Raw genomic sequence first — 144,179 nt, 5'->3', positions numbered from 1 at the left:
GTGTTGCTTAATACTCCATTGTGTGTACGTACCACAGTTTGTTTACCCATTCATCTGTTGATGGGCATCTAGGTTGTTTCCACCTTTTTGCTATTGTGAACAATGCTGCAGTGAACATGGTCGTACATGTATCTATTCGTGTGACGACTCTTATTTCTCTAGGATATATTCCTAGGAGTGGGATTGCTGTATCATACGGTATTTCTATTTCTAGCTTACTAAGGAAGCACCATATCATTTTCTAAAATGGTTTTATCATTTTGCATTCCCACCAGCAGTGCATAAGAGTTCTGATCTCTCCGCAGCCTCTCCAACATTTGTTATTTTCTGTTTTATTGATTCATGCTAGTAATGCTGGGGTGAGACAGCATTTTCTCATGTGTCTGTTGCCTCTTGAATGTCTTCTTTGGTGAAGCGTCTGTTCATATCCTTTGCCCATTTTTTAATTGGATTATTTGTCTTTTTGTTGGAGAGGTGTTCGATTTTCTTGTAGATTTCAGACTTTAGATCTTTGTCTAATTTAGAATAGCCAGATTTTTTTTTCCCAGTCTGTAGGTTCTCTTTTTACAGTTTTGGTGAAGTATTTTGATGACCATAAGGGTTTAATTTTTTAGAAGATCCCAGTTATCTAGCTTATCCTCTGGAGCTTGTATGTTGTTGGTTGTGATTTGTATCCTGTTAATGCCGTGTATTAGGGTCTCTAGCATTGGCCCTATTTTTTCTTCTATGAACTTCATAGTTTTTGGCTTTATATTTAGGTCTTTGATCCATTTTGAGTTAGTTTTTGTATAGGGTGTGAGGTATGGGTCCTGTTTCATTTTTTTGCAGGTGGACATCCAGTTTTGTCAGCACTATTTGTTAAAAAGACTGTCTTTTCCCCAGTTGATGGACTTTGGGCCCTTGTCTGGACAACGGGTTGGAGAGGGATGCTGGTGAGGAGTGAGCTTCTTGAATCAGGTGGACACTTGAGACTATGCTGGCATCTCCTGCCTGGAGGGGAGATGAGAGTGTAGAGGGGGTTAGAAGCTGATGAAATGGACATGAAAAGAGGGAGTGGAGGGAGAGAGCAAGCTGTCTCATTAGGGGGAGAGTAATTGGGAGTATGTAGTAAGGTGTATATAATGTTTTTATGTGTGAGACTGTCTTGATTTGTAAAGTTTCAGTTAAAGCACAATAAAAATTATTTAAAAAAGAAAAAAAGAGGATGGAAGGAATACACAAAGTCAGTATACCAAAAATAATTGGTCGATGTTCAACCATTTCAGGAGGTAGCATGTGATCAAGAATCAATGGTCCTGAAGGAAGAAGTCGAAGCTTCACTGAAGGCATTGGCAAAAAACCAGGCTCTAGGAATTGACCGAATACAGTTGAGATGTTTTGACAAATGGATGTAGCATAGGAAGAGGTAACTCATCTATGCCAAGAAATTCAGAAGATGGGTACCTGGCTAACCAACTGGAAGAGATCCATATTTATGCCTATTCCCAAGAAAGGTGATCCAATAGAATGTGGAAACTATAGAACAATATCATTAATATCACACACAAGTAAAATTTTACTGAAGATCATTCAAAAGCAACTGCAGCAGTATATTGATAGGGAACTGTTAGAAATTCAAGCCAAATTCAGAAGGGGACATGAAATCAAGGATATCATTGCTGATGTCAGATGGATCCTGGCTGAACTCAGAGGATACCAGAAAGATGTTTACCTGTGTTTTATTGACTATGCAAAGGCATTTGACTATGTGGAATATAACAAATTATGAATAACATTGCAAAGAATGGGAATTCCAGAACACTTAATTGTGCTCATGAGGAACTGTACATAGATCAAGAGGCAGTTGTTTGGACACAACAAGGGGACACTGAGTGGTTTAAAGTCAGGAAAGGTGTGCATTAGAGTTGTATCCTTTCATCATACCTCTTCAATCTGTATGCTGAGCAAATAATTCGAGAAGTTAGACTATATGAAGAAGAATGGGGCATCAGGATTGGAGGGAGACTCATTAACAACCTGCGTTATACAGATGACACGACCTTGCTTCCTGAAAGTGAAGAGGACTTGAAGCACTTACTGATGAAGATCAAGGACCATAGCCTTCAGTATGGAGTGCACCTCAACATAAAGAAAACAAAAATCCTCACAATTGGACCAATAAGCCACATCATGATAAATGGAGAAAAGACTGAAGTTGTCAAGGATTTCATTTTACTTGGATCCACAATCAATACTCATGGAAGCGACAGCCAAGAAATCAAAAGATATGTAGGTAGGGCCAAGATGGTGGGGTAGTCAGACACTTCCTGTTGTCCCTCTTACAATAAAGACCTAAAAAAACAAGTGAATCAATTATATATGACAATCAGTTATATATATGAAGAGCTCTGAACATCAAAGTCAAAGTTGAGGAATCGGACTGAGTGGCAGGGGTAGGGAGAGACTGTTAAGAAGCAGCCAGGAGTTGTCAGGCATGACCTGGCTGGAACCAGCACAATGCAGGCTGGACTGGCTATCATGCAAGGTGAGGCAAGCAGTGGTGCACTGGACCAGTTTTCCACACTGGCAGAGGCCAAAAGTCTGCTCAGATCTCTAGAACCAGTGAGAAGCAGAGCTCAATCAGCAAAAGATAAGTACGTGCTATTAACCTACCATGTGGACCAAAAAACACCCATTTTGGGAAAAACCTCTGTCCCATTTACCTGCCCCCTCTAACCAGGTCTGGGCTGGCTTTAATATTTGTGTGTCCCCTGGGCCAGAAGTAGGACCTGTCGCATCGCTGAGCCATTCTCCCATCTTTGGAGACAGAACAAATTAACAAACAGCAAAAAGATAATCTGCCAACTCCTGTAAGCTGGGAACTCAGGGCAGGCACAGCTCCATTGCCTAGGCACAGGCATAAGGGATCCACAGACTTTGAATAACTTTCACCCCTGCATAGACATGTGTGGACCCATTTCAACAGTGTAGGCCCTCATTAGCGCAGTACAACAGGGTATATACGTGAAGCCTAATTTCAACTGTATCAGCTATAACGTGGAGAGGAGGGTTCGTGACATTTGACACCTCTCTGCCCATTAAGTAGTGCCCTCACCAGTCCTAAGGACTGGTGGCTCCACCCATGCCACAGAGCCACTCTACACAGGGATCCAAGAATAAGTGGTGTCTCCCAGTCCTTACAGCCAACAGCATTAGGTATCCATAGTCCAGCTGCAAAAACCACCCACCTATGTGCTCTAGAGAGCAGGGACATGCTTTAGTCCCAGACACTGGGGCAGCCGTCAGCCCCCTGCCTTGCTCAGCACATGACCCCTACTGCAGCCAGGTACTAGTGCCTAAACCAATCACCCCTGCCTGCCTGAGACTGTGGGTGAAAGTCTACACTACATACTTGCTGACCAACTACCAGGACACCTGAGCTGAATCCATACAAGAAAAGTAAATGGACTCCTAGGCTCACATAGCTAGTAACAGCTCTAATCACCATGTGACAGGACGTGAGTGCTTCAAAGATGACAATAATCAAACCAGCTCACAAAAGCAGCCTATTTGGGCATATCAAAACAAAACAAAACAAGAAGCTAGGACACAAAAAGCAAACATAAAATAAATAAATATAATAACTTATTGACGGCTCAGAGAAAGCAGTCAATACCAAATCACATAAAGAGGCAGACCATGATGGCTTCACCAAGCAACCAAAACAAAAAACCAGGAAACCTCCCAGAGGAAGAGAAAGTCTTGGAATTACCAGAGGTAGAATTCAAAAGATTAATATGCAGAGCTTTTCAAGGGATCAGGAAGAAGATCAGGCAAAATGCAGAACAAGCCAAGGAACACACAGACAAAGCAACAGAGGAACCTAAGAAGGTTATACAAGAGCATAATGACAAATTTAACAGGCTGCAAGAATCCACAGACAGCAAACAGAAATCCAAAAAATTAGCAATAAAATTTCAGAATTAGACAACTCAACAGAAAGTCATAGGAGCAGATTGAGGCAATGGAAGTCAGAAATACCGAGACTGAAGATACAGCACTTGACACCAAATTATTTGAAGGAAAATTCAGATAAAAGAATTTTAAAAAATGAAGAAACCCTAAGAATTATGTGGGACTCTATCAAGAGGAATAACCTACGAGTGATTGGAGTACCAGAAGAGGGAGGAATAACAGACAGAATTGTTGAAGATTTGTTGACAGAAAACTTCCCTAATACTGGGAAAGATGAGAAGATATCTATCCAAGAAGCTCATCTAACCCCACTCAGGGTAGATCACAAAAGAAAGTCACCAAGACATGTTATAATAAAACTTGCCAAAACCAAAAGATAGAGAATTTTAAGGGCAGCTAGGGATAAACAAAAAGTCATCTGCAAAGGTGAGCCAATAAGACTAATCTCTGACTACTCAGCAGAAACCTTGCAGGCAAGAAAGCCATAGGAGACATATAAAGGCTTGCAGGAAAAAAAAAAAAAAAACTGCCAGCCAAGAATTTTATATTCAACAAAACAGCCTATCAAATATGGTGGCCAAATTAGGGCATTTCCACATAAACAGAAGTTTAGAGAATTTGTAAAAACCAAAGCCAATTACAAGAAATACTAAAGGAAGCCCTCCAGTTAGAAAATAAATAGCATCAGATAACAACCCAAGACTAGAACACAGGACACAACAACCAGATATTAACCCAGACAGGGAAGTCACAAATAAATCAAATTTTAAAACACTGAAAATAGGGAAACAGACATCAATAAGTAAAAGATGACAATATTAAAACAAAAAAAGAGGGACTAAATAATGTACTCATAGATCTTTCATATGGAGAAGAAGTCAAGGATATATATATATATATAAAAGACTGGTTTAAACCTAGAAAAATAGAGGTAAATATCAAGGTAACCACAAAGGAAACTAACAATCCTAAACATCAAAGTAAAAAAACAAGAAAAACATAAAGACTCAGCAAACACAAAATCAACAACAATGAAAAGGACAAAAATACATAAAGAAAAATGACTCACTACAGAAAATTAAGTGGAATAAAGAAACTGTCAACAACTCACACACACACACACAAAAACATCAAAATGACATCACTAAACTCATACCTGTCAATAATTACTCTGAACATAAATGGACTAAATACACCAATAAAGAGATAGAGAGCAGTGGAATGGATTAAAAAAAAAAAGATCCATCTACATGCTGCCTACAAGAGACACACCTAAGACTTACAGACACAAAAAAAAACTAAAACTCAAAGGATGGAAAAAAATTTATCAAGCAAACAACAATCAAAAAAGAGCAAGAGTGGCAGTATTAATCTCTGACAAAATAGACTTTAAAGTAAAATCCACCACAAAGGATAAGGAAGGACACTATATAACAATTAAAGGGTCAGTACCCCAGGGGGACATAACCATTACAAATATTTACAAGTCCAATGAAAGGGCTGCAAAACACATAAAATAAACTCCAATAGCATTGAAAAGAGAAACAAGTCACTCCACAATAATAGTACCCAGACCCAACCCAGTGCCTTCAGTAGCAGACTTCAAAACACCACTTTTGGTGAAGGACAGAGCAACCAGAAAGAAGTTCAATAAAGAAACAGAAGATCTAAATGCCACAACCAACCAACTTGATCTCATAGACATATACAGTATGCTCCACCCAACAGCAGCCAAGTATACTTTCTTTTCCAAGGCACATGGAACATTCTCCATAATACACCAAATATTAGGCCACAAAGCAAGCCTTAACAGAATTGAAACCATCAAAATATTACAAAGTATCTTTTCTGACCATAAAGCCATGAAAGTAGAAATCAATAACAGAAAAAGCAAGAAAAAAAATCAAACATATGTAAACTGAACAACACCTTGCTCAAAAACTACTGGGTTATAGAATAAACTAAGGATGGAATAAAGAAATTAACAGAATCAAATGAGAATGAAAACATATCCTACCAGAACATCTGGGACACAGCAAAAGTGGTACTCAGAGGACAATTTATAGCAATAAATGCACACAACATAAAAGAAGGGAGAACCAAAATCAAAACATTAACCCTACAACTCAAACAAAGAGAAAAGCAAAAGAAGCCCTCAGGCACCAGGAGACAGGAAATAATAAAAAGTAGAGCAGAATTAAATGTAATAGAGGACAGAAAAACAATTGGAAGTGTTACCAAGAACAAAAGCTGGTTCTTTGAAAAGATCAACGAAATCGATAAAACATTGGCCAAACTGACGGAAGAAAAACAGGAGAGGGTCGAATAACACAAATAAAAAATGAGATGGGTAATATCACAGCAGACCCAACTGAAATTAAAACAATCACAGCAGAATTCTATGAAAAACTGTACTCTAACATATTTGAAAACCTAGAGGAAGTGGAAAATTTCTAGAAACACACTACCTACCTAAACTAACACAGAGGTAGAACAACTAAATAAACCTACAACAAAAGAAGAGATTGAAAAGGTAATTAAAAACTCCCAACAACAACAACAAAAACCCTGGCCCTATAGGTTTCACTGGAGAATTCTACCAAAGTTTCAGAGAATTAACACCACTACTGCTAAAGGTATTTCAGAGCATAGAAAAGGAAGAAATACTCCCAAACTCATTCTATGAAGCCACAAAAAAAGAAAATTATGGACCAATATCCCTCATGAATTTAAGACTCAAAAATCCGCAGCAAAAGACTAGCCAATGAATTCACCAACATATCAAAAAAAAAAAAAATTCACCATGACCAAGTGAGATTCATACCAGGTATGCAGGGATGGTTCAACATTAGAAAAACAATCAATGTAATCCATCACATAAATAAAACAAAAGACAAGAACCGCATGATCTTATCAATTGATTCAGAAAAGGCATTTGACAAAGTCCAACACCCATTCATGAAAAACACCCTCAGCAAAATAGGAATATAAGGAAAATTCCTCAGCATAATAAAGGGCATTTATACAAAGCCAACAGTCAACACCATCCTAAATGGACAGAGTCTGAAAGCATTCCCTTTGAGAACGGGAACCAGATAAGGATGCCCTTTATCACTACTATTATTGAACACTGTGCTAGAGGACCTAGCCAGAGCAATGAGGCTAGAAAAAGAAATAAAGGGCACCCAAACTGATACTGAAGAAGTAAAAGTATCTCTATTTGCAGATGATATGATCTTATACACAGAAAGCCCCAAGGAATCCACAAGAAAACTACTGGAAGTAATAGAAGAGTTCAGCAGAGTATCAAGATATAAGATAAACATACAAAAATCAGTTGGATTCCTCTACACAACAAAAAGAACTTCGAAGAGGAAATCATCAAATCAATACCATTCATAATAGCCCTCAAGAAGATAAAATATTTAGAAATAAATCTAATCAAAGTTGTAAAATACCTATACAAAGAAAACTACAAGACAGTACTGCAAGAACTCAAAAGAGACCTATATAAGTGGAAAAACATACCTTGCTCGTGGTTAGGAAGACTCAACATTGTGAAAATATCAATTCTACCCAAAGCAATCTACAGATACAATGCAATCCAGATCCAAATTCTGACTGCATTATTTCATGAGGTGGAGAAACAAATTATCAACTTCATATGGAAAGAGAAGAGACCTCAGATAAAGTATTACTGAAGAAGGGCAAAGTGGGAGGACTCACATTACCTCATTTTCGAACCTATTGTACCACCACGGTAGTCAAAACAGCCTGGTACTTGTACTAGTATAGACCAACGGAACAGAACTGAGAATCCAGACATAAATGCATCCACCTATGAGCAGCTAGTATTTGACAAAGGCCCAAAGTCGTTAAATGGGGAATAGACAGTCTGTTTAACAAATGTTGCTGGCATAACTGGATATCCATCTGCAAAAAAAATGAAACAAGACCCATACCTCACACTATGTACAAAAACTAACTCAAAATGGATCAGAGTCCTAAATATAAAATCTAAAACGATAAAGTACATGGAAGAAAAAATAGGGACAATGCTAGAAGCCCTAATAAACAGAATACAATACATTACTAACAATGCACAAACACCAGAAGAGAAACTAGATAACTTGGATCTCCTAAAAATCCAATACTTATGCTCATCCAAAGACTTCACCAAAAGAGTAAAAAGATAACCTATAGACTGGGAAAAAATATTGGCTATGACATATATGATCAGGTTCTAAAAATAAGATACTGCAAATCCTCAACAACAAAAAGACAAATAACCCAATTAAAAAATGGGTAAAGGATATGAACAGGCACTTCACCAAAGAAGACATTTAGGCAGCTGACACGTACATGAGGGAATGCTCACCATCATTAGCCAATAGAGAAATACAAATCAAAACTACAATGAGATACCATCTCGCCCCAACAAGGCTAGCATGAATCAAAAAAACACAAAAGAATAAATGTTGGAGAGGTTGTGGAGAGACTGGAACACTTATACACTGCTGGTGGGAATGTAAAATGGTACAACCACTTTGGAAATTGATTTGGCGCTTCTTAAAAAGCTAGAAATAGAATTACCATACAATCTAGTAATCCCACTCCTTGGAATATATCCTAGAGAAATAAGAGCCTTCACACGAATACATATATGCACACCTATGTTCATTGCAGCACTCTCCACAATAGCAAAAAGATGGAAATAACCTAGGTGCCTATCAACAGAAGAATGGATAAACAAATTACGGTATATTCACACAATGGAATACTCTGCAATGATAAAGAACAATGATGAATCCTTGAAACATCTCATAACATGGATGAATCTGGAAGGCATTATGCTGAGTGAAACTTGTCAGTCACGAAAGGATAAATATCATATGAGACCACTATTATAAGAACTCAAGAAGAGATTGAAACACAGAAGAAACCATTCTTTGATGGTTACGAGGGTGGGGAGGGAGGAAGAGGGGTATTCACTAACTAGATAATAGACAAGAATTATCTTAGGTGAAGGGAAGGACAACACACAATACAAGGGAATTCAGCACAACTGGACTAATCAAAAAAGCTAAGAAGTTTCCTAAATACAACCAAACACGTTGAGGGACAGAGTAGCAGGGGCAGGGGTCTCAGGACTATGGTTTCAGGGGACATCTAGGTCAATTGGCATAACAAAGTTTAAAGAAAATATTCTGCAACCAACTTTGGTGAGCCGAGTCTGGGGTCTTAGAAGCCAGTGAGCAGCCATCTAAGATGTATCAATTTGTCCCAACCCATCTGGAGCAAAGAGAATGAAGAACACCAGAGACACTACTAGCCCAAGAGACAGAAAGAGCCACATAAACCAGAGACTCCATCAGCCTGAGATCAGAAGTACTAGATGGTGCCTGGATACCAACAATGACCCCCCTGACAGGGAACACAACAGAGAGTCCCTGACAGAGTAGGAGAAAAGAGGGGTGCAGAGCTCAAATTCTAGTAAAAAGACCAGACTTAATGGTCTGACGGAGACTGGACGGACCCCAGAAGATATGGCCCCTGGATTCTCTGTTAACCCAGAACTAAAGCCATTCCTGAAGCCAACTCTTCAGACAAAGATTAAACTGGACTATATGACATTATATGACATAAGATGATACTAGTGAAGAGTGTGCTTGAAAAAAAAAATTTTTTTTTTGTACATGAGACTAAATGGGCAGCTCCTGCCTGGAGAGGAGATGAGATGGCAGAAAGGGACAGGAGCTTGTTGAATGGACACAGGAAATCTGGAGTGGAAAGGAGGTTGTGCTGTCACATAAAAAAAAAGCAACTAGGGTGTATAAATTTTTGTATGAGGAACTAACTTGAGCTGTAAACTTTCACTTAAAGCATAATAGAAAAAGAAATCAAAAGATACATTGCGTTGGGCAAATCTGCTGCAAAAGGCCTCTTTAAAGTGTTGAAAAGCAAAGATATCACCTTGAATTCTAAGGTGTGCCTGACCCAAGCCGTGGCATTTTCAATCTCATATGCATGGAAGCTGCACAATGAATAAAGAAGACAGAAGAACTGATGTCTTTGAATTATGCTGTTGGCAAAGAATATTGAGTATACCATGTACTGCCAAAAGAATGAACAAATCTCTCTTGGAAGAAGTATAACCAGAACACTCCTTAAAAGCAAGGATGGCCAGACTACGTCTCACATACTTTCGACATGTTATCAGCAGGGACCAGTCCCTGGAGAAGGACATCATGCCTGGTAAAGTAGAGGGTCAGTGAAAAAGAGGAAGACCCTCAACAAGATGAATTGACACAGTGGCTGTAACAATGGGCTCAAGCATAATAATAATTGTGAGGATGGCGCAGGACCAGGCAGTGTTTCCTTCTGTTGTACAGAGGGCTGCTACGAGTGAGAATCTACTCAACGGCACCTAACAACAACATAGGGTCACTATGGGTTGGAATCAACTCAACAGTAGTGGGTTTGGTTTTTGGTTTTGATCAAAACAGCTTGGAGCACTGTTATGTCAATTTAAAAAGAGATCATATATCCCCCAACATATCTGCATCTGTTTCTCTATCTAACACACACACACACACACACAGTCCGTTCTCATTATTCACAGTCGTTGTCCACTGTAAAATTACAGTGAACACTGAATTAGCAAGTACCCATCCAACTTTGATCTGACCTGGGAACATGTGCATCAGGTGATTCAAGTGTTTCACTGCCCTGAGCATCTGCATTTCTGTCAAAGACTGAAAAGTTTTTTAAAGTTGGTTTTGGGGTTACAACTAAATTATAGTGAGAAAATGAATTTACAAGTACGGAATTCACAAATAGTGAGAGTAAACTGTGTGTGTGTGTTGTTGTTATTATTATGTTAGTTGTTAACAAGTTGGCTCCATCTCATGGCAAACTCATGTACAGATGAAAAACGTTGCCCCATTCTGTGCCATCTTCACAAGCGTTGTTATGTTTTAATCCATTGTTGTGGCCACTGTGTATTTTGAGTGTCTTACAACTTAAAAAATTCCATTGTCGTCGAGTCAATTCTCATTCATAGCGACCCTATAGGTCAGAGTAGAACTGCCCCATAGAGTTTCCAAGGCTGTAATCTTTACAGAAGCAGACCACCATATCTTTCTCCCACAGAGTGGCTGGTGGGTTCGAACCATCAACCTTTCAGTTAGCAGTCAAGCACTTTAACCATTGTGCCATAAAAAAATGGCGTGGCAGGGACATCTGACCTCTACTAACTTCACAAGGGGGAAGGAGAATTAAGATCAATAGCCCATGGCTGATTCCTATGAGGCAGAGGTGAGGCATACCTCCTCTGGCCAGCCCTTTTTACCTATTCCAATACCATTTGCCCCTCCCATAGCCTACTCTACTTTTCTACTGAGTTAGATAATTCATTGCACTGGCCATACAGAACTCATAGACAATACTCACTATTATGGGTTATTAAGGAAGTAACAGGTTACAGTTCAGGCTTAGGAATGTTTAGGATACAGTTCTTTCCATCAGGACAGCCTCTTAGCTGTGGTATCTCACTGGCCTTTGGCCCCTCAGCTTCTCAGCCTGGCCTCTGCCCTGCTCAGGCAAGTGTTACAAAGTTCTTTTGGCCATCAATAAGTGCCCAGGGGCACCCCACTCCACCAGTAATTCTCCTGCCAAAAGGCACCCAGTTTTCTTCCTCCATGGGATGGAAAGCCCATCTCACTGTCTCCTGCCCATTTCCTGCTGGTCTCCTGCTAGTCTCCTGACAGTCCCCTGGTTCTGCTGCCACAGTTTCTCTGCTGCTGCTTTTTGCCATCTCAGTGTTACGGCTTTCCCTCTCTCTCTTCTGTGTTAAAGCTCCTGGCATGATATTGTGGGTTCAGTTCCAGACCATCACAATGAAGTGGATATCTCAATAAAGCAAACCACACGTATTTTTTTGGTTTCCCAGTGCATATAAATGTTATGTTTACACTATAGTATATCAAGTGTGCAATAGCATTATCTCTAAAAAAATGTACATACCTTAATTAAAAAACACTTTATTGCTAAACAATGCTAACCACCATCTGAGCCTTCAGCAAGTGGTAATATTTTTGCTGGTGGAGGGTCTTGCCTCAATGTTGATGGCTGCTGACTGATCAGGGTGGTGGTTGGGGTGGCTATTGCAATTTCTTAAAATAAGACAACAATAAAGCTTGCGGCATGGATTGGCCCTTTCTTTCAAGAAAGATTCCTCTGTAGCATGAGATGATGTCTGATAGTATTTTACTCACAGAAGAATTTCTTTCAAAACTGGAATCAATTCTCTCAAATCCTGCTGCTGCCTTATGAACTAAGTTTATGTAATATTCTAAATCATTTGTTGTCATTTCAACAATGTTCACAGCATCTTCATCAGGAGTAGATTCCATCTCGAGAAATCACTTTCTTTGCTCATCATCCTCATCTGTTAAAACTTTATCATGAGACTGCACCAATTCAGTCACATCTTCAGACTCCACTTCTAGTTCTAATTCACTTGCTATTTACACCACATCTGCAGTTATTTCCTCCACTGAAGTCTTGAACCCCTCAAAGTCATCTATTAGGGTTGGAATCAACTCCTTCCAAACTCTTGTTAATGTTGATATTTTGACCTCCTCCCATGAATCATCCATGTTCTTAATGGCATCTAGAATAGTGAATCCTTTCCGGAGGATTTCAAATTTACTTTGCCCAGATCCATCAGACGAATCACTATCTATGGCAGCTATAGCCTTATGAAATGTATTTCTTAAATAAAGACTTGAAAGTCAAAATTACTCCTTGATCCATGGGCTACAGAATGCATGTTGTGTTAACAGGCATGAAAACAACATTTATCTCCTTGTACATCTTCATCAGAGCTCTTGATGACCAGGTGCGTTGTTAATGAGCAGTAACATTTTTAAAGGAATCTTTTTCTGAGCAGTAGGTCTGAATAGCGGGTTTCAAATATTCACTAAACCATGTTGTAAACAGATGTGCTGTCATCCAGGCTTTATTGTTACATTTGTAGAGCACAGGCAGAGTAGATTTAGCATAATCCTTAAGGGCCCTGAGATTTTTGGAATGGTAAATGAGTGTTGACTTCAACTTTAAGTCACCAGTTGCATTAGCCACTGACAAGAGTGTCAGCCTGTCCTTTGAAGCTTTGAAGCCAGGCATTGACTTCTCCCCTCTAGCTATGAAAGTTCTAGAAGGCATCTTCTTCCAATAGAAGGCAGTTTCATCTACACTGAAAATCTGTTGTTTAGTGTAGCCACCTTCATCAATTATCTTAGCTAGATTTTCTGGATAACATGCTGCAGATGCTACATCAGCATTTGCTGCTTCACCTTGCACTTCTTGTGCTTCTTTCCTTAAACCTCATGAACCAAGCTCTGCTACCCTAGCTTCAGACTTTTCTTCTGCAGCTTCCTCACCTCTCTCAGCATTCATAGAATTTAAGAGAGTTAGGGCCTTGCTCTGAATTAGGGTTTGGCTTAAGGGAATGTTGGGTCTGGTTTCATTTTCTACCCAGACCACTAAAACTTTCTCCGTATCAGCAATAAGGCTGTTTTGCTTTCTTATGTGTTCACTGGAGTAGCACTTTTAATTTCCTTCAAGAACTTTTCCTTTGCTTTCACATATTGGATAACTGTTTGATGCAAGAGGCCTAACTTTCAGCTTATCTTGACTTTCGACATTGCCTTCCTCACTAAACTTAATCATTTCTATCTTTTGGTTTAAGTGAGAGATGTGGGACTCTTCCTTTCCCTTGAACACTTAGAAACCATTGTAGGGTTATTAACTGGCCTATTTTCAATATTGTCATGTCTCAGGGAATAGGGAGGCCCAGGGAGAGGGAGAGAGAGGGTGGAGTGGCTGGTTGGTGGAGCAGTCAGAACAGACACAACATTTATCCATTCAGTTCACTGTCTTACATGGGCTCAGTTCATGGCACCCCAAAACAATTGCAATAGCAACATCAAAGACCACTGATCACAGACCACCATAACAGATATAATAATAATGAAAAAGTTTGAAATATTGTGAGAATTAACAAAATGTGACACAGAGACATGAAGTGGGCACATGCTGTTGGAAGTATGGCACTGATAGACTTGCTCAATGTAGGGTTGCCACAAACCTTCAATTTGTAAAAAAAAAACGCAATATCTGCAAAGTGCATTAGTGAAGCACAATAAAACTAGGTATGCCTCTGTGTGTGTGTGCATGTGTAGGAGCCCTGGTGGCACAATGGTTAAGCACTCAGCTGCTAACTGAAAGGTTGTTGGTTTGAACCACTGGAAGCCACTCCATGGAGGAAAGACCTAGTGATCTGCTCCTGTAAAGATTGCTGTCTAGAAAAGCCTGTGGGGCAGTTCTACTCTCTCTCTCTCTCTCTCTATGTATATATGCATATATATATATATATATACCAAAAACCAAACCTGTTGCCATTGAATATATATATATATATATATATATATATATATATATATATATATAGCTGTTTCAATGTTCTGTCGACAAAGTAGACAAAGTAGAACTGTCCTATAGCATTTCCAAGGAGCAGCTAGTGGATTTAAATTGCCGAACTTTTGGTCAGCAGCTGAGCTCTTAACCACTGTGCCACCAGGGTTCCATATATACGTCTCTTAGGTGAGGTGAACCACTACTTACAATTTTAGGCATAAATCCATGTTTCAAATAGTCTCTTTTATAATTTTGAACATTTTGGGCCAACTTTTTATCAGATCTATGAGACTCTCGGTATTTTTATACCTGCAGTACAGCTGAGGAAGAGCAGAAAGCAGAAACCAAGAGAGTATCAAAGGCCAAGAACAGTTGGACAATCCAACTGTTTGCAAGACGCTCTGGCAATCATGCCACTCCCCATGCAGGGGACACCACCGATGCTGGACACTCTTGCTGACATTGCATCAGGGACTGAGAAGTTCCCCTTATTTTCCCTTTGCCTCTGAGTTATTTTCTACAGTCTCAAACTTCTGAAGATGAGTGCACACCCCCATGATGGAGTCTGGGTCAGTGGTCTATGCCTGGCTGCTATAAGGCAATAAATTGAAAATAATAGATTTTAATACTCCTTGTTGAAATAAGGGAAGAGCCTCCCTTCTTCCCCTATCTTTCAGAATATACTTTGGATAACTTGTAAGTTCTTTATATCTTTAAAAAGAATGTGAATCAAAGATGTTTACTCAAGGACCTGGGAGTCATCTCTTTTCAAATGTAATCATCGGGAAGATCACATCCCTACCTCCTAGTTTCCTGGAAAGGAGATTAGCATAACTTCTGCCATAATGACACTAGAAAATTAGCAATTTTATCTTAAACATGAATGTAATGAGTTGTATCTACTCACCTATGCGAAGGGTCAGATTCTTTTCTGTCTTTGCAATCTCTTTAGCAGGTTGCTTGGGATAACGCATCACATTCTGGTTTAATGCTTATCCAGTAATAAACTTTTCTTTCTCTTCTATTATTGTGGAGAGGTTTTCTGGGTTGAGAGTAGACATTGTTTACAGTAACTTTTCCCCAACTGCCCTGGGGCAGAGAGAGAAGGAGAAAAATTTCAACTTCCCTGATGTGAGGCAGGGCTCTGCGTGAAGTGTGAGTTTCCCCATGATAGGAAAGGGGTTGGATGTTGGACAACTGGAACAATGAAAACTGCCTGCTGCGTTAGAGTCAACAGACTAAGATTAAAAATTGGATGCAGCACTTACCAGCTATATGACCTGATCATTCTTCTCAACGGGAGTTCCACCAAAGAATTAAGCCCTAATTAAAAAAAAAAAATTTTAACCCAAAGCAACCACCATATTTAATGTATTAATTTCTCTCAGATGTACCTAAAATGGTGCTAGCTATGCACCCTCCTTGGAATAACTGAGATAAAAAAGTCCCTCAAATCTTTTTCTATGAGGCATAATTCTCTCACAGAACCCCTTAGGAGAGAAGTTGCAGGTTTAAATAAATCATTTACTTTTTAAAGTGTGTTTAATAATTGTACCTTCTTCATAATTTTTAAAGAGAATGCACTGAGCCGTCGAATAAATTTAAAATAGACATCTTACTTTGATTTCAAGGGGTTTCTCTTACTCATGAGCCCCAAAAAACCTCACCCAAAACTGCTGATATATTGTTGGCTTGGTTTTTTTTTTTTCTGGTTAAAACAATGTGGTCATGACTTAATTAAAAAAAAAAAAACTGAACTGTGTTCCCTTAAACTTAACTTCAAGAAGTCTCCTGGTTACAAATATGTAAATACCAGACTTTCCAGAGTACTTTTTTAAATGCTAAATCAATAACTGTTAATCAATTTGTCATCATGGAAACATTCATTAAGGAAAAAAACAAACAAAAAACTACACCTAAAGATTTGTACAAATAAATGGGAGACCCCTACCAAGCCAGGGACCACCTAGAAACCTGAAGCCAGCTGATCTCAGTAAGAAAGGGGTGGGGGAATGTTCAATTAATCACATTAAGATTAGCCAATGGTTGATTTTCTATCCTACTCCCTCCTCTTCTCTTTAAAAGCTTTGTTATAATTAGCCTACATTGCACCATTTTGTTTTTGTTTGTTTCTTTGTTTTTTAGAAACAGAATGGTTTCCTTATATGCATACAGAATAACTGCTTGAATAAACCCTACATTTTTATTTCTTTGCTTTTTGATTATTTTTAACAGAGCTAATACATGTAAATCACTCATAAGAGTGCTTAGCAAAATAATAAATATTGTTGTTAATGTCACATTCATATTTGTATTCTTTGCTTCTACCAGTAGCATTGTTGCTCAGTAAATGGTTGAGGAAGTAATGGGTATATGAATGTATGAAGATGAACAGCAGTGGTGTGCAGAATAAATTAAGAGAGTTAAGAGGCAGAAAGACTGTCCAGAACCTGCTGATACAATAACAGAAAGAGGTAAATAAGTTTTGAAATGGGGACGGTAATAGAAATGGAGAAGACACAGGTTTCAAAGATGTTGCAGAAAAACTTTCATAGGACTTAGAATCTGATAGGGTTTGAAGAGTAAACTGTAAGTTATAAGCCTGGGTGACTGAGTGAATGAATGGTGGTGCCATTCATAGAAAGCACCAAACATTCCAAGGTGAGATGATGAGCTTAGTGTTGGGACATTTCGGTAATTAATGTTATACAGAGCCTGAAAGAGTGGATATTTATTCAAAAAGATCTCTTGTTAATCTAAAGCCTCCTCTAACCAGGACTGCATCCAAACCATTCCATGAAGAGTATCAGGCTTGGTTGCATGGTTGCAAGTCATAGGAACAATTGTAACTAACTTAGAAAGAAAAAGCGGGAGGGTTCAGGAATATATTGTAAGAACATAGGAGAATACTCTGGAATTAATTGGAAAGAATGCAGCAGAGCCTCAGAAAGAGACCACAGTTGGCAAAGGAAAGTCAACAGAGTACTCAGGAAGAACTCTGCCTCAGGGTCTTCTGTCTTTAGTTGGCTTCCTTATTCTCCCTCGGCAAACCAGTCTTCTGCTACTTGGTTCACATGCTGGGAGGTGGTCCTGCCACCCATAGAAGATGTCAATGTTCTATCCAGATCCACTTCAATCCCTTTTTTTTTTTTTTTGCCATTTTTGTGGATCCCTCAGCTTTGGTAAACTTTCTCTTCTACTTCCAACAACTAGTAACCGTGACTATGTTTAGAGGAATGCCAAAGAGGTGCTGAAGCCCTGTTTGCTTAGGTGTAGCAATGCTAGTAGTGACTGGGAATTTACATCCCACCAGCTCTAGGGCAGCCATTAGCCAATGATAATGGCTGAGGAGATACAAATGCTCTGGCTTCCTTGCTGCCAATCAACAAAACTCTAAGGCACAATTTACACTCCAAAGTTTCCCTGTGGAATAAGATTGAGTCCTCCTACCCTCTTGGCCATTCAGTGACAGAATTTTCACCTTCCATGGGGGAGACCTAGGTCTGATTCCTGGCCAATGCACTTCAAATGCAGGCACCATCCATTTGTCAGTGGAACATAACGTGCTGCTATGATGCTGAACAGGTTTCAGTGGAGCTCCCAGATTAGCACAGTTTGGGAAGAAAGGCCTAATGATCTACTTCTAAAAAGCAGCCAAAGAAAATGTTATAGATCGCAATGATCTAACCTGCAACTGATCATGGTGATGGCGCAGGACCTGGAAGCGTTTTGTTCTGTTGTGCATGGGGTCCCCATGAGTTGGTGGCTGTCTTAGGCTGTGTTCTCTAGAGAAGCAAAACCAGCAAAGCGTGTATATACGTATATATATATATATAGAGAGAGAGAGAGAGATTTATGTCAAGAAAATGGCTCATGTGGTTGTAGAAGCTGGATAGTCCATGGTTCAGGCATCAGGATGGAGGCTTCTCACTCATGTAGCTGCAAGCACTGACAAATTTAAGATTGGTAGGTCAGATGGCAGGCTGCTGGCTCAAGGGGTACAGAGGCTGACAAATCCAAGATCAGCAGGTAAGATGACAGGGTGCTGGCTCAAGTCCCACGAACCAGAGGTCAGATGATGCAGAGCTGAATATAGGATCCAGAGCAGAGCAAAAGCCAGGGAGCTTTGCCAAAAAGCCCATATATATTGAATGCAGGCCACTCCTCCCTCCCCCCTCCCCCCGCCACAAGAAAACTCCCTTTCAATTGATTGGCTGCTCACAGCAGATCTCATCATGGAAGTGATTACATTATTATATAACTGACAAACTACGTCATAACTGCCAAATCACTGGGAATCCTGGCCCAGCCAAGTTGACACACAACCTTAAACATCACAGGGGCCAACTCAACAGCAGCTAGCAACATCAAGGGAAACCCTGTGAGACTTTTCCTTCCTCCCTTTTCCTATCCTGTTTCTACCAGTCCCTTCCTGATTTTTCCTGTGAGCACTTAGTTAATGAATCATTCGCAGGAGTATCTTCATCTCAGGGTTTGCATTAGGGAACCCAACTAATGACAACCCTGCTCCCAATTTTTTAAATCTCCTCTCTTTAAGACAGTACAAACTGAGACTAGCTTCTCTAAGCTTCTATTCCAAGTTCTAAGGGTATAGATTTTGATTGACTTACCCAGTCCTTCAACTACATCTAGTGCATGGAGTAACATTGTACAAATATTCTTGTTGATTTTCCCATAGGAAAAATAGGCAATGTTTGTCCCATTGGCTGGATAGACATCTCCAAAGTGGCCACTACAAAAAGATCTCTAAGAACGGAATTTTCCAGTGCCTTGTAGAGTCCTAATGACAAACTGACACATATACAACAAGATCTGATGAAATAGTTTGGTTACTTTTTCAAATTCAGAAGATGTTCTAAGTTACAGCGTTTCCAAAACATGAGATTTGAAAGAGCCTCAAAATTGGTTAGTGTTGCTATTTCGATTTCCTGATTTGGCTTCTCAATGGCAACAATGCATGGTACGAAGTAATAATTCAGAATGAACAACAAATCCTGCTGTGCACTGAAATATGAAGTCAATTTATGTGGAATGTTGTTACACAGAGTTTGAAACATAACAAACAGAAATCTTACAAATATGTTTATGAATTTACTTAGCAGAATAGTATTTTAAGTCAACTCTAAAAGGGAGAAGAAAAAAATGTAGTTAGGGGAAGTTTTCATTTTCTTCTCCTTATGACTCAAACTGAAAGCAGGATATTTTGCACACTAGCTCAGAGGGTGAATTTCATTTCCACCATCTCAGCAGCACACAATTTGAATGTGATTCAAAGTTGATTGTTTTCAAGCAGTTACTAGTATACTTGTATTTATTAATGGACAGGCTCTGAGTCTCATTTTTCTTCCACTTCCTCTACTAATATAGTTATAAAATGTAATTTTCATCAACTGTGAACATATGTGCAATGAAATGAAATGTAATTTGCTTGTTTCAATATTAATCCAACTTTTCTTTTTGAATAACACTTATTTTCTATTTTAGGGCAGATAAATTTCAAAGAAGGGAACCTGGCTTCTTGTTTCTTGTTGAGTAGAGGTGGTGGCTTTCTAATATTTTGGTTAAACTCATGAGGAACCCAGAAGGAGACCCTGAGATGAGGATTCAGGTTTAAATGATTTATTTAGGAAGTGATCCCAGGAGAACCTGGTAAAAGCGTGGGAGAAACAGGGCAGGAGAGGGGAAGAAGCCAAGTAAGAATGTGATTTTTAGCCAAGTCCTGACCTCAATCTGATCCTACATAAATTACACCTCAGAGTTTGTGCTGATTCAAGGCAAGTAGCTGGGCTGACTTACTCCTGCACCAGTCAGTCATGGGCTAAGACTCACCCTGGCGGGCATGTGAACTCTCAGGCACTTCAGCTTCCCTTTGAAATTGTTCACTGTAGATTAATAAGTAAGCACAAGTAAACCAGTGCTTACCTTGCTTACTGGGTTATCTGCACCTGTCAGGGATTGTAAGTTTGAATTCTGTAGGAAGGTGCTATGGGGTTGGGAGAGAGACAGATGCCAGCCCTACCTAGAAGCAGAATTTTTAATGTGGTAGAAAAAAGGTGAAACTGCTCATTACAGATGACCTGGTAAACAAGGTAATCCACCCCTGTCAGTAGCCTAAGGGCAGGACTACAAAGAGAGGCATAGGGATGTGCAAACTAAAACCAGTTGCCTTCGAGTTGATTCCAACTCATTTTGACACCATGTGTGTCACAGTAGAACTGTGTTCGATAGGGTGATTTTCAGAAGTAAATCACCAGGATTTTCTTCTGAAGCACCTCTGGGCGGACTCAAACTTCCCACCTTTTGGTTAGCAGAGGAGTGCATTAACCCTTTGCACCAACCACAACTCTGTTAGAAGCAAAGACACACAGAAACTGAGGAAACAGTGATGAGAAATGCAAAAGGGACCCAACAGTGTACTTGAAGATCTCTTTATGCAAGGTATCTTCTAACTGATTTCATTAGGGTAGAAAACATAACTATTTCGTTCAGACTCTCTCCAAATTTAGATGATTCACTTTAGCCTTCTGCACTGTAGTCCCCATGCCTAACCCAGACTCTCAAGACACCACATCTCAGCCTGGACTTTAGATCCCCACTAATCTGGCAGGGTGGGTCCAACATAGATTCATTCTTTTTCCTTTTTTAATTACAGGGTTAATTGGAGGCAAAAATAGATCTTTTTTTAAAAAAATAATTTTTATTGTGCTTTAAGTGAAAGTTTACAAATCAAGTCAGTCTCTCACACAAAAACCCATATACACCTTGCTACACACTCCCAATTACTCTCCCCCTAATGAGACAGCCTGCCCTCTCCCTCCACTCTCTCTTTTCCTGTCCATTTCACCAGCTTCTAACCCCCTCCACCCTCTCATCTCCCCTTCAGGCAGGAGATGCCAATATAGTCTCAAGTGTCCACCTGATCCAAGAAGCTCACTCCTCACCAGCATCCTTCTCCAACCCATTGTCCAGTCCAATCCATGTTTGAAGAGTTGGCTTTGGGAATGGTCCCTGTCCTGGGCCAACAGAAGGTCTGGGGGCTGTGACCACTGGGATCCTTCTAGTCTCAGTCAGACCATTAAGTCTGGTCTTATGAGAATTTGGGGTCTGCATTCCACTGCTCTCCTGCTCCCTCAGGGATTCTCTGTTGCATTCCCTGTCAGGGCAGTCATTGGTTGTAGCCAGGCACCATCGAGTTCTTCTGGTCTCAGGACGATGTGGTCTCTGGTTCATGTGGCCCTTTCTGTCTCTTGGGCTTATAATTGCCTTGTGTCCTTGGTGTTCTTCATTCTCCTTTGATCCAGGTGGATTGAGACCAATTGATGCATCTTAGATGGCTGCTTGCTAGCGTTTAAGACCCCAGATGCCACTCTTCAAACTAGGATGCAGAGTGTTTTCTTAATAGATTATATTATGCCAATTGACTTAGATGTCCCCTGAAGCCATGGTCCCCAGACCCCTGTCCTTGCTATGCCGGCCTTCGAAGCATTCAGTTTATTCAGGAAACTTCTTTGCTTTTGCTTTAGTCCAATTGTGCTGACCTCCCCTGTATTGTATGCTGTCTTTCCCTTCACCTAAAGTGATTATTATCTACTATCTAATTAGTTGCCCCTCTCCCACCCTCCCTCCCTCCCTCCACTCGTGACCACAAAAGAACGTTTTCTTCTCTGTTTAAACTATTTTTCAAGTTCTTATAATAGTGGTCTTATACAATATTTGTCCTTTTGCAACTGACTAATTTCACTCAGCATAATGCCTTCCAGGTTCCTCCATGTTTTGAAATGTTTCACAGGTTCCTCACTGTTCTTTATCGATGAGTAGTATTCCATATGGTATAAATAAATATACCATAATTTATTTATCCATTCATCCGTTGATGGGCACCTTGGTTGCTTCCATCTTTTTGCTATTGTAAACAGTGCTGCAATAAACATGGGTGTGCATATATCTGTTGGTGTAAAGGCTCTTATTTCTCTAGGATATATTCCAAGGAGTGGGATTGCTGGATCCTATGGTACTTCTATTTCTAGCTTTTTAAAGAAGCACCGAATCGATTTCCAAAGTGGTTGTACCATTTGACATTCCCACCAGCAGTGCAGAAGTGTTCCAATCTCTCTACAGCCTCTCCAACATTTACTATTTTGTGTTTTTTGGATTAATGCCAGCCTTGTTGGAGTGAGATGAAATCTCATTGTAGTTTTGATCTGCATTTCTCTAATGGCTAATGATCGTGAACATTTCCTCATGTATCTGTTAGCTACCTGAATGCCTTCTTCAGTGAAGTGTCTACTCATATCTTTTGCCCATTTTTTAATTGGGTTATTTGTGTTTTTGCAGAATCATGTAGATTTTAGAGATCAGACGTTGATCAGAAATGTCATAGCTAAAAACTTTCTCCCAGTCTGAAGGTAGTCTTTTTACTCTTTTGGTGAAATCTTTGGATGAGCATAGGTGTTTGATTTTTAGGAGCTCCCAGTTATCTAGTTTTTCTTCTGTATTCTTTATAATGTTTTGTATACTGTTTATGCCATGTATTAAAAAAAAAAGGGCTCCTAAATTTGTCCCTATTTTTTCTTCTATGATCTATATCATTTCAGATTTTATATTTCGGTCTTTGATCCATTTTGACTTAGTTTTTGTGCATGGAGTGAAGTATGGGTCTTGTTTCTTTTTTTTTTGCAGATGGATATCCAGTTATGCCAGCACCATTTGTTAAAAAGACTGTCTTTTCCCCATTTAACTGTTTTGGGGCCTTTGTCAAATATCAACTGCTCATATGTGGATGGCTATGTCTGGATTCTCAATTCTGTTCCATTGGTCCATGTATCTGTTGTAGTACCAGTGCCAGGCTGTTTTGACTACTGTGGAGGTATAATAGGTTCTAAAATCAGGTAAAGTAAGGCCTCCCACTTTGTTCTTCTTTTTCAGTAATGCCTTATTTATCCAGGGCCTGTTTCCCTTCCATATGAAATTGGTGATTTGTTTCTCCATCCCATTAAAGAATGCCCTTGGGATTTGGATTGGAATTGCATTAAATGTGTAGATCACTTTTGGTAGAATAGACACTTTTATAATGTTAAGTCTTCCTATCCACTAGCAAGGTATGTTCTTCCACTTACATAAGTCTCTTTTGGTTTATTGCAGAAGTGTGCTGCAGTTTTCTTTGTATAAGTCTTTTACATCTCTGGTAAGATTTATTCCTAAGTATTTTATCTTCTTGGGGGCTACTGTAAATGGCATTGATTTGGTGATTTCCTCTTCGACGTTCTTTTTGTTGGTGTAGAGGAATCCAAGTGATTTTTGTATGTTTACTTGTATCCTGATACTCTGCTGAACTCTTCTATTAGTTTCAGTAGTTTTCTGGAGGATTCCTTAGGGTTTTCTGTGTATCAGATCATGTCATCTGCAAATAGAGATACTTTGACTTCTTCCTTGCCAGTCTAAGTCTGGATGCCCTTTATTTCGTATCTAGCCCAATTGCTCTGGCTAGGGCTTCCAGCACAATGTTGAATAAGAGTGGTGATAAAGGGCAACCTTGTCTGGTTCCCAATCTCAATGGGAATGTTTTCAGGCTCTCTCCATTTAGGGCGATGTTGGCTGTTGTTTTTGTATAAATGCCCTTTATTATGTTGAGGAATTTTCCTTCTATTCCTAATTGGCTGAGAGTTTTTATCATGAATGAGTGTTGAACTTTGTCAAATAAATGCCTTTTCTGCATCAATTGATAAAATCATGTCATTCTTGTCTTTTGTTTTATTCATGTGGTGGATTGCATTAATTGTTTTTCTAATGTTGAACCATCCCTGCATACCTGCTATGAATCCCACTTGGTCTTGGTGAATTATTTTTTTGATATATAGTTGAATTCTATTGGCTAGAATTTTGTTGAGGATTTTTGCATCTACGTTCATGAGGTATATTGGTCAACAATTTTCTTTTCTGTGGTGTCTTTACCTGGTTTTGGTATCAGGGATATGGTGGCTTCATAGAATGAGTTTGGTCATTATCTGCCCTTTTCTATGCTCTGAAATACTTTTAGTAGTAGTGGTGTTAACTCTTCTCAGAAGGTTTGGTAGAACTCTGCGGTGAAGCCGTCCAGACCAGGGTTTTTTGTTGTTGTTGTTGTTGGGAGTTTTTGGATTACCTTTTCAATCTCTTCTTTTGTTATGGGTCTATTTAGTTGTTCTACCTCTGTTTGTGTTAGTTTAGGTAGTGTGTTCCTAGGAATTCATCTATTTCTTCTAGGTTTTCGAATTTGTTTGAGTATAGTTTTTCATGCTAATCTGATATGATTCTTTTAATTTCAGTTGGATCTGTTGTAATATCGCCCATCTCATTACTTATTCAAGTTATTTGGTTCCTCTCCTGTTTTTCTTTTGTCAGTTTGGCCAGTGGTTTATCAATTTTGTTGATTTTTTCAAAAAAAAAAAAGCTTTTAGTCTTGTTAATTCTTTCAATTGTTTTTCTGTTTTCTATTTCATTTAGTTCAGCTCTAATTTTTATTATTGGTTTTCTTCTGGTGACTGTGGCTTCCTTTTGTTGCTCTCTTTCTATTTGTTCAAGTTGTAGGGATAATTCTTTGATTTGGACCCTTTCTTCTTTTTGGATGTGTGCATTTATTGATATAAATTGGCCTCTGAGCACTGGTTTGCTGTGTCCCAAAGGTTCTGATAGGAAGTGTTTTCATTCTCATTGGATTCTATGAATTTCTTTATTCCATCCTTGATGTCTTCTATAACCCAGTCTTTTTTGAGCAAGGTATTGATCAGTTTCCAAGTGTTGGATTTCTTTCCCCTGCTTTTCCTGTTATTGATTTCCACTTTTATGGCCTTATAGTCAGAGAAGATGCTTTGTAATATTTCAATGTTTTGGATTCTGCGAAGGCTTGCTTTAGGACCTAATATGTGGTCTATTCTAGGGAATGTTCCATGTGCACTAGAAAAGAAAGTATACTTGGTTGCTGTTGGGTGGAGAGTTCTGTATATGTCTACGAGGTCAAGTTGGTTGATTGTGGCATTTAGATCTCCCATGTCTTTATTGAGCTTCTTTCTGGATGTCCTGTCTGTCCTTCACCGAAAGTGGTGTGTTGAAGTCTCCTGCTATTATTGTGGAGCTGTCTATCTCACTTTTAAATGCCAATAGAGTTTGTTTTATGTATCTTGCAGCCCTGTCGTTGGGTGCATAAATATTTAATATGCTTATACCTTCTTGGTGTATTGTCTCTTTAATCATTATATAGTGCCCTTCCTTATCCTTTCTGATGGATTTAACTTTAAAATCTATTTTGTCAGAAATTAATATTGCCACTCCCGCTCTTTTTTGGTTGTTGTTTGCTTGATGTATTTTTTTTCCATCCTTTGAGTTTTTGTTTGTGTCTCTACATCTATGGTGTGTCTCTTGTAGGCTGCATATAGATGGATCTTGTTTTTTAACCCATTCTGCCACTCTCTGTCTCTTTATTGGTGCATTTAGTCCATTTATACTCAGGGTAATTATGGATAGGTATGAATTTAGTGCTATCATTTTGATGTCTTTTTTTGTGTGTTGACAGTTTCTTTTTCCCACTTAATTTTATGTGCTGAGTAGATTTTCTTTATATATTGTCCTTTCCTCATATTTTTTGTTGATTTTGTTTCTGCTGAGCCTGTATTTTTCCCTTGCATTTTATTTTGATGAGTAGGATCGTTTGTCTCCTTTGTGGTTACCTTATTATTTACCCCTATTTTTCAAAATTTAAAATTATCTTTTATTTCTTTGTATCACTGTATTTTCTTCTCCTTATGGAAGGTGTACAATTTTTTTCTTTATTATTTTAATGTTGTCTTCTTTTATATAATAATATCGTCATTACCCTGTGTTGGGCTTTTTTTTTTTTTCTTAATCTTGCTTGAGTTTCTTGGATTTCCCTGTCTGGGTTGACTTCTGGTTTCTCTGCCCAGTGTTCTAGTCTTGGGTCGATACCTGAGATTATTGATTTTCTAACCAAAGAACTCCCTTTAGTATTTCTTGTAGTTTTCCTTTGATTTTTATGAGTTTCCTCAACTTGTGTTTATCTGGAAACGTCTTAGTTTCACCTTCATATTTAAGAGATAGTTTTGATGGATATATGATTCTTGGTAGGCAATTTTTTTCCTTCAATTTTTAAATATGTCATCCCATTGCCTTCTTGCCTGCATGGTTTCTGCCGAGTAGTCCGAGCTTATTCTTATTGGCTCTCCTTTGTAGGTGGCTTTTCATTTATCCCTCGCTGCTCTTTAATTCTCTCTTTATCTTTGGTTTTGGCAAGCTTGATTATAATATGTCTTGGTGACTTTCTTTTAAGATCTACCCTATGTGGAGTTCGATGAGCATCTTGGATAGATACCTTCTCATCTTTCACAATACCAGGTAAGTTTTCTGCCAACAAATCTCCAACAATTTTCTCTGTATTTTCTGTTATCCCTCCCTGTTCTGGTACTCCAATTACTTGTAGATTATTTCTCTTGATACGGTCCCACAAGATTCTTAACATTTGTTCATTTTTTAAATTCTTTTATCTGATTAAAATTGATTTTTTTGATACTGTAAAATTAGTTACTGAAATCATTAGTTTAGACAACATATTTTTAATATCAAGAAAAATTTTGAAGCCTGTTAAATATTTCACTAGATATTCAGAAATTATAATTAATAATACCATGTTTATGCATGTCTCCCTGCCATAACCCTCATATTACTCATTTCTGACAAATCTGAAAAAGAAATATGGGCCTTTTTTTCTCCCATGTGCTGCTACAATCAGAAAGAACAATTGATATGGGCTGCAAATAATGTAACTAATCATTGCAGAGTCCAGATAGAATTGCTGTAACTTTGCAAGATAAGTCCAAGCTTTTTCCTCAGTTTCTCCCTTCTTTGTAGGATTTCAACATGTTTGGGCCTGTCTGGAATACTGAGGAGATAGAGAAATCTACTTATGTGAGAGGTTGATTTGCCTCCTGAGAAAGATTCTCCTTGAGGAAGACAGAGACTGATGGGCAGAGTTTGGTCAAGCACCAAAAACGCCAAAAAACCAAACCCATTGCCATTGAGTTGATTCCAACTCATAGCGATCCTGCAGGACAGAGTAGAACTGCCCCATAGGGTTTCCAAGGAGTGGCTGGTGGATTTGAGTCACCAACCTTTGGGTTAGCAGCCATATCTCTTAATAACTGTGCAATAACTGAGGGTGAAAGGTAATGCTGAAAAATTATGAGTCAGTTACTCAGAGAGAGTCCTCCAGTTCAGCTCCAAGGAGCTCATGCCCAAGACCTAGTATTGGGAGGCTATAAGAAGAGAATAAATGAAAAATAACAGTATAAGGGCACTGGTGTAATAAGACACCAGCTATGTTAATTTCAGTACCTTCATTGGTGATGGCAAACCACGTGGCATTGCTGGCCCACTCCTTCCATGCATCCTAGGTTCTCTATCTCTCTGTCTCAATTTATAATCTGACTGCCTAAGGCCATCACTTCAACTGAAGACATAAATATGTTGTGTTCAGAAAATACCATCCAAATTACAATCCAACATCTAGGGGCCTACAATGGCAGTGGGATCCCGTAAGGCCACTAGTTATACTTACCATAAGAGCAAGACCTCAGTGGCATTGGAAGTAAGAACAGGGCCGGGCCACCTGTGCACACTTTGTAGGCATGTCAGCAGCAGCAGTAGCAGCAAGTCCATTGGTGGGAATGCACTACTAGTTGTCACCTTGGGAATATGCAGTAAAGACAGAAATCATTGGCCTCGTTGTAACTATTTGAAAGAAAAATGAAGGTAACTAAAGCGTATATTAAAAAAATAGAGTTCAACGAATACATTAGACACTTGTGAAAGCACCACCTAAGTTAAAAATAATAGAACAATGCCTGTCCCACTGTAGCCCCTCTCTGCATCACCTTCATCCTTCATCCCTATCACACTTCTCGCTTCCCCCTAACTGCCCTGACATTTGTGATAATGATTTCCTTAATCTTCTTTATAGTTTTCCAGTTTAAGTATGGCTCATTACCTAATATTATTTGTTTGAACATTTATACAAATAAAGTCATATTGTTCATATGTTTTGTGACTCTCTTCTTTAGTTCTTTTTTTTTTAATTTTATTGTACTTTAGGTGAAAGTTTACAGATCAAGCTAGTTTCTAATTCCAAAAGTTATACACATGTAGTTTTGCAACATTGATTGCAATCCACACTATGTGACAGCACTTTCCCATTTTCCACTCCAGGTTTCCTGTGTCCATTCAACCAGTTCCGGTCTCTTCCTGCCTTCTTGTCTTGCTTTCATGCAGGAGTTGTTCATTTGATTGATCTAAGAAGCATGTTACTCACATGTGTTGTTTGTTTTATAGGCCTATCTAATGTTTGTCTGTAGAGTGGGCTTTAGGGATGGTTTCAGTTCTGAGTTAGCAGTGTGTCCAGGAGCCATAGTCTCAGGGGTTCCTCCAGTCTCTGTCAGACCAGTAAGTCTGTTTCTTTTTCATCAATTTAAATTTTATTCTGCATTTTTCTCCCACTCTGCCCAGAAACCTCTATTTTGATCCCTGTCATAATGGTTGGTGATGGTAGCTGGGCACCATCTAGTTTTTCTGGGCTCAGGCTACTGCAAGGTGTAGTTCATGTGGTCCACTAGTCCTTTGGACTGGTATTTTCCTCGTGTCTTTGGTTCTCTTCATTCTCCTTTGCTTGGATGAGATGGGACCAATAGGTGTATCTTAGATGGCTGCTCACAAGCTTTTAGGACCGCAGACTCTACTCACCAACAGTACCAAAAAAAAAAAAAAAACCAAACAAACCCAGTGCCGTCGAGTCAATTCCGCCTCATAGCGACCCTATAGGACAGAGTAGAACTGCCGCATAGAGTTTCCAAGGAGAGCCTGGCAGATTTGAACTGCTGACCCTTTGGTTAGCAGCGTAGCACTTAACCACTACGCCACCAAGGTTTCCTCACCAACAGTAGGATGTAGAATATTTTCTTTGTGAACTATGTTACGACAATTGACCTAGATGTACCCAAAGACTATAGTCCCTAGCCTTCAGCCCCAGCAACTCGGTCAGTCAAGGTGTTTGGATGTGTCTAGGAATCGTCTGTGAATTTTCCTTGGTCAAGTTATGCTGACTTCCCCTATATTGTGTGCTGTCTTTCTCTTCACCAGAGTTAACAGTTGTCTACTATTTAGTTAGTGATTTCCCCTCTCCATAGTTCCCCACCCTCATAACCATTAAAGAATTTTTTTGCTGTGTGTAAACCTTTTCTTGAGTTCTTATAACAGTGATCTCATGCAGTATTTGTCCTTTTGCGATTGACTTATTTCACTCAGCATAATGCCTTCCAGGTTCATTCATGTTGCAAGATGTTTCTCACATTCATCATTGTTCTTTATTGTAATGTAGTATTCCATTGTGTGTTTGTAGCAAAATTTGTTTACCCATTCATCTGTTGATGGGCACATAGGTTGTTTCCATCTTTTTTCTTTTGTGAATAGTGCTGCAATGAACATGGGTGTGCATATGTCTATTCATGTGATGACTCATTTCTCTAGGATATATTCCTAGGAGTTGAATTGCTGGACCCTATGGTATTTCTATTTCCAGCTTTTAAGGAGGTGCCATATTGTTTTCGATAGTGCTTGTACCATTTTACATTCCCACCAGCAGTGCATAAGAGTTCCAATCTCCCTGCAACCTCTCCAAAATTTGTTATTTTCTGCTTTTTTGATTACTGCCAGTATTGTCAGCGTGAGATGATATCTCATTGCAGTTTTGATTTGCATTTCTTTGATGGCTAATGATGGTGTGCATTTTCTCCTGTGTCTGTTAGCCACCTGAATGTCTTCTTTGGTGACTGTTCATATGCTTTCCCCATTTTTTAATTGGATTGTCTTTTTGTTGTTGAGGTGTTGAAATACCCTATGGATTTTAGAGTTTAGATGCTTGTGAGATATGCCCTAGCCAAAATTTTTTTTGCCCAGTCTGTAGTTCTCTTTTTACTCTTTTGGTGAAGTCTTTTGATGAGCATTAAGTGTTTAATTTTTAGGATCCCCCAGTTATCTAGTTTATCTTCTGGTGTTTGTGCATTGTTAGTTATGGTGTGTATCCTATTCATGCCATGTGTTAGGGCCCCTAATGATGTACCTTCTTTTTTTCTTCCATGATTTTTATCTTTTTAGGTTTGATATTTAGGTCTTTTTTTCCATTTTGAGTTAGTTTTTGTGTATGGTGTAAAGTAGGGATCATGTTTTGTTTTTTACAGATGGACATCCAATTTTGCCAGCACCATTTGTTGAAGAGACTTTCTTTTCCCCATTTAACAGACTTTAGCCCTTTGTCAAATATCAGCTGCTAATAGATGGATGGATTTATGCCTGGGCTGTCAACTCTGTTCTATTGGTCTATGTTGTTGTACCAGTACCGGCTGTTTTGACTACCATGGCTGTATAGTAGCTTTTAAGGTCAGGTAATGGGGGGCTTGCCACTTTGCTCTTCTTCTTCAATAATGCTTTACTTATCCAGGGCTTCTTCCTTTTCCATATAAAGCTAGCGATTTGTTTCTCTATCTCTTTAATGTTGTTGGAACTTGGATCATGATTGCACTGTATCTATAGATCTCTTTGGATAGTATTGATATTTTCACAATGCTGAGTCTTCGTATCCAGGAGTATGGTATGTTTTTCTACTTATGTATGTATCTTTTGGTTTCTTGCAGTAGTCTTTTGTAGTTTTTTTTATACAGATCATTTATATCCTTGGTTAGATTTATTCCTAAGCATTTTATTTCCTGGGGCCTATTGTGAGTGGTATTGATTCACTGATTTCCTTTTCTAAGTTCTTTTTGTTGGTGTAGAGGAATCCAACTGATTTTTGATGCTCATCTTGTATCCTGCTACTTTGTTGGAATCTTCTATTAGTTCCAGTAGCTTTCTTGTGGATTTTCTTTGATGTTTTCTGTGCATAAGATCATATCATCTGTGAATGGGGATAGTTTTGCCAATTTGGATGCCCTTTATTTCTTTTTCTTGCCTTATTGCTCTAGCTAGGACTTCCAGCATGATGATGAACAGGAGTGGTGGTAAAGGGCATCCTTGTCTGAGTTATATTTTCAAGGGGAATGCTTTTAGTCTCTCTCCATTGAGAATGATGTTGGCTGTTGGTTTTGTATAAATACCCTTTATTATGTCAAGGAATTTCCCTTCTATCCCTATTTTGCCAGGAGTTTTTATCAGGAATGGATGCTGGACTTTGTCAAATGCCTTTTCTGCATCAATGGATAAGATCATATGGTTCTTTTCTTTTGGTTTATTTCTATGGTGGATTATATTGATTGATTTTCTAATGTCAAACCATCCTTGCATACCTGGTATGTATCTCACATAGTCATGATGTATTATATATTTGATATGCTATTAAAATCTATTTCCTAGAATTTTGTGGAGGATTTTTGCGTCTATATTCATGAGGGATATTGGTCTGTAGTTTTCTTTACAGTATCTTTGCTCGACTTTGGTATGAGGGTTATGCTGGTGTCATAGAATGAATTCTTCATTTTCTATGCTCTGAAATAGTTTGAGTAGTACTGGTTTGAGTTCTTCTCTAAAAATTTGGTAGAATTATCCAACTAAGCCATCCGAGTCCAGAGGTTTTTTTTTTTTTTTTTTTTGGTTGGGAGTTTTTTTTTATAATCTCTTCTTTTGTTACGTGGTAGTTGTTGTTAGGTGCTGTTGAGTTGGTTCCCCCTTGTAGCTACCCTATGTACAACAGAATGAAACACTGGTCCTGTGCCATCCTCGGAGTCATCGTTATGCTTGAGCTTATTGTTGCAGCCACTGTGTCAATCCATCTCATTTAGGGTCTTTCTTTTTTTCAATGATGTTCTACTTTACCAAGCATGAGGTTAAGGGTCTTTTGTTATGGATCTGTTTAATTTTTCTATCTCAATTTGTGTTATTTAGGTAGGTAGTCTGTATCTAGAAATTTGTGCATTTCCTCTAGGTATTCAAATTTGTTAAAGTACAATTTTTAATAGTATTCTGTTATGATCCTTTTTATTGCAATTGGGTCTGTTGTGATATCATCAATTTCATTTCTTATTCAGATTATTATTCTTATTGCCAGTTTGGCCAGGTAAATGGTTTGTCAATTTTGTATGTCTTGTCAAAGAACCAAGTTTTAGACCTGTTGATTCTTTCTATTGTTTTTCTGTTCTGTATTTCATTTATTTGTGCTCTAATTTTTATTGTTTCCTTCCTTCTGTTGTCTGTGGGTTTCTTTTGCTGCTCTCTTTCTATTTGTTGTAGTTGTAGGGTTAAAGTTTTGATTTGGGCCCAGAACAGAGTATTTCAAAGGGCAGCTTGAGAAGTCAAAGTAAAGTATTATAATGATGATGCGCAAAGATCTGGAATTAGAAAACCAAAAGGGAAGAACACACTCGGCATTTCTCAAGTGAAAGAAATGAAGAAAAAAATTCAAGCCTTGAGTTGCAATATTGAAGGATTCTACAGAGAAAATATTAAACAACCCAGGAAACATCAAAAGAAGATGGAAAGAATACACAAATACACTATACCAAAAAGAATCGGTCAGTGTTCTACCATTTCACAAGGTAGCATATGATCAGGAACTGATGGTACTGAAGGAAGAGGTCCAAGCTGCACCAAAGGCATTGGCAAAAAACAAGGCTCCAGGAATTGACAGAATACCAATTGAGATGTTTCAACAAATGGATGCAGTGCTAGAATTGCTCACTCATCTATGCCGAGAAATTATGAAGGCAACTACCTGGCCAACCACCTGGAAAAGATCCATGTTTACACGTATTCCAAAGTAAGGTTATCCAACAGAATGTGGAGATTATTGAACAATACTGCTAATATCACACACAAGTAAAATTTTGCTGAAGTTCATTCAAAAGCGGCTGCAGCAGTACATCAACAGCAAACTGCCAGAAATTCAAGCCAAATTCAGAAGAGGACGTGGAACCAAGGATATCACTGCTGATGTCAGATGAATCCTGGCTGAAAGCAGAGGATAACAGAAAGATGTTTGCCTGTGTTTTATTGACTACGCAAAGGTATTCGACTATGTGGGTCATAACAAATTATGGATAACATTGCAAAGAATGGGAATTCCAGAACACTTAACTGTGCTCATGAGGAACCTGTACATAGATCAAGAGGCGGTTGTTCAAACAGAATAAGGGGATACTACATGATTTAAAGTCAGGAAAGGTGTGCGTCAAGGTTGTATCCTTTCACCATACTTACTCAATCTGTATGTTGAGCAAATAATATGAGAAACTGGACTATATGAAGAAGAATGGGGCATCAGGGTTGGAGGAAGACTCATTAACAACCTGTGTTATGTAAATGACACAGCCTTGCTTGCTGAAAGTGAAAAGGACTTGAAGCTCTTACTGATGAAGATCAAAGACCACTGCCTTCAGTATGGATTCCACCTCGACATAAAGAAAACAAAAATCCTCACAACTGGACCAATAAACAACATCATAATAAATGAGGAAAAGATTAAAATTGTCAAGGATTTCATTTTACTTGGATCAACAATCAACAGCCATGGACGCAGCAGTCAAGAAATCAAAAGACATTGCATTGGGCAAATCTGCTGCAGAAGACCTCTTTAAAGCGTTAAAAAGCAAAGATGTCACCTTGAAGACTAAGGTGCACCCGACTCAAGCCATAGTGTTTTCAGTTGTCTCATATTCATATGAAAGCTGCACAATGAATAAGGAAAACCTAAGAAGAGTTGACACCATTGAATTATGTTGTTGACGAAGAATGTTGAGTATAACATGGGCTGCCAAAAGCACAAACAAATCTGTCTCGGAAGAAATACAGCCAGAATGCTCCTTAGAAGCAAGAATGGTGATAATTTTTCTCCCATATTTTAGACATGTTATAATAAAAAAAAATTTTTTTTTTTTTTTTTTATCAGGAGGGATCAGTCCCTGGAGAAGGGCATCATGCTCGGTAGAGGGTCAGCAAAAAAGAGGAAGACCCTCAATGAGATGGACTGACACAGTGGCTGCAACAATGGGCTCAAACATAATAAAGATTGTGAGGGTGGTGCGGGACTGGGCAGTATTTCATTCTGTTGTACACAGGATTGCTATGAGTTGAAATCAGCTCAATGAGACCTAGCAACAACAACATTCTGGAGATTGTTCCGTGTGGGTTGGAAAAGAATGTATATTTGAATGCTGTTGGGTGGAGTGTTCTAGGAGGTCGAGTTGGTTGATTGTAGCATTTAGATTTTCTGTATCTTTATTGATTTTCTTTCTAGATGTTCTATCCTTCACTGACAGTGGTGTGTTGAAGTCTCCTACTGTTATTGTGGAACTGTCTATCTTTTCAATGCTGTTAGAGTTTGTTTTATGTATTTTGGGTGCATATATATTTATTATGTTATGTCCTCCTGGTGTATTGACCCATTAATCATTGTGTTGTGTCCTTCCTTATCCTTTATGGTGTATTTTGCTTTAAAGTCTATTTTATAGGAGATTAACATTGCCACTCTTGCTCTTTTTTAGTTATTGTATGCTTGAGATATATATTTTTCCCATCTTTTGAATTTTAGTTTGTCTTTTTGTCTAAGGTGTGTCTCTTGTATACAACATATAGACGGATTGTGTTTCTTTTTTAAATCCTGTCTGCTACTCTCTGTCTTTTTACTGGTGCATTTAAGTCATTTGCATTCATTGTAATTATTTTTTTTTTATGAATTTACTACTGTCATTTTTTTTGTGTGTGGTACTGAAGGTTTCTTTGTTCAGTTTATTTTTCTGTGCTGAGTTCTTTTTTATGGATTTTCAATTCTTTCATTATTGTTGATTTTGTGTTTACTAAGATTTTCAATTCTTTCATTATTGTTGATTTTGTGTTTACTAAGTCTTTATATTTTTCTTCTTTTTTATTTTGATGGATGGGTTTGGTAGCTTTGTTTCTGGTTACCTTGAATTTTTCTGATTTTTCTAAGTTTATTTCTTGATATCACCTTGACTTCTTCATCATATGGAAGTTCTGTGACTGTTTATTCCCTCTTTATTTTTGTTTTAACGCTGTTGTCACTTACATATTGACATCTCTGGCTTCCTATTTTCAGTCTTTAGCTTTGTTTCGTTTTTGAGAATTCCCTATCTGGTTTGATATCTGGTTGATCTGTCCTGTGTCCTAGTTCTGGATTCTTGTATGATGTTGTTGGTTCTCTAACCAGAGGAGTCCCTTTAATATTTCTTGTAGTTATGATCTAGTTTTTAAATATTCCCTTAATTTCTGTTTATCTGGCAATGTCCTAATTTTGCCATACTAATTGACAGATAATTTTGCTGGATATATAATTCTTGGATGGCAAGTTTTTTTTTTTTCTTCAAGGCTTTATATGTATCATCCTATTGCCTTCTTGCATGTATGGTTTCTGCTGAGTAATCAGAGCTTACTCTTATTGGTTCTCCTTTGTAGGTGACTTTTCATTTTTCACTAGCTGCTCTCAGGATTCTTTCCTTGTCTTTTGTTTTTGCAAGTTTGATTATGATATGTCTTGGTGACTTTTTTGGTGGGTATATCCTACACAGATATCTTGGATGGATATCTTCTCATCTTTCATGGTGTTAAGGAATTTTTCTGCAAGCAAATCTTCAACAAATCTCTCTGTGTTTTCCATTATCCTGCCCTGTTCTGGAACTGGTATCACACATAAGCTTTTCTTGTTCATAGTGCCCCACATAATTCTTAGGCTTTCTTCATTTTCTTAATTCTTTTTTCTGATTTTTCCTCAAACTAATTGGTGTCAAGGAATTTGTCTTCAGTGTTACCAATTCTGTCTTTCATTGTCTCAATTCTGCTCCTATATCCCTCTATCGAGTGGTCTAATTCTGAAATTTCATTGTTAATCTTTTGGATTTCTAGTTGCTGTTTTTGTACGGTTTCTAGTAGCCTATTTATTCTGTTGTTTTGTTTTCCCTGATCTCTTTCTTAATCTCTTTGGAGATTTCTGTATATTAGACTTTTGAATTCTTTATCAGGTAATTCCATTGCCTTATCTTTCTCTGGAAGGTTTTCTGGTTCTTTAGCTTGGTCGCTTGCTGTAGCCGTCTTGTCTTGTTTCTATGTGATTTGATATTGACTTCTCTCTGAGACATCGAGAAGTCACTGTATTTATTTATTGTATGTTTGTTTACTGCATCCTGAATTTTTGTTTGTTTTGATATATCTGAGTAGGCTAGGCATGTGTGTTATTCTGGTTGTTAATATGGCCACACTGAAGCTCTCACCTCTTGTCTCTAGGCGGATCGAGCTGCTACTGGGTGTGTGAGCCTGGTTCCCTGTTCATTGTTCTTGTGGGGCTGCTGAGGATGTAGATGGCATTTTTCGTGAGGCAATGTATCTCTCCTGCTGGTCACTCAGCCATAGGTGCAGGGGATGTTCTCCCTGGTCATTGCATTGAGTGTTGTGTGTCACTTGCCGGATGATTGAGGCAAAGGTGCCCAGGTCATTAGTGACCAAATGTGTGGTGCAGAGACTCACCTACATTCCTGGGTGGGCAGGACTCCATGAGTGTGTTTGGAGCAGGCACAAGCCTCTGGTTGCAGTGGGTGATGGTGCAGGGGAAAGCAGGGGGCTGTCGACTGCCCACAGGTGCTTGGCTGGGGGGTCTGCTCCTATTTGCTAGAGCACATTGTGGGGTGGGGGTAGTGCTGCTGGTTGTCGGGCACCCAGAGCCTTTGGCTGGAGGGATTAGAGGTTGCCACTGGTCCTCTTGCCCCTGGTGTGGGTGGTTGAGCTCCCTTCTTAGGGGGTGGGGCAGTGGTGAATGTCACATGTTTGCAGCTCCCGCTTGGCTGCTGCAGGTGATGTGAGCTTCAGCTGGTAACCCTGCCTACCTCATTCTAATGAGGATGTGTTGTGCTGGCTTGGCCAGCAAGATGCTGGTGCAGGTGATCAGAGAGGGTGAAGGGCACTGCAAGTCCATGGATCCCCTACTCCAGTGGCTAGACAAAGGGGCAGGCACCTCAGTCCAGACCAAGAACTACTGGCTTAGGGGGCAGGCCATTGTTGAATGTCATAGGTCTGCAGCACCCACTTGGGTGTTGCAGGTGAATTGGGCTTCAACTGCATACGCTGCCAATCTTGCCCCAACGTGGACTTGCTGTGCCAGCTTGGCCAGTAAGGTGCTGATGCATCTGATTGCAGGGGGTGGAGGGCACTGCAACTCCATGGTCCCTCTGCACCAGTGGCTGGGTGAAGAGGCGGGTGCCTCAAACTGGGCAGAGAGCTACCAGCTTTATGTGGTGGAGCAGTGTTGAATGCCACAAGTCTGCAGCTCCCTGCTTGGTTGCTTCAAGTAGGCTTCAGCTGGAAACCCTGCTCACCTTGTCCTAATGAGTACATGCTGTGCTGACTCAGCCAGCAAGGCACTGGTGTGCGTAATCAGAGGGGGTGGCACACCATCACCCACTGCCATCGGAGGGGGTGGAGGGTGCTGCAAATCTGTGGAACCCCTGTGCCAGTGGCTGGGTGAAGGGGCAGGTGCCTCAGACCATGATGAGAGCTACCGGCTTAGGAGGTGGGGCAGCGTTGAATGCCACTGATTTGCAGCTCTCAAGCTTGGCTACTGCAGGTGAAAATGGGCTTCAGCTGGAAACCCTGCCCACCTTATGCCAATGTGGATGTGCTGTGCCAGCTCGGCCAGCAAGGCATCGGTATGGGCATCAAAGGGGGTAGGCTATGCTGCAAGCCCATGGATGCCCTGTGCCAGTGGCTGAGCAAATTGGTGGGTACCTCCAGACGGGGCCACAAGTTCCCTGTTTAGGGGGCATGGCAGCGTTGAATGCCACGGGACTGGTGTCAGAGTGGGGAGGGGCATGGAGTGCTCCTCAGCCCGTGGAGCTCTGGTAGGAGGTGTGTGTGGTAAGCTGGGTGAGTGCATTTAACTTTCATAGGTCTGGTATCACTTCTGTTTGACTCTGGAGGTGCAGTGCAGAGTTGCTCTGCTTAGATGCAGCAGGTAGGGTGAGTTTCGGCTTGGGATGCTGCTTCTTGTCTCAATATGTCCACACTGTGCAGATTTAGCTAGCAGGATGCTAGTGATCCGTATCCTCCATTTCTGCTGTTTTTGAATTGTCTCTCCTTCCATCTGTTGCTCAGTTTGATTCTTCAGCTTTGTCTTTGATGCTTAGGATTCTTAGATTGTCATATATATCTGATTCACTTGTTTTTTCAGGACTTTGTTGTAAAAGGGATGACACGAAGCATCTGACTAATCTGCCATGTTGGGCCAACTCTTTTAGTTCTATATTATGTTTGTGATACTTGGATATAGCTGTTTTTCCCTCATTTTCATTTCTGAAAAGTATTCCATTTTATGGATAATTTGCGTACCTGTTCAACTGTTGAGGTATATGTATATCGTTTCCAGGTTTTGGCTTTGTGACTAATATAGGTACTCCCTGACTTACAACATATTCAAGTTGCAACAAACCAGACTCATGATCATCCTTTTTTTTAATACATCTTATCATTAGTAATATGTACTACATACAATGTTGCAGTGTGTAATTTGTTGATGTTATTATTCTCAGATATTCACTCACAGTTGTTCAATTTTATTATTTACTATTCAAAACACTGTCATATAGATTTAGTTCTCTAAACTAAATCAGGGGCTTCAGTTGCTTGAAAACATGGACCCAAATGCTAATCACTTTGCTAAAGTCTACAGGCAGATCTGGGAAACAGTGAGAAGTTACTGTGAAATATATGAAGAAAAAAAAGAAAAGGGCCATACAGACATCTCTCACTAATTTTCTGACTGGAAACACCATCCCCATTCCCAAGGATAGTCCCGATGATCCAGGACCTTCAATAAGAGGAGTTATTACTGCAACTGACAAAATGCCAGTGTCATCCAACTCTTCTTCATGATCAGAGTAAATTTTTATGATCTGTGTATTTTTTATGTATGTATTATTAAAACATATCTATAAGTTTATGTGTAATGTTTCCAACCCCCAAAGATGAATAAAGATCAGATTTATAAAGATACTGATAATAAAAGGCAATAATAAAGCTAAAAAAAAATGAGGTATTCAACTTAAGTCAGAACTGACTTACGATGGAGATGTTGGAAAGTAACCCCATCATAAGTTGGGTACTACCTGTACTACCTGTGCTGCTTAAAGAGTCTTGTTCTCAGGTACATACATGAAATAATTTCTCCAAGATCAAACCCACCACACATCTGTCAGTTTGTCAGACTGTGGTGTTTTCCATGTTGCTATGATGCTGAAAGCTATGCCACTGGTATTTCAAATACCAGCAGGGTCACCCATGGTGAACAGATTTCAGCCAAGAATCCAGACTAAGACAGACTAGAAAGAAAGGCCTGGTGATCTACTTCAAAAAATTAACCAGTGAAAACCTTATGGATCACAGCAGAGTATTGTCTGACTTGTTTGCTTTGGACATGTCATGAGGAGGGACCGATTGCTTATTGGCCATTTGTATATCTTCTCTGGAGAAATGTTTGAGGTTTTTTTGACCACCTAGATGATTTAGGTTATAAATCATGAAAGGTCTGAATTGTGATTACAACTTCTCAGGGTCCTTTTCACACTGATTTATTTAGTGCCAGTTTGCTTATTGGCCATTTGTATATCTTCTCTGGAGAAATGTTTGAGGTTTTTTTGACCACCTAGATGATTTAGGTTATAAATCATGAAAGGTCTGAATTGTGATTACAACTTCTCAGGGTCCTTTTCACACTGATTTATTTAGTGCCAGTTCTCTGGGGGCAAGAGACTGGGATAAATTTAGTTCTGGTTCAGCCTTTACTGATGGTGTAATAATATAGCTTTTTGAGTCCACAATCTATGGGCTTATCAGACTTTTACACTTGGGAAGATCCTGGAATTTACTTCCTCCCTCTAACCCTACCAGGATGTAGTTTTACGAGATTAAGCTAATGCCTAATTTTTTTTTTTTCCAGAGCAATGGCAACTTCAGTGCCCTCCTTCCTTTCTGGTTTCCCCTTTCACTTAGATTTTGGCTTAACAATTTCTTACTTTTCAGTCCTTTAATATTTTTACAGTTTGTAAATTTTATTCAGACTTCTTGGTTGTTTTTAGTAGGAGGATGAGTCTGAATTCCTGACCTACTATATTACCATTACCTTTTTACCTTGGCTCCCCGTTTATACCAGTACCAGGATGGTTTTGCCTGGGCATCCTGATTTCATTATGATGATTACTTCTGACAATATTTCTAGGTAAATATAGTTTTGGAGCTTCTTTTCCTCTTCCTACAATTTGGGAGTGGTAGTGGTTAGGTATTTAGCTAATGATCTGCTTGTTAACGATAGTGATGTATTTGTACAATAGTTGGTACCAAGAAATATGATTCTGTTGGCTATTTCCATGCTGATAAAATGTATAGAAACAGAATATTTCACATTATGATTTTATGTGGTTTTCAACTTAAGATTGTAGAAATGGGTTGCAAGTATTTTAAGGGGAGAAACCATGTCTATTTTTTTGTTTGTTTACTTGATTCCCCATAGTAGCTACCACAGAGTAGTGCTCAACAGATATTTATTGAATGAGCAAATTAATAAAATTGGTGAAGTACTCCATTATGCATTTTCTGCTACCTCTGCCTGCCACCATTAAGGTTTTTCTTTCTTTCTTTCTTTTTTTACTCTTCTATGGAGATGAAATTTAAAAAGAAAATAAAATTTTAAGTATCTTAAAAAAATCAACTGTCTTCTTCTACTATAATCTAAGAGTTATTTGGAAGGTAGAGGATGAAGCTAACCAAAAGCCAAACCCATTGCCATCTAGTCAATTCTGACTCATAGTGACCCTATAGGACAGAGCAGAACTGCTCCACAAGGTTTCCAAGGCTGTAAATCTTTATCAAAGCAGACTGCCACATCTTTCTCCTACAGAGCAAACAGTGGGTTCAAATCACCAACCTTTTGGTTAACAGCCAAGTGCTTTAACCACTGTGCCATCAGGGCTCCTGAGGATGAGGGTAAGCAGTTACAACACCTCAGGAAAGCAGACTAAACAGTAAAGGCACAGACTAAACAGTAAATGTTCCTTGGAACCCCGGTAGCATAGTGGTTAAGTGCTACAGCTGCTAACCAAAGGGTCAGCAGTTCGAATCTGCCAGGCACTCCCTGGAATCTCTATGGGGCAGTTCTACTCTGTCCTATAGGGTCGCTATGAGTCAGAATCGACTCAACGGCACTGGGTCTGGTTTTTTTTTTTTTTTTTTTTTTGTAAATGTTCTTTGGAATTCTGATTAGCCAAGGAAATTCTGCAAGGAGATTTGACTGCTGAAAACAGTCAGAGTTCCCTGTATTTACCTTCCTTTGAATAGGAAAATATAAGTGAAAAGCATGATGAAGAAGGTGAAGCATAATCTCAATAATGTGATATTCCCATTTTCCTTCTATGATGAGCCACATGGACATATATCTTTACCGTCCACACCATTTGTACAAAATACACTCATTCAGCAAATGAACAGCAGGCATTTTAGCTTCTCTGGAGATACGCACATGAATTAATCTGCTTTCCACAGGGGCCACATAGTCAGAAGAGAAATGACCTATGAATGTGAAAGAAAAAATCGAAGTAAAAAGGATGAAGAAGATTTTTTTTTTCTGTTTGTGGGTAAGAGCATGCAGGCAGTGGGTAGGTGGCAGATATACTGACATATTAATATATTAGGTTTTGTATTCTTTTGTATGTATTCTCTCTGCCTTGAGTGTCCCTTTCACGTATTTTCATTGTTTAAAAATTTCAGAAAAAGCATTAGCTTTATTAGCATTTGTAAAAGTTCTAAATCAAGCTTACTGCAAGATATTAAGCAAACCAGTCAAAAGATTTTTCTCCCCTTAAAAATATTTATAGAAGAAAAACAAAGGGGGGGTAAGATAATTGCTGTTCAATAGGAAATAACAAGCAAACAAACAATAAAGAACCTCTGATTAAAGATCTCTGCCCTCCTGACTGATGGACTGATGTGGAAAGGTAAGGTAAAGAAGTTTCCAGCAGGTATGAATCTCATTTAGGCCTATCGAAAAATTGGTCAAGCATTTTATTAGAGATGCTAATTATTTTCCAGAAGATTTTGAAATACATTGTGTAAAAATATTCTTTCCTGGACTGAATTTGGTTCCATTTTTCATTCTCAGATATTCCTTTTGACCCAAACAAAAATGACTGATTGTATTTTTGTGCAAAGTTCGTCAACTGAATTCTTGCTTAGTCAATTTGGATTTAAATCAGACAACAGGAATGGGAGATAGACTGAATTAATACAATATAGCCCTCACAGTGGACAGAGCTTTCACAGTGGACAGAGCTTAGGAAATATATGTACATATGCTAACCCATGTATGCATACACATTTACCTTTCTGTATCTATAGATACACATATTAAAGTAAAATATGAGTTTGTAAAGATATCTCTGACTGTAATCCTACACCACAGATTTCATTCTAGTGTTTTCCCTTTGCTTATTTATAACTTCTTTCTCCAACAGTGAGAAACCTGGGTCTCATCATCTGCTACATGGGTCAGCAAACTTCTTCTGTAAAGGACTTGATAGTAAATATTTTAGGCTTTCTGGGCCATAGAGTCTCTGTCACAACTCTTCAGTTTTGAATTTCATACAATTTTCATGAGCCATGAAGTATTACTTTGTTCTTTTGATACTTTTTTCAGCCATTTAAAAAATGTTCTTTATTCATGGACTGTACGAAATGAGATAGATTTAGCCTGCAGGCCCTAATATACCAACCTCTGTTCTATAGTATATATATTTTTTGTTCAACCCTAGTATTCACATAAGGAGCCCTGGTGGCACAACAGTTAAGCACCTGGCTGCTAACTGAAAGATTGGCGGTTCAAACTCACCCAGTGGCTGTGCAGGAGAAAGCCCTGACCATTTGCTCCATAAAGACTACAACTTAGAAAACCCTGTGGGGCAGTTATACTATGTCACAAGGGTCACTATAAGTCAAAAAATTGGCCCAATGGCACCTAAGAACAAGCATTCATGTAAAGTTGTTTCAATCCATATCCCTGGGATAAACCAATTTACCAATTACAGTACAAAGTTTGTGTACAGTACTTTTTGTTTTTTCCTTACCGTATCCAGTCAAAACACAATTTTCTAAAGTTAGTAAGTCAGTTTCTTTCTTCTCCATTCCCATTAGTGTGATAATGTCATTCTTGAAATACAATTAGGTTTATTTGTCACAGTAGGTATTCCAACCTGGGAGTCCTTGCCATCCTGGTTGGTTTTCTTAAAATTTTTTTACAGTAATATTTACTCTTTATGGTGTATAATTCTATGCATTTTGACAAATGCATAGAGTCATGTATTCATCAGCATGGTACCACACAGAACAGTACCATTATCCCCAAATTTCTCTCTTATTGACTGTTTGTAGCCAACCCTTTTCTCACCCCTTAATCTCTGGAAACCACTGATCAGTAACTTTATAGTCAACCTCACCCCAAAATCTCCAGACTCTGGTAACTACTGATTTAATTCTCTGTAGTTTTGCCTTTTTGAGAGTATAATAGATACAATCATATTATATGTAGTCTTTTTTGATCACTTAGCATACCCGTTTAGGATAGTTAATGTCCTCAGGAAGATATGATCTCATTATCATCATGAAATTATGTTCTTTATTTCTATTAATATGCTTTGCTCTGAAATCTACTTTATCTGATGTTAATAAAGACCCTCCAGCTTTCTTCTGACTTGTGTGAGCATAGTATTTTTTTGTATCCTTTTACTTTTAACTTATTTATATTTTCATATTTGATGTGCATTTCTTGTAGACAGCATATACTTGGGTCTTAAAATTTTATCAAATCTGACAATTTCTGCCTTTGAATTAGGGTATTTAGACCATTTATATTAAATGTGACTAGTAATTTGATTAGATATTACTAACCATAGCTATCATACCAATAGCTATCATCTTGCTATTTGATGTTTTTTGGTCCCATTTTGTATCTTTCCTCCCTTCCCCCTTTGTCAATCTTCCTTTTGATTAATTGAATTTGGTGTGTGTCAGGAGTTAATTTACTCTGACAATCTCTGTCTTTTAATTGGTATATTTAGATTTTTAGCATTTAAAGTAATTGTTGATTTATTAAGGATTAAGTCTGTCATTTTGTTTCTTGTTTGTTCTCCCTCTCTCTCTCTCTGTTTTCTTTTACCTACCTTCCTGTGGGTTGCTTGAAAAAGTTTTTGATTTCCGTTTTGATTTATCTATGGTGTTCTTGAGTGTATCTCTGAACAATTTTTTAGTCATTGCTCTAGGTATTATATTATATACATATAACTTATCACCAATATGAGTGAAGTATACAAACCTTACTCCCTTTTATGTTCCTTTACCCTTCCCTGTTTATAATATGATGATATGTGCAAAGACCTGACTCCAAAAAGCTGGAGTTAGAAAACCAAAAGAGGAGAACGTGCATGACATTTCTCAAGTTGAAAGAACTGAAGAAAAAATTCAATCCTCGAGTTGCGATTTTGAAGAATTCTATGGGGAAAATATTAAACAACACAGGAAACATCAAAAGAAGATGGAAGGAATACAGAGAGTCACTATACCAAAAAGAATTGGTCGATGTACAACCATTTCAGGAGGTAGCATATGATCAGGAACTGATGGTACTGAAGGAAGAGGTCCAAGCTGCACTGAAGGCACGGATGAAAAACAAGGCCCCAGGAATTGAGGAAATACCAGTTGAGATGTTTCAACAAATAGATGTAGCACTGCACTGGAGGTGCTCACTTGTCTATATCAAGAAATTTGGAAGATAGCTACCTGGCCAACCTATTAGAACAGATCCATATTTATGCCTATTCCAAAGAAAGGCAATACAACAAAATGAGGAAATTATTGAACAATATCGTTAATATCACACACAAGCAAAATTTTGCTGAAGATCATTCAAAAGCAGCTGCAGCAGTACATTGGCAGGGAATTGCCAGAAATTCAAGCCAGATTCAGGAGAGGATGTGGAACCAGGGATATCATTGCTGATGTCAGATGGATACTGGCTGAAGCAGAAAATACCAGAAAGATGTTTACCTGCGTTTTCTGACTATGCAAAGGCATTCAACTGTGTGGATGGATCATTACAAATTATGGATAACATTGCGAAGAATGGAAATTCCAGGACACTTAATTGTGCTCATAAAGAAACTGTACATCAATCAAGAGGCAGTCATTCGAACATACTGTGTGGTTTAAAGTCATGAAAGGTGTGCGTCAGGGTTGCATCCTTTCACCATAGTTATTCAGCCTGTGCGCTAAGCAAATAATCTGAGAAGCTGGACTATGTGAAGAAGAATGGGGCATCAGGATTGGAGGAAAGCTCATTAACAACCTGCATTATGCAGATGACACAACCTTTCTTGTTGAAAGTGAAGAGGACTTGAAGCACTTACTGATGAAGATCAAAGACTACAGCCTTCACTATGGATTACACATCAACGTAAAGAATACAAAGATTCTCACAACTGGACCAATAAGCAACATCAGGATAAGTGGAGATAAAATTGAAGTTGTCAAAGATTTCATTTTACTTGGATCCACAATCAACACCCATGGAAGCGCAGTCAAGAAATCAAATGATGCACTGCATTGGACAAGTCTGCTACAAAAAAAAAAAAAAGCTACAAAAGACCTCTTTAAAGTGTTAAAAAGCAAGCAAGGTTGTGTCATCTGCATAACACAGGTTGTTATTGAGTCTTCCTCCAATCCTGAAGACTAAGGTGCACCTGACCCAAGCCACGGTGTTTTCAATCACCTCATATGCATTCAACTAAGGAATGAATAAGGAAGACCGAAGAAGAATTGATGCCTTTGAATTCTGGTGTTGGGAAAAAATATTGAATATACCATGGACTGCCAAGAGAATGAACAAATCTGTCTTGAGAGAAGTAGAGCCAGAATGCTCCTTAGAAGAAAGGATGGCGAGAGTACGTCTCCCATACTTTGGATGTGTTATCAGAAGGGATCAGTCCCTAGAGAGGGACATCATGCTAGGTGAAGTAGAGAGTCAGTGAAAAAGAGGCAGACTAAATGAGATAGTTTAACACAGTGGCTGCAACAATGGGCTCAAGCATAATAATGATTGTGAGGATGGTGCAGGACTGGGCAGTGTTTCATTCTGTTGTACCTAGGGTCGTTATGAGTGAGAACGTCAAGAACAACAAATTTATAATTGTCTTAAATATTTCTTCTACATACATTGGGGACTACATTAGACATTATTATAATTTAACCATCAAACATAATTTAGAGAACTCAACAGAGAAGGAAAGTCTATTTTATTCACCCTTTTTTTTTTATCTTTCTGAGTTTTTCTTTCCTGGTATTACAAGATTTCTTCTTTTATCATTTCCAATCTGTTCAGAAAACTTGCTTTTAGGGTAAGTCTGATGGTGATAAGTTTTGTTAGTTTTCTTGTATCTGAAAATGTTGATCTTCCTTCCATTCTTCAATGACGTGTTTGTTGGGTATATGATTCCGGTTTGACGATTCTTTTCTTTCAGCAATGGAAAAATGTTGTGCAATTTCCTTCTGGCTCCCATGGTCTCTGATGAAAAATCTGCTGTCATTTGAATTGTTTTTCATCTATAGGGAAAGTGTCATTTCTCTTTCATTGATTAAAATATTTTTAATATTTAATTTGTATTTAGTTTTCAGAAATTTTATTATACTACATGTTTATGTGCTTTTCTTTAAGGTTATCCTGTTTGGTATTCACTCAGCTTATTGAATCTGTAGGCTTATGTCTTTTTCCAAGTTAGAAAATCATTAGCCGTAATTTCTATGAATACTTTTTTAAACTTGTTGTTGTTTTGTGCCATTGAGTTGATTTTGACTCATAGTGACCCTATAGGGCAGAGTAGAACTGCCTCATAGGGTTTCCTAGGCTGAAATCTTTATGGGAGCAGATCGCCAAGACTTTTCTCCCACAGAGCGACTGGTGGGTTCAAACCACCAACATTTCAATTTAGAAGTCAAAGGCTTTAGCCATTGTGCAACCAGGGCTCCTTTTTTTTTAGGCTTACCTCCCTTTATGTCTCTTTACTGTCCCACATTTATAATTGTCTTAAATATTTCTTCTTGTACTTTCTCTTCTCCCTATAGGACTCTGATGAAATGAATATTAGATCATTCCTTGTAGTCCCACCTGTCCATTAGACTTCCTTTTTTTATGTTCCTATCTATTTTTCTCTGTTATTCAGATTGTTCTATCTTCAAGTTCACTGACACATTCCTCTTTGCTTTCTATTCCCAAGCCATGATATTTTTAATTGCTTCGTATGCACATAAAAGTGTGACAATGAATAAAGAAGACTGAAGAAGAGTTGATGCATTTGAATTATGGTTTTGGCGAAGAATACTGAATATACCGTGGACTGCCAGAAGAATGAACAAATCTGTCCTGAGGATGGCGAGACTTTGGACATGTTATCAGGAGGGACTGGTCCCTTGGGAAGGACATCATGATTGGTAAGGTAGAGGATCAGTGAAAAAGAGGAAGACTCTTGATGAGATGGATTGATACAGTGGTTGCAACAATTGGTGCAAACATTGCAATAATTCTGAGGATGGTACAGGACTGGGCAGTGTTTCATTTTGTTGTACATAGGGCTGCTGTGCGTCAGAATGGCACCTAACAACAACAATTGTATATTTTAGCTCTAAAATTTCCAATTCATTCTTCCTTATACCTTTTATTTCTTTGCTAAGATTTTCTATTTCTTTGATGAGGCTTTCTAATTTTTCTTTTTTTTCAAATGTGTTCTTAATTCCTTGTAGATATGTTCTTATTATGGTTGCTTTAAAATCCTTTTCAGATCATTCTGACATTTGTGTCGTCTTAGTGCTGGCATCTGTTGATGATCTTTTCTCATTCAGTTTGATATCTTGGTACTTAGTATAAATGATTTTCAACTTAAATATGGATATTTTGAGTATATATTGTAAGAATGTGATCTTATTTAAATATTGTGTTTCAGTAGATTCTCAGATCCCTCTCATTAACTGAGGAAGTCTGATGACCTCTGCCTGGGTTCTCCCTCTCTGTGTTATGGCTTGAAAATTCTCTCAAGGCACCAAACTTGGGAAATCATAGTGCTCACTTGATTTGTTTCCCTTCTCTTAGAGATTACTGGCCTTCATTGTCTTATGTACAGTGTTTAGTTCTAAACTATTGTTTCATTTATTTGCCCCATTTTTTGGTGGGAGGGTGAATCAACCCCTGTTACTCCATCTTGGGTAGAAGCAGAAGTTCCTTAAAATTTTTTTATGCCGCTTTAAACAATGTGCCAATCATTGTAAGATTGAAAATATCATCAGGCAGGTCTAGTTTAGAAGACATTTGTGACGGTTAAGGTTTTTGTCAACTTGGCTGGGCCATGATTCTCAGTGGTTTGAGAGTTATGTAATGATGCAGTTTGGCAGTCATGTAATGATGTAGTGTGGCAGTTATATAATGATGTAGTTGTCCTCCATTTTGTGACATAATGCAATCACTTCCACGATGTGATCAACCAATCATTTGTAAAGGGAGTTTCCTTGGGGGTGTGGCCTGAATCTAATATACACGAAAATTCTAGCAAAGCTCACTGACTTTGCTTGTTTTGGATCCTACATCTGGCTCGTTATCATCTGACCTCTTTTTCTTGGAACTTGAGACAGTGGCCTGCCATATTCCCTGCCATATTGCCTGCTGATCTTGGATTTATCAGCCTCCACAGCCCATGAGCCAGTAGCCTGCTCTCTGATCTGCTGATCTTGGATTTATCAGCCCCAGCAGCTACAAGAGTGAAGAGAAGCCTCTAGCCTTACATCTGACCCACAGACTTGGGGTTTTCCTGCCTCTATAATCCATAAAGCCCATTGCCATTGAGTCGATTCTGACTCATAGTGACCCTAAAGGACAGAGTAGAACTGCCCCCGAGGGTTTCCAAGCAGCACCTGGTGGATTCGACCTACTGACTTTTTGGTTAGTAGCAGTAGCTCTTAACCACTACACCACCAGGGTTTCCACTTCTACAACAGTATGAGCCATTTCCTTGAGACAAATTTCTCTCTCTCTATATATGCATGTACACCTCACTGGTTTTGCTTTTTTTTTTTTTAGAGAACCCAGCCTAAGATATTTGGTACTGAGAGTGGTTCTAGAGAAACAAAATTGTAAGGATGAGTTTTCTAAATTGTTTCTTAAGTCTGGTTACTCTGAAAGATGTTGATGACTCTACCTCCAAAAGTAAAGAGGACACCACTATTCCATGCTGTGAGGTGGCAATAGAGATAAAATATCACCACCAATAGATCAAGTATTGGTGAGAGGCAAGGAAGGGTCTGGGTGATCATATGTTGGACACTTTCTGCAATTTTGTGTGAAGGAGGAGTATAAGGAAGCTGGTTGGTTAGTCCTACTTTTGCTAGACAAAGTGGTGAAAGAAAGAGGTGAGCTCAGGGCTTCAGAGTCACAGCTGAATCAATGCATAAATGACCTCAAAGTTTCCACTTGTGCCCTAAAAAAGCCAGTTTTTTTTGTAGTAACAGCTGAAATTGCTGAAAATTGAACCCAGAGTCTTATCAAAACAGTGGATGAATTTCAATGCCAATTGAATTTGTAACCTTGAATGGTGTCTGAAGTTAAAGTAAGGACATTTATTGGGAAGAAATTGGATCCTAAAACTTGGGATGGGGACATATAGACAGATAATCAGGAAGCTGGGTACACTGAGCCTCTAAGTGCCATTGAATCATTCTGGCCAACAGAACCAGGCTTCTTCCTCCCATCCGAAGAGGTTACTTCATCTCTGTCTGGTAAGCCACCCTCCCCGGCAAAACCATTAGCCCCTCCACCCCAATCTGATTAGATTAACCCAACTATGTTGAAGAGCCTTTGTCTTAGATATCCCCTGGGGCAGTGACTGAGTCATCACCTGGGGAGGCATTACTACCTGGGGCATTGCCAGAGGCAAATGTCTTACAAGACAATGCTGAATGCTCTCAGAACACATCCCTACCACCCATTTTGGCTTCTAAACCAATAACTAGACTTAAGTTCAGTGAGCCCCAAAAGGTGAAGAATGAAATGTGACCCAGGAGGAGGTATGCTACACTACAAAAGAACTACTTGACTTTTCTCATATGTACAAACAGAAGCTTTGTGAATATGTGTGGGAATGACTATTAAGGGTGTGGGATAATGGTACAAGAAACATAAAGTTGAATCAGTCTGAGTTTATCGATATGGGCCCATTAAGCACAAATTCTTCATTCAGTGATTCAGTTCAAGAGGCTAGGAAAGGATCTAATAGTTTATTTGGCTGGGTCACTGAAGCATGGATTACATGGGGGCCTACACTAAATCAAGTTGAAGTACCAGACCTGCATTGGTATACTGTAGAAGAAGGTATCCAAAGGCTTAGTGAAATTGGCATGTTAAGCAAGGATTTATCAGCTTAGACCAACAGACTCACACTTAGAGTGCTCAGAGGACACACATTTTGCCACAACAGTTTGGAACAAATTTGTAAAGGGAACCCCAGCATCCTTGAAGACTGCTGTGATTACTATTTCATGTAAGTCAGATTTGACAGTGGTGATGCTCTAACTGAATTAAGATACCTGACTACAATGGGACTTATTGGACCCTGTGGTGGCAGGGGCCAAGTGGCAGCACTCAATCAGCAAAGACAAGGATACTGGCAATGAACTGACATTAATTCCAGGGGAATCAAATCATAACTGTGGCCCACCAGTCAGAGTGGCTGTGTATGGAGGTCAGGTTATTAACTGAGTCTCAGTTCAGGTTCAGAATGCATAATTGAACAGATATATGCAGCAACTGGCAAAACCATCCCTGAAAAGTGTAGTAAGGGCTATTATGGTAAGAAGAGCCATTAGAATTGCCCTTACCTAGGTGTCTTAGTTATCTAGTGCTGCTATAATGGAAACACCACAAGTGAATGGCTTTATCAAACAGAAATTTATTCTCTTGCAGTCTAGGAGGCTAAAAGTCCAAATTCAGGGTGTCAGCTCCAGGTGAAGGCTTCCTTTCTCTGTTGGCTCTGGGGGAAGGTCCTTGACAGTCTTTCCCTGCTCCAGGAGATTCTCTACACAGGAACCCCAGGCCCAAAAGACACACTCTGCTCCCAGCGGTACTTTCTTGGTGGTATGAGGTCCCCCCGTCTCTCTTCTTGCTTCTTTCTTTTATATCTCAAAAGAGATTGACTCAAAATATAGCCTAATCTTGTAGATTGAGTCTTGCCTCGTTAACATAACTGCCTCTAATATGGCCTTTTTAACATCATAGAGGTAGGATTTACACACACAGGAAAGTCACATCAGATTACAAAATGGTGGACAATCACACAATAGTGGGAACTGCGGCCTAGCCAAGTTGACACATATTTTGGGCACAGAATTCAATCCATAACATTCCACCCTTTGGCACCCCAAAATTCATATTCTTGACACATGTAAAACATATTCACCCCATCATATCATAATAAAAGTCTTAAATTAACTCCAAGTCCAAAATTAAAAAATTCCTCTTCATCTGTGAAATCTAGACACAAGATTTCTGTTCCCAAAGTACAAGGGTGGAACAGATATAAACTAGACATTTGCATTACATATGGGAGAAATTGGAGGGAAAGAAGGGATAACAAACACCAAGCAAGTCATCAGAATACATTACATTAGCTCTCAAGATGTGAAAATAATCCTCTGTCCTGAGACCATTTAAGGAACGTCCTTTCCCTCCAGACTTTGGGTGTTGGCCACATTCTCCAAACTCCGAGTGGAAATTACCTGGCCCTGGGCTTCAGCTCCACCTTCCAGGCTCACTGGAACAGCAACTCTACTCCCTCAGCCCCATTCTCCTAGTCCATCTGAGTGGTGACTCTGCTTTCTGAGACCTCAGAAGTCATGGCCCTACCTTTGAGACTGAGGCAGCTCTGCTTCTGGTGTTTCTTCTCTCTTCAGCTTCTGCTTCCTGGTTCCTTGGCCTCTTGGTCACTCAGCCTCACTGCCTGTGTCTCCTCCTGGGGTAAATGTTCCAAAGCTCTTTTGTTCCATCAATAAGTGCCTGGAGTATCCCACTTTGCCAGTAAACTTTGGCCAGAAGGCACTCAGCTCTCTTGCTCTGTGAGTCGGCAAGCCTTCCTCCACCAATAAGTGCTCAGAGGCACCTTATTCTGCCAGGAAGTCTCCTGCCAATGGTACTCAGCTCTCTTGCTCTGTGGGTTGGCTCCAGCAGCATCTCATGCTGGTCTCCTGGTTCTGCTTGCTGCTGTTTCTCTGATGCTTCTTGCTGTCTGTGCCATCCCCAGTGTAACAGCTATTTTCACTTCCTTCTGAGTCCTCACTGGAATTGTCTTTGATGTCCATAATTCCACAATAGTCTCTTGAAGGCAATCTAGGCTTTTACTATTAGGCGCTTTAAAAAACTCTTCCAACCTTTATCCATTCACTGTTTCAAAACTGCTTACACATTCTAGTTTTCTGTTAGAGCAGCACCTTACTCCTGGTGCCAAATTCTGTCTCCATTATCTAGTGCTGTTATAAAAGAAATACCACAAGTGGATGGCTGTAACAAACAAAAAATTTATTCTCTCAAAGTCTAGGAGGCTAGAAGTCCAAATTCAGGGGACAAGCTCCAGGGGAAGGCTTTCTCTCTCTGTTGGTTCTGGGGAAAGTCCTTGTCATCAATTTTCCCCTGGTCTAGGAGCTTCTTTACCCAGGAACCCCAGATCCAAAGGACATGTTCTGCTACCAGAGCTGTTTTCTTGGTGATATAAAGTACAGTGCCTCTCTGCTCACTTCTCTCTTTTATATCTCAAATGTGATTGACTCAAGATACAACCTAATCTCGTAGATTGAGTTATGCCTTATTAACATAACTGCCTCTGATCCTGCCTCATTAGTATCATCAAACCAAAACCCACCCATTGCCATTGAGTCAATTCCAACTCATAGCATCATAGAGGTAGGATTTACAACACACAGGAAGATCACACCAGATAACAAAGTGGTGGACAGTCACACAATACTGGAAATCGTGGTCTAGCCAAGTTGACACATTTTGGGGGGACACAATTCAATCCATAACACTAGAAAAATAGTAAACAAAAACAATATTGCATTCCAGGAGGGAATGCAGAGATTGCTGCCACTGTCAAGGACTTGAAGGATGCAGGGATGGTGATTTCCACCGCATCTCCGTTCAGCTAGCCTATTTGACCTGAGCAAAAAGCAGATAGATATTAGAAAATGACAGAGGATTATTGTAAACTTAAACAGGTGGTGACTCCAATTGCAGTTTCTGTTGCAGATGTGGTTTCATTGCTTGAGCAAATTAATACATCTCCTGGCACTTGGCATGCAGCTATTGACCTGGCCAATGCCTTTTCTCAATTCCAGTATCGAAGGAACAACAGAAGTAGTTTGCCTTCAGCTTGCAAGACCAGCAATATACCTTCTCCTTCTTACCTTAGGGGTATATCAATTCTCCAGCCCTGTGTCATAATTTAGTCCATAGAGGCCTCGGTCTCATTTAACTTCCATAGGACATCACATAAGTCCATTACATTGATGATATTTTGCTGATTGAAACTAGTAAGGAAGAAGTGTCGATGACTCTGTACTTACTAGTAAAACATTTGGATGTTAGAGGGTGGGAAATTAACCTGACAAAAATTCAGGTGCCTTCCACTACAGTGAAATTTCTAGGGGTCCAGTGGTGTGGAACATGTCAAGATATTCTTTCTAAAGTGAAAGATAAGTTATGGCATCTGGCCCATCCCACAACTAAGAAGGAGTCACAGCTCCCAGTAGGCCTTTTTGTGTTTTGAAGGCAACATATCCGTCATTTGCATGAGCCATTCCAGCCTATTTTTAAGTGACTCAAAAAGGCACTAGTTTTGAGTGGGGCCCAGAACAAAAGAAGACTCTGCAACAAGTTCAGGCTGCTGTGAGAGCTGCTCTCCTACTTGGGCAATATGATCCAGCTGATCCAATGGTGCTTGGTGTCAGTGGCAGATAGAGGTGCTGTTTGGAGTCTTCGGCAGGCCTTTATCGGTGAATCACAGCACAGACCCTCAGGATTTCAGAGCAAAGCCCTGAGATCCTCTGCAGATAATTACTTTCCCTTTGAGAAACAGCTTTTGGCTCCTTACTAGGCCTTAGTGGAGACTGAGCACTTAACCATGGGCCTCCAAGTCACCATGCAACATGAGCTTCCCATCATGAACTGAGTGTTGTCGGACCAACAAACCCACAAAGTTGGACGTGCACAGCAGCACTTATTAAATGGAAGTGTTATATGCAAGACCGCGCCTGTTCAGGAATTGGAGACACAAGTAAGTTACATGAGGATGTAACCCAAATGCCCATAGTCTCCCCTCCTTTCACATTATCTGCCCTCTCCCAGTCTGTGCCTATGGCCTCATGAGAAGTTCCTTATGATCCATTGACCGAGGAAGAGAAAATTCATGCTTGTTTTTCAGATGGTTCTGTGCGATATGCAGGCATCACTCGAAAGTGGGCAGAGGCAGCACTACAGCCCCTTTCTGGGACCTCTTCAAAGAACAGTGGAGAAGGGAAATCCTCCCAATGGACAGAACTTTGAGAAATGTACCTTGTTATTCACTTTGCTTGGAAGGAGAGATGGCCAGATGTGCAATTGTATGCTGATTCATAGCTCTGGCCTATGGTTTGGCTAGATGGCTAGGGACTTGGAAAAAGCATGACTGGAAAATTGGAGACAAGGAAGTATGGAGGAGAGGTAAGTGGATAGACCTCTATGAATGGACAAAAAAGTGAATATATTTGTGTCTCATGTGAATGTTCACCAAAGTGTGACTGACCTCAGCAGAGGAAAATTTTAACAATCAAGTGGAGAGGATAACATGTTCCATGGAAACCAGTCATCCTCTTTCCCAGCCACGCCCATGATTGCCCAATAGGCTCAAAAACAAAGTGGGCATTGTGGCAGGGAGGAGGTTAGGCATGGGCTCAGCAACATGGACTTCCACTCACCAAGGCTGACTTTATTGCAGCCACTGCTGACTGACCAACCTGCCAGCAGCAGAGACCAACACTTAGTCCCCAATATGGCACCATTCTTCAAGGTCATCAGCCAGCAACCTAGTGGCAGGATGATTATACTGGACCACTTCCATCATGAAAAGGGCAAATTTGTTCTTATTGGAATGGACACTTACTACGGATACAGATTTGCCTTCCCTGCATGCATGCAATACTGCTGCCAAAAATACCATCTGTGGACTTACAGAATACCTTATCCACCATCCTGATATCCCACACAGCATTGTCTCAGATCGAGGGACTCAATTCACAGCAAATAAAGTAGGCAACGGGCCCATGCTCATGGAATTCACTGTTCTTACCATGTCCTCCATCATCCTGAAGCAGCTGGCTTGACAGAAAGATGGAATGGCCTTCTAAAGATGCAATTACAGAGCCAGTTAGGTGGCAAGACCTTGTAGGGTTGGGGCAACGTACCCCAGGAAGTTGTATATGCTCTAAACCAGGGTCCAATATATGGTGCAGTTTCTCTCATAGCCAAGATTCATGGGTCCAGGAATCAAAGAGTGGAAATGGCAGTGACACCACTCACTATTACCCCTAATGGACTGGTTGCAAAATTTTTGCTTCCTGTCCCCACAACCCTATGCTCTGCAGGTCTAGAGGTCTTAGTTCCAAAGGGAGGAACGCACCCACCACACAACACTGATTCCATTGAAGTAGAAGTTAAGACTTCCACTTGGCTGTTTTGGGCTCCTCATGTCTCTGGATCAACAGGCAAAGGTGAGGATTACTCTACTGGGTGGTGTTTTTGATTGTGATTACCAAGGGAGAATCAGATTGATATTACATAATGGACGTAAAGAATAGTATGTCTAGAATACAGAAGATCCCTTAGGGTGTCTCTTAGTACTACCATGCCCTGTGATTAAAATCAATGGAAAACTACAGCAACTCAATTCCGACGTGACTACTAATGGCCCAGACCCTTCAAGAAGGAAGGTTTGAGTCACCCAGCAATCAAAGAACCATGACCACCTAAGGTGCTTGCTGAGAGCAAAGGAAATACGGAATTGGTAGTGGAAAACAGTAGTTCTAAATACCAATTATGACCATGTGACCAGGTACAGAAATGAAGACTAATTTTTATGAGTATTCCTTCCTTGTATGTGTGCATAAAATATTTTTGTTTTCTTCATTTATAAAATATAAGATATAAACAGAGCTAGGGCATTTTTGGCTGTATGCATGTTAGTTGTATCATGTTAGGCACAAGTATGATTTGTAATTGTCTTTATTTAGAGATTGTTTATGGTTTAAGCAGATGTGTACAGGTGTCAAGTGGACAAGGGTTAGACTGTAATGGTTAAGGTTGTGTGTCAACTTGGGTGGGCCATGATTCTCGGTGGTTTGGCAGTGATGTAATGATATAGTTTGGCAGTTATGTAACAACATGCTTATCCTCCATTTTGGGATATATAGTAATTGCTTTCATGATATGATCTCATGTATTCAACCAGTCAGTTGTAAGGGGTGTGGCCTGCATCCTATATATGTGGGCCTTCTGGCAAAGCTTGCTGGCTTTTGCTTGCCCTGAATACTGCATCTGGCTCATCATCATCTGACTTCTGGCTCTTGGGACTTGAGCCAGCAGCTTGGTGTATTGCCTGTTGATCTTGGATTCATCAGCCTCTGCAGCCCATGAGCCAGCCAGCCTTCTCTCTGACCTGTCGATCTTAAGTTCATCAGCCCCTGCAGCTCCGTGTGTCAGGAGAAGGCTCCAGCCTGACAACTGACCCACGTCAGTCTTGGGACTTTCCAGCATCTACAACTGCATGAGCCATTTTCTTGAGCTAAATCTCTCTCTCTATATATATATATGTATACACACACACATATCTACACATAAGTACATACATATATATGTATACCCAGCCCAGTGCCGTGTATATATACATGCATATATATGCTTCATTGGTTTTGCTTCTCTAGAGAACCCAGCCTAAGACAGCATTTAATCATGAGTTTTAAACTACAGAGTGAACAATTATAACCTGTTAAATTGAAAGTTAGAAGTAGAGGAAAAAAGAAAGAAAAGGGTTTTATTGTATACCTATTAAAAAATGGAGTCCCCGGGTGGTATAAATGGTATAAACGGTAAACAAGCACGGCTACTAACCAAAAGTTTCGAAGTCTGAGTCCACTCCCAGAGTCACTTTGGAAGAGAGGCCTGGTGATCTACTTCCAAAAAACCAGCCATTGAAAACCCTGTGGAATACAGTTCTACTCTGACACAGCAACTGTTTTTTTTTTCTTTTTAATTTATGAATAGATCACCAATAATATAAAACAACAATATCCTAAGAAAATAATCACTATTAGATTTTTAAATATAATTTTACTCAATTCTACATAGTTAAGCCTCTTCCACTGATTTTATTCAACAGTCTAATTTCAAAGCCATCTCCTCCTGGTTAAAAAAAAAAATAGTCCTGAGAATTCTGAGTCTAAAATTCCCTGTAAGTGGGAACTCCCAGATGGCAGACTATAGTGGTAACATCAATATGTATCCATGAGTCTAGTCCTTCAAACCTAACTACATTAAAACAGTCAAGAGTATTTTCTAAGAGAATTCCTATCAAATTTCTTAGGTTATCTTTGATTTTTCTTTCAGAACAATTTGTGAATATGAAACTTTTTGCTTTGGTTTCAAGAAGACATGGAGTGAGAAAAGATATTCTCTATCAATGAGGAGATTATAATTTTATTCCAGGAATTATATCACAATGAAGAAGAGTGAAATCTCTTATTGGCATGTGGTTATGAAGCATATGGGTCTACCTAGGGCTTCCTAGACTGAAATTTTTAAGGGAACAGATTGCCAGGTCTTTCCTCCCACAGAGTGGCTGGTGGGTTTGAACCGTCAAATTTTGGTTACCAGTAGAGGGCTTTAACCATTGTACCGCCAGGGCTCATATTTTTAGCCTTTCATCCCATTATGTATATTTACAGTCACCAATTTATAATTGCCTTAAATATTTCCTTTAACATTTTATAACTTTTAAATATTTCTTTTAACATTTTGTAAGGATGTATTTGATTACTCTAAAGGTACAAAGTACATTATGAACACCAGAGGAATCTCAAGCACCTTAATATCTTTGCCATAAAATGTATACCATGATCACTAACATCTGATAAGGGTTTTTCCAAACCTGAGAATAAAATTTTTCAAGTCAATTTGTTCATAATATGTCACTCCTTGCAAACTACACATATTAAAAAGGTTGTTGTTGTTGTAGTTAGGTGCTGTCAAGTTGGTTCCACTCATATTGACCCTAGGTACAACTGAACAAAACATTGCCTGGTCCTGCATTGTTGCAGCCACTGTGTCAATACATGTCTTCGAGGGGCTTCTTTTTCACTGACCCTCTATTTTACCAAGTAGGATGTCTCTTTTCCAGGACTGATTCCACCTAATGATAACATGTCCAAAGTATGTGAGATGAAGTCTTGCCATCCTCACTTCCAAGGAGCATTCTTGCCGTATTTCTTCCCAGACAGATTTGTTATTTCTTCTGACAGTCCATGGTATATTCAATATTCTTTGCCAACACCATAATTCAAAGGCATCAATTATTTTTCAATCTTATTCATTGTCCAGCTTTCACATGCATATAAGGTGATTGAAAATATCATGGCTTGGGTCAGGTACACCTTAGTCCTCAAAGTGATATCTTTGCTTTTTAACACTTTAAAGAGGTGTCTTTAGAGCAGCATTATGTATATAAGGGAAGATAAGACCCCCAGGTTGGAAGGCACTCAAAAGACGAGTGGGGCAGAGCTGCCTCCTCAAAGTAGAGTCAACTTTAATGACTTGAATGGAGTCAAGCTTTCGGGACCTGCATTTGATGATGTGGCATGACTCAAAATGAGAAGAAACACCTGTAAACATCCATTAATAATTGGAATGTAGAATTTATGAAGTATAAATCTAGGAAAATTGGAAATAGTAAAAAATGAAATGGATGGGGCCAAGATGGCAGAGTAGTCAGAGGCTTCCAGTGGTCCCTCTTAAAACAAAGACCTGAAAAAACAAGTGAATCGGTTATATACATAAAAAGCTAAGAGCCCTGAACATCAAAGGCAAAGTTAAGAAATTGGACTGAGCAAAAGAGGGAGGGAGAGACAGTTCAGAAGCAGTGAGGAGTTGCCAGACCTGACCCAGCGGGAACCAGCGCCCCACAGGCCTGATCCCCTGGAGTGACTGACGCAAGGCTGGTGGTAGTGTTCTGCATGTTTTCTACAGCATGTGAGAGTAAGTGGCACAGAGTCTACTCATGCCTCCTGAGTCAGCGAAGAACAGTGCTCTCAGCAAAAGATAAGTACTTGTGTCTAATTTACTGTGTGGACCAAAAAGCACACCTTTTGAAAGAACTCTCTCCCATGTATTCGATCCCCCCTCGCTCTGTCCCTCTGCTCCAGCCCCCGAGCCAGCTTCAGTGGCAGTCATTTTCCCAGGGCCTGAGATAGGTTCTGCTGCACGTCCTGAGCCATTCTATTGGCCTTGGAGAAGGAACAAAGTAACAAATGTGAAAAAAAAAATTCTGCCAGCTCCCCTCAGCTGGGAACTCAGGGGAAAAGCAGCTCCTTTACCTGGGCACAGGCACAAGCAGTTCATGGACTTTGAATGCCTTTCACCACTGCATGGACACGTGTGGGCCCATTTCAGCAGCTTAGGCCCTCATTGACACAGTGCAATTGTGTATGTGCCTGAGGCCTGACTACAACTGTTTCAGCTGTGTGATGAAGAGACGGGTTTTTGATGTTTGCAAGTGCTCTGCCTATTAAACAGGGTCCTCACCTACCCACATCAGGGGCCTGAGGACTGGTGGCTCACCCCATGCCTGCTAGCCACCCACAGGAGGTGTCCAAGAATAAGTGGGGCCTCCCAGTCCTTACAGCAAAAAGAATTGGGTGCCCATGGTCCAGTTGCAGAGCCCACCCACCTGTGCACTCTAGGGAATAAGGATGCGCTTTCCTCACAGACACTCAGGGGGCAGTTGTCAGCCCCCTGCCTTGCTCAGAGTGTGACCCCCTGCTGCAGCTAGATACTTGTGCCTATACCAATCACCCCTGCTCCTCTAAGACTGTAGGTGAGAGCCTGCCCCACACACTTGGTGACCAAATACCTGGACACTTGAGCTGAATCCATAGAAGAAAAGCGAATGGACTCCTAGGCTCATATACCTGGTAACAGTGCTAGCCATATGGTCACAGAATGTTTGGGCTTAAGGGCGCCAATAACCAAGCAAGCTCACTCAAGAAGCCTATTTGAGTGCATCAAAACAAAACAAAGCAAGGAGCTAGGGCACAGTAAGCAAACATAAAACAAATTAATACAATAACTTATAGATGGCTTTGTAGACAATGGTCAATATCAAATCACATAAAGAAGCGGACCATGATCACTTAAACGAGCTCCCAAAACAGTCAAGGTACCTTCTGGATGAAAATAACTTCCTGGATTACCAGAGGTAGAATACAAAAGATTAATATGCAGAACTCTTCAAGAGATCGGGAAGGAGATGAGGCAAAATGCAGAACAAGCCAAGAAACACACAGATAAGGCAGTCGAGGAAATTAAGAAGGTTATTCAAGAGCATAATGAAAAATTTCATAAGCTGCAAGAATCCATGGAGATAGCAAACAAAAATTCAGAAGATTAACAATAAAATTTCAGAATTAGACAACTAAATAGAGGAGCAGAATTAAGGAAATGGAAGTCAGAATTAGTGAGAATGAAGATAAAACACTGGGCACTAATATATTTGAAGAAAAATCAGATAAAAGAATTAAAAAAAAAAAGAAGAAGAAACCCTAAGAATCATTTGGGACTCTATCAAGAGAAAAAAATGTACGAAGGATTGGAGTACCAGAACAGGGAGGGTTAACAGAAAATACAGAGAGAATTGTTGGCAGAAAACTTCCCCGATATTGTGAAAGATCAGAGGATATCTAATCAACATGCTCATTGAGCCCCACACCAGGTAGGTCCCGAAAGAATGTCACCACAGCATATTACAACCCAACTTGCCAAAACCAAAGATAAAGAGAGAATTTGAAGATCACCTAGGAATAAATGAAAAGTCACCTACAAAAGAAAGTCAATAAGAAAAAGTTTGGATTACTCAGCAGAAACCATGCAGGCAAGAAGTCAATGGGCTGACATATATAAAGCCTTGAAGGAAAAAAATTGCCAGCCAAGAATCATACATCCAGCAAAATTGTCTCTCAAATATGAAGGTGAAATTAGGACATTTCCAGATAAATGGAACTTTAGGGAATTTGTAAAATCCAAGCCAAAAGTAAAAAAAAAAAAATACTAGAGGGAGTCCTCTGGTTAGAAAATCAATAACATCAGATATCAACCCAAGATGAGAAAACAGGGCAGAGCAAACAGATATCAACCCAGACAGGGAAATCACAAAAATAAATCAAGATAAAAAAAATGCTCAAAGCAGGGAAATAGAGATGTAATTATATAAAAGATGTCAACATTAAATCAATAAAGAGGGACTAAAAAATGTAGTCATAGATGTTTCATATGGAGAAGAAGTCAAGATCATATAAAGAGATAAAATTTGGTTTAAACTTAGAAAAATAGGGCTATATATTAAGGTAATCACAAAGGAGACCAACAATCCAACACATCAAAATAAAATACAACAAAAATATAAGGACACAGCAAACACAAAATCAACAACAATGAAAAAGAGGAATAGACAATATATAAAGAAAAATTACACAGGACACAAAATTAAGTGGGAAAAAGAAACTGTCAACAACACACAAAAGAAGACATCAAAATGACAGCATTAAACTCATGCCTATCAATAACTAGGCTGAATGTAAATGGACTAAATACACCAAAAAAGAGACAGAATGGATTTAAAAAAATCATCCATCTATATGCTGCCTACAAGAGACACCTTAGACTTAAGAACACATATAAACTAAAACTCAAAGGATGAAAAAATATATATCAAGCAAACAACAATCAAAAAAGAGCAGGAGTGGCAATATTAATTTCTGACAAAATAGACTTTACAGTTAAATCCACCACAAAGGATAAGGAAGGGCATTATATAATGATTAAAGAGTCAATATACCAGGAAGATATAACAATAATAACTATTTACACACCCAACAACAGGGCTTCGAGATACATAAAACAAACTCTGATAGCATTAAAAAGTGAGATAGCTCCACAATAATAGACGGAGACTTCAACACACCACTTTCGATAATGGACAAAACATCCAGAAAGAAGCTCAATAAAGACACAGAAGATCTAAATGCCACAATCAATCAACGTGACCTCATAGACATATACAGAACACTCCACCCAACAGCAGCCAAGTATACTTTCTTTTCCAACGTTCACGGAACATTCTCCAGAATATACCACATATTAGGTCATAAAGCAAGCCTTAACAGAATCCAAAGCATCAAAATATAACCAAGCATCTTCTCTGAACATAAAGCCCTGAAAGTAGAAATCAATAACAGAAAAAGCAGGGAAAATAAATCAAACACATGGAAACTGAACAACACCTTGCTCAAAAATACTGGGTTATAGAAGAAATTAAGGATGGAATAAAGAAATTCATAGAATCCAAAGACAATGAAAACACTTCCTACCAGAACTTCCAGGAGACAGCAAAAGCAGTGCTCAGAGGTGAATTTATAGCAATAGAGGCACACATTCAAAAAGGAGAAAGGCCAAAATCAAAGAATTATCCCCACAACTTGAACAAACAGAGAGCAACAAAAGAAACCCTCGGGCACCAGAAGAAAGCAAATAATAAAAAATTAGAGCAGAATTAAATGAAATAGAGAACAGAAAAACAATTGAAAGAGTTAACAAGACCAGAAGTTGGTTCTTTGAAAAGATCAACAAAATTGATAAACCATCAGTCAAGCTGGCAAGAGAAAAACAGAAGTGGAAGCAAACAACCTGAATAAGAAATGAGATGGGTGATACCACAACAAGACCCTCTGAAATTAAAAGAATCCTATCAGATTACGGCAGTGGGTAGTGGGTTTTTTGGGTTAGCAGATTACTATGAAAAATTGTACTCTAACAAATTTGAAAACCTGGAAGAAAAGGATGAATTTCTAGAAACACACTACCTACATAAACTAACACAAACGGAGGTAGAATAACTAAATAAACCCATAACGAAAGAAGAGATTGAAAGGTAATTTAAAAACTTCCAACAAAAAAATGCCCTGGCCCTGATGGCTTCACAGGAGAATTCTACCAAACTTTCAGAGAAGAATTAACACCACTACCACTAAAGGCATTTCAGAGCATAGAAAAGAATGGAATACTTCCAAACTCATTCTATGAAGCCAGCATATTCCAGATACCAAAACCGGGTAAAGACACCACAAAAAAGAAAATTGCAGACCAATATCCCTCATGAAGGGGTGGTTTAACATTAGAAAAGCAATGAATGTAATCCATCATATAAGTAAAACAAAAGACAAGAATCACATGATCTTAACAATTGATCCAGAAAAGGCATTTGACAAAGTTCAACACCCAATTATTTTAAAAACTCTCAGCAAAATAGGAATAGAAGGGAAATTTATTTATACATTTATACAAAGCCAACATTTATACAAAGCCAACACCCAACACCATTCTAAATGGAGAAAGTCTGAAAGTATTCACATTAAGAACGGGAAGCAGACAAGGATGCCCTTTATCATCATTCTTATTCAACATTGTGCTGGAGGTCCTAGCCAGAGCAATTAGGCTACATAAAGAAATAAAGGGCATCCAGATTGGTAAGGAAGAAGTAAAAGTATCTCTATTTGCAGATGACATGATCTTATACACAGAAAACCCTAAAGAATCCTCAAGAAAACTACTGAAACTAATAGAAGAGTTCAGCAGAGTATCAGAATACGAGGTAAACATACGAAAGTCAGTTGGATTCCTCTACACCAACAAGGTGTACATTAGCCCCCAGGAAGATAAAATACTCGGGAATAAATCTAACCAGAGATATAAAAGAACTACACAAAGAAAACTACAAGAAACTACTGAAAGAAACCAAAAGACACCTACATAAATGGAAAAGCACACCTTGCTCATGGATAGGAAGACATTGTGAAAATGTCTATTCTACGCGAAGGGATCTATAGATACAGTGCAATTCTGATCCAAATTCCAATGACATTTTTTAATGAGATGGAGAAAAAAATCACCAACTTCATCTGGAAGGGGAAGAGACCCTGGATAAGTAAAGCATTACTGAAAAAGGAGAATAAATTGGGAGGCCTCACACTACTTGATTTTAGAACCTATTATACTGCTACAGTAGTCAAAACAGCCTGGTACTGGTATAACAACAGATACATAGACAAATGGAACAGATTGAGAATCCGGACATAAATCCATCCACATATGAGGAGCTGATATTTGACTAAGGCTCAAAGTCTGTTAAATAGGGATAAGACAGTGTCTTTAACAACTGGATATCCATCTGCAAAAAAAAAGAAACAAGACCCATACCTCACACCATGCACAAAAACTAACTCAAAAAGCATCAAAGATCTAAATATAAAACCTAAAACAATAAAGACCATGGAAGAAAAAATACAGACAATGCTAGGAGCCCTAATATGTGGCATAAACAGTATATAAAACATTGCTAACAATGCACAAACACCAGAAGAGAAACTAGATAACTGGGAGCTCTTAAAAATCAAGCACTTATGCTCATCCAAAGACTTTACCAAAATAGTAAAAAGACGGCCTACTCCCTGGGAAAAAGTTTTGGGCTACAACAAATCCTATCCGTGTCTGATCTCTAAAATCTACATGATACTTCGAAAGCTCAACAATAAAAAGACAAATAACCCAATTTAAAAATGGGCAAAGGATATGAATAGGCACCTCATGAAAGAAGACATTCAGGTGGCTAACAGAGAGATGAGAAAATGCTCACAATCAGTAGCCATCAGAGGATTGCAAATCAAAACTACAATGAGATACCATCTCACACCAACAAGGCACTTTAATCCAAAAAACATAATATAATAAATGTTGGAGAGACTAGAACACTTATACACTGCTGGTGGGAATGTAAAACGGTACAACCACTTTGGAAATCAATTTGGCACTTCCTTACATAGCTAGAAATAGAATTACCATATGATCCAACCATGGCACTCCTTGGAACATATCCTAGAGAAATGAGTCCTCAGTCGAGCAGATATATGCACACCCATGTTGGTTGGCACTGTTTACAATAGCAAGAAGATGGAAGCAACCAAGGTGCCCATGAGTGTATGAATGGATAAATAAATTATGGTATATTCACATAGTGGAATACCAGGCAACCATTAAGAGCAATGATGAATATGTGAAACATTTCATAACATGGAGGAATCTGGAAGGCATTATGCTGAGTGATATTAGTCAGTTGCAAAAGGACAAATATTGTATGAGACCACTATTATAAGAACTCAAGAAAAGGTTTAAACACAGAAGAAAATATTATTTGATGTTTATGAGGGTGGGGAGGGGAGGAAGGGGTATTCACTAATTAGATAGTAGACAAGAAATATTTTAGGTGGAGGGAAAGAGAAAATATAATACAGGGGAGGTCAGCACAACTGTACTAAACCAAAAGCATTTCCAGAATACAACCAAACTTTTCAAAGACCAGAGTAGCAGGTACGGGCATCTGGGGACCATGGTTTCAGGGGGCATCCAGGTCAATTGGCATAACAGAATGTATTAAGAAAACATTCTGCATCCCACTTTGGCGAGTGGTGTCCTGGGGTCTTAAACGCTAGCAAGCAGCCATCTAAAAAAAGAACCAAACCCGTTGCCGTCCAGTCTATTCCAACTCTTAGTGACCCTATAGGACAGAGTAGAACTGCCCCATAGAGTTTCCAAGGAGTGCCTGGTGAATTTGAACTGCCAGCCTTTTGGTTAGCAGCGGCAGCACTTAACCACTATGCCACCAGGGTTTCAAAGCAGCCATCTAAGATGCATCAATTCGTCTCAACTCACCTGGAACAAAAAAGAATGAACAACACCAAAGATGGAAGGTAAATATGAGCCCAAAAGACAGAAACCAAAAAAAAAAAAAAAACAAACCACTACCATCAAGTCGATTCTGACTTATAGCGACCCTGTAGAACAGAGTAGAACTGCCTCGTTGAGTTTCCAAGGAGCGCATGGCGGATTCAAACTGCCGACCTTTTGGTTAGCAGCTATAGCACTTAACCACTATGCCACCACGGTTTCCAAAAGACAGAAAGCACCACATAAACCAGAGGCTCCATCAGCCTGAGACCAGAAGAACTAGACAGTGCCCTGCTACCACTGATGACTGCCCTGACAGGGAGCACAACAGAGAATCCCTAATGGAGCAGGAGAACAGTGGGATGGAGTCCTCAAATTCTTGTAAAAAGACCAGACTTAATGGTCTGACTGAGACTGGAGGGACCCCAGAAGTCATGGTCCCCTGACCCTCTGTTAACCCAAGACTGGAACCATTCCAAAAGCCAACTCTTCAGACAGGGATTGGACTGGACTATAAGACAGAAAATGATACTTGTGAGGAGGGAGCTTTTTTGTTCAAGTAGACACATGAGACTATGTGGGCAGCTTCTGCATGGAGGCGAGATGAGAAGGCAGAGGGGAACAGGACCTGGCTGAATTAATACAGGGAATGCTAGGTGGAGGGGAGTAGCATGTTGTCACCTTAGGGGGAGAGCAGCTAGGGTTACATACCAAAGTGTGTATAAGTTTTTGTATGAGAGACCGACTTGAATTGTAAAGTTTCACTTAAAACACAATAAATAAAAAAAATGGAATGCATAAACTTTGATATCCTAGGCATTAGTGAGCTTAAATGGACTGGTATTGGCCGTTTTGAATGAGACAATCATATGGTCTACTGTGCCGGGAATGACAACTTGAAGAGGAATGGCATTGCATTCACTGTCAAAAAGAACATTTCAAGACCTATCCTGAAGTACAACGCTGTCAGTGATAGCATAATATCCATATGCCACTATTATTCAAACTTATGCAGCAACTACAAAGGCCAAAGATGAAGAAATTGAAGATTTTTTTATCAGCTTCTGCAGTCTGAAATAGATCCAATATACAATCAGGATGCACTGATAATTAGTGGTGATTGGAATGCAAAAGTTGGAAACAAAGAAGAAGGATCCACAATTGGAAAATATGGCCTTGGTGATAGAAACAATGCTGGAGATCACATGATAGAATTTTGCAAGACCAACAACTTCTTCATTGCAAACACCTTTTCTCACCAACATAAACAGTGACTATACACGCGGAACTCACCAGATGGAATACACAGGAATCAAATCAACTATATCTGTGGAAAGAGATGACGGAAAAGCTCAACGTCATCAGCCATGCCAAGGCCAGGGGCCAATTGTGGAACAGACCATCAATTGCTCAAATGCAAGTTCAAATTGAAACTGAAGAAAATTAGAACAAGTCCACGAGAGCCAAAGTACAACCTTGAGTATATCCCACCTGAATTTAGGCACCATCTCAAAAATAGATCTGACACATTGAACACTGATGACTGAAGATCAGATAAGTTGTGGAATGACATCAAGGACATGATCTATGAAGAAAGCAAGAGGTCACTAAAAAGACAGGAAAGAAAGAAAATACCAAAATGGATGTCAGAAGAGACTCTGAAACTTGCTCTTCATTGTCAAGTAGCTAAAGCAAAATGAAGAAATGATGAAGTAAAAGAACTGAACAGAAGATTTCAAAGGGTGGCTGAAGAAGATAAAATAAACTATTATAATGACATGTGCAAAGATAGATAGAAAACCAAAAAGGGAGGACACACTCTGCATTTCTCAAGCTGAAAGAACTGAAGAAAAAAATCAAGCCTCTAGTTGCAAATGAAGGATTCCATGGGGAAAATATTAAATGATGCAGGAACCATCATAAGAAGATGGAAGGAATACACAGAGTCATTATACCTAGAAGAACTGGCCGACGTTCAACCATTTCAAGAGGTAGCATAGGAGTAGGAACTGATGGTACTGGAAGAAGTCTAAGCTGCATTGAAGGCATTGGCAAAAAACTAGGCCCCAGAAATTGATGGAATATCAAATAAGATGTTTCAACAAATGGATGCAGCACTGGAGGTGCTCACTCGTCTATGCCAAGAAATATGGAAGACAGCTTCCTGTCCAACTTGCTGGAAAAAGATCCATATTTATGACTATTCCAAAGAAAAGTGATCCAACCGAATGTGGAAAATATTAAGCAGTATCATTAATATCACGCATAAGTAAAATTCTGCTGAAATTCATTCAAAAGTGGCTGCAGCAGTACATCAACAAGGAATTGCCAGAAATTCAGGCCAGATTCAAAAAGGGACATGGAATAAGGAATATCATTGCTGATGTCAGAAGGATCCTGGCTGAAAGTAGAGAATACCAGAAAGATGTTTACCTGTGTTTTATTGACTATGCAAAGGCATTCAACTGTGTGTATCATAATAAATTATCGATAATATTGCCAAGAATGGGAATTCCAGAACACTTAACTGTGCTCATGAGGAACCCATACATATATCGAGAGGCAGTTGTTCGAAAAGAACAAGGGGATACTGCATAGTTTCAAGTCAGGAAAGATGTGTGTCAGGTTTGTATCTTTTCACCACACCTATTCAATCTGTATGGTGAGCAAATAATCTGAGAAACTGGACTGTATGAAGAACGTGGCATCAGGATTGGAGGAAGAATCATTAACAACCTGCATTATGCAGATAACAAAACCTTGCTTGTTGAAAGTGAAGAGGACTTGAAACACACTGATGAAGAATGTGACATCAGGATTGGTGGAAGACTCGTTAACAACCTGTGTTATGCAGATGACACAACTTGGTTGTTGAAAGTGAAAAGGACTTGAAGCTCTTAGTGATGAAGATCAAAGACTACAGCCTTCAGAATGGATTACACCTCAACATAAAGAAAAAAAAAATCCTCACAACTGGACCAATAAGCAACATCATGATAAATGAGGAAAGATTGAAATTGTCAAGGATTTCATTTTACCTGGATCCACAATCAACAGCCATGCAAGCAGCAGTCAAGAAATCAAAAGATGCATTGCGTTGGGCAAATCTGCTGCAAAAGACCTCTTTAAAGTGTTGAAAAGCAAAGATGTCACTTTGAAGACTAAGGTGTGTGTAACAAAAGCCATGGTATTTTCAATCACATCATATGCATGTGAAAGCTGAACAATGAGTAAGGAAGACCGAAGAAGAATTCACGCCTTTGAATTGTGGCATTGGCAAAGAGTATTGAATATACTGTGGACTGCCAAAAGAACGAACAAATCTGTCTTGGAAGAAGTGAGGCCAGAATGCTCCTTAGAGGCAAGGATGGCGAGACTGCATCTTACATACTTTGGACACGCTATCAGGAGGAATCAGTCCCTGGAGAAGGACATCATGCTTGGTAAAGTACAGGGTTAGAGAAAAAGAGAAGGGCCTTCAATGAGATGGATTGACACAGTGGCTGCAACAATGGGCTCAACTATAACAACGATTGTGAGCATGGTGCAGGACTGGATAGCTTTTTGTTCTGTAGTACACAGAATAGCTATGAGTCAGAACCAACTCAATGGCATCTAACAAAAACAACAACTTAGAGCAGATTTTCCCAATTCAATATGTCCTTTTATTTCTTGACTGCTGCTTCCATGGATGTTGATTGTGAATTCAAGTAAAATGAAATCCTTGACAACATTAATATTTTCCCCATTTATCATGATGTTTCTTATTGGTCCAGTTGCAAGAATCTTTGTTCTCTTTATGTTGAGGCATAATCCATACTGATAGCTGTAGTCTTTGATCTTCATCAGTAAGACTTGCAAGTCCTTTTCACTTTCAGTAAACAAGGTTGTGTCATCTGCATAATGCAGGCTGTTAATGAGTCTTCCACCAATCCTGATGCCACATTCTTCTTCATATAGTCCAGCTTCTAGGATTATTAGCTCAACATACAGATTGAATAAGTATGGTGAAATGATGCAACCCTGATACACACCTTTCTTGATTTTAAACCATACAATTCTCTTTCTCTGTTTGTACGACTGTCTCCTGGTCTATATGCAGGTTCCTTATGAGCACAATTAAGTGTTCTGGAATTACCATTCTTCGCAATGTTATCCATAATTTGTTATGATCCACACAGCCTTTGCATAGTCAATAAAACACAGGTAAACATCTTCTAAACATCTTTATGGTATTCTCTGCTTTCAGCCAAGGTCCACCTGGCATCAGCAATGATATCCCTCATTCCAGGTCCTGTTCTGAATCTGGCTTGAATTTCTGGCAGTTTCCTGTTGATGTACTGCTGCAGCCTCTTTTGAATGACCTTCAGCAAAATTTTACTTGGGTGTGATATTAATGATACTGTTTAATAATTTTCTTTTTCTGTTGGATCACCTTTCTTTGGAATGGGCACAAATATTGATCTCTTCTAGTCCACTGGCCAGGTAGCTGTCTTCCAAATTTCTTGGCATAGAGGAGTGAGCACCTCCAGTGTTGCATGTCTTTGCTGAAACATCTGAATTGGTATTCCATCAATTCCTGGAGCCTTGTTTTTTGCCAATGCCTTCAGTGCAGCTTGGACTTCTTCCTCCAATGCCTTCAGTTCTTGACTATATGCTACCTCCTGAAATGGTTGAATGTGGACCAATTATTTTTGGTACAGTGACTCTGTGTATTCTTTCCATCTTTGGATGCTTCTTGTGTCACTCAATAGCTTGCCCATAGAATCCTTCAAAATTGCAACTAGAGGCTTGATTTTTTTCTTCAGTTCTTTCAGCTTGAGAAATGCCGAGAGTGTTCTCCCCTTTTGATTTTCAAATTCCAAGTATTTGCACATTTCGTTATAATATTTGACTTTGCCTTCTCGAGCTGCCCTTTGAAATCTATTCAGCTTTTTTACTTCATCATTTCTTCCTCTCACTTTAGTTACTCTACATTCAAGAACAAGTTTGAGAGTCTCTTCTGACATCAATTTTCTTTCTTTCCTGTCTTTCTAATGACATTGCTTTCTTCATATCCGATGTTTTTGATATCTTCCCACAACTCTTCTGATCTTCGGTCATTAGTGTTCAATGCGTCAAATCTATTCTTGAGATGGTCTGCAAGTTCAGGTGGGATATACTCGGTGTTGTATTTTGGTTCTAACCCATTGTCGTCGAGTTGATTCCAACTCACAGTAACCCTATAGGACAGAGTAGAGCTGCCCCATAGGGTTTCCAAGGAGTGCCTGGTGGATTCAAACTGCCGACCTTTTGGTTAGCAGCCATAGCTCTTAAGCACTACACTATCAGCATTTCCATTTTCGCTCTAGTGGCCTTGTTTTAATTTTCTTCAGCTTCAACTTGAACATGCATAGGAGCAATTGATGGTCTGCTCCGAAGTCAGCCCCTGGACTTATTCTGACTGATGACATTGAGCTTTTCCACTGTCTTTTTCCACAGATGTAGTAGATTTGATTCCTGTGTTTTCCATCTAGTGAGGTCCATGTGTATAGTTGCTGTTTCTGTTGTTGAAAACAATATTTGGAATGAAGAATTTGTTGATCTTGCAAAACTCTATCATGCAATCTCCCATGTCATTACTATCACCAAGGCTGTATTTTTCAACTACCAATCCTTCTTCTTCATTTCCAACTTTCATATTCCAATCATCAGTAATTATCAAAGCATCTTGACTGCATGTTTGATCAATTTCAGGCTGCAGAATTTGGTAAAAATATTCAATTTCCTCATCTTTGGCATTAGTAGTTGGTGGGTAAACTTGAATGATAGTCATGTTAAGTGGTCTCCCTTGTAGCCATATGAATATTACCCTATCACTAAAGGCATTGCACTTCAGGATAGATCTTGAAATGTTCTCTTTGATGATGAATGTGACACCATTCCTCTTCAATTTGTCATTCCTGGCATAGTAGACAATATGATTGTCTTATTCAAAATGGCCTATACCAGTCCATTTCAGTTCACTAATGCCTAGGATATTGATGTTTATGTGTTCCGTTTCACTTTTGACTACTTCCAATTTTCCTAGATGCATACTTTGCACATTCCTTATTCTGATAATTAATGGATATTGGCAGCTGTTTCTTCTCATTTTGAGTCAAGTCACATCAGCAAATGAAGGTCCTGAAAGCTTGACTCCATTCATGTCATTAAAGTCAACTCTACTTTGAGGAGGCAGCTTTTTCCCAGTCGTCTTTTGAGTGCCTTCCAACCTGAGGGGCTCGTTTTCCCACACTACATCAGACAATGTTCCGCTGCTATTCATAAGGTTTTCACTGGGCAATTTTTCAGAAGTAGACTGCCAGGTCCTTCTTCCTAGTCTGTCTTAGTGTGGAAGCTCAGCTGAAACCTGTCCACCAAGGGTAACCCTGCTGGTATTTGAAATACTAGTGGCAAAGCTTCCAGTATTGCAGCAACACACAAGCCACCCCAGTACGACAAACTGACAGAGGCATGGTGGATTAAAAATGTTAACCACAATTAAAACATATTATATTGCAGTACTTTTCTTGCACAAAATTAACCTAAGGTATGTTGAACTTTTTTGATTTGACAGTTTTCTCCATTTTTTTTAAAGGGCTACTCTTACCATTCTGTTGAGCCTATTAAGAACATAATGACCATACCAAGCAAACCTAATTATCCCTAAAATCCCTTTTGCTCATGAGTGCCAATTTCTGGGTTAGAAGATGAGGAACAGTCCTTTGGTGTTATCTAGCAGCTGTCTCAGGAGGAATAACAATGGTTAAGGCGAAAAAGACACATTTTCACCTATATTATTCTGAATTTGGGCCCTGATCTCAGAGGAAAACAATGTCATAGTAGTTTCAGATGACAGTACAATTGTCTAAACACAAGAAATGTTTGGAGAGTAACAATATCATCTAACAACCATAACAGAATGCTTCCATAATAAACATTAGGAATTTAGTTCTTTATGTCAGTTTGCTTACAGTTGTCTACACCCATGGAATTCCCCAAAGCAGCCAAACACATAAAAATTAGCAGACTCTTTTGAGAATCCACAGTCAGGTTCGGTTAGGCAAAAATGATTTCCCATCTGGGTAGAATATACTGAAAGCAAATAATTTTTGTTGTGTCACATTAGGAACAGACAGCACTCTGAAGAAGTTTTTATTTTGTATTCTGGGCTACCAGTACCTTCTCTCTATTAAACATAAAAATCCTTAATGAATAAGTAAAAAAAAAAAAAATACATATGCAATCATACTAAAGAATGATAGATTATAACATTATTTGAAAAGTTAAAATCTCACTTTTTACCTTTAAAAATATATAAAAAATATGTCCTACACTGAATTACACCCTTACTATTTGAATTTAATTAAGGATGAGTATGTTTTTATTATTATGTTTACGTATAGATGAGGGGACATAAAACTGTCATGTTGTGAACAATTACTTTTGTTCTTTTTATCTCTATCTCCTTTGATTTCTTTCAAATTTGCCCAGGTAACCAATGATTACTTACTAATTACACAAATATAATATTTATAGAAAACCTTAAATTGTAATTCCAATATCCTTAATTAGCTGTAAGTTAATGTTAAATAACACATAATCACTGTTGATTTTTTTAAATCTCAGAAAGATATAATATATTAAAATTTTATTCATATAGAGCAAGTGGAGTAATTATGGACTCCACATAATTTGAAACATTGTCTAGAGTTCAAAGAATCAAAAAAAAAATCAGAAGGGTATTAGTTACTATAACTCAATTTAGTTAAACATCCATGTTTAAATTTACATATTTCTAAATTTTTGTATCAGTAATGATCACTTATCTACCAGACAAGTATAGGAAAGTGACATTTAATTAGACTGTTTATAAGAAAATAAAATCAAGTATTATGCATATATATATAATATTGTTTGTAGCATCTTATACTGTGAATCAGTAAGAAAACATGTAGTTATCTTTGAAGACAAATTGAACAAACCAATTTAATTTGTACATGACTGTCACTAAGAGTAATAAATGAACTTTTATAATTCTCTCATATTTATCACATACTATTAAATCCATTTTAATTTTGATTAAAAATCTTAATTCAGAACAATTTATTAAAGCTCGCCTGATACCGATTTCATTTCTCTGCTTCTTATCTTAGTAACCTATATGTCACCTATTACCTAAAACTCAATTGTTCTCTTCCGAGAACATTTTTTTTCTCTTTTATTTCTCGTTTTTTTCCCTTTGAGTTCTTAAGACCATTCTCAGTGTATATAAGATTAGTTCCTACAACAATTATAATAAGAACTTCTTTAAATATGGTAAAATTAACAACCTTGTTAATTTCCCTCCAGATTAGGCAATTTAGTTTTACAATAAGTAACTAAGAAGGTAGACCCCTTTATGCTCCACCCAGATCTCCCTTCAAGGAAGGACTTTCCCCAACTGCTAGGAGTAATGTAAAGCAAAATCCTTTAGCTCTCAGCATCTTCAGGGATATCTCAGCCGCAGACAGCTACAAAGTTATTCCCACTACAGTGATCTATGTGGAAGTATAACTATTCAGCTATCTTGGCCCAACTCAGAACAACTCTCCGAAGGGCCATTCTAATTCCAGAGTGCTCCACAGGGTTGCCAGAGGTCTTTGTAGGGCCTGCATTGCAGCTCAATTGTGGCCTATGGCATCATACCTCATTTAACATTTTGCAGTCCTATGGCATGCCCAGACAACAAACAACGTTTCCAGACACTGACAAGTGGGGTGGGGTTGGAGACTGTGTTAGTTTCCCAATTGTAGTGCTGCTGTAATAAAGTACCACAAAGGTGGTGGTTTTAAACAATAGAAATTTATTGTCTCACGGTTCTAGAGGCTGGGATTGCAAGATCAGGGTGTTCTGTGGCTTGCAGCTGTGGTGTTACCTGGTGTCATGGATTGAATTGTGTCCCCCCAAAATACGTGTCAATTTGGTTAGGCCATGATTCCCAGTATTGTGTGGTTGTCCTCCATTTTGTGATCATAATTTTATGTTAAAGAGGATTAGGGCGTGATAGTAACACCACCCTTACTCAGGTCACCTTCCTCATCCAGTGTAAAGGGTTTCTCTGGGGTGTGGCCTGCACCACCTTTTATCTATCAAGAGATAAAAGTAAAGGGAAGCAAGCAGAGAGTTGGGGACTTCATACCACCAGGAAAGCAGTACCAGGAGCAGAGCACGTCCTTTGGTCACGAGGTCCCTGCGCCTGAGAAGCTCTTGGACCATGGGAAGATTGAGGACAAAGACCTTCCTTCAGAGCTGACAGAGAGAGAAAGCCTTCCCCTGGAGCTGATGCCCTGAATTTGGACTTGTAACCTACTAGACTGTGAGAAAATAAATTTCTCTTTGTTAAAGCCATTCACTTGTGGTATTTCTGTTATGGCAGCACTAGATAACTAAGACACCTGGCATCCTTCCTCTGTCTCTGTGTCTGATTGGATTAGGACCCACATCACTCCAGTATGACCTCACGTTTACTGAGACCATTTCCAAACAAGGTCACATATGTAAATTCAGAGAGTTAGGACTACAACATACATTTTGGGGGGGCACAGTTCAATCAACAACAGGGAGATTTACTTTAACTGCCCAAACCATGAGGTCACCCAGTGCTCTGACTCCAAACTTCCTCTTCAGTTTTCACCATCAGATTTTAACAAGCAAAACCTCTGAAAATGAGCCCAATTGCCAAATCTCATTAAAGCTATCACCAGCCAATGGTAGCACCTGTGGAAGAGGAAGGCCGGGGAGGTACAAAGATCTGAATGTCATTCGCGATGTACTGTTACTTGATCCAGGATTGTTGTTGCTTTACTCTGGTGGTTTTTTTTGTGAATTGAGCCATCTTGGTAGTATCTCCATATTCTAAAGAAAAACTTATATGGCAAGTTCATTATGACAAAGTTTTATTTTTGCTGCCTTTAAGTCAGTCAATAGAAAAATTTTACTCATGATAGACACACAGGAAAAAAGATTGGTTAGGAAGCCATTGCTAGACTGGTTACAAGATGAGAATGACTGTTTTGTTAAAGATATTTTGACTGCTCCCTGATAGATAGCTGGTTAAATTAAAAAAATAATAACTTCACCAAATTTCTTAATTTCATTTAAGTCTATCAAAATAGTGCCCAAGCATATTATCAAGAATAATAATGACTTCTCAGAAAGAAGTTGGAAATTATATCACATCAGATTTGAGACTTTTTTTTCATTACTGACCTCTCATGCAAATTCCCCTATCCATCAAGGCCCAACTCAATACTTCCTTTGGAGATGGAATTGACATTCTAAATTGGATGTGGGGGGAAAGGAGCAGAGAGGTATGTTTGAGAGGGTAGATGCACAAAGATGTAGAAGGAAGTAGCAGTAAGACAATGCAGAAATCAGGACGAGATCTGCCTTACTCAAGTGGGTACGGCTTACTAGTGAAACATGGCAATAGGATTCCAAAAATTAAGGAAAAGTTACATGCCGCCCTCACATTTCCTCTAATGGGAGAATTAGTGCTCTTTTCTTTCTCATTCATATTCACCTGGCTATTGGCTACTCAGGAGCCCTTTTTTCAAGTACCTTCCAGGCCAGGGTAAGCCAGGGAGCCTATGAACTGGTGACATTCTGGTCTGTTATGTTTTTGTACCAGAAAGGGGCAGCTGGTTGAGTAACTGCAGGTCTCTGGTGTATTTGTGATTACAACAAAGATTTCTGATGTACCAAAACTAATGTGGAGTACAAGGAGCTCTCTTATCCTTTGCAGGTCAGCAGGGTGCACTTTTTGCACAATTTCTTGCTCCAAAAGAAGTTGCTAGTGGCAGAGCACTTTCAAAGGCTGCAACTGATTAGAAAAGAATAATGATGACATTGGGAAGGAAATCACTACTAAATGTTGTCCACCTTTTTCTTCTAAACTTGCACTGCTTAGAGTATGATAAGGGAGCCACTAGACACATGTGATTATTTGAATTTAAATTTTAATTCATTATAATTAAATAAAATTAAAAATTCAATTTCTCATTCACACCAGCCACATTTCAAGTGCTCAGTAACCACATGTTGCTAATGGCTACCATACTGGGCAATACAGATTTACAGAACATTTCCATCATTGCAGAAAGTTCTATTGAACAGTCTTGCTCTAAATCATAAGAAAGTGTTTCTTGAGCTTCCAGCCAACATGGTGCCACAGGCAGAAGCACCAGGCCATCCCTCCACAGCAAAGACCTGAAAAACTAAGTAAAACAGAGACAAATGTCATTTCTGGAACCTGAAGTGTCAAACGAAGAGATAAAGAACTCAGACAAACACCGAACGGAATAAGAATCTGACAGAGGACTGAGATGGAGGAGAGATACTTGCCGAGGTTCCTTTTCAGTTAACGCAGCATGGATTCACCATCTTGCACTCCTGTCAGAGATCAGCAGACAGAGAGCAAGGGAAAGCAGCTTCACGGAGCTCCCAGCAGGAAATAGAGTACCTGGTTACCAGTGATACACACTTTCCCACCCCCCATCCTCTTCCTGCTGCTCTACCTTCGAGCTTCCTGGCTGGCTGAGGTGGCTCAGCCAGCCAGGAAGTGCAGCACCCATGCCACTTGGACTCACCGCACCCACATCATAGATCAGAAGAGAGGGAGTATGGGAAAGCAGCTTCATGAAGTTCCCAGCCTCCTGCTCTGTCTCCTACAGAGCACTCAGTAACAAGCGATATATGCTTTCCTAACACCCACACCCACCCTTCTTCCCCTCCCCCTTTGGCCTCCTCTGCTTCCCACCACCCACAGTCTCTTGGCCAGGAGGCAATTGCTTCCACGCCATGCAGCTTGGATTTACCCCATCCACACTGGCTGGGCCCCTGAGCTGGTGTAGCTTCTTTCTGTCTCTTTTAGTTTCTTCTGTGCCTCCCACTACCTCCACCTCCTTTCTCTTGAACACTTGGCTCCATGTGCCACCTTTGATTCTTTTTTTTTTTTATATAATTTTTATTAAGCTTCAAGTGAACGTTTACAAATCCAATCAGTCTGTCACATATAAGTTTACATACATCTTACTCCCTACTCTCACTTGCTCTCCCCCTCTTGAGTCAGCCCTTTCAGTCTCTCCTTTCTTGACAATTTTCCCTGCTTCCCTCTCTCTCTATCCTCCCATCCCCCCCCCAGACAAGAGTTGCCAACACAATCTCAAGTGTCCAGCTGATATAATTAGCTCACTCTTCATCAGCGTCTCTCTCCCACCCGCTGACCAGTCCCTTTCATGTCTGATGAGTTGTCTTCGGGGATGGTTCCTGTCCTGTGCCAACAGAAGGTCTGGGGAGCATGGCCGCCGGGATTCCTCTAGTCTCAGTCAGACCGTTAAGTTTGGTCTTTTTATGAGAATTTGGGGTCTGTATCCCACTGATCTCCTGCTCCCTCAGGGGTCCTCTGCTGTGCTCCCTGTCAGGGCAGTCATCGATTGTGGCCAGGCACCAAGTAGTTCTTCTGGTCTCAGGATGATGTAGGTCTCTGGTTCATGTGGCCCTTTCTGTCTCTTGGGCTCTTAGTTGTTGTGTGGCCTTGGTGTTCTTCATTTTCCTTTGCTCCAGTTGGGTTGAGACCAATTGATGCATCTTAGATGGCCGCTTCTTAGCATTTAAGACCCCAGACGCCACATTTCAAAGTGGGATGCAGAATGATTTCATAATAGAATTATTTTGCCAATTGACTTAGAAGTCCCCACAAACCATGTTCCCCAGACCCCTGCGCTTGCTCCGCTGACCTTTGAAGCATTCATTTTATCCCAGAAACTTCTTTGCTTTTGGTCCACTCCAATTGAGCTGACCTTCCATGTATTGAGTGTTGTCTTTCCCTTCAAGTAAAGCAGTTCTTATCTACTGATTAATCAATAAAAAACCCTCTCCCACCCTCCCTCCCTCCCCCCTCGTAACCACAAAAATATGTGTTCTTCTCAGATTTACTATTTCTCAAGATTTTATATTAGTGGTCTTATACAATATTTGTCCTTTTGCCTCTGACTAATTTCGCTCAGCATAATGCCTTCCAGGTTCCTTCATGTTATGAAATGTTTCAGAGATTCGTCACTGCTCTTTATCGATGCGTAGTATTCCCTTGTGTGAATATGCCACAATTTATTTACCCATTCATCCATTGATGGACACCTTGGTTGCTTCCAACTTTTTGCTATTGTAAACAGAGCTGCAATAAAATGGGTGTGCATATATCTGTTTGTATGAAGGCCCTTGTATCTCTAGGGTATATTCCCAGGAGTGGGATTTCTGGGTTGTATGGTAGTTCTATTTCTAACTGTTTAAGATAACGCCAGATAGATTTCCAAAGTGGTTGTACCATTTTACATTCCCACCAGCAGTGTATGAGAGTTCCAATCTCTCCGCAGCCTCTCCAACATTTATTATTTTGTGTTTTTTGGATTAATGCCAGCCTTGCTGGTGTGAGATGGAATCTCATCGTAGTTTTAATTTGCATTTCTCTAATGGCTAATGATCGAGAGCATTTTCTCATGTATCTGTTGGCTGCCTGAATATCTTCTTTAGTGAAATGTGTGTTCATATCCTTTGCCCACTTCTTGCTTGGGTTGTTTGTCTTTTTGTGGTTGAGTTTTGACAGAATCATGTAGATTTTAGAGATCAGGCGCTGGTCTGAGATGTCATAGCTGAAAATTCTTTCCCAGTCTGTAGGTGGTCTTTTTACTCTTTTGGAGAAGTCTTTAGATGAGCATAGGTGTTTGATTTTTAGGAGGTCCCAGTTATCGGGTTTCTCTTCATCATTTTTGGTAATGTTTTGTATTCTGTTTATACCTTGTATTAGGGCTCCTAGGGTTGTCCCAATTTTTTCTTCCATGATCTTTATCGTTTTAGTCTTTATGTTTAGGTCTTTGATCCACTTGGAGTTAGTTTTTGTGCATGGTGTGAGGTATGGGTCCTGTTTCATTTTTTTGCAAATGGATACCCAGTTATGCCAGCACCATTTGTTAAAAAGGCTATCTTTTCCCCAATTGACTGACACTGGTCCTTTGTCAAATATCAGCTGCTCATACGTGGATGGATCTATGTCTGGGTTCTCAATTCTGTTCCATTGGTCTATGTGCCTGTTGTTCTACCAGTACCAGGCTGTTTTGACTACTGTGGCTGTATAATAGGTTCTGAAGTCAGGTAAAGTGAGGCCTCCCACTTTCTTCTTCTTTTTTAGTAGTGCTTTGTTTATCCGGGGCTTCTTTCCCTTCCATATGAAATTGGTGATTTGTTTCTCTATCCCCTTAAAATATGACATTGGAATTTGGATCGGAAGTGCGTTAAATGTATAGATGGCTTTTGGTAGAATAGACATTTTTACTATGTTAAGTCTTCCTATCCAAGAGCAGGGTATGTTTTTCCACTTAAGTATGTCCTTTTGAATTTCTTGTAGTAGAGCTTTGTAGTTTTCTTTGTAGAGGTCTTTTACATCCTTGGTAAGATTTATTCCTAAGTATCTTATCTTCTTGGGGGCTACTGTGAATAGTATTGATTTGGTTATTTCCTCTTCGGTGTTCTTTTTGTTGATGTAGAGGAATCCAAGTGATTTTTGTATGTTTATTTTATAACCTGAGACTCTGCCAAACTCTTCGATTAGTTTCAGTAGTTTTCTGGAGGATTCCTTAGGGTTTTCTGTGTATATAATCATGTCATCTGCAAATAGTGATAACTTTACTTCTTCCTTGCCAATCCGGATACCTTTTATTTCTTTGTCTAGCCTAATTGCCCTGGCTAGGACGTCCAGCACGATGTTGAATAAGAGCGGTGATAAAGGGCATCCTTGTCTGGTTCCCGTTCTCAAGGGAAATGCTTTCAGGTTCTCTCCATTTAGAGTGATATTGGCTGTTGTCTTTGCATAGATGCCCTTTATTATGTTGAGGAATTTTCCTTCAATTCCTATTTTGGTAAGAGTTTTTATCATAAATGGGTGTTGGACTTTGTCAAATGCCTTTTCTGCATCAATTGATAAGATCATGTGGTTTTTGTCTTTTGTTTTATTTATGTGATGGATTACATTAATGGTTTTTCTGATATTAAACCAGCCTTGCATACCTGGTATAAATCCCACTTGATCAGTGTGAATTATTTTTTTGATGTGTTGTTGGATTCTATTGGCTAGAATTTTGTTGAGGATTTTTGCATCAATGTTCATGAGGGATATAGGTCTATAATTTTCTTTTTTTGTAATGTCTTTACCTGGTTTTGGTATCAGGGAGATGGTGGCTTCATAGAATGAGTTGGGTAGTATTCCGTCATTTTCTATGCTTTGGAATACCTTCAGAAGCAGTGGTGTTAACTCTTCTCTGAAAGTTTGGTAGAACTCTGCAGTGAAGCCGTCCAGGCCAGGGCTTTTTTTTGTTGGAAGTTTTTTTGATTACCGTTTCAATCTCTTTTTTTGTTATGGGTCTATTTAGTTGTTCTACTTCTGAATGTGTTAGTTTAGGTAGGTAGTGTTTTTCCAGGAATTCATCCATTTCTTCTAGGTTTTCAAATTTGTTAGAGTACAATTTTTCATAATAATCTGAAATGATTCTTTTAATTTCATTTGGTTCTGTTGTGATGTGGTCCTTCTCGTTTCTTATTCAGGTTATTTGTTTCCTTTCCTGTATTTCTTTACTCAGTCTAGCCAATGGTTTATCAATTTTGTTAATTTTTTCAAAGAACCAGCTTTTGGCTTTGTTAATTCTTTCAATTGTTTTTCTGTTCTCTAATTCATTTAGTTCAGCTCTAATTTTTATTATTTGTTTTCTTCTGGTGCCTGATGGATTCTTTTGTTGCTCAGTTTCTATTTGTTCAAGTTGTAGGGACAGTTCTCTGATTTTGGCTCTTTCTTCTTTTTGTATGTGTGCATTTATCGATATAAATTGGCCTCTGAGCACTGCTTTTGCTGTGTCCCAGAGGTTTTGATAGGAAGTATTTTCATTCTCGTTGCTTTCTAAGAATTTCCTTATTCCCTCCTTGATGTCTTCTATAACCCAGTCTTTTTTCAGGAGGGTATTGTTCATTTTCCAAATATTTGATTTCTTTTCCCTTGTTTTTCTGTTATTGATCTCTAGTTTTATTGCCTTGTGGTCTGAGAAGACGCTTTGTAATATTTCGATGTTTTGGACTCTGCAAAGGTTTGTTTTATTACCTAATATGTGGTCTATTCTAGAGAATGTTCCATGTGCGCTAGAAAAAAAAGTATATTTTGCAGCAGTTGGGTGGAGAGTTCTGTATAAGTCAATGAGGTCAAGTTGGTTGATTGTTGTGATTAGATCTTCCGTGTCTCTGTTGAGCTTCTTACTGGATGTCCTGTCCTTCTCCGAAAGTGGTGTGTTGAAGTCTCCTACTATAATTGTGGAGGTATCTATCTCACTTTTCAATTCTGTTAAAATTTGATTTATGTATCTTGCAGCCCTGTCATTGGGTGCATATATATTTAATATGGTTATGTCTTCCTGATCAATTGTCCCTTTTATCATTATATAGTGTTCTTCTTTATCCTTTGTGGTGGATTTAAGTCTAAAGTCTATTTTGTCAGAAATTAATATTGCTACTCCTCTTCTTTTCTGCTTATTGTTTGCTTGATATACTTTTTTCCATCCTTTGAGTTTTAGTTTGTTTGTGTCTCTAAGTCTAAGGTGTGTCTCTTGTAGGCAGCATATAGATGGATCGTGTTTCTTTATCCAGTCTGTGACTCTCTGTCTCTTTATTGGTGCATTTAGTCCATTTCCATTCAGGGTAATTATAGATAAATAAGTTTTTAGTGCTGTCATTTTGATGCCTTTTTATGTGTGTTGTTGACAATTTCATTTTTCCACATACTTTTTCGTGCTGAGGCGTTTTTCTTAGTAAATTGTGAGATCCTCATTTTCATAGTGTTTGACTTTATGTTAGTTGAGTCGTTACGTTTTTCTTGGCTTTTATCTTGAGTTATAGAGTTGTTATACCTTTTTGTGGTTACCTTATTATTTACCCCTATTTTTCTAAGTAAAAACCTAACTTGTATTGTTCTATATCGCCTTGTATCACTCTTCATATGGCAGTTCAATGCCTCCTGTATTTAGTCCCTCTTTTTGATTATTGTGATCTTTTACCTATTGACTTCCATGATTCCCTGTTATGTGTATATTTTTTTTTAATTAATCTTAATTTGTTTGTTTTTGTGATTTCCCTATTTGAGTTGATGTCAGGACGTTCTGTTTTGTGACCTTGTGTTGTGCTGATATCTGATATTATTGGTTCTCTGACCAAACAATATCCTTTAGTATTTCTTGTAGCTTTGGTTTGGTTTTTGCATTCTCTAAACTTGTGTTTGTCTGTAAATATCTTAATTTCGCCTTCATATTTCAGAGAGAGTTTTGCTGGATATATGATCCTTGGCTGGCAGTTTTTCTCCTTCAGTGTTCTGTATATGTCGTCCCATTCCCTTCTTGCCTGCATGGTTTTTGCTGAGTAGTCTGAACTTATTCTTATTGATTCTCCCTTGAAGGAGACCTTTCTTTTCTCCCTGGCTGCTTTTAAAATTTTCTGTTTATCTTTGGTTTTGGTGAGTTTGATGACAATATGTCTTGGTGTTTTTCTTTTTGGATCAATCTTAAATGGGGTTCGATGAGCATCTTGGATAGATATCCTTTCATCTTTCATGATGTCAGGGAAGTTTTCTGTCAGGAGTTCTTCAACTCTTTTTTCTGTGTTTTCTGTCCCCCCTCCCTGTTCTGGGACTCCAATCACCTGCAGGTTATCGTTCTTGATAGAGTCCCACATAATTCTTAGGGTTTCTTCATTTTTTTAATTCTTTTATCTGATTTTTTTTCAGCTATGTTGGTGTTGATTCCCTGGTCCTCCAGATGTCCCAGTCTGCATTCTAATTGCTCGAGTCTGCTCCTCTGACTTCCTATTGCGTTGTCTAATTCTGTAATTTTATTGTTAATCTTTTGGATTTCTACATGTTGTCTCTCTATGGATTCTTGCAACTTATTAATTTTTCCACTATGTTCTTGAATAATCTTTTTGAGTTCTTCAACAGTTTTATCGGTGTGTTCCTTGGCTTTTTCTGCAGTTATCCTAATTTCATTTGTGATATGTTTAAGCATTCTGTAAATTAGTTTTTTATATTCTGTATCTGATAATTCCAGGATTGTATCTTCATTTGGGAAAGATTTTGATTCTTTTGTTTGGGGGGGTTGGAGAAGCTGTCATGGTCTGCTTCTTTAAGTGGTTTGATATGGATTGTTGTCTCTGAGCCATCACTGGGAAACTAGTTTTTCCAGAAAATCCGCTAAAAAAAAATGCAGTCAGATCCCTATCAGAGTTCTCCCTCTGGCTCAGGCTATTCGGATGTTAATGAAGCCGCCTGGGGAGGGTGGGGGAGGGAACAGAGAGATAGGAGAGTAGCACCTCAGAATATAGCCAGAGTTGCTTGTCTTGCTTGGAATGACTATTATATCTGAGATTCCCGCGGGCGCGTCGCCTATGTGTGCTGGCTGTGTGGAGATTGCCCCCGGGGGTCTGGCCCACTGGAGTCACGGTCAGATCCTCCGCTTCCAGCCCCACGCCCAGCGTCAAGGCTCCCCTACTGGGATGGTGCACTCTCGACTCCAAAATCAGTCGTTGCCTCCCCGGGACTTCTTGTCCCTCCAGCCGCGTGGCCGTGCCACTCTCGCGAACCAGTTGGGCCTCCTCCCGGGGTTAGTTCAGACGGGTGGAGCAGCTCCCCGTGCTTGTGCCGTGACTGAGTGTCCTGGCTGGGACGCTGTTCTCCCCGCTCCAATACCAGTCACTGCCTCCCAGGGACTTCTCCTATCGGCTGCGTCCCACGCCGCCCATGCGACCCGGCTGGGCCCCTTCCCGGGGTTAGTTCAGGGGGGTGGAGCAGCTCTCCGTGTTTATGCCGTACCTGCATCCGGTCCAAATCCCGGCGGGATGGTTCCCCAGCTGGGACGCTGCTCTTCCTGCTCCAAGACCCGTCACTGCCTTCCGGGGACTTCTCCTACCGGCTGCATCCCACGCCGCCCGCGGAACCGGCTGGTCCCCCTCCCAGGGTTAGTTCAGGGGGGTGGAGCAGCTCTCTGTGCTCGTCCCGTACCTGACTGGTACGCTGGCTCCAGGCTCTGGAAACAATCGCTGCTTCCCCGTATTAGTTCGTTCTCCGTCTCTAAATCTGTGTTTGTTGTTCAGGGTTCGTAGATTGTTATGTATGTGATCGATTCACTTGTTTTTCCGTGTCTTTGTTGTAAGAGGGATCCGAGGTAGCGTCTGCCTAGTCCGCCATCTTGGCTCCGCCTCTTTGATTCTTCTTGAAAGACTGTGAAGCCCCGCTTGACTGGGGGTCCACTCCCCTGGCCCACGACACCATGTTGGTGGGATCCCTGGGGCTTTTTCGTTTTTGCTTGTTTTGTTTTGCTTTGTTTGTTTGTTTGTTTTCTTTCTCTTTGCACTTGGGGGCCCCTCCTAGCTGGGCTGCACTGCATGGCCTAGGAGCCACTCCCCCAACCTCCACAGGTGCATAGGCGGGATCCCTGGGGGCATTTCTTTTCTTTTTTTTTCTTTCCTTATCTTTTTTCCTTCTCTCTTTTTCCATTTCTGTCTTTCTTCATTTCTCAGCTCTTGTCTGTCTATACTTACCTTCTTTTCCAGTCTCCTGAATACCTGGTGCTGTGTGACATCTATACCCCCTCTAGCCAGGCTATACTGGGCAACCTGGGAGACTTCCCCTGTCTCCACAGCCACACTGGTGGAACCCCTGGGGGCTTTTCTTTTCTACTTTTTTTTTCTTTTCCAAATTTTTGTCTACTTATTCTTTTCTTTTTCCCTTTTTCTTTTTTTTTTTCCTTTTTGCCTCTCTCCATTTCTTGGGTTCTCATCTCTCTACTCCAATGGTAAGCTCCCTTTGCACTCTTTTCTGGGGTGTGTGTGTGTTTTCCCTTTGTTTGTTTTTGGCCCTTGTTTCTCTCTCCTCTTTCCCATACCTATACTAGCTCCATACATCACAACCTCCCCCCTCTTTCCTGCCTACCTGCACTGTATGCTGAACATCACACCTCCAATCAGCACAGGCATAGCCTAGCTGAACCTGGCTGGCACTGATTCCTGGTATGCCTTGTTGGCCCTAGTACATGCCACAAATAACCTCTCCCAGTCCCTCCCCTTCAGCAGGACCTGCCCCGCTGCACCGTAGCTGAGTGACTGGCCCAGCCCATTGGAAAAGGAGGCAAAAATATCGTGACTACACACAAGCAAACAACAAAGAATGCACAGCCTGCCTGCTCAGACATAACCAAATAAAACAAAAAAATCAGGGTGAAAAAAAGAAATCTACCATCTAAAAAAAAAAAAAAAAAAAAAAAATGGAGAAAATAAATACTGAATGTTCTGAAGACAGCAGACAATATCAAAGCATATATATATATGTTATATATATATAACAGTAGGCGATGGTTCCATTAGGGGTCTGAAATAAAACACCAGAAGACTTTCCAGTAGAAGAAAAGGCACTAGAACTACTTGGCAGGGAATTCAAATCTCTAATATTCAGAGCTATCCAAGAGTTGAAGCAAAAAGTAGACAAAAATGAGGAAAAAATAGACAAATTTATGGAAAAGGCAGACAAGTCATGAAAAATACAGATAAAAAATGGAAGAATTCAGGAAAATAATACAGGAACAAAATGCCAAAATAGATTCACAACTAGCAATTGTACAAAAGCAACAATTAGAAATCCAAAAGATAAACAACAAAATTTCAGAAATGGACAGTGTCATAAAGGATTGAGAAGCAGGTTTGAAACAATGCAAGACAGGATCAGTGAAATTGAAGACAAACACTTGGATACAACTCTGAGGAAAAATCAGAAAAAAGAATGACAATGAGGAAACCCTGAGAATTATGTGAGATACAATCAAAAGCAAAAAATTGTGAGTGATAGGAGTTCCAGAATAGGGAGAGAAAATGGAAAACACGGAGAGGATCATTGAAGAATTGCCAGCAGAAAACTTCCTTAATATCATGAGTGATGAAAAGCTGACCATCCGAGAAGCTCAACAAACCCTATATAGGATAGACCCCAAAAGAAAAACACCAAGGCATATCATAATCACACTCACTAAAAACAAAGACAGAGAAAAAAATCCTGCCAGGAGCTCAAGAAAAAAAAGTCACATGCAGAGGAGAAACAATAAGACTAAGTTCTGATTATTTAGCAGAAACCATGCAAGCAAGAAGGCAATGGGTTGATATATATAAAACCTTGAAATAAAAACATTGCCAACCATGAATAATATATCTTGCAAAACTTTCATTCAAATATGATGGTGAAATTAGGACATTTCCAGATAAACAGAAATTAAGGGAATATGTAAAAACCAAACCAAAACTACAAGAATTATTAAAGGGAGTCCTTTGGTCTAAGAACAAACAACATCAAACCACAGCCTGAATCTAGGATGCAAGATTGTACCAGCCAGATACCAACATAGGAAATGAACTTTTGAGGACTATCCAAAACCGAAACAATTGCAACAGGGAACCAGAGAGGTTAATCTGCAAATGACAACAATGTCAGAACAATAAAAGAGGAAATAAATGGTGTAGGTATAGAACTTTTTAATGGAGAGGAAGGCAAGGCGATAACAAGTAATAATAGACAGGTTCAAACCTAGGAAGATAAGGGTAAATTTCAAGGTAACCACAAAGAAAGTTAACAAATTTACTCATCAAAATAAAGAAGAAAAACATACGGTGTCAATAAAAACAAAATCTACAAAAACTAAAGAAATCCACAAACAAAAGGAACTCAGCACAGGATAGTAAGAGGAACAAAGAAAACATTAGCACCACAAAAAAAAAGCACTACAAAATGATGGCAATAAACTTACACCTATCAATAATTACACTGAATGTAAATGGCCTAAATGCACCCATAAAGAGACAGAGAGTGAGAGAATGGATAAAAAAATAATAATAAAACAGGATCCATCAATATGCTGTCTACAAGAGACACACCTTAGAAACAAAGACTTAAATTTATTAAAAACCAAAGGATGAAAAAAAAATTAAGCAAATAACTACCAAAAAATAGCAGGAGTGGCAATACTAACCTCAGATAAAATAGATTTTAAAACAAAACCTACCGTAAAAGACAAAGAAGGGCACTATATAATGATTAAAGGGACAATCCATAGAGAAGACTTAACCATAATAAACATCTTGGTACTGGCAAAACTGGATGTCCATCTGCAAACAAAAATGAAACAGGACCCATACATCACCCCATATACAAAAACTAACTCAAAATGGATCAAAGACCTCAATATAAAGCCCAAAACCATGAAGTTCATGGAAGTAAAAATAGGATCAATGCTAGAGGTCCTAATACACATCATTAACAAGATACAAACAACAACCAACAATACAAAAGCTCCAGAGGATAAGCTAGATAACTGGGATCTTCTAAAAATTAAATACTTAATGCTCATCAAAAGACTTCCCCAAAAGAGTAAAAAGAGAACCCACAGACTGGGAAAAATTTTTGGCTATTACAAATCAGACAAAGATCTAATCTCTAAAATCTATAAGAAAACCCAATGCCTCTACAACAAGAAGACAAATAATCCAATTAAAAAAATGGGCAAAGGAAATGAACAGACACTTCACCAAAGAAGATATTCGAACAGCAAACAGACACATGAGGAAATGCTTGCAATCTCTAGCCATTAGAGAAATGCAAATCAAAACCACAGTGAGATACCATCTCACCCCAGCATTACTAGTACGAATCAATAAAACAGAAAATAACAAATGTTGCAGAGGCTGCAGGGAGATCGGAACTCTTAGGCACTGCTGGTGGGAATGCAAAATGATATAACCATTTTGGAAAACCATATGGCACTTCCTTAGAAAGCTAGAAATAGAAATACCATATGATTCAGCAATCCCACTCCTAGGAATATAATCTAGAGAAATAAGAGTTGTCACACAGACAGACTTATGCACACCCATGTTCATTGCAGCATTGTTCACAATACCAAAAAGATGGAAACAACCTAGATGCCCATCAACAGATGAATGGATAAACAAACTGGCACATACACACAATGGAGCATTACCCAACGATAAAGAACAATGATGAATCTGTGAAACATCTCATAACATGAATGAATCTGGAGGGCATTATGCTGAGTGAATAAGCCAATCACAAAAGGACAAATATTGTATGAGACCACCACTGTGAATACTCATGAAAACGTTTACATACAAAAGGAAACAATCTTTGATGGTTATGAGGGAGGGGAGAGGTGGGGATGGAAAAACAATAGACAATAGATAAGTGGAAGCTTTCGTGAACTGTAATACAGTACACAGTACTGGGGAAGCCAACACAACCTGTACAAGGCAAGGTCATGATAGCTCCATAGACACGTCCAAACTCCCTGAGGGACCGAATTGCTGGGCTGAGGGCTGTGGGGATCATGATCTCGGGGAATATCTAGCTCAATTGGCATAACACAGTTTATAAAGAAAATGTTCTACATTCTATTTGGTGAGTCGTGTTTGGGGTCTTCAAATCCTGTGAGCAGCCATCTAGGATACTCCACTGGTCTCACCCTTTCTGGAGCAAGAAAGAATGAAGAAAACTAAAGATACAAGGGAAAAATTAGTCCAAAGGACTAATGGACCAAATCTACTATGGCCTCTACCAGACTGAGCCCAGACCAGCAAGATGGGGCGCGGCTACCACCACTGACTGCTCTGACAGGGATCACAAGAGAGGGTCCCGGACAGAGTTGGAGAAAAATGTAGAATGAAATTCTCACTCAAAAAAGAAAGACCAGACTTGCTGGCCTGACAGAGGCTGGAGAAACCCTGAGAGTATAGCCCCTGACACCCTTTCAGCTCAGTAATGAGGTCACTCCTGAGGTTCACCCTTCAGCCAAAGATTGAACAGACCCATGAAACAAAATCAGACTACAGGGGGTCACCAGCCCTGGGGCAGGAGGGAACAGGAATGCTGGTAATAGGGAGCCTAGGGTTGAGAAGGGAGAGTGTTGACATGTTGTGGAGTTGTTAACCAATATCAGAGAACAATTTGTGTACTAACTGTTTGTAAGAAACTAGTTTGTTCTGTAAACCTTCATCTAAAGTACAGTAAAAAAAAGTTTCTTAAAAAAGATCCAGACTAATATGCCCACCGCTAAATGTTTTATAATTATATATAAACCAGTTGCCATCAAGTCGACTCTGACTCATGGCAATCATGTGTGTCACACTAGAGCTGTGCTCCATAGGATTTTCAATGACTGATTTTTTGGAAGTAGATCTTCAGGCCTTTTTTCCAAGGCTTCTCTGTTTCTGTTAGCAATCTCCAATATTTCTGTTAGCAACCAAGCCCATTAACAATTTACACCACAGATATATATAAAGGGTGTGTGAGTGCATATTTATATATATACAAACACATGCACAGAAAAGTCGTATAATACTGTAATTAAAAACAAAATGGTCCACTCCATATTACCGTAATACACTATTTTAACATATTTCCTTCTTGCAGATATAATTTTATGCTCTCATATTTATATAAGACATTTTGTATTCTGCTAGTTTTACTTAACATTGTATCAAACCTCTTGTTTATGTTTCTACATAATCTTAGTTTTCATTTTAGTGCCTGCATAACATTCCATCATGGTGATGTACCATCATTTTTTAAACCATTTCTGTAGTTAGACATTATCTTAGAGCTTATTCCTTTCTTTATCTTGTTTAAGGTTACAAGGCATTTTCTGTGTACAAATATTTCTGCTCTTCTCTTGTATATTCATGATCACCTCTTGTATTCACAAGTGCTTTACAACAGATATCTCATTTAGACCCTTCATAGTGCCTGGAAACACAGGTGGCGTAGTGGTTGAGTTATGGCTGCTAACCAAAGAGCTGGCAGTTCGAATCCACCAGGCGCCCCTTGGAAACCCTTTGGGGCAGTTCTACTCTATCCTATAGGGTAGCTATGAGTTGGAATCGACTTGACGGCAGTGGGTTTGGTTTTTTTTTTTTTTCTTATCCAAGCCTTGAGTGGGCCTTAAATCCCAACAAAGATTGGAGCCCCTACTGCTGTGTCCTTTTTTTCTAATCTGTAGTCTCCAGGGCTAGTAACTGCTTCACCTTTTAAGGTAAATTTTAGGCTGGGGCCCAAGGTCTCAGCCTTGCATCTAGGGTTTGAACGTATTACAATTACACAATTGAAAGGACTCACAAGACTTCACATATAAGGCCTTATTAAAGGTAAGTACAACAGGAGAAATAAAATGCAGGAAATCATTGAGGGGTTTGATATGCCCAGGTTCAGCCCTCAGAGACCTTTCTCACTTGCAAAGGATATGCTTTGCATTCAGATTATGAACCACGAAAGTATGTGCTAAGTATCTTGGTTTCAAGGAAGCCCAGACACAGGTTTACTAAGACATCTTTTATGCCTGACTGGTCACACCTGAAACCAGACTGCATATCTGGTTAATCTAGTTGCAAACCATCAATTTATACATCCTTAAACAATAGAGACAAGCCAGTACAGGATGCAGCCAAGGGAATTTTAAACTTTAAACAGCACAGTATAAGTCATTAGCTGGCACAATTTATCCTTAACTTTTCCAAGGGTCAGGTACCAGACTTCTAGGTATTCCCAGGAATAAGCAGAGAGCTATCTCTGTCCAGGTGCAAGTTAACCCTATCCTCACACAGAAAGATAAGGTATATGTTGATCCTCAGTGTACTGGTTTTCTCCCTCCATCTCCATTGCTCAAGGCCACAAATACTCCTGCGTAGTGTGAAGGTTGCTGAGGGACACATGTCAATTCTCACAAAAGTTACCCTGGGCATATTGCCTTTCTTTAGGTTGAGGGTCTTCATCTTGGGAATCCTTTGAACTGATTAATTTATTTGAATAGCTAGAAGTTAGAATAAGAAAAAGATCTGGGAGAAGTATTGTCAAAGGGGCTCTCAACTGCTATTGGAGAAGTGCTGCAGGGCATCCTATCACAGATGGGTAAGCAGCTACTCACTTCACAATCTCATCCAACTCTGAAAGAGAAAAACCACAGGGAAATCTTTCTAATAGCTTCTGTGTGTGTGTGTGTGTGTGTGTGTGTGTTTTCCTCAAAGGACTAGGATTAACCACAGGAAAAACAAAATGTGCTCAACTACATTCCCATAATGGTGTTTGGCTGGAAATCTACTGCTATGGTTTTTGTGCTCTTTGGCATATGTCTATAATCAGGTTGCTTGTCAAAGCCTCTACAGCATCCTTTTCTTTATACTCCTCTTCTTCCTGTTGAAATTACCAATCTTTAGGATAGGCCATGACTAATGCTACCTTCTGTCACGGAGAAATTATTTTCCGATGGCCAGAATAACAAGATATGTATATAAGGAGATAGACATAATGGATAGCCTTCTGGATGGGAACCAATTGTGACATAATTAGGGACCCATGTGTGTTTTCAAAACATAGTAATCAAGATAGCTCAGTTTCTATGAGTGACCATATAATGCCAAGGTGGCACGTGAAGTCTTTTAGCTCCTAAAATGAACAGAAAGACTGCTTATCTCTATTTTGACGGAGGAAACTAAGCAATGTTTTACTGCTATTATAATTATCAATCATAACATAATAATAACAATTTATCTTGCAATTGTACAAATTATAACATAGCAACAATTTATCTTGAAAATATATAAATTTTTTCATTTATATTGGGGTCAACAAAAAAGTTTTAAATATCCTTTTGAATTGTACAATAAAAAATAAATAAATTGCTTTCAGAGAGGGACATTCAAGAAGGTAGAAAAGTGATGTTTACAATAACATTCACTTTCCACTTGGTGATCCTAAACAGGATTGGGACCCAGGTGTCAGTGATATACTGTGGTCAGGGGTCCTGTATGGAAGCAAGGGCTGTAAGCACGTTTTGTGAAGAGATCTGAAGTTCACTCTCTTGACTCATATAGTTCAATTAGAAATGTTCTATTTCTTTGTTTCTAAGCATCCTTTCTTTAAAGCAGCCAAATAAATATAACATCATTACCACTAGAAATTTTTTAGAAATAAATTTTATTAGTATATGTCTAGAGTGTGATTTGGTTCCTTTCTCACATATCCTTAACTATTTTTTCTTCTTTAAGAATTCTTGTGGAAAATGTTATAGCCACTGTGAAAAACATTTTGGTGGTTCCTCAAAAAGTTGAACATAGAACTACCATATAACACAGCAATCCCAATCCTACATATATACTCAGAAGAAATGAAGCCAGAAACGCAAAGAGAAGCCTATATAACAATATTCACTGCAGCACTTTTCACAAAACTCAAAAGGTGGAAAGAACTGAAATGTCCATCAACAGATGAGAGGATGTGGTATATATCCACAATGGAATACTACTCAGCCATAAAGAGAAATGAAGTTCTGATGCATGTCATAACATGGACAACCTTGAAAACATTATGCTAAATGAAATATGTCAGTCACAAAAAGGCAAATCTTGTATGATCTCACTTATATGAAATAAGCAAATATATAGAAACCAAAGATTATTAGTGGTTACCAGGTGTGGGAGAGAGGGGAAAAGGGGGAGCTTTTGCTTAGGGGACATTGAATTCATGTTAATGGTGGTGGAATGATTTGGAAAAAGATAACTTAAATGGTTAGACAACATGAAGAATGTAATCAATGTTACTGAATTTTACATGCAAAAATTGTTGAGATAGCATATTTTTTGTTATGTATATTTTTACCACGATAATTTTTTTTTTAAAGGATTTATGTGGAAGAAGTGCAGATGAAACATTCACCAAGATAGATTATATCCTGGGCCCTAAAACAAGCTTTAACAAATTAAAAAAAAAAAAGAAACCCTACAAAGTATGCTCTCAGACCGTAATAGAATTAAACTGTAAATCAATAAAAGACAGAAAACAGAAAGATCTTTAAATACCTGGAAATTAAACATAAAACTTCTAAATAATCTATGGATAAATCCAAGGAAAATGAGAATATATTTTAGCTGAATAAAAATGAAAATACAGCATATCAAAACGTGTGGGATGCAGCTAAAACAGTGTTTAGAGGGAACTTCATAGAAATGAAGAAAGATATCAAATCAATAATTTAAGTTCCTACCTCAAGAAACTAGGAAAAGAAGAACAAAATAAATCCAAAGAAAGAAGATGGAAAGAAATAATAAAAAAATAAGAACAGAAATAAAAGAAATTCATACAGAAAAACAATGAAAACCGAGTTGGTTCTTTGAAAAGATGAATAAAATTGATAAACTTCTAATAAAGCTTAAAAGAAAAAGACAAAGCACAAATTGCCAGTATCAAGAATGAAAGAAGGTATATCACTACAGACACCACAAATATTAAAAGGTTAATAACAGAATACTACAGATATGAACACAAATTTGACAATTTAGGTGAAATGGGCCAATTTCTTGAAAATCACCCAAAATGAAATACATAACCTGAATAGTCCTTTAACTATTAAAGAGATTTAATCCTTGGCTAAAAACTTCCAAAAAATGAAACTCCAGGTTTATGTGGTTCCATTAGAGAATTCTACTAAACATTCAAAGAAGAAATAACACCAATTCAATGCATTTTTTTTTCCAGAAAACGGAAGAGGGAACACTTCCCAAGTAATTTTATGAGATGGGCACTACTCTGAAACCAAAACCAAACAAGGATAATACAAAAAAAAGAAAACTACAGACCAGTACCCCTCATTAACATAGACATAAAAATCCTCAACAAAATATTAGCATAAAGAGGAGAGAACATTTCCCAATTTATCTTATAAAGCTATTATTATTACGATATAAAAATGAAGTAAAAATATTACAAGAAAGGAAAACTACAGACCAATATCTCTCATAAACATAAATGCAAAAATTCTCAAGAAAATTTTAGCAAACTTTTTTTTATAAAACAAATTATATGGCATGACCCCCCTCCCCCCCCAAAAAAAACACCAAACCCATTACTGTGGAGTTAATTCTGATTCATAGTGACCCTTTAGGACAGAGTAAAACTGCCCCATAGGGTTTCCAAAGAGCGGCTGGTAGATTCGAACTGCCAACCTTTAGGTTAGCTGCAGAGCTCTTAACCACTGCTCCAATTTCAGGGATGCAAAGTTGGTTCAGTAGTCAAAAATAAGTCATTGCATTCCACCATATTAACAGGCTAAAGAAGAAAAATCACAAGAGCGTATCAATTGATACAGAAAAAAAATTTGATAAATTTTGATACCCATTCATTAAAAAAAAAAAAAAACCTCAGAAAAATAGAAACGGGGAAACTTCCTTGTCTTAGTTATCCAGCGCTGCTATAACAGAAATAACCACAAGTGGATGGCTTTAACAAAGACAAATTTATTTTCTCACAGTCTAGTAAGTAGGCTGGAAGTCCAAATTCAGGGTACCAGCTCCAGGGGAAGGCTCTCTATCTGTCAGCTCTGGGGGAAGGTCCCTGTCATCAATCTTTCCTTGGACTAGGAGCTTCTCAGAGCAAGGACCCCAGGTCCAAAGGATGTGAGCTCCTGGCTCTACTTTCTTGGTGGTACGAGGTTCCCATGTCTTTCTGCTTGCTTCTCTCTTATATTTCAAAAGAGATCAACTTAAAAGAAAACCCAATCTTGTAGACTGAGTGCTGCCTCATTAGCATAACTGCCTCTGATCCTGCCTCATTAACATCTAGAGGTAGTATTTACAACACATAGGAAAATCACATCATATGACAAAATGGTGGGCAATCACATAATGTTGGGAATCACAGCCTAGTCAATTTGACACACATTTTTGGAGGACACAATTCAATCCATAACTTTCTTCAACTTGATAAAGAGCATAGATCAGAAACCTACAGTTAACATTACACTTAATGATGAAAGAACGAAAGTTTGCCCCTATGATCGTAAACAAAGTAACGATGTCCACTTTCACTGCTATTGTTTAACAAAGTTATGGAAGCTCTAACCAGTGCAATAAGGTAAGATAAGGAAATAAAAGACATACAGACTGGAAAAGAAGACAGTACACTGTTCCTATTGTTTAACTGACATAATTGTCTACATAGAAAATCCAAAGTGATCTACAAAGAAACTCCTAGAACTAACATGTGTTATGAAAGGTTACAGGATACAAGATTAACACACAAAATGTATATACAAACAAGAAACAGAGGGAAAACAAAATTTAAAACACCATATTATCTAAAATTGCTGCAAAGAAAATGAAATGGGTATTATTTAACAAACCATGTACAGGATCCGAATGCTTTAAAGTACAAAATGCTAAGGAAAATAATCAAACAAGACCTAAATACGTGTTCATGGACTGGAAGATCAATACATGTTCATGAATTGGCTGATTCATCATAGTAAAAATGCCATTTCTCTCCTAAATGATATAGAGGGCTAACCCAATTCCTATCACAATTCAAGCAAGGTTTTTTTTTTTTTTAATATAAATGTTGTTGTTGTTGTTGTTAGCTGCCCTTGAGTCAGCCCCCTGACTCATGGCAAAACCATGCACAATGGAACAAAATGCTGCCCAATCCTGTGCCATCTGCATGATCTGTTGGTATCAGACTGTTGTGATCTATAGGATTTTCATTGACCGATTTTTGGAAGTAGATTGTGTAGTCTTCCCTCCTAGTCCATCTTAGTTTGCTGAAACATCTTCAGCATCATACCATTATTTTTTACTACTCTATGTGAATTGGAAACCCTGGTGGCATAGTGGTTAAGTGCTATGGCTGCTAACCAAAGGGTCGGCAGTTTGAATCTGCCAGGCACTCCTTGGAAACTGTATGGGACAGTTCTACTCTGTCCTGTAGGGTTGCTATGAGTCAGAATCGACTCGACAGCACTGGGTTTTTGGGTATGTGAATTTACAATTATCTTAAAAATTTCCAAAAACTTATGCAAAACACTTGAACAGACACTTCACCAAAAAGCAACTAAGAATGACAAACAAGCACAAGAGAAGATGTTTAACATCTTTAGCCATTAAGGAATGTAAATTAAAACCATGGAGATGAGGTTTTGGTGGTCTTATCAAAGTTCTGGTTCCTTTCTTCACCCATGACATAAGAAATAAAATTACATGATGCTCTTTTTACAATGGCCAAAACAAACAAACAAACTATTGACAATATCAAGAGCTGGCAAGGATGTGGAGCAACTGGAACACTCATACGTTGCTAGTGGGAATGCAAAATGTTACAGCCAATCTAGAAAATTGTCTGGGAGTTTCCTATAAAGTTAGACATACACTTATAATATGATCCAGTAATCTTACTCCTTAGTATTTACCTTAGAGAAATGAAAACTTATGTTCATACAAAAAAAAAAGTACACCAATCCATTCATAATTGCACCAAACTAGACACAAACCACATGTCCTTCAAAGGGTAAGTGAATAAATAAACTGATATATCATCCATCCAACGGCATGACACTCAGCAGCAAAAAGGAATAAAATGAAAACCAAAAACTATAAAGACCATAGAAGAAAAAATAGGGTCAATGCTAGAGGCCCTAATACATGGTATAAATAGGATACAAACCATAACTAACAATACACAAACACCAGAAGATAAGCCAGACAAATGGGATCTTCTAAAATTAAACACTTATGCTCATCAAAAGATTTCACCAAAAGAGTAAAAAGAGAACCTATAGACTGGGAAAAATTTTTGGCTATGACAAATTCTACAAAGGTCTAATCTCTAAAATCTATAGGAAAATCCAGCACATCTACAACAAAAAGACAAATAATCCAGTTAAAAAATGGACAAAAGATATGAACAGACACTTCACCAAAGAAGACATTCAGGTGGTTAACACATATGAGGAAATGCACACTATCACTAGCCATTAGAGAAATGCACATCAAAACTACAATGAGATACCATCTCACCCCAGCTTTACTGGTACAAATCAGAAAATAGGAGGCAAGGCCAAGATAGCGGTGTAGTCAAATGCTCCCTGTGGTCTCTCCTACAACAAAGATAAAAAACAACAAGTGAATCTATTATGTAAGAAAATCTAGGAGCCCTGAACTTCAAAGATAAAGTTGAGTAATCAGACTGAGCAGCAGGGGGAGGGAGAGGCAGTTTAGAAGCAGCGAGGAATTGCCAGACCTGACCTGGCAGGAATCGGCACCCCACCGGTCAGATTCACTGGTGTGAGGACAGTGAGACAAGCAGTGGCATTCAGGTTGCATTTTCCACTTCAGGAGAGATCGAGTGGCGGAGAGCCCACTCACTCTTCCACAACCAGTGAAAAGTGGTGCACAATCGGCAAAAGACAAGTACATGTGTCTAACCTATTGCATGGATCAAAAAACATGGGAAAAACCCCTCTCCCATTTACCTGCCCCCTACCCGATCTGAACTGAGTACAAGCCTGCTTCAGAGGTTGCAGTGTCCCCTGGGCCAAAAGTAGGACCTGCCAAGAACACTGAGCCATGCTCCTGGCCATGGAGCAGGAAAAAATTAACAGACAGAAAAAATAATCTGCTGGCTCCCTTACTCCCGGAACTCTGAGCAGACACAGCACCTTTGCTTATGCACAGACATAAGAGGTCTATGGACTTTGAATGTCTTTCACCCATGCAGAGAACAGTGTGGGCCCATTTCAACAGCTGTGGCAAGTTTGAGACATTTGACACCACTCTACCTATTAAGCAGGGTCCTCATCTACCCACATCTGGGGCCTGAGGACTGGTGGCTCCATCCAAGTCACCTAGCCACCTGCAAAAGGGGTCCAAGAATAAGTTGTGTCTCCTAGTCCTTACAGCCAACAGCATTGTGTGCCCGTAGTCCAACTGCAAAACTCACACACCTCGGTGCTCTAGGGAACAGGGAAACACTTTCTTCACAGACACTCAGGGGTGGCTGTCAGTTCCCTGCCTTGCTCAGCATGTGACCCCCTACTGCAGCCAGATACCTGTGCCTACACAAATCACCCCTGCCCATCTAGGACTGTAGGTGACAGTCTGCACCACACACTTGATGACCAACTGCCTGGACACCTGAGCTACATTCATACAAGAAAAGTAAACAGACTCCTGGGCTCACATCCCTAGTAACAGCTCTAGCCATCTGCTGACAGGACGTTAGAGCTTCAAAGGCTCCAGTGATCAAACTAACTCACACAAGCAGCCTATTTGGGCATATCAAAACAAAACAAAACAGAAGCTAGAACACAGTAAAGAAACATAAAATAAATGAATACAATAATTTATTGAGGCTTGGAGACACAGTCACTAACAAATGACATAAAGAGGCAGATCATGATGGCTTCAGCAAGCTCTCAAAACAAAGATTCAAGAAACCTTCCAGATGAAAAGAACAAACACATGGAAACTGAACAACACCTTGCTCAAAAACTATAGGGTTATAGAAGAAATTAAGGACAGAATTAAGAAATTCACAGAATCAAATGAGAATAAAAACACACCCTGCCAGAACATTTGGGACACAGTAAAAGCAGTGCTCAGAGGTCAATTCATAGCAATAAATACCCACAGCCAAAAAGAAGGGCCAAAATCAAAGCATTAACCCTACAACTCAAACAAATAGAAAGAGAGCAGCAAAAGAAGCCCTCAGGCACTGGAAGAAAGCAAATATTAAAAACTAGAGCAGAATTAAATGAAATAGAGAACTGAAAAACAATTGAAAGAGTTAATAAGAGCAAAAGCTGGTTCTCTGAAAAGATCAACAAAATCAATAAACCACTGGCCAAACTGACAAAAGAAGAACAGGCAGCGAAGCAAATAACCCAAATAAGAAATGAGTTGGGTGATATCACAACAGACCCAACTGAAATCTTTTAATCATAAGAGAATTCTATGAAAAATTATACTTTAACAAATTTGAAAACATAGAGGAAATGGACAAATTTCTAGAAACCCACTACCTACCTAAACCAACACAAACAGAAATAGAACAACTAAATAAACCTATAACAAAAGGAGAGATTGAAGAGGTAATTAAAAAACTCTCAACAACAACAACAACAAAAAACCTGTCCCTAATGGCTTCACCGGAGAGTTCTACCAAACTTTCAGAGAAGAGCTAACACCACTACTACTAAAGGTATTTCAGAGCATTAGAAAATGATGGAATACTCCCATACTCATTCTATGAAGCCATCATAACCCTAACACCAAAACCAGGTAAAGACACCACAAAAAATGAAAATTACAGACCAATATTACTCATGAACACAGACACAAAAATCCTCAATAAAATTCTAGTCAATAGAATTCAACAACATATCAGAAAAGTAATTTACCATGAACAAGTGGGATTCATACCAGGTATGCAGGGATGATTCGACGTTAGAAAAACAATCAATGTAATCCATCATATAAATAAAACAAAAAACAAGAACCATGTGATCTTATCAATTGATGCAGAAAAGGCATTTGACAAAGTTCAACACTCATTCATGGTAAAAACTCTCAGCAAAATAGGAATAGAAGGAAAATTCCTCAATATAAAAAAGGGAGTTTATATGAAGCCAACGCCCAACATCATCCTAAATGGAGAGAGTCTGAAATCATTCCCCTCGAGAATGGGAACCAGACATAGACGCCCTTTATCACCACTCTTATTCAAGATTGTGCTGGAGGTCCTAGACAGAGCAATTAGGCTAGATAAAGAAATAAAAGTCATCTAAATTTGTAATGAAGAAGTAAAAGTATCCCTATTTATAGATGATATGATCTTATACACAGAATTCCCTAAAGAATCCTCATGAAAACTACCGGAACTAATAGGAGAATTCAGTAAAGTATCAGGAAACAAGATAAACATACAAAAATCAGTTGGATTCCTCTACACCAACAAAGAAAACTTTGAAGAGGAAATGACCAAATTAATACCATTTGCAATAGCCCCCAAGAAGATAGAATACTTAGGAATAAATCTAACCAGAAACATAAAAGACCCGTACAAAGAAAACTGCAAGACACTAATGCAAGAAACCAAAAGAGACCTACATAAGTGGGAAAACATACCTTGCTCATGGATAGGAAGACTCAACATTGTGAAAATGTCTATTCTGCCCAAAGCAATCTGTAGATACAATGCAATCCCGATTGAAATTCCAATGGCATTTTTTAATGAGATGGAGAAACAAATCACCAACTTCATATGGAAAAAGAAGAAGCCCCAGATAAGTAAAGCATTACTGAAGAAGACAAACAAAGTGGGAGGACTCACACTACCTGATTTTAGAACCTATTATACAACCACAGTAGTCAAAACAGCCTGGTACTGGTAAAACAACAGATACATAGACCAGTGGAACAGAATTGAGAATCCATATGTAAAATCATCCACCTATGAGCAGATATTTGAGAAAGGCCCAAAGTCCATTAATTGCAGAAAAGACAGTCTCTTTAACAAATGGTGCTGACATACCTGGATATCCATCTGCAAAAAAATGAAACAAGACTCATACCTCACACCATGCACAAAAACTAACTCACAATGGATCAAAGATCTAAATATAAAATTTGAAACAATAAAGATCATAAAGAAAAAGTACGGGCAAACAAGAAGCCCTAATACATGGCATAAACAGAATACGAAACTATTAACAATGCACAAACACCAGAAGAGAAACTGGGAGCTTTTAAAAATCAAACATTTATGCTCATCCAAAGACATCGTCAAAAGACTAAAAAGCCAACCTAGAGACTGGGAAAAAAAATTTCGCTATGACAAATCTGATCAGAATCTAATCTCTATAATCTACAAGATACTGCAAAACCTCAACAACAGAAAGACAAATAAGGCATTTAAAAAATGGGCAAAGGATAAGAATAGGCACTTCACCAAAGAAGACATTCAGGCAGCTAACAGATGCAAGAGGAAATAAATGCTCATTATCATTAGCTATTAGAGAAATGAAAATCAAAACTACAATGGGATACCATCTCACCCCAACTAGGCTAGCATTAATCCAAAAAATACTAAATAATAAGTGTTGGAGAGCTTGTGGAGAGATAGGAACACTTACACACTGCTGGTGGGAATGTAAAATGGTGCAACCTCTTTGGAAATCGATTTGGCACTTTCTTAAAAAGCTAGAAATAGAAGTACCGTAGGATCCAGAAATCCCGCTCCTTGGAATACATCCTAGAGAAATAAGAGCCCTTACATGAATAGATATATGCACACCCATGTTCATTGCAGCACTGTTCACAATACTAAAAAGATGGAAACAACATAGGTGCCCATCAACGGATGAATGGATAAACCAGTTATGGTATATTCACACAATGGAATACTAAGCAACAATAAAGAACAACGATGGATCTGTGAAACATCTCATAACATAGATGAATCCTGGAAGGCACTATGCTGAGTGAAATTAATCATTGGCAAAAGGACAAATATTTTACGAGACCACTATTATAAGAACTCAAGGAAAGTTTTAACACAGAAGAAAATATTCTTTGACGGTTATGACAGTGGGGAGGGAGGGAGAGGGGTATTCACTAACTAGATAACCCAGCCCAGTGCCATCGAGTCGATTCCGACTCATAGCGACCCTATAAGTAGACAAGAATTATTTTAGGTGAAGGGAAGGACAACACACAATCCAGGAGAAGTCAGCACAACTGAACTAAACCAAAAGCTGAGAAGTTTCTTGAATTCAGCCCAACTCTTCCAGGGACAATGTAGCAGGCACAGGGTTCTGGGGACAGTGTTTTCAGGGGATATCTAGGTCAACTGGCATAAAAAAGTTTATTAAGAAAATGTTCTGCATCCCACTTTGGTGAGTGGCATCTGGGGTCTTAAAAGTTAGCAAAAGGCTACCTCAGATGCATCAACTGGTCCCAACCCACCTGGAGCTAAGGAGAATGAAGAACACCAGAGACACAAGGAAAATATTAGCCCAAGAGAAAAATGGCCACATAATCCAGAGACTCTATCAGCCTGAGACCAGAAGAAGTAGATGGTTCCCGGCTACCACCAATGACTGCAGCGACAGAGAACACAGAGAGTCCCTCATGGAGTGGAAGAAAAGTGGGGTGCAGAACTCAAATTGTAGTAAAAGACCAGACCTGATGGTCTGACTGAGACTGGAGGGACCCCAGTAGACACGGCCCCTAGACTCTATTAGCCCAGAACTAAAACCATTCCTGAAGTCAACTCTTCAAACAAAGATTAGACTGGAAATAAAATTGTATTGGTGAAGAGTGTGATTCTTGGCTCAGATAGATACTTGAGACTAAATAGGCAGTTCCTGTCTGGAGGTAAGATGGGAAGGCGAAAGGGGGCAGGAGCTGGTTTAATGGACATGGGAGATACTGGGTGGAGAGGAGGAGTGTGCTGTTGCATTGTAGGGAGAGAGACTAGGGCCACATAGCAATGTGTGTATAAATTTTTGTATGAGAATCTGACTTGAATTGTAAACTTCCACTTAATGCACAATAAAAATAAATAAATAAGTAAAAACAGAAAATAGCAAGTGTTGGAGAGGCTGTGGAGAGCTTGGAACTCTTATCCACTGCTGGTGGGAATTCAAAATGGTACAACCATTTTGGAAAATGATATGTGCTTCCTTAAAAAAAAACTAGAAATAGAAATACCATATGATCTAGCTATCCCACTCCTAGGAATATATCCTAGAGGAATAAGAGCCATTACACGAATAGACATATACACACCCATGTTCATTGCAGCATTATTCACAACAGCAAAAAGATGGTGTCTTAGTCTTCTAGTGCTGCTGTAACAGAAATACCACAAGTGGGTGGCTTTAACAAAGAGAAGTTAAATCTCTCACAGTCCAATAGGCTAGACATCGAAATTCAGGGCCCTGGCTCCAGGGGAAGGCTTTTTCTCTCTGTCGGCTCTAGAGGAATGTCCTTGTCATCAGTCTTCCCTTGGTCTGGGAGCATCTCAGTGCAGGAACCTCAGGTCCAGAGGATGGGATCTGCTCCCGGTGCTGCTTTTTTGGTGGTATGAGGTCCCCATGTCTCTCTGCTCGCTTCTCTCTTTTATATCTCAAAAGAGATTGGCTTAAGACACCACCTAACCTTGTAGGCCTCATCAATATAACTGCTGCTAATCCATCTCTGTGGGGCAGTTCTACTCTGTTCTATAGGGTCGCTATGAGTCGGAATCGACTCAACGGCAGTGGGTTAATCCATCTTATTACATCATAGTGATAGGATTTATAACATACAGAAATCACATCAGAAGATAAAATGGCAGACAATCATACAATTACAAGGGAGTCATGACCTACCCAAGTTGACAGATATTTTGGGGGGACACAATTCAATCCATGACAGGTGGAAACAATCTAAGTGCCTATCAGCAGACGAATGGATAAACAAACTATAGTACATACACACAATAGAACAATCATGAGTCTGTGAAACATCTCACAACATGGATGAATGTGAGGGCATTATGCTGAGTGAAGTAAGTCAATCACAAAAGGACAAATATAGTATGAGACCTCTGTTATAAAAATTCATGAAAAGGTTTACGCACAAAAAGAAACAATCTTTGATGGTTATGATGAAAGGGAGGGGTGGGGAAGGAAGAACACTAAACAGACAATAGATAAGCCGTAACTTTGGTGAAGGGTAAGACAGTACACAGTACTAGAGAAGTCAGTACAACTTGACCAAGGCAAGGTCATGGGAGCTTCAGAGACACATCAAACCCCCCTGAGTGAAGATTACTGGACTGAGGGCTGGACACCATGGTCTCAGGAGGCATCTAGCTCAATTGTCATAATGTAGTTTATAAAGAAAATGTTCCACATCTTACTTTGGTAAATAGCGTCCGGGGTCTTAAAAGCTTGTAAGCAGCCATCTAAGATACTCCACTGGTCCTACCCTGTCTGGAGCAAGGCAGAATGAAGAAAACCAAAGACAGACACAAGGGAAAGACTAGTCCAAAGGACTAATGGACCACAAGTACCACAGCCTCCACCAGACTGAGTCCAGCACAACTAGATGGTGGGCAGCTACCACCACAGACTGCTCTGATAGGGATCATAATAGAGGGTCCTGCGCAGACCTGGAGAAAAATGTAGAACAAAATTTCAACTCACACAAAAAAGACCAAACTTACTGGTCTGACAGAGACTGGAGGAACCCTGAGAGTATGGCCCCTGGACACCCTTTTAACTCTACTGGAGTCACTCCTGAAGTTCACCCTTCAGCCAAAGATTAGACAGGCCCATAAAACAAAACAAAACTAAAGGGGCACGCCAGCCCAGGGGCAAGGACGAGGAGGCAGAAGGGGACAGGAAAGCTGGTAATGGGGAACCCAAAGTCGAGAAGGGGAATGTCTTGACGTTTTGTGGGGTTGGCAAAAAATGCCACAAAAGATTATGTGCGTTAATTGTTTAATGAGAAACTAATTTGCTCTGTAAATCTGCATAAAAAGCTCAACAAAAAAAATAGAAATAAAATTTTAATACATGAGACAACATGAATGAATCTCAAAGGCATTATGCTGAGTGAATGAAGTTAGTCTCAGAAGGACACATACTGTATGATTCCATCCATAAGACATTCTGGAAAGACAACACAGACCAGTGGTTGCCAGGGTTTTGGAGGGGTGGAGAGTGTGACTAAATCGATAGCATGAGGTCATTTTTTGTGGTGATGGAACTGTTCTGTATCTTGATTGTGGTGTTAAACAAATCTATATGTGTTAACACTCACAGAAATGTAAGCCAGAAGTGGGGGGAGGATTAAAGAGGGCTCTAGGCCCACAGAACTGACAAAGCCCCTGCTTCCCCACTTCCTCCGTAAGCTCCTGTGATCACATCTTCTAGTTCCTTATTCTTGCCAGTTCCAAACTGGAGACAGAATTTTCTCCCTATTTTCCCCTTTCTGCCATTATCCTATCCCTCCCTTGCAAGATTCTCCCCACAGTGGCACAGGATAACCTTTGTTCTTGGGCCCTGCTCCTGGCTCAGCATCCCTACAGTGTCCCTGTTGAAGATAACTGTTTTATTAAGTTAATTATTATTTTTGTTTTTCATGGAACAATTTTTTTTTTGTACTATCCCTTTATTGATGTCACCCAGTTTTTATAAGAGGATCTTCTGGAAAAAATAAAAAAGAAACTGATGTGGAACCTTCAATAATTGATAGCCCTTCCTAACAATTTGTATTTAATCCTTTGGAGGACTCACAGTAGTGACTGAGAGACTTAAACATTCAGTGACTAGTTACAAATACGGTGTATCTTGATTTCAAATGTCTATTCTATCCGCCTAGGCAGTTTGAGAACAGGGAAATTGGAGGTGAGGTTTCAGTTGTCTTATCAAAGTTTTGGTTCCTTATTGCAAACATGACATAATAAACAAAATTATATGATGTTCTTTTGCATAGTGCAAGCTCCATTTTTCAAGACTTTTTCTTATCAGAAAATTGTACGTTTCCATTGACTGCTTCTCAGTTTCCCTCTCACATAAGTAGTTTGCCTTTTTTAAATGGCATTTTATGCCCCTTGAATATTTGTAACTAGAGAACCTGTGCTATTAGAAAAATCTTATTGTTACAAGTAATGACTTGTAGTAATAATTTAAGGCAGTTGAAAAAAATGAAAATAGCTCTGTGATACAATGGGTTTCTTTTATGTGGGCTTTCTGGTTTTGAGTTTGCAAATTCTCCCAAAATAATTGGTTGGGCCACAATATGCCAAAGGTTTGATCAGTTTGCTATCTGCATAAGCAGTCTTGTAAGGATTGGCTGGTTAGCTATCTGCATAAGTGGCTTGAAATCCAACCAATAGGATTGGTCAGTTTATGATCCACCTAAGGGATTGGTCAGTTTATGAAAGGCATGCCTTGAAATTGACAAGGATTTTCCCTATATAAGCGGCCAAACTCACAGAGGTTTTTTGGGTACCCTGATCAACAAGAGCATGGAGAGGAGCACGACCTTTGGTCCTGTGGTCCGTGCACTGAGAACCTCCTAGATCTGAGTGAAAGGGCTATACTGAGCTGGTAACACTGAGCTGATAACACTGAAGAGCAAGATAAATGGCAGCAAGCACAGCAGAGAAACTGTGGCAGCAGTGTGAGTGGCGGGAACCGTGAGATTGGCAGATGGTGGCGGTTGGCAGATCAGCCCACATCACAGACAGCAGTGGTGGACAGAGTCAGCCCATGGAACAGAGCTAGGAACCTCTGGGCAGGTGGTCACCAGTGGAGCAGAGATTGGACATACACCATACAGGGATTGCCCATAAAATGACTTTGCCTCAAAAGCTGTTGTAATGCTGGCTAACCCTGGCACTGGCCAGGGTTGTCCCAAAGCTGCTGGTTGAGTGCTGGACCAACAAACACAACCATGCTACACCCGCCCTGAATAGACAACACACCTGCTGAAAGAGAGAGACACACCTGCTGACACAGCATGTCCACCCATGACAGCATGCCCACCCAGTGACACAGAAATGGACATGGGTAATTTGAAAGGGTGAGTGGATTCTGTTTCAGACATAAGCGGTTTCCTCTCCTACTGATGCTAAGTGGAGTACTTGTAGGGGTGGAGGGAGCCAGTTCACCTCAAAGCTATTCCTGTTGTTTACTTGTTTGCTTCCTATAAGTAATAAGAACAGCTTTCAACTACCAGCATTAAGTGTCTTGTGTGTATGACCAGTTGAATCAGATAGTAGATCAGATCCCAACAGTCTTATTACTGCTTGAATTTTGAGACATCTGGTGTATGTGTTTATGCACACAGATCAAGCTTTTTCCCAAAGAGTTTGAATCAATAAACAAAATGAGAATTTGTTTTTTATCTACAACTTAGACTAGTTTCATTAAAAAAAAAAATGTGGTCATTTTCCTGTATTTTCAAACCATTTGTTTATTATGGAAACCCTGGTCGCATAGTGGTGAAGAGGTACAGCTGCTAACCAAAAGGTCGGCAGTTTGAATCCACCAGGCACTCCCTAGAAGCCCTATGGGGCAGTTCTATTCTGTCTCATAGGGTTGCTACGAGTCAGAATCGACTCAACAGCAATGGGTTTGGTTATTCTGGTTTTGTTTATTATACTTGATGTGATGTTACATGCATCCATTTTGAAACAAATTTGCACAGCAGGAATTGTCAAGGGCTTAGGAGTGCTACCAAAAGCATAACAATTTGTTGAAAATGACACCAGAATTATTCTCTCTTCATCTCTGCCTTCTCCCCGCTTCAACCTTGAAATAGGATCATCAGTGGAATAGTTTACTCCTTTGTGGTTTAGAATCCCTGTCCTGTGTTTGCCTATCACCCATTGTACCATAAGGAACACTTTATGAACCCAAGGAAGTAGACAGGTCACTTATTCTCAGCCAAAGTGCCATTATACCTCATCATATCACTGCCAAGTGTCATCACTGCTCTTAAAACCCCATGTACTCAATAAAGCCTCCATGGATTAATTGCCTAAGTTAACAAGTTTTCCCATTATCATGTCCAAACATAAAATGTACCTTGACTTTTCACTCACTAATTTCCACATAAGTTCAGTAACTCTTTACTTTCCAAAATGCAAATACCTGAACATTATGCTTATTCATTCATATAAATGTTTATTATTCAGTTATCTGTGTGTCATAAACATATTCGGTTTCTCATAGTTGTGCATTGAAGGAAAATAAATTATATTCCAGGGAAAGTTACAATCTACCTTTCCCTGCTAAGCTTGGTTCTATTCATAAATTGATACTTAATAAATGCTTTCCACGGCTGCTGATAAGGATGACTTTATATAATTGAAGAAACAAATAGATTTTATCTACACTTTACGGCTGTGACAGGAGATACAGAGAAATTAAGAAATTATATTTCCAATAATACAGTGAGCAATTATCAGTTCTGAATATAACTTGTCTAAAATTCCATTCTTTAAGAAATTTAAGGTTCTAATAGAATCAAGAATCTTAATATTGCTTTGATTATCCCACAAACATAGTAATTTCAGGATAGTAGTTGGTTTCAGAGAAGGGTTAGAACCAGGAAGCGATAAGAGCCTTTGAAATAAGGTTTGCATGATTTTTGAATGCAATCTTACCTTCCCAGAAAGAGAAATAAACAGGTATGAGAAACCAACAGTAATAGATCCTGATTAAACCTGGCATTTACTTCAAAACAGATATTCTGTGACAAATACCAACAACTAACTTGTGTGTTGAATCTAACATATTGGAAAGCTTTCTCTGTGAAAGTATTTTCAAAACAAAAAGCTAGTGGGGGAATTAAAAAAAAAGTCAGCCATAATTTAAAAATTTGTGACAATATGTGAACTGAAATATTTCTGACCTCTGCAGATAAATTCTTCACTGGGAAGTAGTGTTAGGCTCTGTACATTGGAGATTTGCAGAAAAAGAGGCAGACAGATTCCATAATCTTATCACATTTACTACAAAACATTTGCAAATGTTGGCCATTATCTTTTTATTTGATTTTTCTCTCTTAACTTTCCTTACCTGAGTAAACACAAGTTTTATAATAATAGTGTATGTTTTTCTCAGCTGCTCCCCAAGCCTAGGAGAACGGCCATGTAGCCACACCTTACTCATTGTGTTCTAAGTTCTCATAACCCAGTATACCAAATTTTTCTTTAATTTCCAGAACTAGTTTCAGGCTTAGAGCCTGCTACCATTTCTGCCAAGACAACTAACCCAGGAATCACCTTGTAGTCATGCTTAAGTAAATTACTTTGCTTTGCTGTTTGCTTTTGCAAGATTATCACATCTTCAAGAAGGAAGCTTGATTGGAGGAAATGATGGAGACAGGCTCTTTATTCATTCAATACAAGTGCCTCCAAATGATTCAATCTTTAACTTGGATTTGAGGAACGTTAACAGGAGAAACAGATCTCTCACAGTCAGGCTATAACAATGGTTACTAGAAATCTGATTTTTGTGTATTTCCTACAATGCCAGATATTTATTCCTAAGCTTTTAAAGAAAGCTTAGAAAAAAATTCCTAAGCCCTCAGGCTCCTCATAATATCTGCCTAAGAACTTGACATAAGTTATTCTATTATAATTTATTTCAAGTAAGAATATGAAAGGTCCCTAGGTAATATAAATGGTTCACACTCAACTGCTAACCTAAAGGTTGGCAGTTAGAACCCACTCGTCAGTACCGTAGACGAAAAGGTCTGGCGATCTGCTGCCATTAACATTACAGCCAAGAAAACCTTATGAAGCAGTTCTACTCTGTAACACATGGGGTTACCATGAGTCAAAATTGACTTGACAGCAACTGACAACAATAACAATATGAAGATGAACACTTGCCCTAAGTGTGCTTTGTTTTACTTTGTCATTGTCGTAGCAACCCTATGTACAACAGGACGAAACACTGCCCAGTCCTGAGCCATCCTCATAATCATCGTTATGTTTGAGCCCATTGTTGCAGCCACTGTGTCAATCCATCTCATCGAGGGTCTTACTTTGGATCCTCCAAAAGCAGACTATGAGGTGAGGACTTGAGTATAAATACTTTGCTTGGGAGGTGAGCACAGGAAGCACAAATAAGGAAGTGAGAAAGTGACAAAACAAAACAGGAAAGTTAGTAAAGTGTGTGTGTGTTTTTTTTGTTTTTTTTTTTTTTTTAGTGAACAAGTTACCATTGAGGGGAACTTGGGCTAAGAAACGATGTGGAACAGACCACCCAAGAATGGGAATGGGGAAAGGCTGGAGCATTGACTCACAGATTCTATGGTATTGACTCTCCCAATCAGGCTGTACCTGTGTATGGCCAATGGAGCATCCACGTTGGAGAAAGCCCTCGACCAGATAAGAAGACAGACGCCGGTGCTTTTTTTGGGAAGCAAACAGATGCTGGAAATTGTCATCATTTGTAGCTGCAGGTGAACTCAGGCAGGCCAAATAAACATGAGGGCATCAACACTGCTTCATGCTTGCTTTTGCATCTGGGGAGTGCTTAATAGAAGTTATTGACAATGAGAAGGGAAAAAAATGAGAGGGGAGCAACATAAATATGCACTTCAAATTATGGCTGCTCATAAACAAGCCCTAGACTTATGTTTGAAGAGAACATTTGACCAGTGTTTTATCCTTACTGATGGAATTCCACCTGGGTCTGGATTCATGGTTACCACTATATCTGGATTGAAGGTACTGCTATGACTGTACTTCCTCCAGCTGCCTCTCATTTTTCTGTTGGCCAATGACACTATTTAGTGATAGGAAGGCACTAACTATAGGAACTTTGGTCTCTTCATGATTGCTTCCTCAGGTTAGGACCTTTGCATTATGCCTTAGTTATATTAAGTGGCATCGTAAGAAACCCACTATTGCATTTTATGTAGGCATGATCTGGAGAAAATTGTCATGTTCATTGTTCAATACTCCTACTTAGAGACCCATACAAAAATGTTATTCATATTTTAATACCAGGTAAAATGTATCTGTCCCAGGGCCAGAGGAGGCAAACTGTGAAACTGAAGATGTTGCCATTTTTGCTTTGGTCATTAGGAATTTTGAAGCCCAATTTCTATGTCATATAGACTGCTGTTAATATTCTAAATCTTTGTCTTCTCCGTAATTTTTTTTAATTCAAAAGCCAAACACCAAAATAGTCCTGCTATAAAATATTTATACCTTAAGCAGTGTAGAGAATCAAATATGAATGTTCCATTTACTGTGCCCTTACCAGTCAGTATAGTCTCACCTACCTAAAGGTAGGGGGATGGTGGTGGTTCAGTGGTAGAATTCTCACCTACCATTAGGAGACCAGCTTCCATTTCCTGCCAGTGTACATCATGCACAGCCATGACCAGTCTGCCAATGAACACTTGCATGTTGCAATGATACTTAAAATCAGCCAATGAAAACCCTATGGATCACAATGGTCCAATGCCCAAACCATCATGCGGATGGTGCAGGACCAGGCAGCGTTTTGTTCCATTGTGCATTGGGGTGGCCATGAGCTGGGGCCCACCTGGCAGCAGCTAACAGGCAATTAGCAACAACATAAAGGTAATCAAAAGTAACATTTGAATATACAGTGAAACCTGTGAGAGCTGGAAGGGACTACGTTGTTTTTCTGGGTCTTGAAAGTTTTCCACATTTGACAGGTGCAGTCACCACTTTTCTATTGCTCTCTATTTACTGGAAGAATATTTGCATTTTTGTTCTCTGACAGGTTTCCTCCTTACATAGTTTCTGGCTTTTGCGGATTTTACTGTATATCTGTCCAGTCCTTTTTCTATGTACATATAGAATGAAACATGGTGTTGATGAAGAATATTGAATATACCATGGACTGCCAGAGGAATGAACAAATCTGTCTTGGAAGAAGTAGAGCCAGAATGCTCATTAGAAGCAAGGATGGTGACACTTCGTCTCATTTACTTTTGACATGTTACCAGGAGAAACAATTCCTGGAAAAGAACATCATACTTGGTAAAGTAGCGGGTGAGCAAAAAAGACAAAAACCCTCGACGAGATGAACTGACACAGTGGCTGCAACAATGGGGTCAAACAAAGCCACAACTGTAAGTATGGTGCAGTACAGGGCAACCTTTCGTTCTATTGTACATGGGGTCCCTTTGAATTGAAAATGACTTGAGGGTACCTATTGACAGCATATAATGATATGAATAAATTTATATGTCCATTTATTAATAGGAAACCCTGGTGGTGTAGTGGTTAAGTGCTACTGCTGCTAACCAAAAGGTTGGCAGTTTGAATTTACCAGGAGCTCCCTGGAAACTCTATGAGGCAATTCTACTCTGTCTGATAGGGTCACTATGAGTCAGAATTGACTTGATGGCAACGGGTTTTGTTTTGTTTATTAATATGAGTAAACCATGCTATTAATATTTACATACATGCATACATATAAGTACATATATTTCTGTATCTTGATTTTTTTTTGCTTAAAGACATATTAGACGCTATTCTTTGTCAGCACTTGCAGAGCTTTCTCAGCATTTTTATCATTATGTACTATACCTTTTTTTTTTTTACTATACCAAAGTAAGGATTTTTCCTAATTTAATTAACCATCTTGCTAATGATGGATATTTAGATTGTTTCTAATTATTCCTAATACAAATTTTGTATAATTCCACATGAGGCAGGGATGAAGTTGAACATTTGAAAATTCACGTTTGACATGGTTGCTTAGAACTTTCTGCACATCCTTGATATGTCTAGAGAATTTGCAGTATTATGAGACTTATATCTATAAGTTAGAACCCAGCCAGCTCATCTTCTCAGGTTCCTTTGAGCTAGGGCACAATCACGGCACTTAGACATTCCCATGTTCAATTATGATTTGGTGGTGAACAGCTTCCATGCTTAATCTACTTTCCTGGGGAAGGTCCTAGCAGAAGAGCCTGGGTGTCAAGGGAGACAGTACAGGGAAGTTGAGTTCCTGGTGCAGAAGTAACTATGGTACTGACAGCAGTATCTACTTCAGTCAATTCTAATAGGTAGAGCTATTCAAATTGCAGTATTCAGAGTTTGGTAGCAGCAGGGGCGGTGGCTGTGTTTTCCTCATTATCTAATTCTGCAGGCTGCTTTCTGGCATTGGTCATGGAAATGTAGCTTAAGACTCTCAATTCTATGAGCTATCCACTACGCCTTTTGTAAAAATCCCCCTTTTTAACCTAATTAGCCAGAGTTGTTGTTGTTGTTGTTAGGTGCTGTCGAGTTGGTTCCAACTCATAGCAACCCTTTGCACAACAGAACAAAACACTGCCTGGTCCTGCGCCATCCTTACAATCCTTATGCTTGAGCTCATTGTTGCAGCCAAGGTGTCAATCCACCTCGTTGAGGGTCTTCCTCTTTTCCGCTGACCCTGTACTTTGCCAAGCATGATGTCCTCCTCCAAGGACTGATCCCTTCTGACAATATGTCCAAAGTATGTAAGATGCAGTCTCGCCATCCTTGCTTCTAAAGAGCATTCTGGTTGTCCTTCTTCCAAGACAGATTTGTTTGTTCTTTTGGCAGTCCATGGTATATTCAATATCCTTCACCAACACCACAATTCAAAGGCATCAATTCTTCTTTGGTCTTCCTTTTCATTGTCCAGCTTTCACGTGCATATGTTGTGATTGAAAATACCATGGCATGGGTCAGGTGCACCTTAGTCTTCAGGGTGACATCTTTGCTCTTCAACACTTTGAAGAGGTCCTTAGCAGCAGATTTACCCAATGCAATGCATCTTTTGATTTCTTGACTGCTGCTTCCATGGCTGTTGATTGTGGATCCAAGTAAAATGAAATCCTTGACAACTTCAATCTTTTCTCCGTTTATCATGATGTTGCTCATTGGTCCAGTAGTGAGGATTTTTGTTCTTTTATGTTGAGGTGCAATCCATACTGAAGGCTGTGGTCTTTGATCTTCATTTAGTAAGTGCTTCAAGTCCTCTTCACTTTCAGCAAGCAAGGTTGTGTCATCTGCATAACACAGGTTGTTAATGAGTCTTCCTCCAATCCTGATGCCTCGTTCTTCTTCATATAGTCCAGCTTCTCAGATTATTTGCTCAGCATACAGATTGAATAGGTATGGTGAAAGGATACAACCCTGACGCACACCTTTCCTGACTTTAAACCACTTTGTATCCCCTTGTCCTGTCCGAACAACTGCCTCTTGAGCTATGTACAGGTTCCTCATGAGCACAATTAAATGTTCTGGAATTCCCATTCTTTACAATGTTATCCATAAATTGTTATGATCCACATAGTCGAATGCCTTTGCATAGTCAATAAAACACAGGTAAACAGTATTCTCTGCTTCCAGCCAGGATCCATCTGACATGAGCAATGATATCCATGGTTCCACATCTTCTTCTGAAACCAGCCTGAATTTCTGGCAGTTCCCTGTCAATATACTGCTGCAGCCATTTTTGAATGATCTTTAGCAAAATTTTGCTTGTGTGTGATATTAATGATATTGTTTTATAATTTCCACATTCTGTTGGATCACCTTTCTTGGGAATAGGCATGAATATGGATCTCTTCCAGTCAGTCGGCCAGGAAGCTGTCTTCCATATCTAGCCAGAGTTAAAAAAATTAAGCTTCTGTTATATACAGCTAAGAACCCTGAAAGACAAAGAAATTGTGAGCAGAAGTTGTTGCAACAGGACCCCAGGGAAACAGGGACATTTTGTGATTGGCTCTCAGGTGTGGCATCCATGGAAGCATACTGCTCAGATCTCCTTCAAGACAACCTGCTGTGTGGAGCATAGTGACTGGCAGCTTCCAGCTATTGTTCCCCTGAATGCTGAGGCCACACTTCCCTTGGGCTGCTCCCAGCCAATGCCTGAGCATGGCAGTGGTACTAGAGTCAGTCCATTTCTTCCCCAACTGGTGTTTCCTCTGACTAGTAACTTTTGTTCTAGGACTTCCCATAAGCTAAGGAAACTGTATCAGAGCTGCTCTGTGGCTTGAGGCTCTTCCTATACAATTCTTCCTTCTCTCTCGCCTTTCATACCTACTTTGAAGTCTGAAGTCTCTCCTGTCTACAACTGTTCCGTCTCTCTTTATCCTGCACAGGCATTTCTCCCTATAAATCTGTTATGGATTGAATTGTGCCCCCACAAAATATGTGTTGGAATCCTAACCCCTATACCTGTGGAAAGGAGCTCTGGTGGTGCAGTGGTTAAGCACTTGGCTGTTCACCAAAAGGTTGGCAGTTTGAACCCACCAGCTGCTCCGTGGGAGAAAGATGTGTCAGTCAGCTTCTTTAAGTATGACAGCCTTGGAAACCCTATAGGGCAGCTCTACTCTGTCCTTAGAGGTGCTATGAATCGGAATCAACTCGACAGCATTTTTTGTTAAATACTTGTGGATATAATCCCATTTGGTAATAGAGTTTTCTTTGTTGTGTAAAAAAAAATTTTTTTTATCAGTGTGGGGTATGTTGTAAACCTAATTACTTTTGATTTATAAAAAGGGCAGATTAGACACAGAGACAAGCAAGCAAAAATAGGGGAAAGGCAGATGCCACATGGAGATCTCTGAGGAAGAGAAGCTGAAAAAGACACAGATTTTTCCCCAGAGTGGACAGAGGGAGAACCTACCCCTAGAGCCTGTGTGCTGAATTCAGACTTCCAGCCTCCTAAACTTTGAGGAAATAAATGTCTGTTTTTTAAAACCACCCACTTGTGGTATTTCTGTTAAAGCAGCACTAAGAAACTAAGACAACCTCTAATGCTATCTTGGCATCTGCTTTTCAAAGGACCTATCTGAAACAGGTGGTGTTGACAAAGGTCTGAGAAAACAGGTGTTAAGTTACGAGCCAATACCTGGCAGGCAATGGAAACCCCATCTTAAGTGCCTCTGTGGGGCATGGATTGTCCCTCAGACAATGTGTCCACAAACCGTTAAGAATTTCACCTGTCGTGATCTGGATAATGTCCCAGTGGAGGGGGATGGCCTCTTTGGTTGATGATTGAGGCCTTTGAAAGATGAATGAGACATTTAAGGCAAAACAATGCCTGTTAGGACAGGAGAGTTGACTTGTTATTAGTAAGTTTCATCGACCTTCTTCAGAGGGATGAGAGACCGAGGGCTGTTAACCGATAGTTAAAGACTAACTATAAAAAAAAAAAAAAAATTTTTTTTTTTTTTTTTATGAAAGCCAGGTCTGCTTCCGTAAAGATTTATGGCCTTGGGAACCCTATGGGGCAGTTGTACTCTGTCCTACAGCACAGCTATGAGTTGGAATCGACTCCACAGCAGTAGGTTTTGGTTATGAGAGCCAGAGCATCTATGTGGTAGCTTGACTAAGGGGACCTTATGTCCCACAGTGGAAGAGCTGACATAGGCTTGGTAGGATCAGATAGGGATTTGATTGAGTTACTGAGGTTCAGAGGCATTTAAATGCTGATCCACAAGACGGTGTAAGATGGTGGCAAGCACAGCAGAGCCCAGTGACAGAGAAATGGTGGCAGCAGTACAAGCAGCAGGAACCATGAGACCAACAGATGGCTACGGTGGGTTTGTCAGTCCATGGAGAAAGGCGGCTGCGGTGGGCTTGTTGGCCCGTGGAGAGAGAGAGCTGAGCACCTTTGGGCAGGAGGCTTGCTGGTGGAGCAGGGTGCCTCCAGGCACTTGCGGTTGGAGCTAAAAGAGCTGTAACACTTGCCTGAGCAGAGCAGAGGCCTGGAAGGGCCTGGTAGCAAAGGCCTAGAGAGGCCCGGCCACAGAGCCAGTGGTGATGACAGTGGCTGCTGCTAGGAGGGCAGAAGCTGAGTGAACTGCTACACTGGCCATGAGTCAGACCCGTTAGCAGTGGAGAGGTCAATGGCAGGGAGGCCGAAGGCCAAGAAGGGTGACCTGTCTATGGACACTGCTGATAGGGGCCAACTGGCATGGCCAAGAATTGTCGTTGGCTGACAGCTGAGAATGGAGGCCTGCTTGCATGCGTGGCCAAGAGCAGCCTAGAGACCTGTTCTGGTTGGAAGCTGTCTGATTGACCAACTGCATCCTGAGTTGTAACCTATTACTTCCAAGTCGATCCTGATCCCAAGTTGTAGCCTATCACTTCCTTAAAAAAATCACATAACTGTGGGTATGGTCTGTGAGTTTTGTGTGGCCATTGCAACAAATTAACAAGTCCAACAGAGAAGTAGAGAGTACTGTGTGTGTGGTTGTCGGGGAGGAGGGCTGGTGTCAGAAATGGTGAAAAAGTTAGAGTGGAGGTATGTCTGACCTCTACTTCATATGAACCAGCTTTGTGCTGACCTGGACCTGATTCTTACCCTTCATGAAGTTAAATGAGTTTGATGCCTCATTAAACTTTTTGTATTTTTTTGCTATACTGTTATTTCACTTTAGTATTAATCTTTATGAACATGTTTTATTATGTGTCTGCATTTAACACAAATGAAATTTGTTTTTGAGAATCAATTTGATAACTCTTTTCTTTTAAAAGGTTACTTAAGCTCATTTTTGAGGAGCCCTGGTGGTGCAGTGGTTAAACTTTCAGCTGCTAACCAAATGGTTGGCAGTTCAAACCCTCCAGCTGCTCCACAGAAGAAAGATGTGGCAGTCTGCTTCTGCAAGGATTACGGCCTTGGAAACAGAAACCCTCTGGGGCAGGTATACTGTGTCCTTTTGGGTCACTATGAAAGTCAGAATTGACTCAATGACAATGAGTTTTTTAGGGGGGAGTTAAGCTCATTTTCATTTATTGATATAATTGATATGTATTATGATGTATTTACCATGTTTTACTATGCAGTGTTTTATTATTTTTAAATTTTTTGATATTTAGGAAGTTCGTATTTTCTATTTGTTGTCATATAATTTATTTTTGTATTGCCTTTAATTCCGTTTTTTTCTTACTTGTGGTTGTTAGTTGCCGTCGAGTTGATTTCAACTCATGGTGGCCCTATGTCACCCCATATGTGCAGCAGAGAACTGCTCCATAGGATTTCCAAGGCTGTGGCCTTTCAGAAGCAGACTGCCAGGCCTGTCTTCTGAGGTGCCTCAAATGGATTTGATCCACTTAACCATTTGTGCCACCCAGGAAGCCTTTTCCTTACCTAGACTTCTGCTATTCATTTTGTCAGGTTTGAACGATGTCCTCTGACAATCACCTGTTATATATAGGCAATCATTGAACTTATTCAACTTTCCCCTGTCTCCCTAATCTACTAATTTTCTATTGTATTATTCCTTTCTTGTCAGAATATGGGTAAATTTGGACTTTTAGGAGGGAAATAAGAGTGAAGGCAAAAGACAGATCATAAAATATATTCTTGGACACCACCATTAAAAAAAAACCATTAGAATGGTGAAAATTAGAAGAACTGGCACTACCAAGTTTGGTGAGAAGGTAGAATAGTGAGAAATCGCATACATTGCTGATAGGAGTGTAAAACTTGAAGACCACTTACTTAGAAAACTGTTTGGCATTTTCTATTAAGACTAAACATACTCTATGTCTTGGTTTTCTTGTGCTACCGTAACAGAAATACCACAAATGAGTGGCTTTAAGAAACAAATATTTATTTTCTCGGAGTTCAGGAGGCTAAAAGTCCAAATTCTGGGTGTGACTCTAGGAAGAGGTCCTTCTTTTTCTTTTTAGATTTTAAAATATTTCATTATGCTAAAATGTATTTAATAACAAAATTTAGCTATTTTAACCATTTTTACATGTACAATTCAGGGACATTAATTGCATTCACCATGCTGAGCAACCATCACCACTATCTATTTCCAAATGTTTTTCATCATCCCAAACAGAAACTAAATATCCCTTAAGCAATAGTTCCCTGAATATAGATTTTTAAATTAAAATAAAATACTTATAAAACTTAAAAATAACACACGTTCATTGGGAAAAACATTCCACATTACAGAAATATGTATCATAGTGACATTCCCCAGGAATCCTTGCCATTCCTAGTTTGGTGTATTTTCCCACAGGTTTCCTTTTTTATAGATAATTATCTGGATAATTACCATTTTTAAATAAAAACGGAAGCATGCTATATTATTTGGCTTTTTTTTTTTCATTTAGTAATATGTTTTAGACAAGTAGAGCTACCTTGTGCTGAGTACTATTCCTGTGTATGGAGGTATGTGTATAATTTACTTCCTGCTTTCTTCTTTTAATTTTATATCATAAGAATTTTCTTGGCTTCATAATAATCCAGCATATTAATACAACATAATTTATTTAACCATTCCTTTTTGGTTGGCTTAAGTTACTTACAGTTTTTCACTATTCTAAATAATGCCCTGATGAACATTTATATGTATAAACTTTGGATGGCTTCACGGATTATTTGTTGAGTTAAAATAATTTGAGTCCAAAGCTAAGTTTATGTTTAAGGCTCTTGTAAATGTTGGCAAATTACTTAATAGAAAGGTTGTACCAATTTATATTTTCACCAGCAGTGTCTGAGTTTCTTTCTTTCTTTTTTTTTCAATTGTACTTTACAAGAAGGTTTAAACAATTAATGCACATATTGTTTTGTGACATTGGTTACCAACCCCACAACATGTCAACACTCTCACTTCTCAAACTTGGGTTCCCTATTACCAGCTTTCCCGTTTCCTCCTGCCTTACAGTCTTTGCCCCTTGGCGGGTGTGCCCCTTTAGTCTCGTTTTGTTTTATGGATCTATCTAATATTTGGCTGAAGAGTGAACCTCAGGAGTGACTTCATAACGGAGCTAAAAGGGTGTTCGGAGGCCATATTCTCAGGGTTTCTCCACTCTGTCAGGCTAGTAAGTCTGGTCTTTTTTTGTGGGTTAGAATTTTTTTCTATATTTTTCTCCAGCTCTGTCTGGGATCCTCTTTTGTGATCCCTGTCAGAGCAGTCAGTGGTGGTAGCCAGGTAGCATGTAGTTGTACTGGACTCGGTCAGGTGGAGGCCATGGTAGATGTGGTCCATTAGTCCTTTGGACTAATCTTTCCCTTGTGTCTTTAGTTTTCTTCGTTCTCCCTTGCTCCTGAAGGAGTGAGACCAGTGGAGTATACTAGATGAGCGCTCACAGGCTTTTAAGACCCTAGACGCTACTCACAAAAGTAGAATGTAGAACATTTTCTTTATAAACTATGTTATACTAATTGAGCTAGATGTTCCCCAAGACCATGGTCCCCATAGCCCTCAGCCCAGTAATTCAGTCCCTCAGGGAGTTTGGTTGTGTCTGTGGAGACCTTGCCTTGTACAAGTTGTTTTGGCTTCCCCAGTACTGTGTACTGTCTTACCCTTCACTAAAGTTACCACTTATCTATTGTCTATTTAGTGTTTTTCCATCCCCACCCCTCCCCTCCCTCGTAACCATCAAAGATTGTTTCTTTTTGTGTGTAAACCTTTTCATGAGTTTTTATAGTAGTGGTCTCATACAATATTTGTCCTGTTGCGATTGACTTATTTCACTCAGCATGATGTCCTCCAGATTCATCCATGTTGTGACATGTTTCACAGATTCATCATTGTTCTTTATCATTGTGTAGTGCTCCATTGTGTGTATGTACCACAGTTTGTTTATCCATTCATCTGTTGATGGGCATCTAGGTTGTTTCCATCTTTTTGCTGTTGTGAACAATGCTGCAATGAACATGGGTGTGCATATGTCTTATTTCTCTAGGATATATTCCTAGGAGTGGGATTGTAGGATTATATGGTATTTCTATTACTAGATTTCTAGGGAAGTGCCATATCATTTTTCCAAAATGGTTGTACATTTTGCATTCCCAACAGCAGTGCATAAGAGTTCCAAGCTCCTCAAAGTCTCTCCAACGTTTGTTATTTTCTATGTTTTAGATTCATGCCAGTAATGCTGGAGTGAGATGGTATCTCACTGTGGTTTTAATTTGCATTTCTCTAATGGCTAGTGATTGCAAGCAATTCCTCATGTGTCTGTTAGCCGCTTGAATGTCTTTAGGGAAGTACCTCTTCATTTCCTTTGCCCATTTTTTAACTGGATTGTCTCTTTGTTGTAGAGGTGTTGGATTTTCCTGTAGATTTTAAAGATTAGACCTTTGTCAGATTTGTCATAGCCACAATTTTTTCCCAGTCTGTAGGTTCTCTTTTTACTCTTTCGGTGAAGTCTTTTGATAAGCACAAGTGTTTAATTTTTAGAAGATCCCACTTATCTAGCTTATCCTCTGGAGTTTATGTGTTGTTAGTTATGGTTTGTATCCTATTAATGCCGTATATTAGGACCTCTAGCATTGATTCCATTTTTTCTTCTATGATCTTTATAGATTTTGGTTTTATATTTAGGTCTTTGATCTGTTTGGAATTAGTTTATGTGTATGGTGAGAGGTATGGGTTCTGATTCAGTTTTTTGCAGATGGACATCCAGTTTTGCCAGTACCATTTGTTAAAAAGACTGACTTTTCCCCCATTTGATGGACTTTGGGCCCTTGTGGAAGATCAAGTAAACATTGGTGGATGGATTTACACCTGGATTCTCAATTCTGTTCTATTGGTCAGTGTATCTGTCGTTGTACCACTACCAGGCTGTTTTGACTACCATAGCTGTATAGTAGGTTCAGAGGTCAGGTAGTGCGAGTTCTAGTTTATTCTTCTTCAATAGTGCTTTACTTATCGGGGGCCTCTTCCCTTAACATATAAAGTTAATGATTAGTTTTTCCATATCTTTAAAGAATGTTGTTGGTATTTGGATCAGGATTGCATTATATTTGTAGATTTCTATGGGTAGAATTGTCATTTTCACAATGTTGAGTCTACCCATCCATGAGCATGGTATGTTTTTCCATTTATGTAGATCTCTTTTGGTTTCCTGCAGTAGTGTTTTGTAGTTTTCGTTCTATATGTCTTTTATATCCCTGATTAGATTTATTCCTAAGAATTTTGGGGTTTTTTGTGGGCTATTATAAATGGTTTTTATTATTATTATTATTATAAATGGTACTGTTTTCCTCATTTCCTTTTCATCATTCTCTTTATTGGTGTATAGGAATCCAACTGATTTTTGTATGTTGATCTTGTATCCTGCTCTCTGCTGAATCTTTCTGTTAGTTCCAGAAGGGTTTTGGGTTTTCTATGTATAGTATCATATTATCTGCAAATACGGGCAGTTCTACTTCTTCCTTACCAATTTGGATGCCCTTTATTTCTTTTTCTTGCTTTTTTGCTCAAGCTAGGGCTTCCAACACAATATTAAATAGGAGAGGTGATAAGGGGCATCCTTGTCTTTTTCTCGTTCTCAAGGGGAATGTTTTCAGCCTTTCTCCATTAAGAACGGAGAAATGTTGAGAAATGTCCCTTCTATATCTATTTTATTGAGAATTTTTATCAGGAATGAGTGTTGGACTTTGTCAAATACATTTTCAATTGAGATGATAATGTGACTCTTTGATTTTATTTATGTGGTGGATTATGTTGATTGATTTTCTCATGTTGAACCATCCTTGCATAGCTGGTATGAACCCCACTTGGTTGTGGTACATTATTTTTTTTTTTGATATGATGCTGAATTCTATTGGCTAGAATTTTGTTGAGAATTTTTGCATCTATGTTCATGAGAGAGATTGGTCTGTAATTTTCCTTGTGGAGTCTTTGGTTTTGGTATCAGGGTTATGCTGGCTTCATAGAACGAATTCAGAAGTATCACTTCCTTTTGTTTACTCTGAGATAGTTTGAGTAGTACTGGTGTAAGCTCTTCTCTGAGTATTTGGTAGAATTCTCCAGTGAAGCCATCTGGGCCAGGGCTTTTTTTCTTTTGGTAGATTTTTTTTATTATTATTACCATTTCAATCTCTTCTCTTGTTATGGGTCTGTTCACATTTTCAACATCATTTTGTGTTAGTTTTGGTAGGTAGTGTGTTTCTAGAAATTTGTCCATTTCCTCTAGGTTTTCAAATTTGATGCTGTATAGTTTTTCATAGTACTCTATTATGAGTCTTTTATTTCAGTTTAGCCTGTTGTAGTGTCCCCCATTTCATCTCTTATTTGGGTTATTTGCATCCTTTCCTGTTTTTCTTTTGTCAGTTTGACCAGTTGTTTGTCGATTTTGTTGATCCTTTCAAAGAACCAACTTTTGGTTTTGTTGATTCTTTCTATTGTTTTCCTATTCTCTATTTCATTTATTTCTGCTCTGATCTTTATTATTTCCTTTCTTCTGGTGGCTGTGGGCTTCTTTTGCTGTTCTCTTTCTATTTGTTCTAGTTGTGTAGCTAATGTTTTGATTTTGTCTCTTTCTTTTTTTTTTATCTATTGCCGTAAATTGGCCTCTGAGCACTGCCTTTGCTGTGTCTTAAAGGTTTTGGTAATATGTGTTTTCATTCTCGTTTGAATCTAGGAATTTTTTTATTCCATCTCTGTTTTCTTCTTTTACCCAGTGGTTTTAAGCAGGGCATTACTCAGTTTCCATGTAATTGATTTTTCTTTTCTTTGCTCTTCCTGTTGTTAATTTCTACTTTGATGGCATTGTGATCAGAGAAGACACTTTGTATCATCTCAGTGTTTTGGATTTTGTTGAGGGTTGCTTTGTGGCCTAGATGTGGTCTATTCTGGAGAACATTTCATGTCCATTGGAAAAGAATGTATACTTTGCAGCGGTTGGATAGAGTGTTCTATACATATCTATGAGGTGAAGTTGGCTGATTGTGCCCTTTAGATCTTGTGTATCTTTGTTGAGTTTCTTTCTAGATGCTCTGCCCTTTACTGAGTGTGACGTGTTGAAGTCTCCTAATATTATTGTGGAACAGTCAATTTATCTTTTCAATGCTGTTAGAGTTTATTTTATGTATTTTGGAGCTCTGTCATTGAGTGCATAGATATTTATTGTGGTTATGTCTTTATGTTTTAAAGTCTATTTTATCTGAATTTAGTATTGCCACTCTTGCTCTTTTTTGGTATCTGTTTGCTTGATATATATTTTTTCCATCCCTTGATTTTTAATAAATTTATGCCTTTGTTTCTAAGGTGTGTCTCTTGTAGACAGCATATTGATGGATCCTGTTTTTTTATCCATCCTGTCACTCTCTGTCTCTTTATGGATGCATTAGGCCGTTTACCTTCACTGTAATTATTGATAGGTGTGAGTTTATTGCTGTCATTTTGTAGTGTTTGTTTTTTGTGGTGCTGATATTTTCTTTGTTCTTTTTACTCTTCTGTGCTGAATTCCCTTTATTTGTGGATTTTTTTTCATTTCTTTTGCTTTTGTAGATTTTTTGTTTACTGAGACTTGATGTTTTTCTTCATTTTGATGAGTAGGTTTGTTAATTTTCTTTGTGTTTATCTTGAAATTTACCCCTGTCTTTCTAAGTTTGAACCAGTCTTTTATTACTTGGTATCACCTTGCCTTCCTCTCCATTAGAAAGTTCTATACCTAGACCGTTTTCTCCCTCTTTTATTTTTCTGATGTTGTTGTCATTTACAGATTAACCTCTCTGGTTCCCTGTTGTAATTCTTTTGGTTTTGGATAGTCAATGAGAGCTCATTTCTTACTTTGGTATCTGGCCAGTGTGGTCTTGAGTCCTAGATTCAGGCTGTCATCTGATGTAGTTTATTCTTAAACCAAAGGACTCCTTTTAAATAATTGTTTTAAATTTGTTTTGGTTTTTACATATTCGCTTAATTTCTGTTTATCTGGAAATGTCCTAATTTCACTATCATATTTGAACGAGAGTTTTGCAGGGTATATTATTCTTGGTTGGCAATCTTTTTTTTTTTTCTTTCAAAGTTTTACGTATTTCATCCCATTGCCTTCTTGCCTGCATGGTTTCTGCCGAGTAATCAGAGCTTAGTCTTATTGTTAACCTTGGTATTTGATTTTTTGTTTTTCTCGACCTGCTTTCAGGATTCTTTCCTTGTCTTTGTTTTTTAGCAAATGTGATTATGATATGCCTTGGCGATTTCCTTTTGGGGGTCTATCCTATATGGGGTTCCTTGAGCTTCTTGAATGGTCAGGTTTTCATCTTTCATGATATTGGGCAAGTTTTCTGTCAGCAATTCTTCAATGATCCTCTCTGTGTTCTCCATTTTCTCCCCTGTTCTGGAATTCTGGTCACTTGCTTTTGATTGTATCCCACATCATTCTTAGAGTTTCTTCATTTTTCTTCTGTCTTTTTTTCGGATTTTTCCTCAAACAGAGCTGTATCCAAGTGTTTGTCTTCAATTTTCCTGGTCCTGTCTTCCATTGTTCCATACCTGCTCCTCACACCATTTAAGACACTGTCCATTTCTTCAATCTTTTCTGTCTTTCAGATTTCTAGTTGTTGTTTATGATTTCTATTTGTTTGCTTATTTTGATATTTTTTCTTGTATCATTTTCATGAATTCTGCCATTGTTTTGTCTGTCTTTTCTATGATTTTGTCTATTTTTTCCTTATTTTTTTTTTCTGCTTTTTTCTTCAACTCTTGGATAAATAGCTCTGAATATTAGAGATTTGAATTCCCTATCAGGTAGTTCCAGTGACTTTTTTTTTTTCCTGCTAGAAGGTCATCTGGTGTTTTATTTTGCATGCCTACTGGAACCATCCTGTCCTGTTTTTTAAATATATTTTGATATTGTCTTCTGTCTTCAAGACATTCAGTAGTTATTTTCTTTATTGATTGTAGATTTGTTTGTTTTGTCCTGCTTTTTGTTTTATTTACTTATGTCTGAGCAGACGGGCTGGGCTTTCTTTGTTGTTTGCTCGTCTTTGGGCACAGTACTTCTCATCACCTTGTCCAATGGGGAAGGGCCAATTGCTCAGCTATGGTGTAGCAGGTCAGGTCCAGTGGAAGGAGAGGGGCTGGGATGACTTGCTTGTGGCATGTACTAGGGCTGACAGGGTGGAGCCAGGTGTCAATGCAGGGCAGGTTCTGTGCTGCTTGGGTGTGTGATGCTCAGTGCACTGTGGTGATAGGCAGGAGGGAAGGGGGAGGGTGAGATATATGGAGCTAAGTAGTGTGGGAAAGAAAAGAAATAGGAGAAAGAAACAGAAGCCAAAAAAAAAGTATTTAGGGAGCCTACCATTGGAGTGGCACAAACCAGAAGAAGCCATGTGCTAGTGGCTTTCTATCCAGGCAGTGAGACACAGCCTGTCAAGAGGACAGATATGACACATGAAGCTAGATGGATGAGAGAAAGGAAAGGAAGGATGTGGGAGAGAAATAAGAAACTAGATTTAAGAAAAGAGAGGGAGAGTACGGCACATGTGGCTAAGTGATCAGGAAAAAGGAATAGAAGCAATGTAGGGAAAGATAAGAAACTGAGGAAAATAAAAGAGAAAGGAAGAAAAAAAGATGCCAGATGGTTGGGAGGAAGGGAAGAAAGGGAGCTAGAGAGAGACAAGAAACAGAGAAAAAAAGAAGGAAGAAAAAAATGCCCCACAGGAGCCCACTTGAAGTGGGTTCCCATCCTAGCAGTGCTGCACAACACGTCCAGAAGGAGTGGAGACGGCACATGGAGCCAAGTGTTTAGGAGAAGGGTAAGTGAGGAAGGTAGAGAGAGACAAGAAACCAAGAAGAAAAAGAAGAAAGATAGAGAAGAAAAATGACCCAAGGAATCCCACCAGAAGCAGGTCCCTAGCTGAGCAGTCCTGCACAGCCTGTCAAGAAGGAGCAGAGATGGCACACGGCACCAGGTGTCCAGGAGAGGTATAAGGAAAGAAGGTAGAGAAAGACAAAAAATCAAGACAAAAAGAAGAAAGAATGTAAAGGAAAAAAATGCCCCAAGGGAGCCCACCAGAAGCAGGTCTCCAGTTGATTGGCACTGCATAGCCTGTCAAGGAGTGGAGATGGCACATAGGGCCAGGTGTTTAGAAGAAGGGTAAGGAAGGACGGTAGAGAGATACAAGAAATAGATAAAAGATGAGAGAAAGAAAAGATGCCCTGAGGGAGCCCACCGGTGTGGTGGCTCGGACTGGGCAAGTGGCTCCCAAGGCACTAGGCACTGCACATCCTGTCTAGAAGGCACATAGAGGGCACACAGCTACAGGTATTCAGGACACGGGAAAAGAAGGAAAGTAGATAGAGACAGGAAACTGAGAAATGAAGAAAAAGAGAAAAAAATAAAAAGAAATGCCCCCAGAGGTCCCACCAGTGTGGTGGTGTGGACTGAGGAAGTGGCTCCCAAGCTGCACGGCACAGCTCATCTAGAAGAGGCAGGGATGGCACACAGTGCCAGGTATTCAGGAGACAGGAAAAGAAGGAAAGTGGAGAGAGACAAGAAACTGAGAAATGAAGAAAAACAAAAGAGAAAAAAGAAAAAAAAAATGTCCCCAGGGATCCCGCTGGTGTGACTGTGAGGGCCAGGGAAGTGGTTTCCCAGCTGTCAAGAAGCAACAGAGATGGTACACAGAGCCAGGTGTTTGAGAGAAAGGAGGGTAAGGAAGTGAGAGAGAAGAAACCAAAAGAAGCCTTAAAAAGCAACAACAGCATCAAGAAAATGTCACTGAAGGAGCTAGCAGGTGTGGGGGGGCGAGTCCAAGTGCAACGGGGTCAGACTCTGCCCAGCTGAGCAACTGCAGCTCACCCATAAATGGCAGAGGCCTAGCAGGGGGAAGAAGGCTGAGGGGTGGGAAAGCAGTTATCGCTGGTTACCAGGTGCTCTGTCTTCTGCTGGGAGCTCTGTGAAGCTGCCTTCCCATACTCCCCACCTGCTGATCTCAGTGGCCGAGGAGTCCAAGATGGCAAATCCGAGCCACATTAGCTGAATTAGCTGCTAGGAGACCTCCGCTCAGTATCTCTCCTCGCTTGCTTTTCTATGTCAGTTTCTTATTCCATTCAGTGCTTGGTTGAGTTCTTTATCTCTTCATTTGATGTTTAGGGTTCCAGGATTGATGTTTGTCTCTGTTTTACTTAGTTTTTTTTGGTCTTTGCTGTGGAGGGACAGCATGATACTTCTGTCTATAGCGCCATGTTGGCTCCACCTAGGGGGTCCTTCTGTTACTGCAAAACATGGATTCAAGCTGCCTGCTGCAAAGCCAATACTGAGACAGGGGTGAGGTAAGCAGCAAGAGGGCTTTACTGTATACCGGTATACAAGAAACAGAGGGGAATGGACTCCTCCAAATTCTGTTTGTTTGCCAGAGACCGATAGGGAGGTTTTATAGGGTTAGGGCTTAGGCTTAAAAAATCTGGAGAACGGCAGTTCCCCTTTGAAGGGGGACATGTTGACCACATTTCAGACGTGTTGACTCCCTGTGGGTATTCTTTAGAGGTCCTCTGATGCCATCCTGGTTTTTGTCACAAGATGGGCCCCCACTGTCTGATTGTCTCATCCCAGACCTTATTGATCATTATTCTGTTTGTTCAAGAGGAACATAGGTTAATTTTAAACTTTATAGAATCATGGAGAATGGGAGAGGGAAGGGAGGAAACTAACCACAAATCGCAAAATCACCAGGGTATGCAAAAGCTAACTATGCGAGCCATGTAGAAACAATGCTACAATACCCAGGACGTTAGGCCCCTACAATCTCTTTCTCATGCTGCCCCTTTCACTTCTTTGTCTATTTCAGCTTCTAGTAGCTGGCAATCCTTGGAGTTCCTAGGATTGTAGATATAGCTGCCTCTGTCAGGTCATGTTTGTCTTCCTTCTGTGTCTGTGTGCATTTCTGTATCTATGATGCCCTTTATATAACTCAGAAGTAATTAGGTTTAGGGCCCACCCTACACTGGTAACTTGGTAAAGTAGAGGGTCAACGAAAAAGAGGAAGACCCTCAATGAGATGGATTGACACAGTGGCTGCAATGATGGGCTCAAATATAGCAACAATTGTGAGGATGATGCAGGACCAGGCAGTGTTTCATTCTGTTGTACATGGGGTCACTATGAGTAGGAACCAACTCCATGGCACCTAACAACAACTACTACACTGATTAATTGATTATATTGCATTAGGTTACATTATGAAGGTGATTACATTACTTTATATCCACAGATATAGAGGGTGGCACAGGATAGGGCAGTATTTTGTTCTGTTGTACATAGGGTCACTATGAGTCGGAACTGATTTGATAGCACCTAACAACAAGAGGTTAAGATTCCAATGCATATGTTAGTGGGACACCATTCAATCCATTCTACTTTGTAAATAAACAATTCCACAACTGAGTTTATACCCAAGAAAAATGATTACTTATGTCCACATTAAGATATCATTATACAAGAATGTTCAATGCAGTGTTGCTCACAACAGCAAAACGGTGGAACCAACCTGAATGCCAATCAAATTGATAAAATTGCTGTATAGTCATACAATAACTACTACACAGCAATGAAAAAGATCAAACACCTGCCACAAATACCATCATACATTAAGCTCCCAGTCATAATGTCAAGCAAAAGAAGATAGTCACAAAATAGTATATATTGTATAATTCCATTTTTAAGATGTCCAAAACTAGGCAAAATAATCTATGGTGATAAGAATCAGAATAATGGCTACCTCTGGGAGGCCACCTTGAAAGAAAGACTTGGTGATCTACTTTCTAAATGTCAGCCATTGAAAGCCCTACAGAGCACAGTTCTATTGTGAAACACCTGGGGTCATCATGAGTTGGAGTTTACTGACTAGTTTACCTATTGAATTAACCAGTAAGCATGGTCTGCACTGGTTTATAGTAAGCAAAGTGCATACAGGCTTAATTGCGTTTACTTACTAATCTGTAGTACACAATTTCACATGGGTTTCACCACATCTTTGATGTGAAAAACAGGTGAAATTGTGTGCTACAGATTAGTAAGTAAGCACAAGTAAACCACTACAGATTAGCAAGTAAGCACAAGTAAACCCGTGTGTACCTTGCTTATTGGGTAATCTGTCTCTGTGAAGGGGGCATCTGGGTGGTACATCGCAGCATTCACTACAGTCCCTGTCCTAAGGTAGTCTCTGTCTGGGATGGGATGGTGCATACACATATATGGGTGATTGGCCTTTACTATTTGTTGCCCAAGTGGATTTGGCCAATGCCTACCTCTCAGCCTTCAAATCTATCCCCTTCATTAACACTCTAAACATACTGGCCTTCTTTTTGCTCCTGTAGTAGGCCAAGTTCTCTCCCCATTCAGAGCCCCTGACTTGTTTTTCCCTTTGTCTATAATGTTGACCTTATGGCTCTTTAGAGCTAGCACTTTCTTATCACTTGAATTTCTTATTTGAATGATGAGAAAGTGATCAAATGTCACCTTCTCAATGAGATCTCTCCTGGGCCACTCTTTCCACCCAACATACCCACCTGTAACAATAATGATAAAAACAGGTAAGACTTTCTGGGAGCTATGTGGCAAGCACTGCTCAAATCACCAGAAACAACCCAAATTAACTCATTTAGTTCGTACAACAACTTTGAGGAAAATCTGTAAAATGATTCACAGAAATTTTAATTTTCCTAAGGTAATGACAGTGACAGGACTGGGCCTTACCAGTCAGCTTCCAGAGTCCCTGCTCTTAATCATGATATTATGCAGCCCCTCCCAGTCACTAATATATCACCCTTTTGAAAATTTCATTAATAGCATTGTTCATCTTTCTCACTAATTATCATATTTCTATATGTATATGCTTATTTCTAGCTTCCCCAAATACAGAATAAATTCCTTGATGGCAGAGACTTTATCTGACTTGTTAATTCCTGAATATCATGCCCCTCTCCTGCGGAGCAGCTAAATCAATGACTTATCATTGTGGAGGAACAGAGGTGCAGCTCCCTTGCCCCAGTTCAGGACAATTCTGAAGGACCATCCCAGCTCTGGAGCTCCCCATGGGATCAGCTGGGGCCTTCGTTGTGACTTCATCACAGTTCAACCTCTCCCCCTGCCGTACCTACTTCTTCATTCCCCTACTGATGATGATCTTTACATACTCCCCAAAAGTTCTTGGATGCAAATCTCCATCTCAGAGCCTGTTTCATGGAAAAACCCACACAATCTTTTCAAAGCCACTAACACATTAGCATGATCTAAGGAACCTTTTAAAAATTCCCAAGCCCATGACTCACAGCAGATTAATTAAATTAGAATATCTGAGGGTGTACTGTGGCATCTGTAATTTTAAAACTCCATGTGATTCCAATGTGCAATAAGGATTAAGAACCACTCTGTTATATCTGAAGAAACAAGAACAGTCTTTGGCTCCTTGACCAACTCAATGGCTCTTTATAGGGACAAATTATTTATCTCAACCACATAGTAATGGCAAGAGGGTCGGGATGACTAATGCTCTGCTTGGAAAAACAGCGACATAGAAATCTATCTGGAGCCCTGATGGCAAAGTGGTTAAAAGCTCAGCTGCTAACCAAAAGGTCAGCAGTTCAAATCCACCTCCTTGGAAAACCCTGTGGGGCAGTTCTACTCTGTCCTCTAGGGTCGCTATGAGTCAGAATCAACTCGACAGCAACGGGTATCTATCTATCTATCTGTATGTATGTATGTGTAATCTCCAACTATAAATTTAGGTGAGTATTTTTGTATGTGAGTTGTTGTGCTGCTGATGAAGTGACCTTGTAAATGAAGGGGCTGTGACTGCTAATCTCAGCATCACCATTACAGCCTGAATATCCATCTCTAATTTTACCCTAGCAGATTATGCAGAGCCTGACGCTTCCAAGCCTGGTTTTTAGCTGGAAGAAGAGGTTGCTCTTCAGTAGACAGACTGACTCTTTTTCCATTTTCCTCTTCCCTGAATTTTCAGGCACTGAGGGAACTATACAAAGAAGACATTTGTCAGTAGTTAATATATTGGGAAACATTCCAAGATGTTAATCACTTGTAAGCAAATTCTTTGCTTGAATTAGAGCTGCCTGGATCTTTGGTGTGCAAGGGGAATGGAAGCATGAAGGGAGGATGCACCACTTAGACAGTGCCATTTCATTTGGAATAGGTATCATTTCATATGAAAGTTAACAACCCTCAGTGCTGAATGGGTATGTGGCTACAAGCACAAGGTGTGTGCATATCAGAAAGGAGAAGCGAGGTTATTCCATGGTAACAGACACCCCACCCCCCAATCTCAGTGTCTTAAAAAACAAAGGTTCTTGTTCACATTGCATGTTCACTGTAAGTCAGCAGGAAGTTCTGATCTGTGCTGTCCTCACTCAGTAATCCAGGCAGAGGAAGGTTCCACCTCTGTATTAGCACGGTTGCTGAATCAAAAACAGAGAATATGGGTAATTATGCACTGACTCTTGAAGCTTCTACACAAAAGCAACACATATCCCTTCTGCTCTCATTTCATTGACCAGAGAAAGCTACATATCTACACTTACCTTCAAAGAGTCAGGGAAATTCAATTCTACAATATGCCCAAGAGAACTGAAATACTTTGGTAATAGGACTAATGGTTACCACAACTTGTATTGCATGCATAATACAGACAGTTAATACCAAGAACACTGACTAGGAATTGAGAAGCCTGATTTCTATTTTTGGTTTTATTCATAACTAGCTCAACAATTTCTCAGAGTTTCTCCACTTTAAAGTAGAATAAATGATTTGGATTAAATCAGTGTCTTTCAAATGCTTGAATTCTGGTCTGTGATAACACATTCATCAGCACCCACAGAATTGAAAAATAAAATGAAAAAGGAAAATGTAGTGATTCCATTTTTATTGTGTTAGATCCCATTTTATCTGCATTAAAACTCATTTTACTTGTAACAGGATGTTAGTGATAAAAAAACCACCATCTTCTATTATTTAATAATAGTAACAGTCAAACATTTACAGGGTTTTCTAGGTGCCAAATACTTTATATAATTAATTCATTTTATCCTTACAATAACCTTATGAAGAAGTATTCTTATTATCCTTATTTTATAGATGAGGCAGAGGCAAATTAAGTCATTTGTTCAGGGTCACACTGCTAGGAAAACATAGCATCTAAATTCAAATGCAGACAGTCTAGCTCCAGAATCCTCACTCTTAATTGCTATGTCATACTGCCATAGCTCGGCAAAATAAAATTTTCCAACTGAGTATTGTTGTCCTAATTCTTGTTTTTATTTTTTGTTTTAAATTCTTTTACAGTCTACTCTAAGACATTAAAAAATATTGATACATCTATGGCTAACTGATTTTTGACAAAGATGCCAAGACCATTCATGGGGAAAGAATAGTCCTTTCAACAAATGGCACTAGTACAACTGGATTTCCACATGCAAAGGACTGATGTTGGACCCTTACTTCATACCATATACAAAAAAAAAACCCTCAAAATTCAATTTGTAACAACCCAGTTATAGAAGACTCAGAGTTTGTCAACATAAAGAGATGACAGATACCCAGCGAGGTCCCTCCTTTCAGGGTTTGGGGACTCCCCATTGCTTTTGCCTATCTTTAAAGTGGTAGATATCTGAGAATATCACTGACAATGAGTATAAAAGTCAGGAAATACAAGGGCTCACTTTGCCTGAGGAGCTAAGAAATAAATAGATTTTGTTTTATGTTTCAGAGCACAATGAAATAGTTTAAACTCAGTCATTTGAAGTCATTTTGTGTTTAAAGGAAATGAGGGATGAATGCTAGTGGAAAAAAATAAACTGCTGGTCCCAGGTGTTTTCTTCTTTGTAGGAAGGCGGTGTTCTGCAGGCACCAAGCTAATCTTGGGGAATTGCTGTAAATCAGAGATCCAGCAAGTATCGGGCTTGTTGCAGCTCATTATCAGCTCTGTTTCTGGAACCATAAATTGGGGGTGGGGACCCATTCAGATACTTTCAAGAGCATCCTCTTTTTTAAACTTTGGTTTACAGTGTACACTAGTTAACTATTTCATTAGTGTCTAACTTCAGTTCGAAGAAAGTAAAGCTGCAAACCTGACTACCTGGGCTGGGTGGCTAATTTACATAGCTATTACAGAGCTCCCTCTTTTAAAAATGAGGTAATATCTATGGATGCTCCTCATTCTTTGTCAGCTTTATTTATAGTTAAATTGACAGGGGTATGAGGCTTTTTTGCCTGCTGCCCCGGTTTTTTTTTTTTTTTTAAAGGATAGAGATTCCCACAAACTCCAGAAATACCTAATGCTATGTAGAAACTAGTTATGCTTAGGGCTTCGTGTCAGGAACCACCTCCTTCTTCAGTCTTTTACATCTCAACTCAGTTATGAGTACCAATTTGTCACCAACTTTGGTTTCAGGCCCACTATCATAATCAGTGAGAAAGGAAAATCAGCTGTTGATGTCTAGAACTGATATGACATTCACAGCTAGACCTTAATATTATTTACAAGTTGGTCTGATGTTCAAAGCAAGGTCATTTTGTTCTTCTTGCACACAAACAATCTCACAGAATACCAACCAAAGCAAGGTTACTCTGAGAACATGATAAAATGAAACAAAATAAGGCCACTTCATAACTTTGTCTAAGCATAGACAAAATCAAGATTTCTGTGCCACCCACAAAATACCAGTCATAGAGTTGCCTCCGCTTTCTGACAGCATCCAGCCTGGAACAAACCTTTGCTTCCTTAGACCTCCTTCCAAGTCACCTAACCCAATTCTACAATAGGTTCTTTCTAACACCCTTTTACTGAGACACCGTGTTAACTTCCAAGGGTTGCCATAACAAAATACCACAAAGTAGGTGGCTTTAGGGAACTCTGGTGGTGCAGTGGTTAAGTGCTACTGCTGCTAACCAAAGGATCATCAGTTCGAATTCACCAGGCGCTCCTTGGAAACTCTGCGGGGCAGTTCTACTCTGTCCTACAGGGTCGCTATGAGTCGGAATCGACTCGACAGCACTGGGTTTGGTTTTTTGGTTTAGGTGGCTTTAAGAAACAAAATTGATTTTCTCACAGTTTTGGAGGCTAGAAGTCCAAGTGTCAGGGCTATGTTGTCTTTCCCGTGGTTCTAGGGAAAGATCATTCCTGGTAGACCCATGTTTTTCTTGGTGTTCCTTGGCTTATAGACAGGTTCTCACATACTGTCTTCCCCCTGAATGTGAGCTTATTTCCGTGTCTCTTCTCTTTTATAAAACACCACTCAGAAGGGATTAGGATTAAGACTCACCCTACTGTGGTATGACTTTGTTAATTTAACTAATGACATCTACGAGAAAAACTCTATTTCCCCAGACAAGGTCACATTCATGGGTTCAGGGGTTAGGAATTCAACTACCTTTTTGGGGACACAATTAAATCCATAACAGAGACCTTATGGTTCCTGATGGTGTATGTTCTCTCTTGCTGCAATGAGTAGTGACCCCAACTCACTCAACTGCAGGTGTGTCATTGGCTGAAAGGTATTAACTTGAGTGTACTTCTGACCTCTAATAGTAAGCAGAATAGAAGTTCTGACTTCAATCGATAGCAATATTATTCTTCCAATCCCTTTCCCCAGATTCTCTGTTTCTACTGCTTGCATCACTATGGGTATGTTCATGTCCTAAACCTTGGCTCCTTCTATTCATGCTCATCTCTGTTTCCTGCCCTGGGCAGTCTTCTGCCAGTCCAGTGGAGTTCTTGGTCTAATATTCATTTCCCAGGGCAGGTACTTAAGAAGTCAGAAATCTAGTCTGATGTCTAATGTAGGTGCCCCTTGGGTTCTAGAATATTTATGGTTATTCAAGATACTCCCTAATAGTTAAGCTGTTTTGTTCACAAATAGACCACCCAGACTTCATCCTATTCTCCCTGACTTGGGCTGAAGTCACATCAACAGAGAGGCAAAGATATATTTGTTCAATCAGTCAAGTAAATTTGAATTAGGTGCCTGGTATGGGTAGGGCACCATATAAAGTATACTTGGAGCCACAGCCAAAAAAAAAAAGAAGAAACAACCTATGTCTCCAAGAAGTTTACTACCTATTGGGAAGGACACAAGCATACAATCATAGCAGAAGGCAAAAGGAAATGCTACAATATAGTAAAAAGTAAAATGCAGCTAACTTCAGCCTAACGTACAAAAGAATTGGACCAAATATTTACTCATTTCATTGGAATTTTCTCCTACCAAATAAATGGAAAATTACAGTTAGTTTTGCTTGTTTTCCTTACTGCTGCAATGAATGGAATCTCATGGAAATTTAGAGAAATTAATTTCCATAATGTACATGAAGCTTCAAAATATGTCAGTGTGTTATTTCTCAGAATCTCCAAGTCTATATTAACTTAATATGAATAGTAACCTAGTGTCTTAAGCTAGGTCCTCTAGAGAAGCAAAGCCATATATACACAGAGAGAGAGAAAAAAATTTATATCAAGGAAATGGCTCACGTGGCTGTAGAGGCTGGGAAGTCCCAAGTCCATGGGTGAGGAGAGAGGGTTCTTCTGACTCACATAGCTGCAGGGGCTGGCAAACCCAATACTGGCAGGTCAGACAGCAGACCTCTGGCTCACAGACTGTGGAGGCTGATGAATTCCAAGATCTGCAGGTAAGACAGCAGGCTGCTGGCTCACAGGCTGCAGAGGCTGACAAAACCCAAGATCAGCAGGTAAGTTGCTAGTTCAAGTCCCAAAAACTGGAGGTCAGATGCAGGATCCAGAGTGAGCAAAAGCCAATGAGCTTTGCCAGAATGTCCACATATGTTGGATTCAGGCCACACCCCCAAGGAAACTGTCTTTCAACTGATTGGCAGCCCATAGCAGATCTTATCATGGAAGTGGTTACATTATATCAGATGTCATTATGGAAGTGATTACATCATTAGATAGCTGTCAAACTAATAAAGCATTTAATACAGAGTCTTGTACTTATTAATGGTAAATAATATTAGTTGTTGTGATTATTGATTTTATTATCAAAATGTTTAATTGCTGCTGTTGTTAGGTGCCATCAAATTGATTCAGACTCATAGCGACCCCATGCACAACAGAACAAAACACTGCCTGGTCCCTCACCATCCCCACAATTGTTGCTACACTTGTTGGCTGTAATCTTTATGGAAACAGATCACCAGGTCTTTCTTCCACAGCACCACTGGGGGTTCAAACTGCCAACCTTCAGGTTAGTAGACAAGTGTAAACCATTTGTGTCACCTAGGGACTTCTTGTCACATAAAACAAAAAAGACAAAAACAAACCCACTGCCGTCGAGTCGATTCCGACTCATAGCAACCCTACAGGGCAGAGTAGAACTGCCCCTTAGAGTTTCCAAGGAGCGCCTGGCAGATTTGAACTGCCGACCTTTTTGGTTAGCAGCTGTAGCACTTAACCACTGCACCACCAGGGTTTCCTTCTTGTCACATAGAAGGTGCTAAAATAGTATCTACTGAATGAGGGAATCTATAATTTTTATAGCTAAAGAAACTGAGGTCCGCTGATAAATTAAGTTTTTTTACTCTGGCAAGTCAGTATATATGTATATATACACACACAAACACACACACACACACTTATACACCCTGGCATTCTAAACTCAGAAATATTTGTAATCATTTAGGGAGAAATAAAACATTTTGTTTTTTCACTGACTGTTTCCAACCATGCTCTCAAACCCCCCTTAGTGAGTAGTTTAATGATATCTTCATTCCATGTATTTCTAGCCACTTTCAGTTATTAGAACAGTTTCATTTGAGTTTTCATGACAGTTCTGTTTATTTTACAACTTAAACGTCATATTTAATTCAAAGCCTTTCTCTTCTCCCCAGAAGGACAACTAAACATTTAACTCTGTCAGACTTGCATGAGGGGATTCTAAGGGTCTGAGGGTGGAGGCGTGTCACTGGGTCTGTTCTTATACCCATCTTCCACTCCATCTTCTTTGCAATAAGGTGTGGAGGAAAGAATGGGGAAAGACTGATGTGCCATTACACAATGCTTCATGGTCATGTTGCTCTCCTCTCCTTGCTTAATTGTAATCACTGCTCTGGCTTGTTGGCTTTGGACTCTGTGGAAAGGTGGTAAGCTCAATAGGCCACACTAATGAGGAGTCTCTCCTAGACTGTTGTCCTAAGCATTGGTCAGCTGCTTTGCCCACCTTCTGCTAAAGTTCAAGGCTCTGCCACATGAAGTAACGAATGGCCCCAACAAAGTTATAACCATTAATCCCTTCAGTGGTTCCAAAATCTTGGGCTTTTCAGAAGAGGAAACATCTCTTACCAAAAACATAACAATCTGCCCAAAGGAAACTCGCCCCTTCTTATTTGGACTTGTGAGGGAGGGTAATGATAAGTTCTTCTTCATATAGTCCAGTTTCTAAGATTATTTGCTCAGCATACAGATTGAATAGGTATGTTGAAAAGATACATGAAGAAAGCAAGAGGTCATTAAAAAGATATGAGAGAAAGAAAAGACCTAAACGGATGTCAGAAGAGACTCTGAAACTTCCTCTTGAATGTTGAGTAGCTAAAGCAAAAGGAAAAAATGATGAAGTAAAAAAGCTGAACAGAGATTTTAAAGGGCAGCTCGAGAAGACAAAGTAAAGTACTATCATGACATGTGGAAAGGTCTAGAGTTAGAAAACCAAAAGGGAAGAACATGCTCAGCATTTCTCAAGCTGGAAGAAATGAAAAAATTCAAGCCTGGGGTTGTAATACTGAAGGAGTCTCCAGGGAAAATATTAGACAACGCAGGAAGTGACAAAAGAAGGTTGAAGGAATACACAGAGCCGCTATACCAAAAAGAATTGGTCAACATTCAACCATTTCGAGAGGCAACATATGTCCAGGAATCGATGGTACTGAAGGTACCAAGCTGCACTGAAGGCACTGGCAAAAAACGAATCTCTGGGAATTGCCAGAATACCAATTGAGGTGTTTCAATAAAAGGATGCAGTGCTGGAAGTGCTCACTCGTCTATGCCAAGAAATTTGGAAGACAGCTACCTGGCCAACCTACTGGAAAAGATCCATATTTATGCCTATTCTCAAGAAAGGTGATCCAACCAGATGCGGAAATTACCAAGCAATATCATTAATATTACAGGCAATCAAAATTTTGCTGAAGATCATTCAAAAGCAGCTGCAGCACTATATCGACAGGGAACTGCCAGAAATTTGAGCTGGATTTAGAAGAGGATGTGGAACCAGGGATATCATTGCTGATGTCAGATGGAGCCTGGCTGAAAGCAGAGAATACCAGAAAGGTGTTTACCTGTGTTTTATTGACTATGCAAAGGTATTCGACTGTGTGGATCATAACAAATTATGGGTAACATTGCAGAGAATGGGAATTCTGGCACATTCAATTTTGCTCATGAGGAATCCGTACATGGATCAAAAGGCAGCCTTTTGAACAGAACAAGGGGATACTACATGGTTTAAAATCAGGAAAGGTATGTGTCAGGAAGTGGGAATAGGAGAAGAGAAAGAGGCATGGAATTTTTCTGGGTTACATGCATTATATGAATTTATGCCTCCCTTTTCTCCAGTTTCCCCTATCTATTTAGTGTGGCTTTAAAATTTCTTCAAGCAGGAGGGTACTGAGATTAGTCTTAATTGAAAGAAAATGTCAAATGAATTTTATTTTTAATAAAGAAAGAATTTTAGAGCATTAAAAGAGAAGAATGCTTGATGTGAAAGTAAAAGATGATGAATGGTAGCTATGGAGGGAAAATAACCACTACAGACATGAGTAGGATGAATGGTACAAATGAGATAATACAGAGAGGAGCTTGTTATATGAGGACAAGTGCTTATAAAGCTTTTGTACCAAATCCTAGAACCCATGGAAGACAGGGGAAAATATTTAAATCCAACATTATGTTACATTTCAGTATAATAGGAAATGCTAAGAAGTGTAATAAAACAAGTTAAAGAGAGGATGTAGATCAAAGGGAAATCTTACACACTGCTGACATAAATGTAAACTGATGTCTTCTTTGGAAAACAATTGGGCATAATCTTACAAAGTTGAACATGTGTATATCTCATGTTTAGCAGTCCCACTCCTAAGGTACATGTAACTAAGAGAAACTCTCACACATATGGTCCTGAATACATACAGGATTCCGCATAGTAGCAATATTTGTAACAGCAAGAAACAAATAAAAACAACAACCCAAATGTTCATTGACAGGAGAATGAATAAATAGATTGTGGCATTTTTGCAAACAGTAATGTAATGAATGAGCTAAATCATGGCAGGTACTGATTAGCTGTCCACTGAACCTATTTCATCTTCTTCCTGGGCTTCTTCCTCAGCCTCCCTTATAGTTATGTGTGCTCATGTGTGTTAGTTTTGATTCTCTGGGAAACCCACACAAGGATGGAATTAGAAGAGTTTTATTGAGGGTAAGCAGTGTGAAAAACAAAGGGGAGAGGGAGCAAGAGTAGGAGGGCAAAGCTTTTAATTCTTGATGGAGGTGTGACACCTGTGAAAGGAGAAAGGAAGGGAGGAGGATTTGGTAAGAAAAACTTTAGATTGCAGTGCAGCTCCGAGAAAGTTTTGGCTAACCCAATATTGAGCTTCCACATGACAATTGCTCACAGATAGAAGCTGCATTGGGCAGAAATTGCTAGACCCTAATAACCTCGCTGTACTCAGTCACTAGCTGGCAACTGCCTGGGAAAAGCTCAGCTTGAATGTTGTGACAGATTTCAAGGGCGCTGCAGCTGGAGGTTGGCAGCTAACTGTACTCCTCGCAGCAGCTTTTTTCTTGGAAATCTGAAAAATGCAACTTCATGGTGGCCACACTATGTGACATGTATCTTCCACGTTTTCCCCTCTTCCACAGCTTGGGGAAGATAAGCATAGCAATGTTGGAAGCCATATGTGTAAGACATCGGAGTAAAAGATAGAGAAATCCCAATTCCCTGAGTCACCACTCAAAACAGAGCCATCCACTAATAAACCCACTATCATGAAGTCGATTCCGACTCATAGTGACCCTGTAGGACAGAGTAGAACTGCCCCATAGAGTTTCTAATGAGCGCCTGGTGGATTCGACCTGCCAACTTTTTGGTTAGCAGCCGTAGCACTTAACTGCTACACCACCAGGGATTCTACCATCCACTAATAGGGCATGTGTATTTCAGACTTTACGTGGGAGAGAAATAAACTTCTATCGTGTTACAGCATTGAGATTTGAAGGTTAATCTATTATGACAGTTAATTATACCCTAAATCATGCCTTTAGTGACGTGTTAAATCACAGATGAATTTTGGAAACCTAATTTTGAGAGAAAAAAGCAGATCCAAGAAGGCAAAATAAAGTAAGCTAGCCTTTTATAGACTCAAAACTAAGTAAATTTTAATAATATATTGCTTTAGAATCATATTTTAAGAGCCATGAAGTGGTAAAAAATAATGATAGTGGTTAATTCTGAGGGAAGCAAAGGGGTGGGATTGGGAGGAACATATAGACAGATGGGAAAAGTGCATAGTAAGATTAATTACAACTTCACAGATAATAATTACATCCTCTTCTGTAACTCTCTTTGCATGAAAACACTTGTTAAAAGCTGAGGATTCCTCTTAGATGGAGAATCATTGCTATAGTTTCTTAGTGCCTATCAAGTGTGCCTTTCAAAGACCTCGTATTCTTTGGGGGAATAATTGACATTTTAAAATAAAGATTTTCCTCTCAGATGTATCAAGAAATCATCAAACTTGAGAGATAACAAACTGTAAATTAAAAACATTGTATGGTCAAATATTAGATACAGATTATCAAATCAAGTTTGAAAGTGTGTTCAGTTAGGAATTGTATTTTGCTGCAAGTACCCAGACTGAAAAAAAATAGTCACTTAAACACACAAGGGTTTATTCTTTCACATTAAATAAGTCTGATGTTTGGAAGGCCAGACCTGGTATGGAATGCCACAGTGTCCTCAGAACCAGAATCCCTTCTTTCTGCTCCAACATACAGCATATGGCTTCCACCTGTAAAGATCAGGATGGCTGCTGGATGTCCACTATTTAGCCTGCATTCCCGGCAGTGTGAAGGGCAAAGGGCAATCCCCAACAATCAACTTTATTTAAGCAGTCTTCCCAAAAGTCCTACCCAACATTTATGCTTTTATTTCAGCAAAGGGGCTGAATGAAGTCTCTATTCTGAGTAGCCATGTGCTCAGCTAAAAATCAGGGTTCCATTGAAGGAAGAAGGGGAGAATGACTACTGGGAAGCAACTAGAAGCTTCTGCCACTGAGAAGAAAAAATTAAAATGGGCCAAGAAATGAGAAGCTTCTTGAGTAAAATTGACCATACACACAGATTCTTAAAAATATACACACACCAGAAAGTATGTACAAGAATGTTCATAACAGCAATGTTCATAATACCAAAAACTAGAAGCAACCCATTGTAGAATGGATAAATCAATTGTGGTACATTCATGCAATAAAATGCTGTATTGGAAAGGAAATTAACCACAAAGATATCTCAAAAATATAAGGAATAATAGAGGCAAGTCCAAGTGGAACACAGTGTTGACTCCATTAAAATAAAATTCAAAAACTGGAAAAATTAACTAATGTTTAAGCACATATACATCAGTGGTAAAAAAAAAAAAAACTATAAATAAAAGAAAAGGAATGATTAACACAAAACTCAGGATTACGGATTCATCTAGTAGGGACAGTGGGACAGGTAGGGACATAGATGGATCTTCTAAGGCAATGGTAATATTCTGTATTTTAATGTGGATGGTGATTATATAGTTTTATTATTTTTTAAACTTTAAATATATTTTATATGCTGTCTTATGCCGTGTTTCACAATTTAAAAAAGAGAAGGGAAAGAGATGCAAAGATAGGCATTTAAGTAAAGGGAAATGATCATAATTCGAATCATTTGAACAGAGATTTGTATTGTATAATTAAGAGAAATATATAGTTTAAATTCAGGACAACATCATTAAAACTAAACTAAAGGTTCCTAACCCTCCAAAGCTTAAAATGTACTTTATTGAAGGAGGAAGTTGAGTATTAAAAGTACCAATTCAATTTGTTAGTGTGAAAACTAATTATCTGTCATTTGTTAGCAGTTTACTATACCTACTGCTGCAACTATATTATTGAGTGAGAATTATAATCATAAAATTAGAGTAGGTAGAGTCT

The sequence above is a fragment of the Elephas maximus genome, chromosome X (genome assembly GCF_024166365.1).
Source record: "Elephas maximus indicus isolate mEleMax1 chromosome X, mEleMax1 primary haplotype, whole genome shotgun sequence".
NCBI lineage: Eukaryota > Metazoa > Chordata > Mammalia > Proboscidea > Elephantidae > Elephas > Elephas maximus.
The sequence above is the reverse complement of the archived record's forward strand: the minus strand, read 5'-3'. Positions refer to the sequence as shown.